Source organism: Spermophilus citellus, assembly GCF_964194105.1.
Source record: "Spermophilus citellus genome assembly, chromosome: 6".
Lineage (NCBI taxonomy): Eukaryota > Metazoa > Chordata > Mammalia > Rodentia > Sciuridae > Spermophilus > Spermophilus citellus.
The window spans coordinates 11,321,561-11,443,456 of NC_138187.1; the positions used below are offsets into that span (position 1 = coordinate 11,321,561).

At 46.9% G+C, this 121,896-nt stretch overlaps 2 protein-coding genes across 7 annotated transcripts in view; both read left to right on the forward strand.

Annotated features, from left to right (window-relative positions):
• Positions 1–1,244, forward strand: part of MPV17L (MPV17 mitochondrial inner membrane protein like) — a 77,033-nt gene extending 75,789 nt beyond the window's left edge. For all 5 annotated transcript variants that reach the window (XM_081298737.1, XM_081298736.1, XM_081298734.1 and 2 more), the window contains 2 exons: positions 184–213; positions 410–1,244. In XM_081298737.1, the coding sequence (XP_081154863.1) occupies positions 184–213; positions 410–589 (210 nt within the window). In that variant the 3' untranslated portion in view covers positions 590–1,244. The remainder of the gene's footprint in view (positions 1–183; positions 214–409) is intronic.
• Positions 1,245–38,173: 36,929 nt separating this feature from the next.
• Positions 38,174–121,640, forward strand: BMERB1 (bMERB domain containing 1). 2 transcript variants are annotated; one of them, XM_081298732.1, is made up of 6 exons: positions 38,174–38,387; positions 87,154–87,277; positions 113,222–113,295; positions 117,078–117,192; positions 118,310–118,392; positions 120,968–121,640. In XM_081298732.1, exons 1-6 carry the CDS (start codon positions 38,282–38,284, stop codon positions 121,078–121,080), a joined length of 615 nt encoding a protein of 204 aa, XP_081154858.1. In that variant the 5' UTR covers positions 38,174–38,281; the 3' UTR covers positions 121,081–121,640. The 2 variants fall into 2 exon arrangements, with proteins under 2 accessions (XP_081154858.1, XP_081154859.1); XM_081298733.1 differs by having other exon boundaries at positions 117,081–117,192.
• The last annotated feature ends 256 nt before the right edge of the window (positions 121,641–121,896 follow it).

Sequence of the window (121,896 nt, forward strand, 5' to 3'; positions counted from 1 at the left end):
GAAAGAAAGAAGCGAATAGAGAAAGAAAGAAAAAAAGAAGAAAAGAGTAATCTGAATTTAATCGGCTTAGTCTGAAACAGTGTACCACCTGGGCATTTTGTCTTCCTCATATTTCTTGTTCTTTTATAGAATTGTGTGTGTGAGATTGAAAAAGCATTCTAATCAGGTTTTTCCTTATTCCAGACAGGTCTGATGTACTGGCCTTTTGTACAGGTGAGTTTCAAACTCCTTGGAACCGAGGGCTGGGGTGTAGCTCCGTGGGAGGGGGCTTGCCTGGCATGTCTGAGGTCTGGGGTTTGATCCCCAGCGCTGCCAAAACAAAACCCCAAATAGACAAATAAACAAAACCACTCAGAATGCCAACCCTGCCTCTGACTTGTGGAGCCCTTACAGACTTTCTCTGTTCCAGCTGACCAACTTCGGCCTGGTTCCTGTCCACTGGAGGACAGCTTACACTGGACTCTGTGGTTTCCTCTGGGCCACCTTCCTCTGCTTTTCCCAGCAGAGCGGCGATGGCACCTTGCAGTCGGCATTCGCCTTCCTTCACAGAAAAGAGGCCGATGTGGGAGGAAGGCGCCCAGGGAAGTGAGGAGGCAGGGCCCCCCTTAATGGGACTACCTTTTGTCCCCAAAGTGCACTGAATTCCCTGCAGAGAAAGCATTTCATTCATCAGGTCTGAGCTCCATTTTGAAGAATCGCACTTCTGTAGACCCAATTGCTTTTAAATGATCCATGGTTCCTTTAAATTTCATCCAGATCTTCTCCCCCAGTTCTACTCTGAAAATCCTGCTTCTTTAAAGCTTTTGCTTTCCTGGTATTTTGGCTAAAATTGACTACAGTGGCAAAAGGGCATTTTAGAATTATTAATATTTCTGTTCTAATATTTTAGTGCCTGTTGAGTTCAGAGACCCCGTGCTACTTGTTTATATCTCTGTTTTAAAATCTCAGGTTGTCTCCTAAACACTTTTGGATCAGATTACCTTTTATATCAAATATAGTCCTGACAGTGCATTTCTACTTACATAGAACTCAATCAAGGAGAAGACTGAATAATCAGATTTCCCCTCTGAAATACTCTCTAATAATTATTATGCTGATGTTTAAATTCTATAAGTACACTTTTATCATCAAAAAAGAATAGAGTATGATGAGCATTCCAAACAATATTTTATTGATGTATTCTACTTTTATATCATAATATCTAAGTATATTTTTAGTTAATGTTCTTTACTTTTGAGCATATTCATTGACTAAAACACCCCATTTCCTAGATATGTGAAATAAAATATTTGTCTTCTTAGTGAACTATATTGAATGAAAGTTCTAAAAAAACTAATAATTTTTCTTCTCTGAGAGGAGAAACTTGAGTCCATACTGTACCAGGGAAAATAGTTACCCCAAATCTCACACAGTTGTTTTGTTTTTTCTTCTTGAAAGCTCCCTGGGTCAAATTCAAGGTCTTGCTCATGCTAACAAGCACTGCTGAGCTACACCCAGCTCACTGATGTATTTTTAAGATTCAGTGCTTTAAAATCAATCTGTATACTTTAAAGTAGGTGTGAGAAACTTGAGCCCATCTTTCAGATTTATCCAGTTTGTCTAACCTCAACACCAGCAGGTTCAAAAATTATGTGACTGACTGGGCCTGGTCATGTGGACGGTGTCCCAGTTATTCAGGAAGCTGAGGCAGGAGGACTCCCTGAGCACAGTTTCAGCCACTTTCACTCAAGAGCTACCCCACGATTCTGTTGCTTCCAAGGACCCTTTTCCCAATTTTCTAGATGTGAAGCCTTGAACTCTTTTTTTCTTTCTTTTTATTTTTGGTATTGGAGATTCAACCCAAGGTGTTTTACCACTGAGCCACATTCCCATCCATTTTTGTTTGTTTTTTATTGAGAGACAGAGTTTCACTAAGTTGCTTAGGGCCTTGCTAAGTTGCCCAGGCTGACCTTGAACTTGTGATTCTCCTGTCTTAGCTGCCTGAGTTGCTGGGCTTACAGGGTCTGCACCACCACACCTTGCCCCTGAACTCTTTTTTTTTTCCCCCCTTAAAACTCCTAATTTATCTTGAGAATTTATATTTAAGATCAACTTTAAGAATGTATTTGTAAATTTTTAAGTCTGTGATTTGTATAACTTGTAATATGTTTACATAATTCTTAAACATGTAACTTTTAAATATATAATTTATTTGAATTAATAGATGTTGATATATTTTACATTTGGACAATACTAAGAAAGTTTCTAGATGGTTGAATTCTAAAACAATTTGTTATTTGCATTATTTCAAAAGTAGTTAATACAACAGAAAAGCCATTTGTTAACACAAAGCAAATCGTGTCATCGAAAAAGTGTATCCAGGATAATTATAATTAAGTACTACGCGTCAAAATTTTTGGACATCTAGTTTCCATCTGCAGTCTCCAGAGATCTGACCCTTTCCATAAAATTGAAAAATGGAGTCTTGGTGCAGGGCTTGGGGTGTGGGAGGTGGTAGCTTTCTTTCTCTATGAATGGAGATGGGGTCTTGAAGGAGAAAGTATAGAGAAATAAGCATTTAGGGGCTGGGAGTGGGACTTGGTGGTAGAGCATTTGCCCAGCATTTGGCTGGGTTCGGTCCCTAGCACTGCAAAAATAAAAAAAGAAAAGAAAGGAAAAGCAAGAGAAAAAAATATACGTAGTGTCTAACGCAGAGAGAAATTTCCACTGACCATTCCTCAACTTTCAAAAAAATGTAGGTACTTTCATCCAGCTCACCTGTAATTAAAAATCATTCATAATTTGCACCTTATCAGTCTTTTTTGTAGGCAAATTAATAGAAGTCACAGGAGAGGTTGGGTATGTTTAAAATCTTCTAGCAAGTGTGACCGCCTTATCCTGCGACTTCCATATTTTTTCTCAAAATCTGTTCACTTGGGTAATTTGGTGGATAGAGAAATTGATTATTTGTCTGCTGTAATGTCAGTAAATTTGGTAGTTATGGATCACACTGGATTTACTTCAGGGGAAGGAAGCTTTGGGAAGATTTAATTATTACTAGATTTGCAATGATGCTGTTTGGGCCAGAATAAGAAACTGTTTAATGAATGAAAGAAATGAAACATACTAAAAGTTAGGGTTTGGTTTTTAGTGAATCGAGGAAAAAATTATTCTCTCTCTTTCGGATTAAAACCCTAAAAAGAAATTTTACTTCGGCATTTTGGGTTGTGTCTCAATAGGGCCTTCACGTTCACTGTGTAACTACACTTGACCAAATTAAATGTGGATAGTCTCCTTAATAGAGACAGATTACCGGGAATAATTTCTAACCCATGTGCCATCACTACATATTTTATTTGATTACTATTTTTCTTCCAAAGTCCATCATCTTTTAGCATTCATTTGCAGCTATCCAAAAATATTTTTTGCTACATGGGTAATTTACTTGTAGTTCATTGAAATTTCATGTGAATTTCTTCAGAGTGCTTGCCAAAACAAATTATGGTCTAGAACAACCATAATATAGTTTAAGAGGCAGCTTTCATTTAAAATTAGGTTCATCTTCTGAGAGTATTAAAAAGTTAATGAATTTCTGTGCCTGAAGTTTTTGACTTTGGATTGACTTTATTTAATCTATTGTTACTCATGAGCTTTAGAACTAAATTGCCAAAAATGCAAACTATTGAAATATTTTCATTTAATATCGCCGGCAGCCCATAAATGAAAAGGGAAATCTGGAGTTTAAAGATAAAGAGCATATGAAGAGATGTGAACAGAAGAAAATAATTAATAATATTTTGGGTACACATTCATTGAAAGCTTGTCTTTTTCTATTTTTGGTGTGTCTATCTTTCCTTAACTGAATATATATTTTTAAGAATTTTATTTTCCTTAACTGAATCTTTATTCACGCATCTCTTCCTTTCTCTGGGTGGACTCTCCACCAAAGCCCCCCTCTCCAGGGCTGGAGGTGCGACTCAGCATGTGTGAGCCCTGGGTTCTGTCCCCAGCACCCGCAAAGAAAATGCCCAAAACAAAAACAAAATCTGGATTGCACACCTGTCTCCGTTGCCAGTACTTGGACCACTCGAACACTCCAGGGTGGTAGAATAATGTCCCTAAGGTCAGGAGTCAGTACCCACGTGGTGGGGACAACCACACATTAGAGGAGGTGGTACCCCCCTTCCCTCTCCTTCCTCTGGGTGCCCCCTATCTCTGGCTGTAGTGCTCTCTCTTTCAAATTAGTTCTCACTTCTTTTTTCTTGCCTCTCAAAACTCCGGTTCTCTTTCCTTTGGCTGATTTCAGCTACATGTTCCAAAAGTAGTCTTATGAAACTATTTTACTGTGATGTGTAGAAAAGCCTTTCTATATTATTTTTTTTTTCATTTGTTCTTTTTAAAAATTTATGATAGTAGAGTATATTTTGACACATACATGCATGGAATATAACTTATTCTAACGAGGATCTCATCCTTGTGGTTAGATTTTATTTTGTTATTGCTAATACAACTTATCTTTGGATGGCTTTTCAGGAACTCTTTCTGTGGGAAGAGGGGAGGTTATATTTTTTGGCAGAAGACTCCTGGTACACTTTACATGATGCCATCCAATTTCTGTTGGATGAAAACCAGCCTGGCAAAGATCATTGCCATCATTGTGAATTTTTAGCAAAGTCTAGTCATTCTCTGTTGGCGTATCTGTCTTCCCTACCAGACCATGAGCTTGGAGGAAGAATATATTTCTTATTCATATTTGTATCTGAGGGGTTCTGCATAGGGTGGGCAGAGAGCAGAAACTCAGCAAGATTGTGAATGAATTTATGTAGTTTGTGGATTGTTTTTTTCTGTCTAAAACTGAACGGATCACCCTTTCACTTTCATCTCCATATGCAGACAGCTATACTGAGTTAATCTCTATACAGCCCTGACTTTCTCCAGCTGTAGCTCCCAGGGCCAGACAGTTGTTCTCTTGGAGGTGGAAATGGCTTGTGGGATTTGGATCCTCAGCCCTGCTTGCATGTATCCCTCAGAAGAGCAACTTGTCATGTTTCTCCCCATCTCTACAAGACCAGGGTGTTGGTCTTTAAAAGTTGAATGGAAGCTGGTTGCAGTGGCACATGCCTATAATCCCAGTGGCTCAGGAGGCTGAGACAGGAGGATCACAAGTTCAAAGCCAGCCTCAGCAGCTTAGGGAGGCCCTGTCTCAAAAAAAAAAAAAAAAAAAAAAAAAAAAAAGCGGGGAGGGGGCCTGGGATGTAGCCCAGTAGTTAAGCATCCCTGGGTTCAATCCTAAAAAAGAAGAGTTGAATGGAGCTGGACCTGGGTTCCATCCCCAGCATTCCAAAAATAAATAAAAACTAAAGTTGGATGGAATGGTAGTGGGGTCTTCCCTAAACCACTAAATAGCCCTTGTGCATGTGTATTACTATTTAATAGTTCATGGTGCATACTAGGGCTTGTCTGAGTGATGACCGACAGATCACACCTGTTACACAATTGCAGGAACATTCCTTCCTGTGACCTCTGAAATCACAATAGTAGGTGCCTGCTTGTTCTTCCTCTTCTGCATTCACTCCATAGGACAAGAAAGTCCACATGACCTGAAAATGGAAATTGAGCCTGATAGCCAGGCAGTGCCAAATAATAGAATTGACTGCATTTCCACATTGGGTTGCTAATGGATGGAGTGTGTGCGCTGTGAATTTGTGCCTGTTGGGGACTGAGAACTGGTTCCTGTTAAGTGGCAAACCTTCTACTACCGCTGGAAGGCTACTGCAGGCTACCACAGTGCTATTCTTTACTTCTATACCAAGGTCAAATGCTTGGTATTTGACCTTGGTTCCTGCCATGTTGAATACCATTTAGTATTCATGATGAATGTTCTATTTGCTTACTTTCTAATACTTGTATCAGTGTCTTGTTCCTCTGAGCCACGTGGCCAGAACGTCCTTTTCCTATTTCAGGTGGGAAGCATTGTAAAAGCAACACTAGTTGCTTCATTTTCGAGTTTAAACTTTATGTATAACTTATGGACATTAAAATGTTGATGTAGTATGACTGTGTATGTAAAAAGTAAATGAATTTTAAGCAAATGATTGACTATTTTGTGTTATTGGTGATATATATGAGAAATATATAAGGGTAATGAGATGTATAATCTGTAATCTTTCCTAATTGTCTTTATTGCAAATACAAGATCTTTTTGTTTTGCTTCTTTTTATGAGATAGGGTCTCACTGTGTTGCCCAGGATGGTCTCAAATTCATGCCCCGTGACCATGACAGGCACATGCCACTGTGTCAGCTTGCAATTCACAAGATTTATACCTTTCCTTTGGATTGAGACATAAGTTGTCCTAATCTTTCTGTGTTTCTTCATCACTTAGTGAATTCTTCCACATTTTCCAGTAGGTATGGTCATAGAACTGAAATTTTTGACTTGAAATCATTTCCAAATGTGTTCTCATTCTATTTGTAGCATAAGTAGAAAAAAATGCAGTCTTAAAATACCTTTTAGGGCTGGGGTTGTGACTCAGTGGTAGAGCTCTTGCCTAGCATGCGTGAGGCACTGGGTTTGATCCTTAGCACCACATAAAAATGAAATATAAGTATTGTGTCCACCTACAACTAAAAAAATAAATGTTTAAAGAAAGATACATTGTAGCTGTGTTTGGTGGTGCCCACTGTAATCCCAGCAAACTGGGAGGCTGAGGCATGAGAAGCGTAAGTTTGAGGCCAGCCTTAGCAACTTAGTGAGGCCCTAAGCAACTTAAAGAGAACCTGTCTCTAAATAAAAAATTTTTAAAAAGGGCTGGGGGTGCTGGGGTTGTAGCTCAGTGGTAGAGCACTTGCCTAGCTTGTGCAAGGTCCTGGGTTGGATCCTAAGCACCACATAAAAATAAACAAATAAAATAAAGGCACACTGTCCATCTACAACTACAAAAAAAAAAAAAAAAAAAAAAAAAAAAAAAGAGGGCTGGGATCAGGCTCATTGTTCAAGCTGGTACCAAATGGAAGGGAAAAAACATAAGTACCAAGAGGCACACTTAAGTCTCAACTTCAAGTTATTGAAGTCGCATTTTCCACTATTTTCATGTGGCTTCATTTGATCCAGAGTCAGTTGTCAGGTCGATGGACGTGGTTGAGGAACAAAGCACTAAGCAATCCAAGCCCAAGAAAGAAACACCAATCAGGCGTTGAAGGAACCGCCTGTCAATCAGCAGGTCTCCTGGCCAATCCTGAATCTTAGCCAGCTCCCCTGACCAACCCCAGTAGGACAAGGGACTCTAAAAACCCCCCTTTCCTGTTCCAAGCCTTCCTTAAGCCCAATAAAAATTCCAGTCTGGTTCAGCCCTGCACGCTTCTCCCCGACCCACCCTGTTGGTCTGAGGGTCTCGCCCAGGAATGAAATCTCAATAAAGACCCATCCAGCAGCCTGTTAAAACTGTCTGACCTTACATCAGTCATTTCTTCTGTGATTCAGACTCATTCCTTCTATCTTGACTGAGCACACTCAATGAGGGAACCAAGATGGTGCATTTGAAAAACGTATTGAATTGTTCTGCAGTCGAGTTTCGCAACATATCCTGCTCAAGAATGTTCAGTCACCCGTCTGTCACCCAGTGTACGCCCTAGGAGGCCTGGCTTCATTTCCAGCCTGTCTTTGAGGTCAGGGTGTCAAAAGTTCCTCTTCAGGTAGGCTATCCCCAAGCCGGCTGGATCTGAGATGGCTGCCAGGGATGACCTCGAGCTTCATGAGAATCTAATTCCCATGCTAAGTGACACACCTACCAGCTGCCAGGAGAGCAAGCCCCAGACCATAAAAGGTGCAGGGAAAAAGAGGTGAATTGAACTCCAGGAAACAGCTGCCTATGCAAAGACATGAACAGCCCCCCACTACTTTATTAGCCTATCCTTCCCTTTTATTTCTTTTTACTCTAAATCTATGATTTCTCCATTAAAACAGGTTGAGAAGTTCATTTGCCAGCCAGGCTCCCATTTCTCCATTCTTTGGTCACTGAATAAACATGTGCTCTTGGGGCTCAGCCTCACTCTTGACTTTGCAACATCCAACTGGAAAACACACCCTTTTGGGGGAGCTCCTCCTCTTAGGAGAGGAAACGAGATTATTGGTAACAGCTTAACAACAGGGATACATTCAGAGAAATGTGTGGTTAGGCGATTTTGTTGTGTGAACGTCTCAGAGTGTGCTACACAATCCCAGATGGTCTAGCCTACTGTGCACTAGGCTGTATGACATGGGTGGCCCGTTACTCCCGGGGCCACAATGAACAAGACCACACAAGGCCCAATCAAGCACAGGAGATGCAGAGACATGGTAGAGTGCATGCTTAGCATGCAGAGGCCCTGGCTTCAATCCCAACACCAGGATGATGATGATGATGAGAGACAGAGAGAGATAGAGAGAGAGAGAGAGAGATGCTTCCCATACACCTGCTGGCCCCACACGGCATATTATTTTTACACTAATTTTTTTTTATAGTACTAGGTATCAAACCTAGGGCTATGCACATGCTAAGCAAATGCTCTTCCCCAGCCACAATTAACTTTTTTTTTGTGAGTAGGAGTTTACTCTGAATAATGATCAGAGTATATAGTAGAGCAAACGCATAAACCAGTAATGGTTGTTTATTATCAAGTATTATATACTGTGTATAATTTTCTGTGCTTTATTTTGCATGTCTGGCAGCACACCAGGCCTGTTTACACCAGCACCAACACAAACCCAGGAGGAGCGCATTGTGACATGGTGACAGCAATGACGTCACAAGGTGATGGGAATTTTTCAGCTCCTTTTTGATCTTACAGGGCCACCAGCACAAATGTGGTCCATCATTGACCTAAATGTCAGGATGCAGCCAGGGACTGTGTACTCACAGGCCTACGGGTCACGTAGATCTTTCTGAGTCTCAGGGATGGGAACCAATTTGCTTGCTACCCTTTCTGTTTTTATCTTTGTGTTACGTCCCTTTCCATTGTTCTAACAGTTTATTATAACTGAACTTTTGTGGGTATCGTGGAAATAGTTGTCAGGAAATCAATTCAGGGGTGGGGGATGAGGTTGTCTTCCCTGGGCACAACACTTAGTTTTCTGTAATTTGAACACGGACAGAGTGCAATAAAGCTACTTGCACAGCTCAGGTGTCAGGTTTGTGAAGTTCTGTTGCCCCACTGTCTGAACACTTTCTGCTCCAGGGTTGTAAAGTAGAAAATTGAAACAAAAACTGCTAGACCAAAGGGAACACATTCCCTATTCCCTTTGCTTTCCTTAATAGCAGATCTCTTGCTCGAATATGAGAATGTTAGAGTGTGTTAGTAAAGGTTTTGTAGAGTTGAGATATTTTATTTTAATTTTTTTTTGCTACTAAAGAAGAGTGCAAAAAAATCTGTTTTGCCTGAGTTGAATGTCACCGAAAATGCTTAATAATATTTAGAGGACCTAATAAAGGGATGTGAAGTATTAAATTAATAGACTGAACAGGAAGATATAAACCTATTGAGCAGAAATAATAATCTGTCAAATTTTTGCAGACTGTTTTTGCTCCATAATGATAAAAATACTAAAAGCAAATCAAGATTTCTAGGCTTTTGGCCAATAATGAATTTCTGAGAATTAAGTATTAGAGAATTTCCTGCAGGTATGTGAGGATCTGTGAATAGAGTTAATGATTTCAAGGAGCTTATTCAACCCTCTGGAAGAAAATTGGAAGGAAAATATGTACATCTCAAGTCATCCATCAAGAGTTAGGAGCAATTAAACTTTTTACCCGAAGGATTGAAAAAGTTTTCACTATATTAAAAAAAAAAGCTTATGAAAAGTAAATTGTAAGGTGAAAACTGGAGAGCTAATCTTTATTTTTATTTGATTTGTTTTCGAGTTATACATGACCGTAGAGTGTATTTTGATATATCATACGTGGAGTCCAACTTCCCGTTCTTGTGGCTGTACATGATGTGGAGTTTCACGTATGCACATAGGAAAGTGATGTCTGATTCATTCTACTGTCTCTCCTATTCCCATCCCCTGTAGAGAGCTCATCTTTAAATGTGAATGTGGAGAAGGATTGGTGGATGATGTAGCAGGGGCACAGATCAGCCACAGAGATAGGAGGTCTTTAGGTTTGATTCCCAGGACTACCCAAAAATAAATAAATAAATAAAGAAAGAAAGAGAGAGAGAGAGAGAGAGAGAGAGAGAGAGAGAGAGAGAGAGAGAGAGAGAAAGAAAGGAAGAAAGAAAGAAAGAAAGAAAGAAAGAAAGAAAGAAAGAAAGAAAGAAAGAAAGAAAGAAATTGAGAAACAGCTATGCAGGCAAATGTGAAGTGCTAAAATCAAAACCTTGATTCCTTCCCATATGCATTCCCTACTGCAGACCTGCCACCTCCTCGTCCCATCAGAACATCTAATACTTGCCCCTGTGAATCAGACCTCTTGTTGCTAGGTTACTGCTTCCTCCCGCCCAGACTCAGCGGGTGTCTGGAGCAGGGCCCCCATTCAGTAGGGACTCCAAAGACTTTCCCTTCTTTCCTCCTGGCTGAGAAAAATAAGGCTTTCTGTCCCTGGTAACTTAGAGGGCTGAGCCAAGTCGGGCCCACAGATGGGTGTCTTTCTGGAAAATGAAAGAACTGTTGCGTGGCCCCTGGGCCTGCACTGTGGCTAGCCGTCATTTAGCCTGAGATTTGGATAATCTTTGAGCCTTGTCCAAGCACCCCCCCCCCACGCTGGGGGCATGACCAGTGTGTGGCTCTGCTGAGGCTGAGTAGCTTTTCAGTGCTGACCCCAACCCCTGTCCATTTAGGCTGTCTGTCCCGATCCCTTTGCTCTCAGCCCAGTGACCTCCATATCATCCCTGCCCTGTTAAGGAATCTTCCAGGGCAAGGCAGGCTGGTTTCTCATTTATCCTTCACCAAATCTATTAATCATTGTAAAAACTTCATGCACTTTGCTCTTGGGGTCTGTATTTTTTTTTGACACTCAGAGCTAAGTGTTTGGGGTGTATTTGGAAGTCATCCTGTTCAATGAGTTTCCAAAGCCCATTTTGAAATTCAAAAGCTAATAATTGACTGACTTCCAGATGATCTCCATTTTGTATTTTGTTTTGTTTGTTTCTCTCTTCTGTCTCTTATTTCCTTGGAACTTCCAGGGCTGGGGAAGGATCACCTAAATTATAAATGATAGAAGAAAACTCAGGTTAATAATTCACTATAGTAGCAACTACTCACTCACTCACTCACTCACTCATCCATTTAGCCAACAAACATTTATTGAGTACATTCTCTCTATCTTAAAGTTGGTTCTCAAAGCCCAGCCCTAGCCCTTTGGCCATAAAGCCATCCCTGCCAGTTTTGAATTTTATTATTATTCTCTCCCGACTCTTGAACCATTTATAATCCATGCCACACAACGGAACACTTAATTATATATTATTTTGTGTTGAAAGCAATCTCAAGTGTATCATCTTTCCCCGCAACTATATCAAAGCTCACTGAAGTTATATGCCATGATTTATGTTTCTTCTGGGTCTCTCCAGCCCAATGTCTGGCTCAAAGGAGTTCAATGAACATGGTTGAGTTCTGTGTCAATGATTACTGATATCGAAGTCAATTGCATTCATGCATAGAAACCCCCAGAAATGAAAAACAAAGTAGATTACTTTGACGTTGCTAGCTAACCAATTAAGTAACATGCCATTAACCCTCAAGCATGTAGGAAAGCAAGGGGAAGAAGGTAGAGGTGGAAGTTCTAAGTCTAGGGACGGCACGGAGGTAGAGCTCAGTGGTAGAGCATTGTCTAAGCATGCGCCGGCCCCTGGGTCCCATTCCCAGCACGGCAAAAATCAATCCATTCATCAATCAATCGGCCTGTCAGTCCAGGACAATGGTTCTGAACCAAAAAATCAATCCATTCATCAATCAATCGGCCTGTCAGTCCAGGACAATGGTTCTGAACCGGGAATCCTTCAGCCCCTTCAGGTAGGGTTGCTAGATTTAGCAAATGAAAATATAGGATATTCTATTAAATTTGAATTATGAATAATTTTTTAGTATAAGTATGGCATGTCACCAGTCTCATATAGGAGGCATGTTAAATAAAAATCACAGGAGGCCATTGTTTTGCACTAGATTCCTGCACTGGCCCCCCTACAGAGGAGAATACAAATAAAGATGGAGTCACCCCTGCTAAGGTTCCTTGTCACCAAACTGAAACTAAGCTGCTTATCTTTTCCTTCCAGGAAATCAGGAGAAATGAGAGAGAAGAGCCAGCTTTTGCAAATAGGGTATTTTCAATAGGCATAATAAAGAATTTCCCTCGGCTTTAATCCTTACACAAAAGATGTGACCCGAAGTGACCTAGCGTTAACCAATCAGTTATTTTTTCTATCATTCCGTCTCCTGGGCCCTGCCTCACAGGAAAGTAGCTTTAAAATGAAGGATCTGCTTTTGGTTGTTTTTGTTTTCTTCAGCCCTCCCGTGGCTATAAAACCCGTGGGTTCTGCTCAGCTCATTCGAACACTTATTCTATTTGAGGGAACGCAGTGTTACTTGATTCAACAATTGAAAATAAAACCGGTGATGACCTTTAAGTGACATTGTTTAAAGGAATTAAAAATCATTTGTTATTTTCCCGAAGTCCCAATTTAACTGGGCATTCTGTGTTTTATGTAGCAGCCCTACCCCCTGGGGGCACTTGGCACCGTCTGAAGACATTTTTGTGGACACAACTGGGGGATGTACTGGCATCTGTGGGTACAGGCTGAGACGTGACTAAACCTTCTACAGTGCCTACAACAAAGAATTATCCACCCCAAATACAATCATGCCAAGTGGAGCAAGGCTGTTTTGCAGGGTGTACAGAGCCTGGTTCTAGGCCACTTTATCTTTTGGGCACTGTGGGTATAGTGCTCAGGTTCTATGGCTTTTTAAAGGGTTTATAAAAAGTATGAAACTTGAAGTATGGAATAGATATGTTACTAGAGTCCTAGGCCAAAGGCCTGAGCCTGGGGGTCTTGACAGACCAGGCTTGGCCACCTGCCACCTCAAGAGTACAATTAGCAGAGAGACAGAGAGGATGGAGGCGGAGGAGAGGGAGAGAGGCCGTGGGGAAGCAGGGTGTGGTCATATGAGGAAGGTCCAGTGAGCTCCCAAGAAAACTCTCTCCCCAGCACTTACAGCGACTGCAGGATTGTAGAGGGGAGGGCACAGCAAGGTGGGGGATGGGAAGTCAAGCCTCTCCGCAGCCCTGGTCTGGTTGATCTGGTTCTGTGGGTTCCTGCTGATACCAGGGACAAGTATTGCTTGGGTCAATTTCAAGTCCCCGAAGGAACTGATCGCCTGCAGGGCTTACTGTTTCTGGAACCTGAGATAAACTGGGAAAGAGAAATAGTTTATAAAGAAGAAATAAGTCGGCAGGACAGAATGGAGTTGATCAGGACAAGACTGGGTCATATTTTAAATCCCCCACCCCCGCTTTTTTTGGTACCAGGGATTGAACCAGGGGCACTTCACCACTGAGCCACATCCGCAGCATCCCCGCCCTTTGTTAAAGTTGTCCATGGAAATTTATTTGATTTATTCATTTATATGCAGTGCTGAGAATCGAATCCAGTGCCTCACACATTTTTGGCAAGCGCTCTACCACTGAACTACAGTCCCCCAGCCCTTTTTTATATTTTATTTGAGACAGGGTCTCCCTGGGTTGCTTAGGGCCTCACTAAGTTGCTGAGGCTGGCTTTGAACTTGTGATCCTCCTGGCTCAGCCTCCAGAGCTGTGCCCAAACACTAAATCCTCAATTTTTAAGAAGCCCCCGTTACAAATTTAAACACACACACACATACCTACATATATGCATATATATGTGTATGCACACACATATTTAAAATTTTAAGAAAAAAACCACTCAAAATCAAAATAAATTAAGTTCCCGTGGCTTTCCTGCAGACTATGTGAGTCACCTGCAGCTCAATCCATATAATTATATCATCCACATTAAAGGCGATATGGGACGTGGATGCATTTTAACATGCTTGATATTATGTAGGTTAATCCTCTGGAAGAAATGGTGTCAGGAGCTTACCAAGGTCTAAAAATAGCTCTGTTGAAGTCTAGCAGAATCTAAAATATTGTTCCTGAGTGGGTGCATGGAGAAAGAACGAGGTTTCAAATGGGGAAGGATATTAGCATGTGACGTCCGCCTAAAGATCATAGTTGAGACACCCAAAGAGGACTTGGGTACAGATGTCATCGTTGGGACTTAGGACCAGGTCCTTGGTGTCTCAAACAAAGAACCGAGCAAGACACACAGAGGTAACAGGCAAAATGCAGCTTTACTGAAGGTGAAGGTGTAAGAGCGGAGTGGGCCTGAAGAGAGGGGGTGGGGCAGAGAGAGGGGATGGGGGCAGGCTCAAGGCCTCCATGTCTGGACATTCCTGTGCTGTCTGCAACACTGTGAGGCAGTCTCTTCCCTGTACAGACCAGATGGGTGACCTTCCCCCACTGGCCTCACTGGTACCTAATGGCACTCTGTCAGGATTCTGTCCAAATCCCCTGCCTTGGCTACTTTGGAATAGTTAATTAGAAATACTGTCCACTTTATCCCCATTGGTTACTTTAGAGTCCTGGACCTGGGGACCGAGTTACAGGGGTGACATGTCCTCGGCGGCAGGAGCCGTCATGGTAGTGGGACTTTTTGCAAACAGGGACACGGTGCCTCCTCTCCCTGTCTTGTCCTCTAGCAGCACTTTTCTTGCGTCCTGCCTCTGCCATCTTGGCGACCCTGAACTCCTACCTAACACCACACAAGATGGACAGGACGATCCAGATCAGAAATTAGAGGGCTGTCTGACCCGTGGCTCATCAGACCCAACCTTGGCCACGGCTCTCCATACCATTCCAAGGGTGAGCCAGGATCCGACAGCAGCCTAAGGGTCTTCTAACCCGACCACATCAGGAAGGACCAAGTCAGCAGGGGATTAGAGAGCTGGGCTTTTCAGCCCCCACATCAGCCTTCAGGAAAGGGGTGGGAGGTAGCTGGAAATAAAGCTCTATAAATTTTCCTTCTTTCTTTTCTTTTCTTTTTTTTTTTTTTTTTTTTTTTTTTTTTAATGGTACTGTGGATTGAACCCAGCGTTGCTCTACCACTGAGTTACATCCCCAGCCCTTTTATTTTGAGTCAGGGTCTTGCAATTTGCTGAAGCTGGACTCAACCTTGAGATCCTCCTGCCTCAGCCTCCCTAGTTGCTGGTCTACAAAACTCTTCAACAAGATATAGCGAGCTTCCAGGCTGGCGAACACATCCGATACACCTCCACAGGGACAGAAGCTCCTGGGCAAGGACCTTTCCAGATATTGTCTATACATACTTCAAATGGCTGTTCATCTGTGTCCTTTAGAGTAAACTGGTAAATGTGTTTCCCTGAGTTCTGTATGACATCCTGGCAAATTAATTGAACCCAAGGAGAGATGTCGGATACCAGCTCCAACAGGGGGTCTCAGGAGACGAACGGATGGTGAGGAGTCGGAGAAAGGGGGGTGGAGAAACAACACAGACGCCAAAGTGAAGGTGCTGATCCCCATCTTTACTTGTGAAGTTGATCATGTATACTTTTCATTTTGGCAGGCCCACAGTACTTTGTGGTTACAAAACAGGAATCATTATTCAAAGAAACAAAATATTACGTAGCTACAATTAGAATAGAAGAATGTCTCTTGGCTTATGCATAAGCAAGCATTTGTACTTTCAGTTCGAGTTTTGCTTTGAGCTGTTTCTGTTTAGTTAACTTTTAATAATAGTTAGAAATGTCCCAACTATTGGCCTATACCTTGACTATTCTTTCTTGACTTACTGACTGGAACCGGTGCCATGGTTATGGCAAGTGGTTAACTTGTTATTAATTTTAATCAAACAAGAGTAAGAGCACAAACCATTGTGCACAGGAACAAGAACAAGTTGCCCAGTACTAAGCACTAATCTGTCTTCTTAACATTAATTCTTCTTCTCTAGATTTTAATTTAATTTCTCAAAAACTTCCTTGACAGGAATACAGGGAGTTTTTCATTAGACATTAACAATTTACGCTCCACAGCTGAATCATTGCATTTAGAGCAAACAGATCTATTCTTAGAAGTAGTTGCATTAATTGGGAAAGTCATGTTTTTTCCTTCCTACTTAATGGTCAAATGGGAAGTCGCAACTCTACTTATTAAAGGAATACAGAAACAAACCAGCCCATTCCCAGAAACATACTGCACTCCTCCAGAGGATGGACGCCTTGTGCCATCCACCTCAGTAGGGCCTTGCCATTGCCTGAGTCAGGGGAGGGGCGCAGCAGAGGGAAAACTGTTCACAGCCAGTCAGCCAGGAGTATCAGACTAAATAAAACAAGCAAAATGACAGTCTCCAAAGAATAATGACATTTATTTGGGAAGAGCATTGCAGTGGAATACACGTGCCGTAGTAGTCTATGCATATATTCAAAGAGTTGAGCCAAGGGGAAGTTTTTGCTCTTCCTATGTGCATTTATCTTTATTGATGCATTTTAGTTGTACATAATGGTGGGATTCATTGTTGTTTTATTTTGGTGCTGGGGCTCAAACCCAGGGCCTTGGGCATGCTCGGCAAGTGCTCACTGAGCTACACCAAAGGTAAGGTTGTAAAGGATCACAGTAGCTCTTTGGAAACAGTAATCCTTGGCCACAGTGAATCTTAACAAGGGAGGTGTCAATCTGAGGTTGAACAGTCAGATACCAGGCAGATGTCCTTGTAGAAAGAAGGGCTTTCTGTACAAGGTTGTGGTGGCCTCCATTCACCCTTGTGGTCTGGCAGAGTCTTTGTGAGAGTTACCACCAGGCAATCCTGTGGAAGGACCCTTCTTTGAAAACCTCCTAGTGTTTTTTGGTTGGATTGACCCAAGAGACTCCATTTTGATTCTGACGAATATCACATTTCTTTTACAGAAATATACTTAACACTCACTGCCTGTAACTGGTATCCGAAGCAGGGACAGTCTTGTGGGACTGACTGAGCCTTCAACCTGTGGGATCTCCCTCCAGGTAGAGAGTGTCAGGGTGGAATGGAATCACACCTGAGTATCTGCTGCTGGAGAATTGCTCGCTCGCTGGGTGGGCACATCCCATACATCTAGTCACAGGAGTGCTCTGTATTGAGCATAGGACCAGAGGGAGAAAACAACAACAACAACAACAATATATTTTTTCCTTCAGAACCGTGTGCCCCGGAAAACGTCAAGGAAGAAGAACAAAGGAAGTCGAGGAATGAAAGTGTGGCCACATAGACCATGGTCCAACTAGACCCCGGAGGGGGAGGACAGTGGAGCTGTGTTCTCTCCCCTCCCAAGCCGCACAGACGGCTGGCATTCCGTGAGCTCTTCTCCATCAGGGATGGTCTTGGCAGAGAGAAGGGATGAAGTAGGAGACTAGGATCCTGAAAGTGAAGACCACTGGGGAATTGGAAGGCCATGTTCATATTTTTTGCAGTGGTTTTGGATTTGGGCATTTCTGATTTTTTTTTTTTTTTTTTTTTTTAAGTAGGACTGTACTTGGGCAAGGTGGTCACATTCTTACAATCTCTCTGACTTGGGAGGTTGAGGCAGGAGGATTCCAAGTTCCAGGCCAGCCCGGGCAATTTAGCAAGAACCTACCTCAAAATAAAAAGGGCTGTAGCTCAGCGGTAGAGAGCTTGCTTCGCATGTGCAGAGGGAGCCCATCCTTAACAATGCCCCCAAATAAATAATTAGGTAAATGAAATCTCTCAAGAAAAGGAGGTTGTTTTATAGACAGAGAAGGGTTTAAAGAAAACAAAACCAAAAAGCAGGTTGGCCGTTTTGAAGTTATTTTCTTTAATGCAGTGGGGGCAGGGAGACAGAATAAAAGGAAAATAATGGATTAGTTAACACCCCCCCCCTTTTTTTTTCAGGTTACTTCTGTGTAAGAATTAAAGCAGAAGGAGCTCCATTATCATGCCAATTACAGCTGGCCTGGTTGTGAAATTTGGCTGATCTCTCTATAATCCTGATTTCCTTCTGGGTTGGATAAACAGCTTAGTTTCAGCTTGGTGATGTGAAATTTTAGCATGAGTGACTCCATTTTGATTTTATCTATTAATTAATTTGTTTATTTTAGCCTGGTCTGTGCAGAAACTCAGCCCCAAACAATGCCCTTTCGTTACATGTATTTAAATAATGGTGGACATGGTAAGAGTGAAAGCAGAGACAGTTAAAATCCTAAGCAGTAATAAGACAGGTGAGAATAGTGGCTGGGACTAAAAATTTGTTAAAAAAATTTAAAAAACTGGCTCCCTGAAATTTGTGTTGCTGAAACGAACCAGGGAGGTTTCCAGAATCCTTAGGAGTTTTGTAAAAATAACGATACCAGGTCAGCATTTTAAAGCAAATATTTACCCATGATATGACTGTACAGATTTTCAGCTAGAGCCGTAGCCACTCATGAAGAACCCTTGTCTTTTTCTGATTAAAAGTAAATATTATTGGATACATTCACTTTGGAGGATAGGTCTCTCAAAACAGGGATTTCTTTTTTTTTTTTTAAAGGGCTTTTTTTTTTTTTAAAGAGAGAGTGAGAGAGGAGAGAGAGATTTTTTAATATTTATTTATTTTTTAGTTCTCGGCGGACACAACATCTTTGTTGGTATGTGGTGCTGAGGGTCGAACCCGGGCCGCACGCATTCCAGGCGAGCGCGCTACCGCTTGAGCCACATCCCCAGCCCAAAACAGGGATTTCCACTGGGGAAAATGCTCGATCAAGGATTGCAGACTCCTGAGTGAAGCAGATTCTGCTTAGAGTAACTGAACATTTGTCAAGACTCCCATTTATTTTCATTTATATAGATGCAGGGAGCAGGTGCTGCTTTGGAAGCGTCTCACGCGGTGGTGTGCTAGATGCGAGACCACCGAGGTGTGAGGATCCACACTTTCACGGAAACGGATATTGGATGTAATTTTGGATGCTACTGGGAAGGGAACTCTTGGTATGCAGAGAAAATCAACAGTTACACACATCCGACAATAAACTAGGTGTGGGCATCTCCATTTTCTGCATCACATCCTCATATTTTATTGCTAAAATGATGGAATTGCTACGATATTTTAGATTGGCAGCTGGGAACGAATAGGCCACACTGTTTTTTTTGTTTTGTTTGTTTGTTTGTTTGTTTTTAGGATACTCACAAGGTTTGAAGACTTGGGAAATTTTGTCTCCAAAGTCTGAGTTTGTGGCATTTCAAAAAAGGGGGCAGATCAGAGGACATGGCTGCTAGAGTTCTCTATTAAGCAGTGTGCTGCAGTCTCTGCCATGAATCTGCTGCCTCCCTGGGACAGTTTACTATTTTACAATCTGCTCAGTATGTCATTTCCATCGTCGGTCCTGTTGGCATGGTGTCTGCAACCCCTGCTTTGATTGGGAAGCTACGTTGGTGACATTGACCAAAAAACCCCCAAACACATTAGATAATTATGAGCTTTAGTTGATGATGACCAGCAATAGTTTATGTTTTCAAAATATGATGGGGACTCCGTGGTAGAGCTTGTGCTTCTATCTGCTGCTACGATTGCGAACCTGTTGGTCGGAGGGGGTGGTCTCATTCCATCTCTCAAGCTGTTTAGCACACTATATTAATAGTAGTAGCATTTGATGCAGTAGAGGGTGATTCAGCCTTTCCATTCCACTGCTCATGGCAACAACAAATGTTTTCCTTCTGAGTCAGCATTACTTAGATGCTAATGTTGACCAAAATCAGACCCTATATTTTCAATGCCGTGAATACCGAGTAATTAAAACATTTCTTCCTATCGATTGCATATATAGGTCACGTAATTAGCTGATGTTGACGGTTCTGTGATACGTGTGCCTGCTACAAAGCCAGAGGGAGAAACGCAGCTTCACCTCCAGTTGTGCAAGCATCATTATGTTATAATGAATAGGTAATATTAAATTGGGCTGATGAGTCATATTACAGTAATTCAATAGTTCCTTTGTAACGTCCCCGAGGTTTACACAAGGAAATCTTTTCTAATAACAAGAAGAGTGATTCTGAGGCCTAGGACTCTCAATGCTTCCGTCTTTATTTCATAGCTGTATGATCCTGGATGAGGCAGTTGGCTTTTCTCAGGATTAGATGGAATTGAGGCAAGAAATAGATTATGGTGACCTCAGAGAATGGAGTCCCACTATCCCAGATTGCCCCACTCATGCTTATTGCCCCCGAGCTTCCTTTTTTACCCTGACATGAATCCATCCCAAAGAGTTGTTTTGAACCCAACCAATTCTTTTATTGATTGGCTGATTGATTGATTGGTACTGAGGATTTAACTCAGGGGCACTTGACCACTGAGCCACATCCCCAGCCCTATTTTGTATTTTTGTTTAGAGACAGGGTCTCATTTAATTGCTTAGTGCCTGGCTTTTGCTGGGGCTGGCTTTGAACTTGTGATCCTCCTGTCTCAGCCTCCAGAGCCGCTGAGATTACAGGCAGGCGCCACCGTGCCTGGCCCAGTTCTTTTTATTTTAAAGACCACGTACAGGACAAACTCAAGTTAGCAAAGACTTTTTTTTTTTTTTGCCTGTTTTTTTCTTAAATTTTATTTTACTTTAGTTTGGAACAATTGTATTGCACTCCCAGAGGGCATTTATAGACAAGTTTTACGGAGGAGAAAGAAAAAAAATGATTTTTATTCTCCTGTACTCCCAAGACAGGCAAAAGAGACCATGATACTTTACATAGAACTTCTTTTCTGAACTGGCTGAACATTATAGTAGACCCCTAAAGTAGGTGCTGGAATATATATCCCCATTTTACTCCCAGTCTATAATTTAGCAATATCCAGCTTGTTGTTCTTATTAATGTAGACCGACAATAGTTACTTTTCATATGAGTTGAAGTTGTGCAATCTTTTTTTCCTTTTTTGGTTGTTGAAAATTTTTCATTTTTTAATTTCACCATTAAATCATTAGCATTAATTCAACAAATACATAAGTTATGTCATAGGCACTACGCTAGGCATTAGGGATACCCAAGTGAATACGATCAAGCCTGCTCTGTTTGTTTAAGGTCTAGTTAGACTTGTAAGTAAATTACAGCTACCACTTACTGTGCGCCCATTAACTTTGGGCAGCATCCTGTGCCACGCCCTTTGCATAATGTAAGGATTGGCCTGTCGCTGGAAATAAGGGCCAGATGCCTCCCCAGCATCCATGTCCCCACCCCGACCCCAACAGCTCCCACTTTGTGTTTGCTGAATCCTCCTGGAAGAAGACTCCACTCCAGGCTCAAGGGGTGGGGCACAAGATCACTGTTGAGTCAATCAGCATAGCCACACCCCTGACCACAATGATTGGTTAGATCGTGGCCATGTGACCTGCAACTGTCCAATTAAAGCGACTCTCTAAACTTTCTTGGGAAACTAGGACAAAGCCTGGTTTTCTGGTTGGGGCCGGTGATTTCATCACCTCGGGGCCAGCCCACGCCCGGGGTCTGCCCTGTTTATGGAGCTGAAAAAACCTCTGTGAGCTGGGTTTTCAGTTACATCCCAAAGGGTACGTGTGACCCCACAGTAGATGTCACTCCATTTTTATAAGAGAAACAAATGCCCTTGCCTTTCAGGACCACACCAGTATGTGGCAGGGCCATGATCTGAGCTGGTTTGGTGACTTGGAAACCTGCACCCTCTCTGTGACTGTGCCTCTGACAGTCCCAAGGCAATCTACTAATTGGTGTATCAAAGATGCGGTGGTGACAGAGTTGCTCAGATTCATTCAGTCATTCCTTCGTTTAGGATTGGTAGGAGCTGTGCCAACTCAGTGTGGCTGTCTTCTGATGCTCGGTCAGCACATCTGGTCACTTGTATTTGTGTGGTCTAGCCTTTCCTTTGGATTCCATCCCCCGTGGTTATCCCAGGTCCCCCAGCATTTCTCCTGGACAGACTCACTACTTCCCGTGTGGTCTGTGGACTAATAGCCCCCACATCACGTGGTGGAAACATCGAAGACTCTCAAAGCCCCACCCCAGCCCATCTGGATGAGAAAGTGCTTTTTAACACATTAAAATTTGAGAAGCACTGAAGTTATTTTTCCACTGGAATCTCCCAACAGCTCTTCCTACCTCTGGTTTCATTCTTCCTACCCTTCCACTCCATTACCAGTACCATCTAAGATCTTTCAAACACACTGACTACATCTCCATATTACTTAAAATCCTCCAATGGTTTCTCGTGGCCTTCCGGATAATCTCCAAATTCCTTAGACCTCGAAGGCAAGCAGGACTTTTTCTCTCCAGCTAGCCATTCTCATCTCTTGCTGGCTCCTGATTTGTATACTCAGAAAAATGAGAAATTATATCCCATCTATGTATGATACATCAAAGTATATAAGTGCATTCCTCTGTCATGCATAACTAATTAAAACAAATAAAAAATATGGGGGCGGGGGAGGGATCACAGAGTTCATCTCACAGACTTGTATCATGTGCATACAGCCTGGGGGAGCAGAAGCTGACATGTGACAGCCACTTCCATTGGAGTTCCCAAACTCATTAGATTTACACATTTGCGCCTTTGCACCTGCTGTCCCCACTGCCTGGAAACCTTTTGCTCTTAGGTAACTGCATTCACCCTCAAAATGGAGCTCAGATATCCCCTCTACCAGGAAACCCCTTTGTCACTGTCTCATGTAAATTGACACTCCTCAGCTCTTGTTACCTCCATCCCCACATTCTTCACAGGTGCTGTTAGGTACATCTTTGATTAATAAAATGGGGAAGCATATTCGTGAATGAATGCAGCCTTTCCAGAGACAGAACCTAACAAAATAATAGCATCTCCAGGGAAACACATGTAAGTGCTTTGCTGAGACCTTTACATTCTCATGAGAATAGCCCAGTCTGTGTTTTGTAGAATGCAGTTCGGAGGAGCTGTTAGTAGCTGTTATGGGACAAAAGCATTCTTTGTTTAGTGAAGTGTGGGAGGCTCTCACAGGCCAAATAGTGCTCCTTGTGTCTTCTTTGGCTCCCTTGGGACTGGTGATTCAATCCAGGGATGCCCCACCACTGAGATGCATCCCTAGCTGCTTTTATTTTGAGATGGGGTCTCTCTGAGTTACCCAGACTAGCCTTGAACTTGCAATCCTCCTGCCTCAGCCTGTGGAATTACAGGCATGTGCCCCCCGACACACATAGCTATGCTCAGACTTTTTTTTTTTTTTTTTTTGTATTGGGGATTGAACCCAGGGATACTTTACCCTATGTGAGCTACATCCACAGCCCTTTTTATATTTAATTTGAGACAGGGTCTCACTAAGTTGAGACCCTCAGCCTCCAGAGTCTCTGGGATTATAGGCATGTGCATCCGGCAATGCCCAGTAAGCTGCTCATATTCATAACAAATCTCCAAAGGATGCTGTATCATGCAGTGACCACCTGCAACAGCCCACAGCCTCTGCAAACTACTGATAACACGACTTCTGCGTGGCTCAGCCCCAGCATCTAGACACTGTAGACAGAGTAGATGTTAAATGAAAAGAGCATTGTCTAAGGGAGGCAGACCTGAAGTTCATTCAACGGTAGTGGAGAGTGAGGGAGAGATGGGGGGGTTGGTAAACTTAGATTTACCTGGGTAATATCAGCAACATTCATGGGTCGATGTGGGAATTTTCTGGCTTGAATGACTGGATGGAACAAAGTCGTCATCAGTTGAGGAAGGAAATACAGAAGACCAGTTTTGGAGGAAAGCTGTGGAGGTGTACCCTGTTGCTTCTTTTAGTGGGGCTGGGCAGTACAGGTGCAAACCCAGCACTTTTCACTCATTTTCCTCTTTAGTAAGACCCTTCCCCAGCGAGTAACTGCCCTTATAAGGTGAAGATAGAACATTGACGAGAACAAGGTTGAGGCTGCACATTCACGGGAAATCTGGGTAGGGTGCAAGGACTTATTTCCTGGATGGAGCAGTATTTTGGAGTTTCCAGGAATATCAGCTCATGTGCAAAGGAATGCTTTTGAATCAATTCAACCTGAAATATTCCAGTGAGCACAGCCACATAACAGTAGCAGGTGTGCTACGATATGATTGTGGAAGTTATAAAAAAATCAAGGAGCACATAAAGGCACGTCCTTCTGTTTGCTGAGTTCGTTGATTCGTTCAACAAACTTGTGCTGCATATCTACCACTGGCCATTTGCTATTCTAGCTTAGATGATTTGAACCGGAAAGAGCACATCTCTGTCAGGTGAGCATGTTAGTGTGAACACATGATCTGTAATAAGTCATACTCACACACTCCCTTCTGGTGACTGTAACTTGGCACGATGCTTCTGAAGGACTCCTTACTAATATAAACATCAAATGTCTTTGGAAATTTACATATTCTTGGATTCAGCAATTTCATTGCAAGAAACTCATCCTCGGGGAATGAAGGACATCTCCAAAGCTGTAACTGCTCCTTAGAGTTTTGTTGAAAAAAAATCTAAAAAAGTTGGGAATGACCTGTTTGTTCCTGAACCGAGGAGATTGAGGATGAAAATCATTCTGCAATTCCAAGTGGCATTGGATGAGTTTTTGTGTGTGCCAGCGCATGTGTGTATAATTTTAGACCTAGTATGGAGAGAAAAAACAAAAGTTTGGGGGAAAAAAACAGAAAAAAAAGGTGGTTTTGTAATAATCTAGGCCAGAAATGATGTAAAAAGGAGCTAAAGGGAGAGAGTGGGAATGGGGAGGTTGGAAGGGACATTTCCCAGGTAGAATCGGTAGGACTGATTGGCTGACGCTGCCGGCTATGGAGAATCAAGCCCCAAGGATGACTGGGATTTCTAATTCAGTTGGAGCGTATTTGAGTGTAAACCAAGTGAGTCTCGTCCTGACCATGCAGGATGAGGCTGTGAACCCCTGCTCCTAACACATTGCCGTGGTGATTCCCTGAGCTAGAACAGCTCTGAGAGGTGGCGTGAGCTGGGGCTGAGAGTCTGGCCTTTGGGGACATAAGTGTGAATCCTGGTCCTGCCACTTATTAGCGAGCAGTTTACTCGGCTCCTCTGAGCCACAGGGCACAGTTGAGAGTGGAGAGTAAAGAAGTGCAAGTCTTATGAAGGGCCTAGTATACAGTAGTCATTCAATAAATGCCAGCTTCAGAAACAGAACGTGCCACAATACCGGCAGAGTCTCCGCATGACGGGGGTGTTCTCAGCCCACTCCCTCCCTGTGTGAGCCTGGCTCCCCCTAGTCATGGCCCAGCCCAAAGAGCACTGGATCCCCCTGACACAGCACAAGTGCCAGCTCCTTGCCCTCTTGACAGAAGCCGGGTTCCAGGGCCTGAGACTTGAGCTTGTTTGCTCAGCTTCTCGCTCAGGCAACCCCCTCTAAGACCAGTATACACGGCGCTTCCTCAGCTCCACTCTGCTTTATCTTCCAAACCCGTTTCCATCTTTTATCCCTCTCCCCAGGATGGCTGGGTATTTCTGGATATTTCTGAGAGGTCGGTGGAAACACACCTGGGAGGGGCTGGGGGAGGAGAAGGAGAGACACTGGTGTTGAGGTCCCAATAACAGGTCGGCTTCCCTGGGGTGGGGACACGCGCAGAGAAGATCCCAGGGACCCAGCTGAAGGGGGGAGGTGGTGGAGAGGTGGGGCTGGAGGCCCCCCAGGAGGACCAGGGGAGAAGAATCCTGGGATCAGGTAGGATCAGGAGAGGGTTTAGGGCACAGTCCGGCTCAGGAACTTTTTTTTTTTTTTTTAAAGATTAAATAGAGGATGACTGAAGGGGAGGACTTGGAGGTGGCAATGATATGACTTGTCCAAGGTGACACTCCACAGTGTGGAGCTAGGCTTCAGGCCTAGGCGGTCTGTCTCTAGGGCCCAAGTTCTTTATTTTCACTTTTCTGGTGGTACTGGGGATTGAACTCCGGAGTGCTCCACCACAGAGCTACACCCTCAGCCTTTTTTTAAAATATAATTTTGAAACAGAGCCTCACTAAGTTATGGAGGCTGGCCTCAAACTTGCTCCTGCCTCAGTCTCCCCGGTTGCTGAGATTACAGGTGTGCACCACCACGCCCGGCCCAAGTTCTTTACCTTTGTGCTTTACGTGTGATCTTCTTTTTTACATGCCTCCTGAAAGCTTAGCAGTGTGCTGAGTGTGTGTGTGTGTGTGTGTACTGCAAATTACTAACATGCTATTTTACCATATTTTATTTATTACATTTATTATATTATTGTGTAGAATATTATTATAATATGTATTGAATTTAATATGTGATATTATATATTAAGGAGATATAACACAGGAGTATTTCATTGTTATAGAAATCAAACATTAAAACCGAAACTCCTCCTTCCCCCCCCCTTAATTCTGTGCCCACTTCTCTCTGTAGGCCAGGAGATCTATTGTGTTCCATCTGTATTTATTTTAGACATCTGAGAAACAAGCCCGGACTTGTGTAATGAAAGCTGTGGCCTCTGAAGACCTTGGTCGCAGGCTGGCTGTACACACAGAACGAACCAACAGAAACACCCCAGTCTGGGTGGGGCGAGAGAGCTGGGTCCACCCTCCACTGTGTGAGCAGGTGCCAGGGCCTGCCTCTGATCCCCCTGCACAGGTGAGTTAAGGTGACAAGCGACATGGTGAGCTGGCACACTGCGTGGGAGGCAGGCTCCCTGGCTCAATTTGGAAGCTTCCCAGTCCTCTAGTGGCTGGGTCTCCTTCACGGCTTCTTGAGACTGTCTGTAAAACTGCAAAGATACTATTGCACATGAGAGAGGGAAACAGTATTTTTTAATATTATATTTATTTGTAACAGATACATAAAAACAAAAATCGTCAGTACCCTGTGGTGTTCAGCTATATGCACACTTTGCATAGTTGTTTTTTTTTTGTACTAGGGATTGAACTCAGGGGCGCTCGACCCCTGAGCCACATCCCCAGCCCTATTTTATATTTTATTTAGAGACACGGTCTCACTGAGCTGCTTAGCACCTCACTTTTGCTGGGGCTGGCTTTGAACTCTCCATCCTCCTGCCTCAGCCTCCCGAGCCGCTGGGATTACAGGTGTGCATCACCACGCCTGGCTGCATAATGTTTAAATCAAGTTAAACTTGTCTGTCTCTTTGAACATTTATCATTTCTTTATGGTAAAAAAAGATTTAAAAGTCCCTTCTTCCAGCTGTTTGAAGTGTGTAGTACATTATTCTTATCTGTGGACACCCTGCTGAATTTCTTGATCCTATCTAACTGAACCCACACACTTCTGTTCAACCTTCTCCGTCCCCTGGAAATAGTTAACATTAAAAGCCACATAGCGGGCTGGGAATGTGGCTCAAGCGGTAGCGCGCTCGCCTGGCATGCGTGCGGCCCGGGTTCGATCCTCAGCACCACATACCAACAAAGATGTTGTGTCCACCGAGAACTAAAAAATAAATATTAAAAATTCTCTCTCTCTCTCTCTCTCTCTCTCTCTCTCTCTCTCTCTCTCTCTCTCTCTCTCTCTCCCGTCTCTCACTCTCTTTAAAAAAAAAAAAAAGCCACATAGCTCCTCGACATCATGTACAGCCAGGAGAGTGAGAATTTGCACTCCATTTATGTATGATGTGTCAAAGTGCATTCTACTGCCATGTATAACTAATTAGAACCAACAACAACAACAAAAAACTCAGGCAGTATGGGAAAATTATCAGGCTTAGCTTACATATATAACCAAGTAAACTACAAATTTAAAAATTTCTCATATATGACTTTGAACAACACGTGCGGACTGAGTAATTTATAGATTAACAAGTACATATAAAGTGTCACTGAACATTATTTATCCATAAATATTCCTCTAAAAAACTAATAAACCTTCTAATAAAACAGAATAAATTGATTATATGAAATATAAAATAAAAAATACTGATCTCCCTGGAAGGATTACTGTTATTAGAAGCGTAATGACTGCATAGACTTAAATCCTCTGGAATTTACACAAGGAGGATCTTGACATTTCGATGAATACAGCATAACGCTCAAGTCAACTGTAACTTCAAGGACTGGTAAGAATCATGGTATTAGTAACCATAACAATAGGAAAGATGGTGGAGTGAGAAGGATGCCATTACCCTAGGTACATGTATGATTGCACAAATGGTGTGACCCTACTTTGGGTACAACCAGAGAAGTAAAAAAATGTGCTCTATTTGTGACCAATGGGTCGAAGAGCATTCTGCTGTCATGTGTAACTGATTAGAATAAATAAATAAATAAATAAAATTTTAAATAACCATAATAAATGGCTTTCATTGAGTATTTATTCTGTGCTAACATGCTACCTAGATAATTTCATTTCACCCCTCACAACAGTTCTCAGGTAGGGTTATTACTGACCCCATTTTAGAGGGAAAAGTGACTGATCCTTGGAGAGCTTGAGTGGTTGGTGTTAGTTAGGTGATGGAATCGGGATTTTTCCTCAGGCACCCTTGCCTCAGATGCGTGCTAGGCAAACATTCCACCACAGAGCCACATCCCCAGTCCCAGAACTATAGCCTGAACCTTTAGAACATTCTCTTCTGAATCTTAAAATTAATATTTCTTCTCATTCAAATCAAGGTTTTCTAGAATTTTCTCTTTCTAGAAGCAACACTTCTTATATTTGTCTGGGTCGTAGATGTTATTTCTCCCTCCTCTTTTCATTGAGTCACAGATGGGTTTCTCTCTAGCGGCCCCTAGCTTCTTTCATCGCGGTGTGGGACTGGCAGGCGGTGACTCAGGGACACAAGGCACAGTGCCATCTGGTTGTGGAGGCACCGTTCTGGTTATGGGCCATGCAGTTCAAATAGCTAGCTACTTCTTTCCGTGAATTTTTTTTCCTGATTTTTGAATATTTTCTAGGAATCCAAAAAGAGATATAAAGTGGATAAATGATGTATGTGCCTTTATATAAGAATGATCTTACTAGGAGAAATGGGGATCTTAGCTAGCCATTCTGTAAGAGCAAAAAAGAATTTGAACAATATGAATGTATATCCATACCCACACATTTCCCTTTATCTCTGTGATTTAAAATGGAATGAAAGAAACATCACAGGAATAGGAGATCGTCTTTCTGATTCTCTTTCACGAACACATCTTATATAATGGAAACTTTTACCATCACTGCCAGATATAAAAGTATAATTATGGTCCTACTAACATATAGCCTATTTGTTAGCAGCAAAAGGCTGTTTGAGCAAAACCTCATGATACATATTTACTGGGGGTGGAAGGATGGGTGGGGTGCGGGGGTGAGTTCAGTTTTCCTGATTTGGGCCAATGCAAAGGATCCGCTGATTGGGGCATTCCTAGAACCACTGTCTCTGTTTTATAAATTACAGTTAGATATAGAATTCCAAATAATCCCCATCAACACAAAGGATGGGGGCTGAGGGCGTGGCTCAGTGGAAGAGCGCTTGCCTAGCCTATGTGAAGCCCTGGATTCCATCCCCAGCATTGCAAAACAAACCAACAAGAAACACACAACAGAACAAAAACATAACTAGAAAAACTGACAAACAAAAACCACCCCTCAAACCAGAGTAGAGAGCAACCATCAGGAATGGCAAGTCCCAGCCAGGACCAGGACAGATTGGGCTTATGTGACCAGACCCCCAGAATCCCCTGCTAATAAATGGCACAGGCAGGTCCCCGTGATTTTGTGAACCTCTCAGTAAAGCACTACAAACGTGTAGATCCCATTCAATGTCGCCTCGGGGCAACAGATTGGTTGAGCAATAATTCACATACGATGGAGTTCACTCTTTTAAAAGGGGCATACTTTCATATGTTCACAGTGTGCAACTGTCACTATAATCAACTTCAGAACCTTTTCATGCCCCCCCAAAGAAGCCCTATACTCTGTACCTCGCATACCTGTGCCCCACTGTGTCCTAGGCAACCACTGATCTACTTTCTTTCTGTATGCATTGGCTATAGCTATGCTCTCTCTACAGATATGGATTCTAGACGATTCATACAAAAGGAATTGTACGGTGTGTAGTGTTGTGTGACAGGCACCTTTCATTGAGCATAGTGCCTTCAGGTGCCCGTGTTGTGGCAGCCACCAGCTGTCATGCATTATCTCATTTAATCATTGCAACAGTCCTCGGGGTAGGTAATACTACTCTCGGCTCCCTAGATACCATGAGCTGAGCAGAGTTCCTGCACCCTGCCCTTCTTCCATGATCTACCTCTCCTCAGGGCCAGAGCAATAGAGCCGGCTGACCATGGTCCGAGACCTCAACCCAAGTTGACCAGCGAGAGACCACATAGTCCCCACTGAGATGCCATCAGGGTCATTCATCCGCCCATCATTATAATCTTTAATTTTTTAAACTTTTATTCATCTCCAATTTCTTTTTTAACATCTAGCTTTAAAACAAGTGGTTAAAATTTTTTTCATAGCCTCAAATAAAAGTGAAAGCAATTAGGGAAAAAAAATTTACAGATGAAGGAAGCGAATCTTAGATTGAGTGACGAGTCACACAGGGTCATGCAGCTGGCAGGTGGCAGGGTCAGGGCGTGAACTCAGATCCTTCAGATTTCAAAGCCCATATTTTTGAAAACCATGCTATTCTGATAAGCTCCGTGTCGCTTATGTTCAAAATTGTCAACACGCAGGATAAAGCTTCGAATGACTGGGATGATATCGCATTCCTCTCCCTTTCAATCAGCCAAATTGACAGTTATGAAAGGGTTTCACGCTGGCCCCGGCTGCGCTGGCTCTTTGTAGCCACCCAGCGTCCCTCTGCGTCCTTGGCATTCCCAGCAGAGACACAGCACCCGGCCAGGCCGGGAAGCCAGGCCCGGGGGGAGCCACTCACTAGTTCCACGCAGATGGCTCCTCCAGAATTTGGAGCATTATGGCCCTCGACTCAGGCAGACAGACAGGGTTCTGGCCCCTGCTGTGGAAGGTATGGTTTTGTCCTCTAGGATCACAGAATGTATCACGCAGTTTTAGAAGACAAATTTATCTTTTTTTTTTTTTTTAAATGATAGAACAACAGCTGCTCAGTCTAGAGGGTTAGAAAAATCCAGAAAATCAAAAAGACAAAGATCTCCCCACCACCAGTCTCAGCTTTGGAAACAACCCCTGATCGTATTTATTGTGTATTTACTCCTGGTCATTTTACTTCCCAGGCATTCAAAACATTACTGATTTTTTTTCTGATTATGAAAGTAATATATATGTATTGTAGGAACATTGGTGAATACAAACAAAAAAATTTATGATCATGACATCCATAGGGTGTCATTATCAATCTTTTGGTGCAAGTCATTTCAGTGTTTGGGCCCCACCCCACTCCAGGGATGTGTGCATCTATGAAAACACAAGAGATTGGGATCACAGTATTTTTCATTTAATTTCTATCATTATCATTCCATGAAATAAATAATTCATATGATTGAGATCCTGTCGTATGCTTGAACTTAGTCAAAAGACCAAGAACCCATTCTTTATATTAGTTCACACCTTATATTTAAACTGTTATAATGTCTTCCCTGTGACATTTCAAATTCTTTGTAAGCATCATTTTAAATAAGTGTACAGTGTTATATTGCACATTTATCATAATTTACTCAGTCATTTCTTATTTGTAAGATATTGGATTCTTTCTAGTTTTAATATTTATTTGATACTGGGAATGTAATTCAGCGGCTCTCTGCCACCAAGTCACACCCCCAGTCCCTACCATTTTAAACTTTATTTATTTATTTTTACATGGTGCTGAGGATTGAAACCAGTGCCTCCCAAGCTAGGCAAGCACTTTACCACTGAGCTACAGCCCCAGCGCCCCCAGACCTTTTTTATTTTTACTTTGAGAAAAGCTCTCACTAAGTTGCCCAGGTTGGCCTCAAACTTGGATTTCTGCTCCTTCTGCCTCTGAGTTTCTGGGATTACAGGTGCATGTGCCCAACTTAGAAACTGTCATTTCAGTTATTATTTCAAATATTCTTCAGGCAGATTCCTAGGAGTTGAATTTTTAGATCTAATGGAGTTCTTTTTTTTCTTTTCTAAATTATGAAATAGACCTGAACCCAAGAGCCATTTTTATTTGAAGGGATACACACCCTTTTGTTTATATGTTATATCTGTAAGATTCATTGAGTCTGTTGGTAGTAGGTCAGTATTTTTTGTTGCCGTGTAGTTTTCCACTGTATGACTTAAGTAGACACCTTTTACTAAGAAGATATGTATATAAATGGCCAATTAGCACATGAAATGAAGCTCGACACCATTAGCCTTTAGGGAAATGCAAATCAAAACCACAATGAAATAGCACTTTATGCTCACAAAAATGACTACAGTCGCGAAAATGAAAAATAAGAGTTAGTAAGCACATGGAGAAGTTGAATGTCTTGTACGTTGCTGATGGAAATGTAAAATGTCTCAGAAACTATGAAAAACAGTTTGGCAGTTTCTGAAAAAATTGCACATAGAATCATCAGATAATCCAGCAATTCTACTCCTAGGTATATACCCCAAAGAATTTAAAACAGGTACTCAAATACTTGTACACAAATGCTCACAGTAACCAAAAGGTAGAAACAACTCAAATATCTATCAACGTGGCATAGTCATACAGGGAAATATTATTCAGTCATGAAAAGGAATGACCATATGGCCACAGTGTAGATGAAACTCATTTACACAATGCTAACTGAAAACAGCCAGAAACCTAGGCCACATGCAGTGATTTCATTCATGTGAATTATCCAGAATAGGCAGTCCATGTGGGGAAAGAGCATTTGTAGTTGCTAGGAGCTGGACAGAGGGAGAAGGTGGAGTATAGTTACTCCACCTTATTGGGTATAGGTCTACCTTAATGGGTGATGAACATGTTTTAGAATTAGACAGAGGTGGTGGTTATATAATAATGCCAAAATACAACACCTCAGAATTGTTCACTTTAAAGTATTTGATTTTTTGGGGGGAAGGGGAGGGTTACAGGGGGTTGAACTCAGGGGACATCCGCTGAGCCACATCCCCAGCCCCATTTTTTTTTTCATTTTATTTAGACACAGGATCTCACTGAGCTGCTTAGCTCCTTGCTTTTGCTGAGGCTGGCTTTGAACTCACGATCCTCCTGCCTCAGCCTCCTGAGCTACTGGGATTACAGGTGTGTGCCAGCGCACCCAGCTAAAGTAGTTGATTTAAATGTTACATGAATTTCAATAAAAAATAATGTAGTGTCACATTAATATAGTATTTTTCTTTAGGGCTTGTGGGTTTTTCTCTTTGTTTATTTAATTATTTTTTTCAGTGCTGGGTTTGAGCCGCGCCCCCAGCCCCAGGATAGGTGTTTTTTTTGTGTGTGTTTTTTAACATATCCTTCACTGCAGAACGATGAAGGCATTTTCCTATATTATTTTGCAAACATTTTTCAATAGTGCCTTTCTCACTTAGGTCTTTAATCCACCTGGAATTTATGTGTGTATGAGTGTGTTCTGTGTGTGGGAGGGAGGGCGGGGAGGAGCGGAGAGAGATATGCGTGGGTCTATTTTGGGGCTTTCAATTTTCATCTTATGTCCTTTTTTTTTTTTTTTTTTTTTTTTTGATGATGCTGGGGATTGAACCCAGGGCCTTGTGCGTGCAAGGCAAGCACTCTACTAACTGAGCTACATCCCCAGCTTCAACCTATGTTTTATGGCTTTCTAGTAGGTCTTGATGTCTGGGCGTTAAGTTCACCTTATATTATGGTTTGGAGACAAGGTGTCCCCGCAAAGTTCCTGATAATGCAGGACTATTCAGAGTGAATGGATTGGGTTGTGACAGCTGTAACCTAATCAGTCCATCCACGTTGGAATGAACACAAAAGGTGGTGACTTTGGCTGGTAGGATGTGGCTGGAAGAGGGCCGCCCTGGAAGGACCCATCTTTCCTGCAGCCCCTTCCCTTTGCCCTCTACTTCCTGGCTGCTCTGAATGGAGCCAGGCTCCTCCACCAACCCTTCCCCCATGATGATCTGCCCCACCCTGGGCCCAGAGCAATGAACTCTGCCCACCATGGACAGAGCCTCTGAAACCGTGAGCCCCAAATAAACTTCTCCTCCTTTAGGCTGTTCTTTTTTTTTTTTTTTTAAAAAACCTTTATTTTACTTATTTTTATATGGTGCTGAGGATCGAACCCAGGGCCTTGCCTATGCTAGGCAAGCACTCTACCGCTGAGCCACAACCCCAGCCCCAGTTTAGGCTGTTCTTGTCAGATACTTGGGTCACAGCAATGAAAATGTGATTCCCACACTCTACCTTGTCCGTTTCTTCCATGTCGTCTTCCCTGTGCCTGGGTCTTTGGTTTGTTCGTGTGATTTTAGGATCAGTTCATCAAAGTTTATTTCAACTCCTCTTCTTTCCTATTTTAATTGAATTGCATCCAAGAGAATCTTCATCTTTACCATAGTGATTCTTTTTACCCTTGCACATGACAAATAAATCCTTCCATTTCTTAAGGGTTTTTTTTTTTTTTCAGTGCTAGGGATTGAACCCAGGATCCTGGGTATGGGAAGTACAGGTTCTACCACTGAGCTGCATCCCCAGCCCCCATTTCTTGTTTCAGTTCTTTTTTTTAAATGTTACTTAACAGTGCAACATAAAATGACTTAATCAATAGTCCCAGTGACACAAAATAATGATTTTCTTCTAAATGTTTTATTTTGCTATTATGATTATATTTTTAATTTAATTAATAACGTTGTAGAGGGCTGGGGCTGGGGCTCAGTGGTAGAGCGCTCACCTAGCATGTGTGAGTCTCTGGGTTCAATCCTCAGCACCACATAAAAATAAATAAATAAATAAATAAATAAGGGTATTGTGTCCAACTATAACTAAAAAAATTATATATTTAAAAAAATAATGTAGGGAAATCCTACTATTTTTTATGTTTATCTTGTTTCCAAAACTTTGCTCTTATTCATTTTTATCAGCCTCTCTGTGGATTTGCTTGCATTTTTATGTAGGAAAATAGACTGTCTGGAAAAGAAAGTTTTGTTTCACGTTTCAATTCTTATTCCTCATTTATTTTTTCTTTTCTAATGAGGCCCAGAAATGGGAATAGCAGGCATATTGTTTCGTTCCCAACTTTAATGGGGATGCTACTGGAAGTGCAGCTCTAAAGGTAATATTTGCTGTATTTTATAGTTTTTCTCTGGAAAGTTGAGGAAATGTACTCCTTTTCTTATTTTGCTAACAAAAAAATATAGACATATGACTGCTAATTTCTTAAAAAACCTTTTCTGTATTCATTGAAATAACCAAATAACTTTATCCATATTTATGAAAATGTAATATCTATAGATTTTCTGACGTTGGGCCATATTCCAGTTTGAGAACCAATCCCATTTTTAGTGTGTGTGTGTGTGTGTGTGTGTGTGTGTGTTTCAGCACTAGGAATTGAACCTATTGCCTTACACAGATGAAGCAAGCACTCTACCATTGAGCTATATTCCCAGTCCTGATGTGTTTTTATTTTAATCTAGTTTGGTATTAAGATCATATTATCCTCATGAAATGAGCTCTAAAGTGATTTTTATAAAATAAGGATCTGGGTCTATTTGGATCTGTTGCTTTTGTAGGACTAGGGAGGGAAATAAACTTCGATAGTAATTCAGTTTTGGTAATGGTTATTGATCTTCTTTTTATTTCTTAAATATATTTTGGTAGTTTTTTTAAAAAAGAGAATGTTACTCATGTCAATTGAGTTTTAAACATCTTGCTGTGTTCTGTATTTTGTCTCATTTTGTTAATTTATATTTAACACAGGGTCTCTCCATGTTGCCTAGGTTGGATTTGAACTCATGATCCTCCAGCCTCAGCCCCCAAGTAGCTTGGAAGATAGGAGTGGGCCACTGCACTCAGCTTCCATTCTCAATACTACTCATGAGTATCAATTTCTTTTTTTTTGGTAGCAGGGATTGAACCCAGGGGCACTCAACCACTGAGCCACACCCCCAGCCCTATTTTAGAATTTTCAGGATCTCACTAAGTTGCTTAATGACTCATGGGGCTGGCTTTGAACTTGGGATCCTCTTGCCTCCGTCTCCTGAGCTGCTGGGATTACAGGCATGTACCATGGCGCCCGGCTACAAGTATCTATTTTAAAGTCAGTCTTGGGAGGGTTTTCAACGGAAGAAATCAGCTTTTGATCTTGTTGATTTTCTTCATTGCTTCTTGGTTTTCTATTTCCTTAATTTATTCTCTTCTCATCACTTTTTCTTACTTAGGTTTCATCTGTTCTTTTTAAATGAGGTCTTTTTAGTCGAAAACTTTACCCATTTTAGTTTTACATTTTTAAAACCATTTTAGTCTCACCTTTTTTTTAAGGAATGCATTGGTTAGTCATATGCCTCTGACTGTAACAAAATGTCAGAGACAAGAAGTGTATCAAGAGAAAAGGTTTATTTCTGGGTCAGGGTTTCAGAGGTTCCAGTCTTCGATTGGTTGACCTCATTGCTTGGGGCCTGTGACCAGGCAGTGCATCATGTCGAGGGGTATGTGATAGAGCAAAGCTTCTCATTTCATGCTTGGAACTCAAAAATAGAGGAAGAGAAAGGAGTTGGGGTCCTACTGTCGCCTTCAAGAGCATGTTCCCATTAGGCCAGCCTCCTAGTTTCCACCACCTTCTAATAGCACCAAGCTGGGCACTCCATGCCTTTAACACAAGGGCCTTTTCGGAACATTCCAGATCCAAGCTATAGCAGCATTTAAAGCTGTCTATTTATTTACATCAACATTTATAAGTTTTGAAGTTGGACACCATGATCTTCTTGTACCTGTAGTCCCAGCTACTCAGGAGGCCAAGACAGGAGCCCAGAAGTCCCAAGCCAGCCTGGACAAAAATAGCAAGACCCCATTCCTAGACAAAAACTTATGAATTTTGGCATATGATACTCTCATTGTTATCCAGATCTAAATATTTTATGATTTTCTATGCTATTTTCTTTTTTCTCCCTTGAGTGATTTAGAAGTTCATTATCTATAATAACATTTTAAGTAGCTAAGTCATTTTCTTAAAGAACTGGGCCATTTCACACTTCCACAAGCCATATGGATACCAAAATTTGTCCCAGATGATATGTCTAAATGACAACATAGACCAGCAACCCATGTCCTACCCATGTCCTGATACAAAACATCCTAACTGCAGTCTAGGAAGTCAGTTTAATGATGAAGAGGTTAAATCTGGATTCAAATAATCCAGATTCATGGACTGATGATGCCACTCAGTAACTGTGGGAATTTGGTCATATAAACTCTGTGCATCTCAAGTTCCCCCCTATGCAAAACAAGGCTGGCAGAATGCTGTCTCTTTCACAGAGTTATTGGGAAGTGCTTTGCACCCAGGTGCCATTCAGCAAACAGTACTGATTTTTATCAATCCAGCTTTGACTTTATATTTTCTTTTAAATTTATTTTAGATGTTGATGGACCTTTATTTTATTCATTTATTTGTATGTGGTGCTGAGAATTGAACCCAGTGCCTCGCACATGCTAGGCAAGCGCTCTGCCACTGAACCACAGCCCCAGCCCCTTACTTTATATTTTCGATGCTGCCATGTTTTGTCAGTAAACCCACCTGCGGGTGTCTGGCAAGTAAGGACCCCGATTCCAAACAGCTTCCTTGTCCTGTGTCCAAAAATGTTTCCATCTATTTCTCTTTCAAGTCCATGCAAATACAAACACAGGAATGAGGAGTCAACACAAGCATCCATGTCCCATCTCATATTCAAAGTATGCACACGGATGCAAAAACCCAGAGATTTCCCCGAAAACCCACAGAACCCACAGATCTGGGTCCACACTCACGCTTGTCCACACTCCCTACAAAGATGGATCCATCGCCCACAGATAGAGACAGGCTCACCAATCCCACTCAAAACCTAGCATCCCACTGACAGATCGCGTACCACCCACAGTGCCAGACCCATGCAGAGCAACACCACCCTCTCCAGAATGACCAGGAGCCTCGTTCTTACTTCTTTGGGGTTGGTTTTATTTTTTGTTGTTCTTCTTAGAGTTTATCATCTGCCCCTCTTTCTCCCTACCCTGCCCCCAAGCTTTCCCCCTAAACCTCCATTGCGCATGTGCTCTGCATCCCTCCCCCCTCCTGGGTACCAGTCGGCGCTCCCGGGCGCTGGCGGCGGAAGAGATGGAGCCGCGTCACGAGCGCCCGGCCCCTTAAAACGCTGCTGGCTGGAGCCGCCTCCCTCCCTGCAACCCGCGGCGGGGATGGAGTAAAGGGGGACCCGTCGACCTGCCCGCGGGGATCAGCGATGGAGTTAAAGCAATCTTTATCCACCCATCTGGAAGCTGAGAAGCCTCTGAGGCGCTATGGGGCGGTGGAGGAGACAGCATGGAAAGCGGAGGGACTGGGGAGAAGTGAGTAATAGGGCAGGGGTGCTGGGGATCCGAGAGCTGGAGCCCGGGGTCGCTGGAACCGGTGGCGTGCCAGCAGCTGACCCAGGGACGCGCCCCCCGGGAGGCACCCCCCGCAGCCGGGCTTTCAGCGCAGGGGGATGCGCAGCGCCGCGCCGCGCTCTCCGGGTGAACAAAAGCGGGGATCCTTCAGACTGGTGGGCTTCACCGGGAGGCTTGGGAAATCGCCTGGCAGCTAAGCCAGGAGCCTGGGGTGGACTTGGGAGTCCCAGATCCCTCAGCTGGCATCTCCTCCTGGGAAGGAAGGTCTTTCCTGCAGTCGGAGGAGGAGGGCGCTTCCTCCGCCCGGGGTTGCGTTAGGGCGCTGGGATGCACTAGGGCGCAGGAGCCGGAGGGCCATCCTGAAAAGCGCCCATGTCCCTGGAGAGGGGGGGAGTGTCCGCTGGGTTTCTGCTTGCTTTCACCGGCGCGAGGCTCCTGGCACACCTGAAATCCCCAGCATTTTTCCTTCAGACTACTCCTGAGTCGGAGAGGAGGGGCAAAGGTCAGGGGGAGGCTAACTGATCACACCTCCTCCTTTCTCCCCGGATTCAATTCCAGTCTGGTTTGGGTACAGCCCTAGAAGGCGGTTCTGAAACCAAACGGTTGCGTTTACTGGTTCTCTCTCTGGGGTGTTTGGTGTCAGCAACATTTCCAAATTAACGAAGGACATTTGTTTCTGATTAATAGTACACAATAGTGGAAACTCCTGCTCTCAAAGTGCAGGAGCAGCCTCAGGGCTTCCAGGGTTACCAGCCCTCACTGCAAGCCCCAGGGAGGGCCGGGACTTCCCAGTGTCCCCTGTTGTGGATAGAGACTTGCCCTAGCCCGGGTGCCTCCTGCCAGGCTGAGAAAGGCCCTCTTTGCCTCCTCTGGGACCCTGCAGCTTCCTGAGGCTCTGGGTAACTGTGTTCAGCGCTAGGCCCTAGCACCAATCCGAGTTATGTTGGACTGAAGTATTGTGTATATGCTCTTCTCCTGTCTTTACCTGGGTGAAAATTGTGTGTGTGTGTGTTTCTGTAATTACAATGTAAGGAAATCTTCCTAGGATGGCTCAGCTGTATTCTGATGGGTTCAAGTTGAAATCACAATCACATGTATTAGTTCCTCACCTGCTATGAGGGATGCACAGTGCTTTGAACCTGTAAAAGAACCTCTTTCCTTTTCTTCTTGGTTTTATGCCCACTCCTTCCTTCTCCTGTTTCATCCTTTCCAAACCCTTTGGTTTTGGTGCTTTGGTGCAACCTCAGGGGTGAGAGTGTCTGTTTCCTACAAGCTCAAGATGATGTCAACAATGGCTGCTCCCCCCAGATTATCATGCCTAAGAACTTTAAAGCATCATCTCATTTAATCTCCACAACAACCTCTTCTGGCATCATGACTTCCCCCTGGCATGGATGAAAACCCTGGAGCTTGTTAGATGACATGATTGTTGAGTAGCAAAGCCAGGGTTTGGACTCATGCTTGGTGGACCCCAGACTCTCAGCATGAAGGTTTATTGTTTTTGCATTTTCAGGAACCTTCTTAAGTCTGTCGAGAGAGTCCCAGGATATGGTCAGTGATTTTATGTGTAGCAGCCCTGTAGGTCTCTGCAGCTCACAGGGACCTGGAAAGAATGCTGGGTCCATGCAGAGTAGAAGCCCTGGTCTGAATCCTTGTGCTGCCCCTTGCTGACAGTGTGACTTTAGGCACAATTTTAAGCCTCACCTTGCCTCTGTTTTCTGAAAATGGAGATCATACTTAGATCTACCTTATAGCTTCATATGAATGTTAAATGAGATCGCGTTCGTACAGCTCAAGGGAAGTGTTCGCTACATACTGGTTGCTTCCTTTACTACTAAATCTGTTCAAGGAACTTGCCTTTATTCTTACCAAGGAATTACATAAAGCAAGACCCTGGGCTACAACAAAAGTGTGGGTCATTTTCCTAATCTCTCTCTCTTACTGCCTTTTATTTTCTGACCATTTTATTTGGGAACATTTCAAGCACACAGGAAAATTGCCACAAGCACCAATTTATGTCATTTTAGCCCCTGAAATTTTTGTGCTTCTCAGTCCTAAGCTGCAAACTATTAAAAGTCTGGCCAAAGGCTTTCAAATCATCAAGGACTCTGAGACTTGTTTCTTGGCCCAATACAAGACCCCCAGTTTCTGATCTACTTTTGCATGGATCCCCAAATCTGTTTTTCCCTTCCTTTCCCCTATTCAAGTTTGAAATCTTACTAATCCAGGGTCCCACTTTGGAATCTTGAATCTGTTAAAGTGTTGGTCTCTGGACTGTTGTCTGCAACCAGACATAATTCGATTCAAATGGCATCTTTGGAAGACTCAATTCCCAGGGGATGATGAATCTCTTCCATCACATCTGGGAACCTCCATTTATTTAGTAATGATGTGTGAAAACTAGTACTATTGATTCTGTGGCATAGCAATTGCTCAGCCAATGTGATGCCAGAGAATAGAAAAGCCCTCTTAAAAAGAAGTCATGCTTTGTCTGACTTCCACACGTTTAAATATTTTATGCTGAACATTGAATACACATAAATTAAAAAAGGATTGAAAAGAGAAGAAGGATTGCAGAACTGGTTGTTTTTAGTTAACGTTGTATTAACTGCTGCCTTTCATGCCAACTCTAGTTTTTAAAATAAGAGATACGCGATGTTCTATAGGATAGTAACAGAGAAGGGGAGCTTTGAAGTCAGGCGAACTGAGTTCAAACCAGCTCTGTCCCTTGGTAGCTTTATCACTGTGGGAAGACTGTGAGGTCCTCCACCAGTTGTTTCATCTGTAAGATGGGATGATAATAGTAACGGGCACTTGGAAGATTGAATGAGACAATGCACGTAGCACATTCAGCACTGGGCATGGCACCCAGAGTGCTCAGTGAACAATGAATGAAGGTCACGATAAAAGATTCAAGTTCATCTGAAATATACAAGTGAAAGGGGGAAAGAGAACCATCATCACCACTTCCGTTTATTCATTCGGTGAACAGGTATCTAGTGCCTTCAAAATGCCAGGCAGGACACGATTGGAGAGCACCCCACAGCATTCTGCAGAGATTATTCTGAGGTTAACAGGCATAGCTTTTCATTGCTGCCATTTATTTGCAAATTCTGGGTATTGATTGTCTATACACTGCTTTCCTTGTGGGACTATGTGGGGAAAGGTTTTTGAACCCTGGGAAGCCATCTAATATTTTCTTATTTGAGACAGATTCTGAGAAATAGCTCTCAAACACCTTTGACAGCACTTTCTGATTAGCGGTGAGTTTTTTTTTTTTTTAAACAGAGTTGGAAAATGTATAGTGACAATTCAGAGTGTTGAAATATATAAAAAGAAAGCTTTCAACCAAGTGTGATTAATTGAGGGAGATGAAAAGACAAGGTGTCTTTTGAAAACAACAACAGCAACAACAACTCAGGGCTTTTAATCGACACGGTTATCTATGGTTGTGGTCATTTCTTTATCGATTGAATGCACCTTAAAGCATGATCAAGATTCTGGGGCAGGAGAAGTAGGGGAGTGGGTGGCCCAGTGGAGAGAGGATACCACAGGGGGAAATAACATCCTTATCAGTATTGAGGTAGAAATAAATGCACTGTGAGAAGGAGATTGAAATAGAGTGGAAAACCCAGGCGTCAATCTTTCCCTAAGCCCAGGGGGAGATGCCTGGTATTTAAAAGTCCAAGGACGTGTGCTGACTAGACTTAATAAACAGCCTGATGACCAAAGTCATGTCAACGACTGGCCATCTGTAGAAAAGATTCTTGGGGGAAGGTTTTGTATTATTTTCATCTGTTGGATTAAATAGACTCATTTTATTATTTTGTTTTAGCATCCTTCCTTTTTGCTTATTATAAAAGTAACATATGTGGGCTGGGAGTGTAGCTCAGTGGTTGAACACTTGCCTAGCATGTGTGAAGCCCCAGGTTTAATCCTAGCACAGAAAAAAAAAAAAACAAACCCAAAAAATTACTATAAAATATTCAAACAAACAAAAACTACTATAAAAGATTCAGGTTCATCTGAAATATAAAAACACACGGTGAAAGACGACACTCATCACCACTCCCATGTATGCCTGGAGCAGATAGATTTGAGTGTCTTCAAAATGCCAGGTGGTGATCCAGGGGCTGGGAGCGCTGGGGGCTCCAGGCCAGCAGCTCAGAGGAGTGTACTTGTGTTGGGCCTGAGGACTGAACAGAGTCTCAGAGGGCAGAGAGGGAAGAGAAGGGCATCTCAGGAGCTGCCAGCATGGGGCAGGCGGGTGGAGGTTCCAAAGGCCAGAGTCCACGTACTGGGTTTTTTTTTTTTTTGCTTTACTGTTTCTTTTCCTCTTGGCATAGAGAGATCTGGGTCTGTTGGCTTTCGCAGGAGTGTCTGGTGAACCACTGGCTCCCTGGATGAGCACGAGGGTTGGAGGCCAGTACAGGCAGAGGCTCTCCTTTGGTGTAGCCTCTCAGAGCACCTCTCAATAGGTCCCCCGAAGAGGCCCAGCATCCGATCCATTCATTCCTTCGATGCATGCTTGCTGAACAGCCTCGAGCATTGCTATGTGCTAGCTTCAGGGGTCCAGAGCCAGAGAAGGCCCAGACCCCACCCTAAGGAGTCTTTGATTGTGTTCCAGCCCACCCTGTGCTGCTGCCCAGCACTGTGATCTTGGGCGATTGGCCTAACATCCATAATGTTAGATCAGTGACCTCATCTGCAAAATGAGTAAAATGAGGATGGCAAAGCATGACTTATGGCCCTGAATAGCGTTGATGCTGACAGTGTTAAGGTGCAGCTCAGTTTAGCTGTTAACATTTGTTAAGAAAGGGCCTCCTGTACTGGGCGGAAGGAGCAGGTGATCAAAGTCTGAGTGAGAGGTGGCCCTGTCATTGAAGAGCAGTGTCTACCTAGGTTCTCTAAAACCCAAGGTGGAAAATGACTATAGCAGATAGCAGGAATTATTCTGTTCATAAAAAAATCCCCCAAATCCCAAAATCCTTCCATCCATTTATCTACTCCATTCGTATTTACTGATGCCCTTCTAGGCCAGGTGTTGTGCCACCCTCTCAAGAGTACAGTAGCACTTTGAGCAGGGTATGTATCGTCCCTGGCTTCAGCTGATTTTTTTTTTTTTTTTTTTTTTTTGGTACTAGGGATTGAACCCAAGGGTGCTTAACAGCAAGCCACATCCCCAACCCTTTTTATTTTGAGACAGAGTCTCACTAAGTTGCTTAGGGCCTCACTCAGTTGCTGAGGCTGGCTTTGAACTTGGGATCCTCCTGCCTCAGCCTCCCAAGCTGCTGGGATTACTGGTGTGCCCTACCACGCCTGGCACTTCAGGTCTATTGAGAATAGTCCCTGTTTGCAGTGCTGCAAATCCAAGGCCCCCAAAGGTTCTGTTATCTCTTCCAGTCCTTGTGAAACTGGATCCAGGACATTTTGCCCTCTTAGCTAAATGTTGTCAAGAGATTAATTCAGTTGTTTTGCTGACAGACAAGTTTTTGCTGGCCTCAAAGGCCATTGTCTCAGAGACAATGAATCTTAATAGGGTCAAACCAAGTTTTATGGGCTATTTACTTCAGTCTTGCTGAGGATGCATTGACCCCGTGTCCCATTCATTGCTGGAGGCTGGACGCCCAGTGTGTATCACACTTAGAAGCACTTAGAAGCTTCTCATTCAATGGTCAGTTGCTGACTTGATAATTCAGAGTTGAGGTGCCAAATGCTTTCATTTTGTTTTGTAAACCTTCAAAAATGTAGAAAAAAAATAAAGTTAGGGAGCATCTCGGTTGGTCTGACTCACCCACTTATCTGGTTTGCATGCTTTGTTCCTGATGCTGCAGTTAGAGGAACCCCCTTCCTTTGAAGGAAAGATGCAAGACTTTCAGATCAGGTGCAAAGTAACAGGAACAGATACCACTGTCAGAACCCTAGGAGGTGAGAGGGCTGGGCCAGGTGTATTACATGGGCCCATCTCCTTGATTCTCAGATACCAGCACAGGTGAGGGGCACTGTTCATAGTCAGCTGTGTTTTGGAACCTTAAGCAAACAAACAAACAAACAAAGAACCCGACAAGCCACAGTTAATAGACTGGTCCATTTAAAAGACATTCTAATTTCAGGCAGAGAAGCTCATTTGAGACAGTGTCAGTGGGCAAATGGAGTGATCTTTTTTGAAAAGCAATCACATAGCATCTCTTATTTATTTATTTGGTACTGGGGATTGAACAGGATCCAGGACATTTCTCCCTCTTAGCTAAATGTTGTCATCCCCAGCCACACCCCCCTCATATGCACATATTTTTTATATATATATATATATCTCCCGCCCCCCACATACATACATATATTATTATTAGAGACAGGGTCTTGCTGAGTTGCTTAGAGACTTGCTAAATTGCTGAGGCTGGGTTTGAACTCATAATCCTCCTGCTTCAGTCTCCCCAGTTGCTGGGATTATAGACGTGTGCCACTGTACCTGGCTCAGATAGCATCTCTTAAAATTTAAAATGCTTTTCTGCTTTGAGTCAGCAATCTCACCCCTGGGACTTTAGCCCTTATGAAAAGGTGAAAGATTCATCTGATCTGAAGAAAAAAAAAAAACAGACTATACAGAGTATAGGCCTCTATGTGTTGAAAAGCACTTGTACACAAAGATCTATGTGAAAATAAGCTGGGCCCTAAGTACAGACCTATTAGAAGAATGGTCAAGAAAGTCATTGTTCCTCCGCTGTGAGAGAATATGCAGTTGTTAAAAAGGAACAAATTAGATCTGGGGACATAGCTCAGTGGTAGAGCCCTTGACCGGCATGTACAAGGCTGTGGTGGATTCAATTCCCAACACCACCTGAAAAACAAAAAAATGAGAGCAATAGTTGTCTTGGAGGATCACTGAGGGAGACAAATGAGACCCAGGAAATGCATGTAATAGGATCTAATTTTTTTCAGGACCAAATCCTTGCTCTCTGTCTTGATCTCTGTCTGTCTGTCTGGGAGTGCCGGCGACCAGCTGTCCACGGCTGCAGGATCCATCCATCTTTATCCTCTTTAAATAGACAGCAAAGTGGCCCCGGAGCACATCCTGATGGTTAACACCAGTGCACAGAGCAGACAGCTGGGGTCCCGGGTGGCTGGGCTGGGTTCCAGGAGCAGAGAGGCCCATTTTCCTAGGAGATCAGTCCTTTGTTATTTCTCAGAGGCTTACCCAGAGGTGGGCTGAGGTTAGCTTCATTTGTCTTCTCTACTGAGATAAAATAATAATAACCAGAAGAATGAAGTACCATATTCATAACACAAAATTAACCGCTGTTTTAAGGTGTACGATTTACGAGTGTTGAGTACATTTACAATGCTCTACAGCCCTTACCTCTGCCTAGTTCCAAGACATTTCTTCAGCCCAAAGGAAACCCCACACCTATTAAGCAGTCCCTGTTGGAAACAGGTTCCTTTTCTTCATCGGCTGCTGGGTTCATGGTTGAGATCCCTCCGACAAAACATAGATTAACAAAAGAAAAGCAAGACAGATTTATTTAATACAGGTTGACTATTCCTTGTTCAATATATTTGGGACCAGAAATATCTCAGATTTTGGATTTTTTTTTTCCAGATTTTGGAATATTTGCCTGTACATAATGAGATGTCTTGGGAAGGGGACCCAAGTCTAAACGCCAAATTCATTTTTTTTTTTGATATGTGCCTAATACACCCAGCCTGAAGGCAACTGATTATAATATTTTTGCTGCACCTGTGTTTTGAATGTGACCCATCACGTGAGGTCAGATGTAGAATTTTCCACTTATGGCATCAGGCCGGTGCCAGAAGATTTCAGATTTGGGAGCATTTTGGGTTTTGGATGACATGGGAACCTTTGGAAGTGGAAACCCAAAGACACAGGGCAATGTGTATATTTGTATGGTCATCTGTGCAGAAGTATATGGGACTAAAGGGGACAATACAATGGGAATAAACTTAGCAAGACCTTTAGTTCTGATTCTTCTTGGCATATATGTGTGACATTTCTTCCTTTTGGGCATAGAGCAGGACAATTGTCCCGTGAGGGTCTTGGGGTGGGAATCCTATTTCTGCTGTTTTCTCAAATGCCGAGGTACCAGCTTTTGGGGTAGCGTGTCCTGGATCCCATCATGTTCCTTCCCCAAGTCCTAGGAAATCACTACTTTCCATCTCTGGATCTACCTGCCCAGGATATTTTATATGTGACACTCACAGTCACGTGACCTTTCAGGTCTGTCTTGTTTCACTTAGCAAGATGTTTTCAAGGTGCCTCAGGGTTGTTGAACGTGTCAGTACCTCATTCCTTCTTCTGACCAAGTGATATTCCTTTTATGAGTAGACCACCCTCTGTTTATCCATTCTTCTGTGGATGGACAGTTGGGTTTTTCCCTACCTTTTGGCCATTGTGAGAAATGCTGCTATAAATACTGATGGGTACGTACTGCTTTGAGTCTTTGTCATTGTTTTGCAGTGCTGGGGATGGGGTCCAGATCTCCCAAATGCTAAGCACACACTCTACCACAGAGCTGCACCCCCAGCTCCTGAGTGCTTGTTTTTAATTATTTTGGGCTTATACCTGGAAGTGCAAATGCTGGTCCTATGGTAAGTCTATATTTAGCTTTTTGAGGAAGACAGTGATTTTTAACTTCCACATTTTCTGGCAATTTTCCAATTTCCTGTCTTCCCTGGAAGTTTATGATTTTTAGTATATGGAGAGACAGTGTGGGAAGATGGTCTCTTGTGGTCAGTAAATAAATACATGAATTCTTCAGTAGGGATCAGCCTGCCTTGGTTCAAAGCCCGCTTCTCCCACTTACTGACTGGTTGATCTTAGGTAAGTTGTGTAACCTCTCTGGTCTTTCATTTATCCCTCCTCCTCGGTCACCGAAATCCCCATTTCTTAGGGGTGTGCTGAGGAGTGTGGTGAGGTGTAGCTGATGCTTAGCACAGTGCCTAGCACATAGTAAACCACGAGAACATGTCAGCCATGGCAATCACCAACAATGGGCAGCAAAGAGGTGCATTAGTCAGCTCAGGCTGCATAAGGAAGGGCCCTAGACTGGGAGGCGTAAGCAATAGACATTTATTTCTCACGGTTCTGGAGGCTGGAAAGCCCAAGGTGCTGGCCCAGGAGATTTCATTCTGAGGCTTCTTTGGCTTGGAGAAGGCTGTGTTCTCACTAAGTGCTTGTGTGGTGTCTTGGGCATATGTTGAGGAGAGAGGGGCGGGAGAGGGGTTGCAGAGAAGGCAGAGGGTGAGAGAAAACAAACTCTTTTTAAGAACACCAGTCTGCCGATGGGTGGTGCAAGCCAGTAATCCCAGTGGCTCTGGAGGCTGAGGCGGGAGAATCGTGAGTTCAAAGCCAGCCTCAGCAAAAACGAGGCACTAAGCAACTCAGTGAGACCCTGTCTCTAAATAAAATACAAAACAGGGCTGAGGGTGTGGCTCAGTGGTAGAGTGCCCCTGAGTTCAATCCCTGGTACCAAAAAAAAGGACATCAATCTTATCAGATGGATTTATGAGCTCATTCAACCTTAATTTCCTCCCTAGATGTCTTGTCTCTGAATGTGCTCACATTGGTGAATTAGTGCTTCAACATATGAATCCGGATGGGGGATCCAGATGGGTCCATAGCAATAGCCTTTTCTTTTAGCTCTAATCTTTGGTGCTGGGGATGGAACCCAGGGCCTCGGGAATGCCGGGCAAGTGCTGTGCCACCTACCTGCAACCTCAGCCCAGCAACAGGCTTCTTATTTGGGACCAGAAGTTGCATTTAACATCATGATGTCTTGGGGCTGGAAGGAAATTTGGAGTTCATCTAGTCCAAGTTCCTCTTTCTCAAGTTCTGCATCGTCGGCATTGACATTTGGGGCTAGACAGGTCTGTTGTGGGCGGGTGTCCTGTGCTCCTTAGGATGCTTAGCAACATCTCTGTCCTCTGCCCACTAGATGTCAACAGCACCCCACCCCCGCCCACGTGTGACAACCAAAAATACCTCCAGCCATTGCCATATATTCCCTAGAGGAGCAAAACTGCCCCTGTCAAGAGTCGTTGATCAAGTCCTAATATTCTTTTTGATGCACATACTTGAGGGTTTTATTTTGTTTTATTCTCCAGTGCTGGGGCTCAAACCTAGAGTGTGTGCTGAGCAACCCCTACCACTATGAGCTGCACCCCCAGCCCTTAGTCCTCCGGTTTTGGATGTGGGTACTTTCTAATCCCAAAGAAGGTTCCCGCCCACTCTCTGCATCTCTGCTCCCAGGTCTCCGCTCCCCGGTCCTGCTGAGGTCTTCCAGTGTTCTGTTCACACACACAAAGCCCTGCCAATCAAAACTGTTGGATGTGCTCAGGATGAAGCCCAGAGAAACACAGTTCTGAGTTTCCTGGAGCATGAAGAAAACTCCCCATGCAAAAATGGACTCCATTCTCCTCCAGGCATTCCTGCCAGGAAGTCCCCTGCTTATGACAAACTGAAGTGAAGGAGAAATTGTCCCTTTCACTTAGAACACAGGAAATGCTCCAGGTGGATGACTAGAAACACCCTCCCCATGACACCCCTGCACTCTGCTCCCCCAAGGAGGGTCCCTGAGTCATCCAGAGAACCCGGGCTCCAGGGTTTCTCTGGAACGTTATCCATTTCTAGGGACTGACTGGCTCCTCTTTTTTAATCTCCACTTCCAGGAGTGCACAGGGACCAGCAGAGCCAAGCACCCCGGGGTGACAAATGACATCTTAATTTTTGCAAAACTGAAATGGGCATTTCGTTCCTTTTTCTTTTGGTCTGCGGTGCTGGGGATGGGACTTGGGGAAGCTAGGCAAGTGTCCTACCACTGAGCAGCATCCCTGCCCCCGGAAATTGGCATTTCTTCTGATGAAGTGCGGGAAGAGAAAGAATGCATTGTTCTTTAATGTTCTTGGATAAATTATTCATTGCAGAGGTGTGCTGAGGAGGTGTAGGCGTGCTTAAAGAGCCAAGAGGACTGCGTGTGTACACATCTGTCTGCATTTACCTCAGTTGCTTCTCTAGGGCACACAGTAAAAATGGCTCCTGCTGGGATAGACAGTGTCTGGCTGCATAGAGAATCCCCTGAGTCACTTTTAAAACAATTAATCCATTTCTCCACCTCCCTTATTTAATGGATTAGAAACTCCCAGTCTAAGGGGAGATGGTTTTCCCCGAGGGCTAGGCAGTGGCAGAAATGAACTTGAACCCATTTGATCTACAGAGTCAAATGAAAAGTTAAGTTGAAAAAAAAATTCTGTCCTAATAAAGGGTTTTTCATACCCAATCATGATGGCCAACACCTGAAGCTCTCAGTAAAGTAGATAATTAAATCTGAGATTACAAACCTGTCATCGTGCCTGGAAAAAATCCAGTTGAACCCAGGTATCCTGTTGTCTTAGTCAGATATGATTTTCTGAATGCAAAAGATACTGATGCTATTACTATTATGATTTGCAATGATTGTTCAAAGTGTTATCACAGAAAGACGTGTAACTTGTATTTGGTGGGCTAACCTCCTTTGATTTAGCTCCTTTTCTGAAAAAAAAAATACAATAAACTGTATTTAGAAAAGGTAATTATCCACTAGCTAATGCATTTCCAAAAGAAACAGTCTGCTATATGACCACGGTTAGTTGCAGTAGGAATTCACATATAGTAGTAATGGGCCAGGGGACGGGAGACAAAAGTATATTTGGGGATTATGTATGGCGTATCAGCTTTCTGTCACTGTGACAAAGTACCTGAGGTAAGAAACTCAAAGGAATAAACTCTTATTTAGACACAAGGTATCAGAGGTTTTAGCCCACGGTTGGTTAGATCCAGTGTTTTTGGTATTATGGTGAGGCAGAACTTAATGGCAGAAGCCAAAGCTTCACCTCCTGGTGGCCAGGAATCATCCAGAGGAAAAAGAAAGAGGAAAGGGTGGGGTCTCAATGCCTCGTTCAAGGTCACAGCCCCAAGGTGTAACTTCCTTCCCTTGGGCTCCACCTCTTAAAGGTTCTACTACCTCTCAATAGGGCCTCAGTGGCAACAGAGCCTTTGACCCACGAGCCTTTGAGGGACATCGTCCATCTCCAAACTATAGCATATGGGAAAATACTCAAATAGTCCTACATTATTAGGAAAAGATGATTTTCAGAAAAAGGTAAAAGTCTGTCACAAAGATTAAAAAAATAAAAAACACCCCAAAAGCCCACATGTTAAAGATTGCATTCTGTTCAATCAGGAGAATCACGCAGGTGTTTTAACAGGCACAGACTAATAGATAGACCAGGGATATTGAAAAGGACGCATGGATTTTTCCATGAGGGAGAGGGAAGTTGATGGGACTTCCAGGAGACAGGGCGCAATTCGCGTGTGGGTAGGGCTGGTTTTGGGTTGTTGTCCGTTCCCTGCTAGGTCCAGAGCTGTGAAATAGCTCAAAGAAGATGTGCAACCAACTCGGATACCCTGAACAGGTGGCCTCCCCGACGTGCCCGTCCCCGGAAGCCCTGTATTCCCTGTGTGGCCCCCGAGCTCTCCTGAAGAGGAGGCATTGAGAATTCGGGTTCTCCATTCACTCTGTTTTTTGAGCCCTAAGAAAGCCACAGGTTTTCAGGAGAAAAGTGAGCCTTTCAGGTATTAACATGATTTCAGATGACACCGGTGCTGTGAACGTTGAGGCTTGAACACCTGGAATCTAGAGCCTCGGCCGACAGGTGATTGACAATTGACTCAATGACTCACGCAGAGGTTCGATCTGGATTCCAAATGCCTGAAGTTTTATCAACTTCTTAAAAGCTTCAACCAGCTTGATTCTGACTGAGGAGTTCATCAACCAGCACTTGCTGGTTACCCACTCAGCTGCTCTGTGAACTAAAAATACCCACCTACATCTATATATTTTAAGCTTAGGGTCATTGCTGTGTCATTCTGTGGCTGGCAACAACCAACCTGTCTGGTGGACTGATGATCCTTTCAAAGAAGAAGCTGTTAACTGGAAGACAGGCGCACAGTAGGAACTCAGGCGCACAGTAGGAACTCAGTACGGGTTTTCTGAATTGCATGGAGGCATTCAATTCCTAAGCAGGTGTCCCTTCCTAGGGAGGCAGGGACACTGAGCAAGCAACTTCCAAACTTCTAAAAATCGCTTTGGCCTCTGTGGGGTTGGGATCAGGTATATAGATTCACAGCGCTTGCTCAGCTGCCTCTTCTGTTATCTAAAAATACAGCAGAGCCGCTCAGAGGCAGCTCGTGAGAATAAAGCCCTGGGTGTGCCATTCCTTACTAGCTTGGCACCCGTTGCTCAGCGCAGGAAGAGCTGCCGGTGCCACAGAGGAGCGAGTCAGAGGCAGGGTTTAAAGATAGAAATCCCCCGGTAGCAAACTGCCTTTCTCAGAACCAGCATTTTCTAAACTGTGCTCCGAGGAATACCAGCTGTTAATAGGTTTTCTAAGAAAAAGAGATGGGGACTGTGGTCAATAAGTTTGGGATTCACTGGGTAAAACTTAATGGCGCAGGTTTCTGGGCTGTAGGAATTTTTTCTTTTTTTTTTTTTTCCTTGCAGAGCTGGGTATGACACCCAGGGCCTCCCACCTGCTAGCAAGTGCTCTACCACTGAGCTGCAGGTCCTACCCAGCGGCCAGAATCCTGAGGAGGAGGTTGATGGACGTTGTGACCCTCTTTAGCAGCCACCTGCCCTCTGTGCTGCCCCATCTGCTGTGGGCCAGTTTTCTTAAAAAAAAAAAAAAATCCTTCCCCCAATCATTTAAAAACACAGAGGTCATTCTTAGTTCAAGGGTTAGGCAAAAACAAGTGTTGGGTTGGGTTTGGCCTGAAGGTCCGCTGGCCCCTGGACAGAATGAATAAAAGACTTGCGGTCACATCATGGCTGACCTTTGGATTGCTGTGGGAACACAGAGCTCTGACTCTCTTTGATCTTGTGATTGGCTCTTGCCCACCCCCACCCCCCGTTCTGTGGCCATTTGGCTCATAGAGATAGTCCTACCACTGGAGAAAGTGCATTACCCCAGAGAGAAAGCTTCCTGGTTAAGTTCTGTTTGCAGGTGCTTATTTTGGGACGTTTTTCATAGACAAGAAACAGGAATTAACCTTGGGTAACTCAGTGGTTTCCAAACGCAGGGGCAGCCAGACTGCGGCAGAACCCACTGAAGAGACTCCAAATCAATTTAATGGGCTGCAAATAGTTCTCTGAAGATGAAATTGAAAAGAAAAACAAATCCGGGGGCTGTACGTCAGATACTAAGGGTTATCATTTTGTGCAACTTTTGTTTCACTTATGTTTCCATACGTACCCTAGGTGCTGGTGCACTCTATTTCTTACTGTGGGCCACAGGAAGTAAATTTATTTAAGTAAGTTTGAACAGCCCAGGAACTTAAGGAGAAAAGGGAATGCACTGGAAATATGTGGGAATGCCTCTAGAGTCAAAGAAAATGCCGGATAGCCCAGTCCTTAGAAAGAAGAACTCAGGCGATTATAAAGTTCCAGTTGGCTGGGTGCAGGGGCACACACCTGTAACCCCAGCTACTTGGGAGACTGAGGCAGGAGGATCACAGGTTGGAGACCAGCCTCAGCAACTTCACAAAACTGCCTCAAAATTAAAAAAAAAAAAAGTGGGGATGTACTCAGTGATAGACCACCTCTGAGTTTAATCCCTAGTCCTGGATAAAAACCGAAACCTCCCAAACTTCAGGTGGCAGAAAATTCAAGGCACTGTCATCGGACTGAATCGGTTCTGCACTTTTGTGTCTCTGACACACTGTGGTCAGGATTCGAATTCCCAGGATAGAACAGAGAGGGAAAATCTCTGCAATAACCAGAGTCAATTTCTCTAGCTTGTGAATAGTCTTATCTCCTGTGTGTGTGAAAGTTCCCAAAATAACCCCTCATATGAGAAACGCCAAACCCTCCAAACTTTCCCTGGGTCTCAGTGCCTCCTGCCAGCTTTGCATCTGCTGCTCACAGGCTGTGGGACACCCCCCCCCCCCCAGTCGCTGGATAAGCTCTCTGTGAGCCAAAGGAGGCCGAGCCTGGTTGGAGGAGCCCAGCTTCGGTTAAAGCCAGAACTGGTCCAGCTGGGATCAGTACCAACCCTCAGCTAGGAAGAGCAGGGCGCCCTTACAGCTGGTCCCCCCAGGGTACTGCATTGCATAGGCGAGGACAATGGAGGTGGCTGATGATGGCAAGGACAATAGACGCTTACCTGGCCAAACCCACAGGAGCCCACCAAGGAGTGAAATTGCTCTCCCCTCTGTAATAGAAGTAACTGTTGTTTTTATTCTGAGAATAAAAGTAGATTAATGCTCATAATTTTACAAACTAAAAAAAGAGTTGCATATTATGAGAGAGCAAATCTAAAAGGGTCCTGCCAGCCTCAGAAAACCACTGAGAACCACCTCCTCCTCCAAATCCTGCGTCTCCACCAAAATGCACTTTGGAATCTGTCCCCGCTGCGGGTATCAGAGAGAGTTTGAATGGAGACTTGGGGTGGGACTGTAGTAAAGCTCCGAATCAGCCAGAGGCTTCAGAGAGAATAATGGGTGGCCCATTAGATGTAACGTGAATAACTGGGGCCACGGGAATAAGAGGGGTTGTGACAGGGGTTGTGACAGGAAGTCTAAGCTGATTCAACAACACACCTGTTGGTCCTTTAGTGCAGAGGACTGCTGGGGCAGAGGAAGGGGAGGAAGCCAGACTCGCTTCTTCCCAGGACCCGCCTGGCTGGGGGTGTGGGGCAGGGGATGCTGCAGAGATGGGAGTACAAATCAGCCCGTGGAAACTTGTGTGAGCTAAGTGCCAAGGAGACACAGAGGAGAAGGTGGTTAGGGTGTCCTGACAGCTGTCCCCCAAGGTACTGCATTCATTAATGCAGCCTGTTCTCAGATCCATCTTCAATACCAAGACATCCCCTCCGCCCAGCCCACCAGGGGCCCCTCCTAGGTGCCTGCTTCCCTTTCGGGTCCTAGTTGGGGAACCCATTCTGTGGGCCATTTGGCTTAGATTTCCCTCTTCTCTGACTTCTCCTCCAGGTTCGACCCCCCTCGGGGAGCACCCTTCTTCTTTCCCATCGCCTTCCCCCTCACTGTTGGTGACAACACGTTACTGCCTGTTTCCCCTGATTCTGGAAGGATTTGGATCACACTTGCTTCCCCCCACCCCAACCCCCAAGCGCTTGGCTGTATTCAGTTAGCATCTGTTGAGTGAATGAAAAAATCCGACGACCGTGTCAATGAGAGTCCACTCTCATGAGAAAAGGGAACGGGATCTGGTCATTCCAGTCCACGTGGGGCAGGCTGAGTCCCTGAACAGAGAGAGAGGCTAAGAACACTTAGGATTCTCACTGGGATCTTGAAACGCGGACAGTCACAAGGTGGAGAAGCTGGTGACTCGGAACCAAGCTCGAGGGTTAATGAATAGTGATACACGGACGTGGTCCTCTTAGTTTTGACAAATGTTCTGTAAGGTGTCGACACGGGGTGGGGGGGGAGAGATACATGAGAACCCCCTGAACTATCACTGTGACTTCTGAGAACATCTTACTCCCAAATAAAAACTTTATTTCAAAAAGGAAGAGCCGGAGAATTCAGCCAAGGGCTTCGGTGGGTGCAGAAGCCCTTGGATGGAAACCGTGAATGACAGCTGTTAGAATTCGTGGCTTTTTCTTTTCAAATGAACAAACAACAAAGTTAGTCGTGTTCCTGGAGGAGAGGGAAAAATATGAAAAGATTTGTTTCTTCTCCTATGCCAACTTCTATTACTTGATTAAACTCAAGTGTATTTTTGTATTTTTTTTTTAAGGAGAAATAGCAGGCCCCACCACCCCCAGTTTTTCTCACAGTTTCAAAAAAGAAATACAAAAATCGTCTCATTCTGAAAGCCTGACTTGATGTTAATTGAATAATGACAAACTGTTCTTGTAACATCTCAAGGCATCTCAATCCAGTCTAGGGCACTTATTAGGGATGGAGTGAGTATAAGGTACTGTTCCAACTACCGTGGGAGTAACCAAAGAGAAATGAAATCTCACATCTGCAATCAAAGGTTTTCAGTTTGTTTCTTTTTCTTTTTTTGGTATTAGGAATTGAACCCAGGCGTGCTTAACCACTGAGACACATCCTCAACCCTTCCACTTTTTTATTTAGAGACTGGGTCTTGCTAAGTTCCTTAGGGTGTTGCTAAGTTGCTGAAGCTGGCCTTGAACTTGTGATCCTCCTGCCTCAGCCTCCTGAGTTGCTGGGACTGTAGGCATGAACCACTGCCCCTGGCAGCTTTTCTGTTTCTTAGCAGAGGACACTTTGTGATCTCAAGAGTATTTTAAAAGTCTCCCCTAGAATTGAACTTGAAAAAGGAATTCCCCTTTAAATTGAAATAATACATGCATGTAGTTTTTAATATCTAAGTGTGTTTTGCAAAGTCAAGTTATACTGAAATCAGACCACGGTATCAAAACTCATGACTCACTCTGCTAATACCTAACTGATGTTTTTCTTTCTATTTTCTAACTTGTAATCATTATAAGATGAGCCACAGCCTATGATTAAATCCTACCCATTCAGGTGCAGCTGAATATGAAGCACATATTAACAAGCCCTTCTCAAACCATCTGTTGGAAGGGACTTAGAAGAATTGTTCAGGGTCCAGTCCCAACTCTCTTTCATTGGGTGACATTTTCTTCACCCTGGTACATGCTAAAATCACTCATGCCAGCTGGGCACGGTGGCGCACACCTGTAATCCCAGCGGCTCAGGAGGCTGAGGCAGGAGGATCTTAAGTTCAAAGCCAGCCTCAGCAAAATTCAGGCCCTAAGCAACTCAGGGAGACTCTGTCTCTAAATAAAATACAAAATAGGGCTGGAGATGTGGCTCAGTGGTTGAGTGCCCCTGAGTTCAATCCCTGGTACTCCTCCCCCTCAAAAAAACGAAAAACTAAAATAACTCCTGACTTGATGCCACCAAAAGCCAATTCAAGATTCTAACCTCTGGGGAAATGCATTAGGTTTTTGACCATAAATAACTTTTATTTTTTTCGCTACAAGATCCAGATCACTACCCTATTATGCTGTGAGCCTGCTGAACAACCCAGCAGGAAAGATGGAGATCAACGCTCAGAAAATTCCATCTGCTAGGCCCCCTTTGAACACAGTGACAGTTCAGTTGGTGGAATTTGGCTCTAGCGAGTATTTTGCCCAAAATCACTCTTGCAACAAAGAAGGCTACAATGAATGGGGGAGAGTAGAGAATGTCATCCGAAAAATGCCTAATAATGGCCACTTCCAGGTGTTCGACCACCTGGGTTGGCCTGACCCTGTCCTGGTTATAGTGCTGAGGAGTCCCACTGCCCTGGAAAACATCAGTCCTGGGCACACTGGAGCAGTTTGCCACCTGACCAACTGTCCCACTTTACGAAGGTTGCAGGGGTTGAGAAGGCGTTTGATGCCCAATGGAGAACAGTGGCCCTGGGCTCCCCACGTCTTACCCATAGCATTCAAAGCCAGGTAATGCAATGCAAGCACTTGACCCGAGTCTGCGAGTGAGCTGGTGAGTTTGGGTGCATGGCACGTGCACCAGTAGTGCATGGCTAATGGTAACCATGCACTAGGCAGAAACTGGCTTTGTTTTATGGGGTGCTACTTCAAGATGGCATCTGCACAGGCCTGACTTTCCCACCATGTTCTCTGAAAGGGCTGCAGTTAAGGTCTATTTTTAATAGCAATTTCTGGCTTATCAAGTTGACATTTTCCTTTCTCTTTGGTGGCTGAGACTTAAGGGATTCAATTAATTTAGTGGCGTTCATTGTAGGCGCCGCATAGATACTGTCAGTAAGCTTTAAAAAAAAATCTTTTTGAAGTCATAGATGCTTATTATACAAACTCAAACCAAACAGAAGTGCAGGAAGAGCTGTCTCCCACCCCCAAACTGCTACCCTGTCACAAGTTTTGTGTCCATCCTTCAGGTCTTTTATAGTCACATGTGTTAATATATTAACATATATTAGCATATATTAACATTTATTAACATAGATTAATACAATGGGCATATATTAACACTTGTATTTTTAAGAATAGCGTTAGCTTTCTGGAACTATAACAAATATCTGAAATAAGCTACTTACACAGAAAAAAAGGTTTGTTTTGGCTCACAGTTTTGGAAGTTTCACCTCAACGTTGGTTGGTGCCATTGCTCTGGGGGCTGTGACAAGGTAGCATGTCAAAGTGGGGAATGCATGACAGAGCAAAGCTGTTCACCTCAAGACAGCCATGAAAAGAAAGGATATGGGGGTCCCACAGCCCCCTTCAAGGACAGACCCCCCATGACAGAAGACCTCCCACTAGATCCCTCCTCTGTAAGGTCCCATCGCTTCCCCATAGTGCCCAGCTGGGGACAGGGACATTCAGATCCAAAGGAGAGCAAACAGATTGGATGACATTGAATGCACTAAATATTGTCTATTTTTCCCCTCCAACAGTTCATCATGTAGAACCATTTTGTTCTTTTTGATGACTGCCTGATTTTTGAATATATATATACTTTTTCCTAACAAATTCTTTAAATAGCATTTAGGCCATTTAACATTATAAAAAATGCTGCAATAAACAGATTTTCCATTTTCGAGTATCCGTCCAATTATTCCTCTTTACAAATTCTTAAAAATGGAATTGTTAAGTAAAAGCTTCTCAGCAAGGTTCAAAACGTGAGCGATATGTCGGTCTGACTTCATTTTATGGGGGTCCACTTTGAGACGAAGGTAAAATTTCCTACTTGGAGGAAGAAATAAAATATCGCAATTCGAATGACCCACGAAGAAAGCAGAAAACAAGGAGTTAGGACACCCAGGTTCCCGTTCTTGTTCACCTCCCGACTAAATGGATGATGTATGACCAGCCTCTTTGCCTTTCTGGGCATCTGACTCTTGTCTCCCGTTGAATCTTGTCCCCTGAGTCTTCCAAATAATGGGCAGAGTCATTGTCCACCATGCAGATAGGACCCTCAGGATTTCCCCAGCCGTTCACCGTTGTCTTCAGGAGGAAGCTAAAAGGCCTTGCTGATCGGCAGCAGGCTCTACTTTTAGTTTCCTCTCCAATCGCACACCCAGCTAGGACCTTGAGTCCTGGAGTCTGCGCCTCCTTGACTTACACTTGATGCTCACATGGTTGATTCCTTTTGGAACACCTGGTCCGACTTCTCTGACCAACCAACTCCTACTCATTCTTCAGTAGACAACCTGGGCTTCTTGCCTTCTGGGGAGCATTTCTTGATCCCTATGGGTTGAACTGATGTGTGTTCCTTTGGCTCTTGGGGACACAACATATTGTCCCACACGTCCTCTGTAATGTAGCACCAACCTCGCTGTATGGTACCTGCTCACTTTCCTGTCTGGGTCACTTCTCTCTTTTGAGGGGAAAAAAGCCATGGCCTATTTGCCTTTGAATCCCCGATGTCTACCCAGTGTTTGACCTACACAGATGTTTACTAAATCTTTATGCAATGGAGCAGGTGACCTGTAATACAAAATTGTAGGACTTTATGAGAACTGAAAGTTGCAGGGAGCCCCAGAGCAACCACCATGGAAGCAATTCAAAATAATGAGGTAAAAAAAAACACAAAAGGATTAAAAGGGTACACTAGAAAATATCAATTTACTATAAAAGAAGGTAGTAAGGGGGGGGGACAGAAAGACAACCACAAAAAAAAAGACATGAGGATATATAGAAAAAGAATAGCAAAGTGACAGGTGAAAGTCCAACTGCATTCAAGAATTATATTAAATGTAAATGGATTAAAATGCTCCAGGCAAAAGGCAGAGATTATCAGAAAGGATTTAAAAAAAAAAAACTGTCTCTAATTGTATGTTTTCTACAAGGGAAATACTTCAGATCTGAAGACACAAATAGGTTTAAAAGAAAAGAAAGGGAAAAAAAGTATGTCATGTTAACTTAAGAAAGCAGGAGTGGCTCTCCTGCTATCAGACAAAAAGCCACATCTATATGAACTGTAGAATGAGTTATGTGTGTTTTCAGGACCATCCCTTGGAACCTCCCCGGGTTCTTTCCCTGGTGGTAAAGTGCCGCAGTCTGGCTGGGCACAAAATAACCGAGCCACCACAAAAACTTGTAGATTCCAACAGCAACTCTTTATTCCCGAACTCTCACCGGCACTCTACACGCACGTTCTGGGGAAAATACACACCTCCACGGGGCTCTGCATCTCAAATACTCTCTGAATCCCGCGAGAACTCAACGGGAACTCAAGGAGTGGGTGCCTGAGGTAGCAGGATATTCCCTATTCCCAGCAGGATCCACCTTAAACCTGGAACCGCCCTAAACCCGGATCCGCCCTAATCCCTGAGCAAGGTCACCTTACATGCAATGTCACTGCAAATGACCTGGGTCCAAGGCCAGCCCATTTCCACAATGGAGAGTCCTCCCTCTAAGCAACATGGGGTAGGCTGACAAGGAAATTGCCATGCATCATTCCTACTTGGCTATGGCTCTCAGCAGTAAAGAGCCTCTATCCATTTACCTTACCTCCATCCTAAGGTGTCATCATCTCAAATACACCAAAGTGTCAGCCCTGATGGAGAAGGCAAATCAGAACAGCAGAACAAGGAAACAACCTGAGGGAGAGGCACCGTCCTTTTCAGGGGTAGGGGACATTTAAGGGCTCATTGTAAACATCCAAACTTCTGGTTTTCAGAGTCTTGCTGCCCCACGATCTACTTCTTTCCCTTCTCAAGTTTCCTTTCCTTTGCTTGGTCTCCCTCTGGCCACCTCTCTTTCCTCGGTAGCTTTGGTCTTGATACCAGAAGTCTTTCACTCTTCTCATTGATTCTGCATGGCTTCCCACCCTGGCACCAGTCCTGCTCGTCAACAGAGAGTATCCTCTTCTGATAAGAGAGGGAGACTTAGTTGTTGATTTAAAAATCCCGCTACTCATCTTCAACTTGGAAGGAAGTTGACCCCCAAGAAGGATTCTCCGTGTGGGCTGAGGATTCTGGGTGGGTAGGATTTATATTGGGGAAGTCCAGTGAGAACTGAATGGTTCTACCTGAGACAGAGAGTCTTCAAAGGAAAGGTATTGGCATGGAGTAGGAGGGAGGAGACTTTGGAGCCATCTTGGCCAAAAAAAAAAAAAAAAAAAAAAGCAATGGCGGAGGTAGGTAAATAATGAGGAGATTCACGGAAAAGAGCATTAGGATATCTAGAGAGAAAGAATGAACCTTTCAAGGGGGACCTTTAGACATGTTGCTCTGGGATGAGCACAATAACCCTCTCTCCCATCTCTCAACAAAGCTTCTATCAACAATAAGACATGACTCATAAGCCAAGGTCGCTGTCTGTGGGCTTCATTGGGACGAGGCAGTCAGCGTGACATCCCAACACACCAGTGAACACGGGGTGAACATCGGCCAGTTCTGCCAATGGATTTCCAAGGTGGATGAGACACCGTGCCCACCCTGAAGGAATTTACGAACCAGTGAGACACAGACACATGAGCGGGTAATTATATCAGGTACTATGGACTTCATGAGAAGGGAGGTTGGGGGCACCGAGGGCTCCGAGGCTTCTGACTCAGCCTAGGAACCCCGGGATGGCATCCAGTGAGCCAGGTGAAGAGGGCGTGAGCCACGTCACAGAAGTAGGAGGCCGCATGGTGTGCTTCCTGGGACTATGAGTGATTTGCCTTCAACCTGGCTTCCACTCCTCCCTGGCTTTCTTTCCTTTCTCCTCCTTCTCACACTCAACCACTCCACTCACTGAGTTTACTCCATGCCATTTGTGCCCAAAGCACAGTGCTAAGAACCAGGAAGAAAACAGGGGGAGGAGAACCAACTTAGCCATTGCCCTCATGGGAGCTGGGGATCTAGCTCAGTGGGTAGAGTGCTTGCCTCGCATGCACCAGGCCCTGGGTTCAATCCCCAGCACCACACACACACACACACACACAACAACAATTTATGGTATGTGCTCTGGGGCCCGGTGGAGGGGCCCCTGGGGGAGAGGATGAGGTGTGCGGAGCAGGAGGCGTCCCTGGAGAGAGGAGGTGGGGACAGAGGGCCCCCTCAGAGGAGGAAAGAGCACATGAACAGTAGCAGGAAGCAGCCCTGATGGAACATTGGGGAGTCTGAGGGAAGGTCCCCGGGGCTCTAGCAGGGGTATTTAATTTGCCAGGAGACAGGAGAAGCCATGGGGAAGTGAATCAGTAGGAATGCTGTGAAGTAAATGTCAGGTGCAGTGACTCAGGCTATTGATTCTAGAAGATGAATCAGGGGAGATCTGGACCACTTGGTCCTGTTGCCAGGTGCCAGGCAATTCTGATGCGTGGGCTGGGACGCGGCCGGCCCTAGACCTCAAACCAGGCAAAGTCATCCCCAGATGAGTCTGAGTGTCGCCTGTAAAGATGCAATCACAGGGTTTCACAACCTGGACGAGTTACTCAGGAGGTCGGCTGTTTCAGATCAGATATAAAATGCAGCGTCCCTTGTCCATCAGAGGGAAAGCTCTCAGCAGTGCACAGGGCTGTGCTTGCTGCCCAGAGGGAAAGTGCTGGGTGACAAGGTCGCCAGGTGCCCTGTGCACGGCCTGCTACTGGAACTCAGGTGTGTCTGGCAAGCCCGACTGAGACCCCAGTCCTGGTGCATGGGGCCACTGACCGGCACCCCTGGTTCCCAGCCAGGGGCGGGTCCCCCCTACTCCAGGGGGCCCTGGGCAATGTCTAGAGACAATCTTAACTGTCACCATGGGAGCAACAGATGCTGCTGGCACCCTCTGGGTAGAGGCCAGGGATGTGGCCAGGGATGGTGCACAAGCCTCTTCCCCAGCAAAGCCGAATCCAGCCCCAGATGCCAACAGGGCTGAGGGTGAGAGACCCTGGCATGGAGACGCCACATGAGGAGGACAAGGAATATCATCCTGAATCTAAAGTCAGAAATGAGGTCCGGGGCTTCCAGTGTTAGTGTAGACAGCAGCGCCTTGGAGAGTCCCTTAAAGATGTCCTTTGTGCCACTGTTTCAACAGAGGTGCGCCTCACACGGGCATGGATGAGCCTAGAAGCCTGGCTGGGGGTGTGCCAGGTGGGGGAGGGGTGCTGGAATTACAGGGCCCCCTTTAGCCACCTTTCCTGGTCCCCTCATTTGACCTTGGAGGTCATATTCACCACTGACTAGCCTGACCTTGGCTTTCGCCCTCCTGCCCTAGTAATGACAGTCACAGTGATCTCTCAATATTCCCCCGGGAGAGCCGCCTGGGGACTTCACCTGCTGAGAGCCCCCCCCACCCTCCCATCCACTCTTGCCCCTGCACCAACACCTGCTGCTGCAGCACTGCCTCATGGGTGAGGTTCTGCAACCCCAGCGCAGGGACTTCCAGATGTGAGTGTGCCCCAGCCTCCTGGGGTTCTTCGTGCATGTACTTTAGTATTTTTAAATTTCAAGCAAAAAAAAAAAAAAATCTAGCATCAAGGAAAACCTAACAGCCTTGGACTCCCAAGATGCTGTGTGCTGGCGCCCTTGTGCGTTTTGATGGGGGGTGGCCGGGACAGGAAGCTGCACGTGCAATAAAATCACATAGAACTAAATACACACATGCACACTCACACACAAACAGATGCATGAAAAACGGGTGCATCTGACTCTGCTTCTCTTACCTTTCTGTGAGTTTTTGACATCTTTTTTTTTTCTTTTCTTGTACCATGGATTGAACCCAGGGGTGCTCAACCCCTGAGCCTCATCCCCAGCCCTTTTCATTTTTTTTTATTTAGAGTCAGGGTCTCACTAAGTTGCTTAGGGCCTCAGTTGCTGAGGCTGGCATGGAACTTGCGATCCTCTTGCCTCAGCCTCCTGAGCCGATGGAATTACAAACGTGTGAACGTTTCTTAGGGTTCCATCTTGATTTACTTGTCCTTGGCACAGTGTTCTTTGTGGTTGCTGTAGGTATTTCTGTATATTCACAGCACAGTCCACTGGTAATGATATTTTATCACCTCCAATTACTTCCATTTCGGTTCCTTTACCCACCGTCCCTCTTTTCCTGAAAGGGGGTCTCACTGTGTGGCCTAGGCTGGTCTCACCGTCCTGGGCTCAAGCCGTCTTCCACTTCAGCTTCCGGAGTAGCTGGGAGTCCAGGGGTGCCACCAGGCCTGGCTCACCCTATTCCATTTTTTAATTACAATCGTCTTAACACTGTTTTCCAAATATCTTGAGCACCACATTACTGTGTTAGTTTTTTTTTTTTTTTTTGCTGCAGAAATTGTCTTTGCATCAAATAGGACTTAAGAAACATGAAAGAAAGATGGTCTATTCTACATACTCCTATTTTTACCCACTCCAGGGTCTTTCTTTCCCAAGTCTCAAGCCCTCTGTTACCACCCTCTCCCTTCAGAGGACTTCCTTAGCCCTTCTCTAAGGGCAGGTCTGCGGGCAACAGATTTTCAGAGGTTTTCTTCACCTGAGAATCCCTTTATTTTTGCCCTTGACTCCTGAAAGCTATTTTTTTTTGACAGATATAGAAGACACAATGCAGAATTCTTTCCTTTTAGTTTGACAATTGTTAAGGCTCTTCCTGCTAGTTGCCATGGTTTCTGAGGAGAAATCCACCATCGTTCAAACTGGTGTTCCCTTGGAAGTAACGTTTCCTTTCTCCCTAGATTGCTTTTGAGATTTTTTTTTTTCCTTTTGGAAGAATTTTCCTGATGTGTCTTAGTATGGGTTTCTTTGGATTTACTTTAGTGGGAACTTTCTCAGCTTCTTGAAACCATAGGTTTTGTCTTTTGTCAAACTTTGAGAAGTTTTCAGCCATTATTTCTTCAAAAACCTTTTCAGTGTCATTGCCTTTCTCTTCTCCTGGAACTCTGATGACAGGACAGTAACTATATTTACTTTTTTTCCCATCTATTTTCTCTGTAGTTCAGATTGGTTGAGAATGGTTGAGGGGACCCCCCAAACTCGCAGCTGGTGTCAGAAGTGACTAGTCATTCATCCTCATTCTATCGTCTCATTTCTGTTCCAGTATGGAGCCTATCTAGTCATCTTTTCATTTCGATCAGTATATTTTTCAGTCCTATAATTTCATTTAATTATTTTTTTTTACAATCCCCCCCCCCTGAGATTTCTTTGTTGGGATTTTCCTTTGTTTCAAGAAAATTTGTAATTGCCTTTGAAGCATTTTTTTTTAAACACGTTGCTGGGGATTTGAACCTGGGACCTTGTGCATGCTTGGCAAGTGCTCTACCACTGAACTGCATGCACTCTTAGCCCTTTTTGAATTTTTATTTGGAGACAAGGCCTTGCTAAGTTGTCCAGACTGGTGGTGAACTAAGATCCTTCTGCTTCAGCCCCCCCCCCCAGTAGCTGGAATTACAGGTGTGCACCCTGCTCCTGGGGCTGCCTTTGAACTATTTTTTATGAAGGTGACTTTAAGATCTTTTTGCCTGAGAATGCCAATATGCCATTCATCTTGGTGTGGACATCTGTTACTTGTCTTTTCTCATCTAAGTTGTGATTTTTCTGCTTCTTGCCAAGAGTGATGTATATTTCGGGTGTCCCGTCATGAGACTTTGGATCCCGGTGGTTTCTTTTCCGGCAGGCAGCCCCTCGCGGAGCTGTAGTTATCAGGGGTACAGGCTTGCACTTCCACCCTACCTCCAGGTGGGGGCAGAGCGCAGTTCCTTACTGGGTTCTGCTACCAGGGATCCCAGGAGTGGAGGGCTGACTCATGAGGCTTTGTGGCTACAGGGTGGAGAGCAGACCCCCGCTCCCCGTGGGTTGCACTGATACCAGGGGCTGGAGGGTGAGACGGGAGTGCAGACCAACATAGAGAAAGAAGAGAACAGTCCCCAGGCCACCTTTACTTCTGATACCAGCTGCAAGTTTGGGGGTCCCCCCAACCATTCTCAGGTTTGATGCTGTGCTAGAAAGTTCCGGAGAACCCACTGAAAGCTGTTAAACGCACCGCTATGGTTTATTACAGGGATAGGGTACAGATAAAAACCATCCAGGGAAGAAGTATGTGCAGCAAAGTCCAGAAAAGTTTCAAACACAGGACTTGGGGTTCTCCTCTATCCGTGCGGAGTGACAGGCAGTGACGGGTGATGACATGCAGGGAGGTTCACTCAAGCCCTGGTGTCATTTGAAGCATCAGATTGTCTCAAGGAAAAGCACCTGAGTCATGATCTGAGCTTCCCCCAAAAACACTTTCCCTCTGTGTACACCGCCATTGGAAAGGAATGGCGGTAAAACTGGTTTTTAGGCCTGAGTGGTTGTCAGCCAATTCCTCAAAAATCAATGAGGCAAGGCTGTCACGTCAAGGAGACGGCTGACGGTGTTTGTTGCCAGTGACCCAATTTGAGTTTCTAATAGACGATTCGAATTTTTGGGAAACTCGCCTTCCGTTATCGTCAGCTTCCCAACGCAGGACTTGTCTGGGGAGACTGTGATGATGTGCACGAAGTGGGTTTGCATGGGCTGTCCGATTCCTGTCACTCCAACAAACGCCTGAGATCATCAGCCTACCAGGAGAAAAGGCTTATTGTGACTCACAGTTTTGCAAGTGTCAGTCCATAAAACTTCTGTGGCTCTTCCCCCCCCAGGGGGTAGCACATGAGGGGAGGACATGGTGGAGGAAAAGATGAAAACCACACACCCCTCTTCAGCCGTAAAGAAAAACGAAATCACGTCATTTGCAGAAAATGGTTGGAACCAGAGACCATCCGGTTTAAGTGAAATAAGTCAGAAGGCCAAGGGTCTATGTTTTCTCTCATATGGAGAAGCTAGAGTGGATAAAACGGAAAAGAAAGGTGGAGTGAAAATCAAATCTCATGAAAAATCAGAGGGTGATCAATAGAGGAAAGGGACCCAGGGGTAGGAGGAAAGGAGGGAGGAGGGAAGTGCTAGGGAGGGATGTTGGCCCAATTGTATTGTTATATTGTGTGCATGCACGAATCCCATCAAAAAGTACAGCTAAATGCACCAATTAAAAAAAATGTGGGAAAAAAAAAAAAAAAAAAGAAAACACTCGTCTCAGGCCTGGGAAGCAAAAGAGGGCTGTGGGCCCTCTATCCCCTTCCAGGGCACACCCCCAATGACCTGAAGACCTCCCACTAGGCTCCGCCTTTTAAAAGGGCCACAACTTCTGGGGAACAAGCTTTGAACACATGAGCCCTTGGGGCATATCCCAGAGCCAAAGCATAACATGTGTCAACATTTGGAAGACCTGTACAACTCCATGATCCAGTGTTTTCTAAATGACCAGTAAAGAAAGTGACAAAATCATGCTTGGACAAAAGATCTTTCAAAGAATAAGATAGACCCATGGACTTTTTCATGTAAGAGAATAGGAAAAGATCATTGACGTAGTTTCTGATTCTACATTGCAACTCAACCTCAAGTACTTCTTTTTGGGTGTAGTACCAAATAAGGGTACTCGTAATAATCTGAAAAGGCTATTAAAACATGCCTGCTTTTGCAACCACAGAGCTTTATCAGGCTAGATTTTCTTTCTATCCGTCTGTCAAACAATCCCACAATAGACTGAACGTAGGAGCAGTTATGAGAATCCAGACAGACAATGAAGAGATTTGCAAAAATGCAAAAAAATATATAAATAAATAAGGTTAGTAACTGAGGTTTTTTTGTCTTGGAAAACAGATTTTTTAAGCTACTTTTTCCCCCCACATTTTTTATTGGTGCATTATAATTGTACATAATGATGGGATTTGCTGTTACATATTTGTACATGCACGCAATACAATTTGGCCGATATTGCTCCCAACCCTTCCCCCTCTCCAAACAGAGATATTTTTAAAGTTAAAAAAATATGTTGTTGGGCATGGTTGCAAATGTCTGTAATTCTGGCTCCTCAGGAGGCAGAGGCAGAGGCAGGAAAATTGCAAGTTTTTGAGGTCAGCCTGGGCAATTTAGTGAGAATCTGCCTCAAAATAAAGTAAAAAGGATTGGGGGTGCAGCTCAGTGGTAGAGTGCTTATCTAACATGCATGAGGCCTGGGTTCCATCCCTAGTGTCAAAAAGTCATCTATGTTAACATGTAATGATTAGAGCAATTTAAAAAACAAATTAGTAACTATATCTGTGTTAATTTATGATGCAATAAACATTGATAAAAATCCAGGGTGAGCATCCCAAACTGAAAAATCTGAAATTTGAAATGCTCCAAAATCCAGAACTTCTTGATCACTGAAACCACTCCACATTCCACATCTGAACTCATGTGACAGGTTGCAGTCAAATGCAGGCACACAAAAGACATGGTATAAAATTAACTTCAGGTTATGTGCATGAGGTGTGTATGGACCATAAATGAATTTCATGTTTAGACCTGGGTCTCATCCCCAAGAGATCTCATAGTTTATATGCAAATATTCCAGAACGTGGAAAAATCTGAAGTCAGCCACACTTTGGATCATAAGCCTTCTGGTTAAGGGATACTCAACTTGTTTAAGACAAAAAGATTTTGGGGTCCTCAACAAAAAATTTTAGATGGTCAAGAACTGTTGGTGAATGGCATGAAACAAGAGATCTGATTTTATTTCATTTTTCTCACATGAACAACAAGATTCCCATTACTGGAGAATGGTCTACTGTGTCCCTACTGATTCATAACGTAATCTCTGGCCTTTAGAATGTTTCCATGAATCTGTGCCTGTGCTCTCCTTTCCTGTTCCATTCCCCTGTTGGTCCATCCATGTGACAATTCCACACTGTCTTAATTACGATTGCTTGATATTTTCTTGGTATCTGGGGATATGTTGACATTTTTTTCTGCTATATCTTCCTATCCATGATCATGGTATGCATTTCCACTTACATAGGTCTCCTTTTTATGTCTTTGAACCAAATTTGGTGCTTTTCTCTGTAAAGATTTCATATATTTCATTGGGTTCATTTCCAAGAACTTTGTAGTTTTATTTGCTATGTTGATGATTTTTTAAAAAATTAGATATTTGAATTCATGGTTACTGCAATATAGGAACCCTATTGATTATTTTTGCACTGTTAATCTTATAAACAGCAACCTTGTTGAACTTGTAATCGATTTTAATAGTTTATAGATGCTCTTGAATTTTTATATGGATGCTCACATAATCTGCAAATTAACCCTATTTTGTTTCATTCTATTTCTTGTATTCTTTCCCCCTCCTCATCTATTGCCATGCCTTATCTCTCAAGCATAATTTATTAATAGTTGGTGATGTTACGTTTTATCTAATGCCAGGACCTGCTGTGTCAGAGTTTCTGGTGGTGAAGGGCATTCAGTTCAGGGTTAAGATTGTCTAGTATGGGGCTGGGGCTGTAGCTCAGAGGTAGAGCACTTGCTTGGTACATGTGAGGCACTGAGTTTGATCCTCAACACTACATATAAATAAATGAGTAAAATAAAGGTACCGTGTCCATGTACAACTAGCAACAACAACAAAAAGATTGTCTAGTATGGCGGGTAAGGAGCCTACGTAGTTAATCCTTTTGTCCTACCATCCCAGATGTGGAACATCTATAAAACTTAAAAGCAGTAAATAATATGTAATTATATGATATATAAATAATTCTATAATCGTCAGAATATAATTATAATGATTATAATGCCATAATCATATCTATGATATATAAATAATTATAGAATAGTAAGAATATAATTATAATGATTATATACTATAATCACATCTAAGTTCTAGGTTATCACCATTTGACCCAGTTATCCCATTCCTCTGCTATCCCCAAAGGACTGAAAATCGGCATACTGTAATGATGTGGCCACATCAATGTTTATAGCAGCTCAATTCACAGTAGCTAAGCTATGGAACCAACCTAGGTGCCCTTCAACAGATGAATGGATAAAGAAAAATGTGATACATATACATAATGGAATATTACTTAGCCATAAATAAAAAAAATGAAATTATGGCATTTGCTACTAAATTTTAAATTATGGAGACTACCATGCTAAGTGAAATAAGCCAGTCTCAAAAAACCAAAGGCTGAAATGTTCTCTCTGGTAAGTGGATGGTGACTCACAATAAGCAAGGCGGGGTAGGGAGGAGTGGAGGTTCACCAGATTGGACGGAGTGGGGGTGGGGGAAGGGACTGGAAGTGGGAATGGGAAAGACAGTAGAATGAATCAGACATAACTTTCCTATTTTCATATATGAATACGTGACCAGTGTCCCTCCACATCATGTAGCACCACGAGAATGGGGAGTTAGGTTCCATGTATGTGTGGTACGTTGGAATCTATTCTACTGTCATGTATAACTGAAAAGAACAAATTTTTAAAAAGCTGTAGGCCAATCTATTTTAATGCACTTGTCCATTTTGTTGAACTGGTCACAGAATTGAAAACTTGGGTTTTGCTGGGCCAAGGGTGTGGAGGAGACAATCTGGGTTCCCAGGGAAGTTCTGTCTTGCTCTAACTCTGTGATCTTGGTGATCAGTAAGCTATGGAACCAACCTAGGTGCATATATATAAAATAGTCAGCAGCTTACAGGGTTGTTATAAGAATTATGTGAAGTGAAGATGAGCTTTTTACTTGACGTTCTCTGCCATAGAGTAATTGGACCATCACCCACCTCTTCCCTGGGGAGGGGTGGAATTCATCTGACAACCTGGAGTGTTTCGACTGCATTTTCCCTCCAGCCAACCCTGCATTTACGTTTTCCATCTTGTGCGAAAGTTAAGATAGTGGGTAGCCTGCTCTATAAATATGTGTTGCTTTGCGGAGGCCCCTTGGAAGGAAGAAAAATATTGGGAGAAAGCAGACTGAAGTACTTTCCTCCAAAATCCTTACTACAGTTGTTGGTCAAACTCTGAGAAGTCAGCTTCAACTGGAAAGACCAGACCTGGAAGTTGATTTAGCCTTTTGCAAAGGCACTTAGGCAATATTTAACAATATTTCAAGTGAGCCAAATTTTTGAGCCAAGAATTACACTTTTAGGACTCCGCATTATGAGAATTATTTGCAAGAACTTGCAAGGCATCTATAAAAGAATTTCATTAGAGCCTTTTGTCTAGTAATGTAATGAAAAATTGATCTTTTTTTTTTTTTTTTTTTTTTGGTACTGGGGATTGAACCCAGGAGAGCTTAACCACTGAGCAACATCCCCAGCCCTTTTAATGTTTTATTTTGAGACAGGGTCTTGCTAAGTTGCTTAGGGCCTTGCTAATTGGCTGAGGCTGGCTTTGATCCTCCTGCCTCAGCCTCCGGAGCCGTGGGGATTGCAGGCATACGCCATCATGCCAGGCCTGGGAATGAAAAATTGGAAGAGGAGTGGGGCTGGAAGAGAGGTTTGAGGGAACTCCTTTTCTTTCGTTTTTGAAGCATGCTTCTAGACTGTTCGAATTTCCTGCAATGATAATTACTTTGTGCATTGCTTGCATAATCATAAAACCTGGCTGGGACCCTGAATCAGACCTTCTGTGAAAGACAGAGATGTTTCTTGGCAGGATTGAATCCATCACCACTGACACTAGCAGCAGCCCATCCCAAGTGGCGGAGTTGATTAAGAGCCTGCCTTGGGTGAAGGGGGAAAGAGGGCCAGACCCCGAACACGGGGACATCCAGGTGGGGGCGATGCTGAGGCTGCATCCTGTCTCTATGAGAGGAAGACTGCCTACATTTGGGTCGAATTGCATATATTGATGTTGATGCCCCAAACAGGAACCCACGGGAGCAAAGACCCTCTGCCTGTCACCTGGGCCGAGAGTCGGGCCACATCCTGGTGGCCACCAGAATCATCCAGTGCACGGGGCTTGGAACCCTGCCCCCTGTACCCGTTTGTTGGTGGCCTCTGGAGGAGGACCCCAGGGGGGAGCCCCTGAGCCCTGTGGGTTAAAAGAAGCCGCTGGAATGAAAAAGAAAAAAAAAATCAAGACAAAACAAAACAAAAATAGGCTTTAAAAAGACAAAAAAAATTGTCTTAAATAAAGAATTTTTAAAAAATAGAAGAAAAGGAAGCAGCTGGTACTTTCACACACAGAGCGGGGAGCTTAATTGAGCCCCGATTCGAGGGCACCTGGGAGGCAGCCGTGACTCACTGCCACCCCCAGCTTCGCACCTGGAGGAGGAGGTCACTGGAAGGGAGCTCAGGGAGGTGACTTCCAAGGGCTGCTTTGCAGGATTCTCTCAGGTTTAAAAAAAAAAAAGAAAAGGAAAAGGTGGCCCAGCATTTTAAAATAGCATTTTATTGTCTCTAAGGCATTTGGGGGGCCCTAGGGCCAAACCTCAGACGTTTTCCAACTTTTTCGCTGTTCTAGAGAGTGCTGTCATGAGAACACCTCTCAGTGGGCTGAATCCTGAATGTTCTGGAGAACACAGAAGAATGCGAGCCTCGGACGGAGCGTTCTGAGCTCCCTGCTCTTCCTTCTGTTGGGAAGCACGTGAGCCCAGCTAAACTGGGTTTCCACCCCAGCAGGGCTCAGCCTCTGAATCTTGGAGAGGCAGAGAGAGAAAAGTCCTCCCAACAGAGTAGCTTCATTGGGCGGGCTTACTTAGAAGTCCTGGCACTGAGTATTGCTGTCCCCATTTGGGTCGTCTGCCCAGACCTGAACCAACTGCTAGGTTAAGGGGGGGAGGAGAGGTGCTGGTGGAATATTCCGACTGGTCCGATTCTGAGTCCCATCTCATTCCCCCAAGGGACAATCAGGGAATGGATGCTAGGTGATGGAAGAGAACACATGTCCTTCAGAGGTCACTGGGCTGGGGAGCTGGACTCAGAGGCCAGAGGTATGGTGTGGACCTTGCCGTCGGTGAACAAGTCTCCTAGGCACCGAGGCCCCCACATTTCTCATCTCTATATAAATGGGCTTGTTGCGCTCGTTCACATCCCATTATTACCAGACCTGGGCAGCCAACTTTCTTTTCCCTCCGCCTTGCTTAATTTCTTCAGAGAAGCATTTGCACGGTCTCTGATCCATTTCTGCCTTGAGAAACAGGGGCCTAGGAAATTATGCAACAGCATCTTATGACCACTCTGGTCATTTTAGTAATTGGTTGTGGGACACCATCCTTCTCCCCAAGCCCCAAGTATGAACGGCTATTTCCCTGCTGTTTCATTGGAGGAAAATGGGGAAAGATATTTGTTTTCTTCTTTCCAGGAAAAAAGAAAAAGAAAAGAAGCAAGTAGAACAAGACCAACAAAAAATGAAGGCTAAAACCAGCTTGTGGGCTCCCAGATTGTCCTTGTGCCATTTGGGGTACATTTAACTATTCCCTCTGTCTGCCCACCAGTCGTCTTGGGAGCTGGCCTAGTTGGTGCCCAGCTCAGGAAATAATCAGAAATCCGGCAAAACCATTCTTTGAGAGGCCCAGGCTGATGCTTCTGGGAGTATGAAAAGTAGCAGATTATTGTGATCCTCACTGGGCTGTGTTTGAGGGTTCTTTTGCTTGTAGGTAACTGAGATACTTTTGATCCAGCCCAAAGGGGCTATATTGGAAGATGGTGGGGTTGCTCACAGAGCTCAGGAGAGGTGTTTCACTGGACGTCAGGAAGGAGCTGGGCCTGTTGTGAAGCACGAAGTTTCCTTCTACCACTGCCACCTCGAGTCTGTGTTCTCTTCATGTTGGCTCCATTCTTCTCCCTCCTAGGGACAGATTTCTCTGGTTTTCAGAACTTGTAGCAAACAGCTCTCAGGTTTATACTGTAAGAGGGCAGGTAGGTAGACCGGGCAAAACGGCATTTTCCTACAATCCTGGCAACATGGGAGGCCGAGGCAGGAGGATTGCAAGTTGAGACCAGCCTCAGCAACTTAGAGAGACCATGTCTGAAAAAATAAAAAGGGCTAAGAGTGGTAGAGCACCTCTGGTTTAATCTTCAGTCTCATACACACACACACACACACACACACACACAATGACAGCAGTTAGATTGAGGCTGGAATTGTCAATCTGAGTACCAAGCTCTCAGGGAAGGATCCTATTGGTCTAGCTTGGATAAGATGTCCTCACTTGGTCCAATCAACTATAGAGAGGGGGTGGGACTTATGTTGTATGAACCTGATCCTATTCATGGTGCAGAGAAATCCCCAGGGCAACAGCAATGCTACTACAAATTAAATCTCCAACTACATTGAAATCTTCTTGCCCAGTTGAGAAGGTCTGTACCATGGCATACTCCAGCTTCTAGGACCAGATATTGGGGTTTGAATCCTCATCCCAGTATCTGCTGACTGTGTGACCTTAGCAAGGAACTTGCTCTGCCTCTGTGCCTCAGTTTTGCCATCTATGAATGGGCACAATCATAGGACCTACCTGAGAGAGTGGCTGGGACTCTTAAAGGTCCTAACACGAGTAGAATGCTCAGAATTCTTGTGGCACATGAATCATAGCTGTTATTATTATGACCACTATAAAGTTTGTTCCAATGATGGCTGAGATTATTTTAAATGTGTGAAAATAGGTCAAAATGATCATTACTAAAAATTAAAATAGATCATCATGGTTGCCCTGGGGACTACTATTTGAATAAAATAAACCCAGAAGGCTCTTTTGGTTTAGAACCTTAAAGGTTTAAGTAGACAATCTCATATAAGACATTAGCAATTCTGTCTATTTTACCTGGCAAAAGTGCAATTGTTTTAATGAGTTTGCCAACATCATAAAAATCGGAGTCTACAGCCCGGAGTACCTTCCTCCACACAGACAAGGGGCAGGGCGTTGCTGGGTGTTTTCAAACACAGCTTGTAATCACAGGGTCCCTCAGGATGGGAGGCGTTCCTCCAGGGGCTGATAGTAAATATTTCTGTCTTCGAGGGCCATCTGGTCTCTGTCCTCGGAGGCAGCTCCGTCGCAGGACAGAAGTAGCCAGGGACAGCGCTCGCACACGTGGGCGTGGCCGGGTTCCAAGAAAGCTTTATTGAAGGGCACTGAAACTCGGATTTTATGTGATTTTCACATTAGTTCATTCCCCTCCTCCACCACTGAGAATGTAAAAACCATTCTCCGTTCACAGAAAAAGAGGTGGTGGGTGGGTTTGGCCCTTGGGCTGTGATTTGCAGACCCTGCTTTTGGAGATGTGGGTTGCTATTCTTTTATTTTTTCCTTCCTTCCGTTTTTCTTTTTTGAGATGGGGTCTCGCTGGGCTGCCCAGGCTTAGTCCTGGATTCCTAGAGTCGAGTGATCCTCCTCCCACTTCAGCCTCTACAGTGACTAGGTCCACAGGTGCCCAGGATGGCCACCGTGTGTCAGCATTCGGACTGAAGGCAGGGGACAGACATGGCTGCCCACTGCTCCTAGGGCCTCTCTGACCCCAGAGTCGTTTTCACCCTCTGCCTGTCTCTTAGAAGATACACAGCGTTGGCACAACTCTTTTTGGTTTTATGCAGCATCAACAACAAAAACTCTACCTGAAGTGCTTCCACCAAAAGGAATTGTATTTGCTTTATATATATATACTTGAGAGGTGGTGGGTCCAGGGATTCAAAGAATGACCCCTGTCTCTCTCCATCTCAGTTCTTCTCCCTACCGTGGGGACTTTGCACTTAGAATTCATGTGATCTCAGGGGTTCTTTTCCCCCAAGAATCTATGTACAAGCTGGGGCCTGACCGATGATGTGTCTGAGGCCCCACATCCGTGCAAACCAGGCCTAGAGACTGGGGAAAGGGACCACGGAGAGAGGCTTCAGCCACCCCTAGGTGGGGTCGACCCACTAAATCTCCAGGCCGGGAAGTGACGTGCATGTTGGTTTCCTGAAGGAAATAGGAGCCCTGCTACCAAAGAGAGATGAGTGGATGCTCAGGGCCACCGTGATTTGAATATTGTCCCTTAGAACTCATGTTTCAGAAACTCAGTCCCTGAACTCATATGTTAGTGGCATTTGGAGGTGGGGCTTTGGGGAAGTAACTAGGATTAGATGGAGTCATGAGGACGCCCTCCCCCACCCCATAATGGCATCAGTGACTTTATCAGAAGAGGAAGAGAGAGCCAAACTAGAAGGCTTGCTTTGTCTTGACATGCAACACCCTCGGCCAAGTTATAATGCAGCAGGGAGCCCTCCTTGAAGGCTCGGGCCACGTTCTTGGACTTTCCAGCCTTCAGAAGTGAAAAACTAAATAAACCTCTATCCTTAATAAATTGTCCAGCCTCAGGTATTCTGTTACAGCAACAGAAAACAGTCAAAGACAGGGGCAAAATCAACAGAGGTCCAGACCACCTAGGGGCAATCGCACAATAATACTTAGAATCTCAATGCCTTGAACAAGTGTGTTGGGGACTTGCCAGGAAGAGGAAATCGTTGTTCATATCCCCTCTTCTAGAAGGAATTGCTTGTCCTTCCTTTGGTAGAATTCCTTTTGCGGGAAAGGGAAGGAAAGGAAAGGTCTGGTCTCTTGGAACAGACTTCTATGGGTCTGAGAGCCCAGAGGTCCCTAAAGGTCTCCTTCTCATGTCCTGGGCAGTCAGGTGGCGGAGGCTTGTGGTACTTGAGCAGCTCACAGCCTGGTCTGCCACCTGCCACTCTCAGCAAAGGCACCCAGAGCTGAACTTTGGAGCTGGGCTCAAAATAGCTGTGTGTGACGTGAGCTCTCGGTGAGTCATGCTGGAGTTTTCCATACTTGGAGGGATTGTTGATGGTTGATTCTGCTTCTCCCCACACCAGAGTCTAGCGTTCTCTACGTTCCCCGAAACACGGCTGATCACCTGCAGTTCTTCCCAAGTTTGCCTGTCACCCCGATTCTGATTTTTCTCCTCTTCTTAGAAATCCCGTCCGGATCCAATATTTTCCCCTCCATCCTCTACCAAACCAAGACGGACGCTCAGCTACCAGCGCCCACTTCACAAGCTGCCGAGCAGGACAGACCCACCCCCCAGGCCTAGGTTCAGCCTGGATGGACCTGTGTTTCAGACCCCCACCTTCAAGCCAAGGACAATCCCGGGCATTTGTGCCTGGAGAGGCTCTGGCTTCCTGGAACTCATCCCCCCTGTGCCCATCCAGTGGGCTGTGGGTGGGGACAGCTCCCTCCAGCCTGTCCCCCCACAAAGAGCCAAGTAGGAGCTAGAGGGCAGCCTGGTTAGTTGGAAGGAGCCGGGAACCTACAGGATTGTGGCCGTGTGTTGATTGACGGCGCTCATTGCTGTTTTGCACTCTGCGGTGTCCCCGGGTGCTCCTCCTGTCTCTGCGCCTGTCCCTTTAGCGATGCATCGCAATGACTTTTAGAAACACGATCGGGTTGGAATCTGCAGGGCGTCCTCTGGGCCTGAAGTGCAGCCCTTCCTCCAGGGTCCGCCTGCCCTGGTCTCCCCACCATCGCCTCCTCTCTGCATCCTGTGTCTCTCCTCCCCTTTCTCCTTCTGCTCCACCCACATGGGGAAGCTCGGTCCCACCCCTGGGCTGGGCCACTTGCTCTTCTGCCTGCCTGTGACATCCTTCCCATCCGTCTCCCCAGGGCAGCTCTGGCAGGTTTTTCAAAGGGGGCTCAAATGCCCCCCCTTCTCAGAGGGGTGTCTGTGGCTCACGCCACCTGAAGGAGTCTCTTGTCTGTCCCTTTATGGCCCTTAATTGCATCTTACTGTCAACTTAAGTGGTGTTCATCTTTTTGCCTTCTGTCCGTTTTTCTTACCAGGACGGTTCCCATTTCCTGCTCTGAGAACGTTGCCGGGTGTAGGGAGGTGACGTTGAATAAACCAGGAGCCCATCAATGACACAGGGAAACATGTCCTCTGCCCGGAGCCCCACAGAGGAGGGACAGTGCATGGGGAGGGGCAGAGTCCTGAGTATTCAAAACGGACGTCACCGGGGCTGCTGGGACAAGACTGCCCCGTCGGCTGGGCAATCAGTGAAGGACAGAGCTTGCTGCTCACGGTTCTGGAGCTTGGGGAGTCAGAGACGAAGGCCCCCGTGGATTCAGGGTCTGGTCGGCCACCTCTTGTGTCATGAATGGCAACTTCTCTGTGTCCCCGTGTGATGGAAAGGGTGGGCACGCTCCCGTCAACCTCTTTTCTAAGGGCACCGATCCCGTGAAGGGGGAACTGGGGGCCCCCGGTCACCTCCCCAAAGAGCCGACATCTGACTGCGTCCCACTGGGAGTGAAGTTTCAGTCTGTGGATTTAGTGGGGAGACGAGCATTCACACCGCAGCCCCGATCATCAGGGGAGCGTTAGAAAAACTGCAGTTACGGGTCGTTGTACCAAACACTCAACAAGTACCCTTCAACACGGTCAAGGTCATCAACCACCAGGAAAGTCTGAGAGACAGCCAAGACACGACTAAATGTCATCTGCTCTCCTAGATGGGATCCTGGCACGGAATAAGGATAAAAACCTTGGTTAGGTAAAACCAAGGAGACTGAACAAAGTAGGGATTTTAGTTAAAAAAAAAAAAAAAAAGGTGTGGGGGGTTGGATTTCTAGGCCTGATGCTTTTGCCTTTGTTGTTAATCTCTCTCCACTCAGAACTTCCAGCCCAGCCTCTCTGTTTTCATATCTGCTTCCTCCCGCTTCCTCTTCCTATTTTTTTTGGGGGGGGGGCGGGTGGGTATTGGGGATTGAACTACTGAGCCACATCTCCAGTCCTTTTTATTTATTTATTTTTTTTTAAGACAGGGCCTCGCTAAGTTGCTGAAGCTGGCCTCCAACTTGCAATCCTCCTGCCTCAGCCTCCCAAGTTGCGGGGATTGCAGGAATGAGTCACCGTGTCCCCCTGCTTTCTCCCTCTTTTGCCACAACCTGACTTCCTTCTGGTTTTCAATTCTGCAGTCCCCATGAGCCTTCATGGCTTCCCAGAGGATTGTCCCCGACCCTCCAGCAGGCCACCCTCGTTCAGAAAAGAGCATATCCTGCACTATGATGGGGTTCTGAACTTTCCCAACGAAAATAATGTTCCCCGTACCGTTTATCTTTAGTTTCTGGGCTGTGAGGAATGCAATGAGCCACATGATTTCCAGGCTAAGCAATTTTTAAAAACTGAAATATTACTTCAGACAGCCCCAATTTATTATCCTCCCGATTCCCATCATCTCAGCCCCAAGCGAGCGTGGCTTCGAGCAGCACCATCTGGTTCTTGAACCATCCTCGCGTGACCGGGACCCTCTGCTCACTTCTGAATTGGTTTGCGAACTGCAGCTCTCGGAGAGTTTGGAGAAGACGTGTGAATCACCGCTCAGGATGGATTTATAATTGTCTGTATTCACAAAGTCCTTCTGAAATTGCAGGACTAGAGGAGAATTTTTTAAAAATATAAAAGGACCTTGAATAATAGGACGAGCCAGGCAGGGGCTGGGGAACATGAGTTGTTTATGCAGCTATAATTGGGCAATTATCTTACGGTTATTACAGGGTTACCCATTTCCTTCAGCTCCAGCAGTTTTGATCCTACAGCCCCAACTGTTCCCTTTGAAGTAGGAGAAACGCTCTATTTGCTCGTATGGTCCCAGAAGACCTCAGAAACCACTTGGAGCCCTTTCAGCTTGGGGTTGGGAGGAAGGTACTGGAGTGGTGTGGTGACTCATTGAAGGTCACTTAGAAGTGTTGGGGACAGGACAGTGAGTAATGTACCATGACATTACAGGTTGCTGAATAATCTGCCAGGACTTGTGTGTCATCCCCTTCAAAGCCCCATCCTGAAGGTAACACGTACATTATTCAAAGAAAATCTTTCTGGGAATCCCACTTGGGAAAGCAATCTCCATCCGTGGCAAAGTCTTAGGAACATCTTCAATTGGTGGTGAATCTTTGCCCTGGAGAGGGTGTCCCAGAACAAGCCAGCCCCAGTGTATGGAACCAGGACCAAGGTGCCCTGAGACCAAAGGAAAGAGGCTCTGTTCAGGGCAAAATAAGGTAGCTGGAGGTTTTGCTAGGTTATGGCATTTGCCAGACATCAGCTGTTACAAAGAAGCAAAGCCAGGATGAACCTGAGCTTGCTTCTCTCCAAGGCCTGCATCTTAGCATTAAATGCTTTCTGTTAGTGTAACAAATGCCTGAGATGAGTAACTTTATAAAGAGAAAATCTCTCACTGAACGACTGGGAAGCAAGAAAAAAAAATAGAAGAGGATCAAGCCTCCTCTTTTGAGACCAAGCCTCCCTTTACCTAAAGACCTCTCACTAGGCTCCACCTCTTAAAGGTTCCTCACCACCCAATAGCGCCCAGTTGGGGACTCAGCCTTTAACACTGGGCCTTTTGGGCGGGGAGGGGGGGACACTTATTCAAATCATAGCACCTTTTGTCTCCTTAGACAAACCAAATGAGGCTGAGAGAAAAGAAACGTGGAGAAATTTAAGCATGCACTTAAGACTGTATTAGAGAATCACAGTCTTTGCCAGGATTTGGAGCAAGGCGGTTTTCTCCACTGCACATCTTCTCTGCGGTGATTGTGAATGTAAAGAGACATTACGTATGGGACCGCGCTGGGCAACAGAAGGTCCCATTCCTGTCTGGGCCCAGTGGCATCCTCCTTCGAAAGGCAGGCTGGGGGTGGGGCCGGGTAGAGCATCCAGGAGCTTCTGCAAAAGCAGTTACTTCATCTCCTTGGGAGATGGTGACTCATTAAGAGCAACCGGCTTCTTCTGGTCACCATCACACTGGAGGGAGAGGAGAGGCGCTCAGCACCTCCTGTGATGGAATGTTTGGGGCTGAAGTGACCTTCTTCCCTACGTGGATGACTGAGGCCATCAGGGGCTGGGATGCCACCAGGAGACTTTGAAATGCCTCAGGAAAGTGGCTGGCCAGTAACGGGGCTCAGGTGCATCTGCCTGGTATTTAAGACTCTCTTGGATTGACACCAGGAGGAAGTGCCCGTGGAGGCTCAGGTGGTGAGCATCTTAACTGGGCTGCCACGTTTCTGCTTAGAAGAGATGACAGGGCTGGGGTGCAGCTCTGTGGTAGAGCACTTGCCTAGCATGTGAGAGGCCCTGGATTCCATCTCTGGCACTGCCCTCCCCTCCCCCCCCCAAAAAAAAAAAGTCAATATAAAGCAATCCTGAGTACGTGGTCATGTAGAGAGAACACGGCTGTGAGGGATCCCAGGCACTGTTTGGAGTTCTGGAAATGCCATTTGGTAGCTCTTTGGCTTAGCACAACAGGTTGGAAATCAGGTTGGTCCGCCCTGGCACCCCTTGCTCTGCCACTCACTGATTGTGCAACATTGACCCATCACTTATGACTCCCCTGAGCCTCATAAGATTAACCTAGAAGGAGAAGGTGATAAAGCAAGTGCCTGCCTCCCAGGATATTGAGGGGCGAGATGCTGGTACGTGCTCACATAGATACTTCCCATAGAGAGCTTTGGATGTGCACCAGGCACATCCCGTTTTGGAGCAAAAGAAAAAGCCGGAAGTATCCAGGGATCCCGGGACCCATGGCTGGGACAGAGACTAAGGGAGACTCCTCTTTGGTGTCCCCAGCAGTTTTACCATCCCGATCTGTATTTAAATTCGAAGTTTCTAGGAGCCTGCCAGCCCTCTTCCACCATCACCTCCACCCCTCCAGTCCCTGGGTAGCTTTCCATTTTCAAGATAAATGACTAACCGTTCTGGCACGTCCCGGCCCTGCCCGGTGCTCAGCTCCTGTTTGCTCGGCTGCTGCCCAAGAGGCAAGCCTCTTCCTGGGGTGGCATTTGGGGATAGAAAGATGGATTTAGCTGCCTCTTCCCCCAGAAGTGACTCAGCTCCTGGAAGCTCGGTGACAATGATAGCAGTTGGAGCCCTGGGGACTCGTGGGCCGTGATGCTCTGCTGGGGCAATGTGCAGTAGGGCCCCTTAGTGACCATCTTCTCTGGCTGGTCTGGAATGTTCCTCCCAACTCCTCCTGTGGATCCGCATCTCTGGATGCCTGCCCTCTGGGTGGTCAGCCCTGGGAAGGGACCATCATGCCATGCTAATTTCCATTACACGAATTCAGACCGATAAGAAGCCAACTATGTGTGACATTTATTTATTTATGTCCCATAGCAGAATTCCTCAGAGTCTGAAGACCAGAAGGTCCCTGGACCCTACCCTCTACCCTAGGGGTTATCCAATGATGGACGACTGTCCATTAGGACAGTGGTCCTTGACTGTGATTGACAGCAAGGACTCTGCAGAGGCTGGATCTCATTTCAGATCTCAGCCTCATCTCATTTTCTCCTGCGCCTTAACTTTCTCATCTTGGAAATGGGATGAGGGTACTGACCACAGTGGGGGCTGTTCCGAGAATCAAACAAGGTAGCAGGCAGATCTGGCATGTGGTGGATGCTCCACGGTGTTAGCAGTTATGGTTCCTGGGTCGGCCTGGGTTTCTCAATGTCCAAATTAGGGTATCCTAGGATCTACCAATGACAGCAGGGCTGGCAAACTTTTTCTGCAAACAGCCGGGTAGTTAATTTCTGAGACTCTGCTGCAGTGCTCAGTTCTGCTGTGGTAGTGCAGAACCGGCCATGGATAATATATAAACCAGTGAGCACGACTTGCGCACGAGGGCGTTCCTGTGCACTTAGGACCTCAGTGCACAGGGCTGGATGGCAGCCGGGGCTGGCTGAGGTTGTCAACCCCTGGCCTGGGGCTTGGTGAAGGCGGAATGAGGTGAGGCTTGCAGGAGCCTGGGGCCACACTGGGCAGAGTGCTCACTACTAGAAAAGACGCTATTTCTTGTCTGCCTCGAGGTTTGGACTCTCCTTCTCTAGGGGAAGAAGAATAGCCTTGAGGGAGACTCTCCAAAGTTGGTCTCAGCGCATTCTCTGCCCCGCATCCGAGCTCCCAGCGCATCCGAGCTGAATGTTTATGGCAACACCTGGAGCCTGGCAGCACCACCCCCCCCGCCCTCCCCCAGGGACGGAGGTAAAATGCCAGTGTGTGGGGTGTGATGAGCTCTCTCCGTCCCACGCCTGGCCCTGGGGTGTGTTGCCATTTTCAGCATCTGTCCCCTGGAAAGCAGGTGGCCCATCTGAGCCGTGATGGGAAACGCGAGCAGGGCCCTTCCTTGGAGGGCTTAACTAGGCGTGCTCACACCCACACCGTGTTTGACCCTGGCTCGGGAGCTGCAGGGTGGGGTGAAGGCATATGGAGGGGGGTGGGGAGAAAGAGCGAGCTGGGTTCGAATTCTGGTCGTGTGGTCCTGTCGCTTTCCTTCTCCGAGCCTCAGAGTTGTTTGTTGTCTGCAAAATCCAGATTCGTTGCAAAAAGACCTGGAAAGCCTCCGGCACGTGGTCACTATGGAGCCCCATTTTGCAGAGAAGGAAATGATGCCAAGAGACTCTTCAGCTGATGAAGGACTTGTACCAGGATCTCAGCTCTGGCCCCCAGCAGGCTCTTGCCAGACCCCACTTCCTGGATCCCCGCTGCTTCCAGCCAAGACTGTGACACAGGGTGACCTAAAGCTTTTGGAGAGAGCAGTGGCTGTCTGGGAGCTTTCAAGCCCATGGCTACTAATCTACGTTAGATGTCCTCTGTTTCCAGTGGGGGTGTGTCCTGATGAATCCATCATAGATCAAAAATATCATAAGCAAAATGCATTTAATACACCCAGCCTACCTAGCACCCAGCTTAGCAGGACTGTACACCGAAAAATCTCAGCTCTTTGCCCTTGGGATCCCGTGGCCAGTAGAGCTGCAGCTTGCTGCCACTGTCCAGCACTGCAAGAAAGGATGTGACCGCCTGTTGCTAGACCAGGAAGAGATCCAAATTTGAAATGCAAAATAGGGGTTTCTACTGAATGCCTTCATCACCACCGTAAAGTCAAAAACTCACAAGTCAGAGACTGTCTGTAGCAGTTAGTGTCCTAAAATTCATATCTACCCAGAACCTCAGAAAGGGACCTTATGTGCGATGTCAGGGTAGGTCCTAAATCTAACAGGACAGAGAGGGACACACAGAGTCACCAGGAGGGCTGTCACGTGAAAACAGAGGTTGAAGTGATGCAGCCACAAGCCAAGGGTGGCCAGGAGCCACCATGAGCTGGGAGAGGCAGGAGGGATCCTCCCCTGGAGCCTTCTCAGGGAGCAGGGCTCTGCCAACACCTGGGTCTGGGACACCCAGGATGTGAGGGAATAAACTCTTGTCGTTTTAAGCATCTGGTTTGTGGTGGTGGCACCATCCGGACCCTGAGATGGGAATGACCTGGGGTATCGACCTGGAGCACCTGTGGACAAGAGGCAGCCTGGATGGACCAGAGCCGACATGGGCACGGGCTCAGCCACTCCCTTGTCAGCTCTGCCTCTTGGCTTCCTTTGTAAAAGCCAGGGCGTCCGATCCTGCTGACCCGTGCGGAGGAAGAAAAGAGAAGGCGGGTCAGAGCACGTGCAGTGTCCTCATGACCAGACGCTGAGCCCCAGGCGCAGCTGCCTGGGTGGTGGGCTCTCTGTTCTTGAACCACCAAGAATTAAAGATCTCCTCCCCAAGGTCATCCAGCTACTTGGGGGGGCGGGGGCAGAGCTGGGACTCCTACTCAGGCCATCAGAATCCAGAATGCCCCACCGCTGCCCCAGGACGAGGCCACTCCTTCAATGTGAGAATCCACAACAGGGAATTGCCTTCCTCCATGGGGGTTTGATGGCTGGAGGGGGAACAGATTTTGGCCATGGACAGTTCCCCCAGGGGCCAGGTGATGGAAGGGTATGTAACTTTCCAAATTCCATTTGCTGGAGAACTCAGGGCCAGGAGAGGCCAACAGACCGACAGAGCCTGTCACAGGGGCTCCTGGGAATTGTCACTATTCCTGAGGTCAAAGAAGGCAGGAGCTGTCTTCAGGGAAGTCTGCAAGTCACAGTGTCCCCGTCTCCATGCAGGGGTGCCAGGCCAGGGCTCCAGGTGGCTGGAGGGAGACACACAGGTAGAACCAGGGTAGCTTTCCAGGTGCGGACTTGGACCTGAGGACAAAGACCAGCCCCAGGCAGCAGAACTGAGTGTGGGGTGGGGCGCTGAGCCTCAGGGGGGTGTTGGAGAGTCAGAGATGAGGGGTGTGTGTGGTGCTGGTCTCCGTAAAGCAAGAACATCTCCTTCTCCTAGTGCGCCCCTCCCCCTGTGAAAGCCCTGAGAACCCAGCCATCCTCTCCCGAAATGCAGCCTGAAGGAACCTGGATGTGGGCAAAGATTTCGCTTTGGGAATGCACACAGGGAGGGAGGGGGAACCACCCAGAGGCCTGCAGACTGGTCCTGTGATTCGTGATGGAGCCCCACGCAGAAAGCCACCCAGCCTTGCCCACGACGGCTGAGCAAGAGCATCCGAGGACAGGCGAGAGAGTGCTTGTAACGTGTGCTGGTGAGAAGAGGGCAGGAAACCAGCAAGACTCCGTAGGACCAAACTAAGTCGTGGGATGGCAGATATATGGAGAGATGTGTGTGTGCATCTACATAGACACATGCAAATGTTAACATTTTCAATCACTAACATTTTAGTATACATTTTTTTTTTCAGTATTTAAAAAATAGGCGTGTACATATATATGATTATACATGTTGCCTATATAAAACTATATACGCAGGTTGAGTATCACTTTTTCCCAAATGCTGGGGACCAGAAGTGTTTCTGATTTCAGATTTTGGAACATTCGCACATACATAATGAGATATCTTGGGGAAGAGGACTCAAGTCTAAACAAAATTTATTTATATTCCATCTATATTTTATACATAGAGTCTAAAGGTAATTTTATGCAAAATGTATGTATATGAAATATGCATATATATATAGTGCTGTTTATGCAATATGTATATTATTTTTATATATATATTTTTAAAAAAATTTTTTTAGCTATTGATAGACCTTTATTTTTATTTATTATATGCGGTGCCGAGAATCGAACCCAGTGCCTCACACATGCCAGGCAAGTGTGCTACTGCTGAACCACAACCCCAGATCCCCTTTTTATTTTTTAACAGTGTTAAGCAGGGTCTCCCTACATTGCTCAGGGCCTCCTTAAGTTGCTGAGGCTGGTCTTGAACTTGCAATCCTGAGTTTTATGCAGTATTTATAGTGTGCCTGCATTTTGACATGAGGTCAGGTGTGGAATTTTCCATTTGTGGCATCATGTTGGCACTCAGAATGTTTTGAACTTTGGAATATTTCAGATTTCTGATCTTCAGGTTACAAATCTTCCCTCTGTGTTGCCCTGTATGGCCACGCTACGAGTATAAGTCATGTAGATGACCGTATAACTGTGTCTATAGATAAAGGTTAGACAAACATACTGAAGGACACAGGACAAGATTTTAATGTTAGCCTATGTGGTGATACATACATGCACACATGTGCAAACATACACCCACACATGCATACTGTCATGGGTTGAAATTTTCTTATGTTGAAACCCTAACCCCTAATGGGCTGTATTTGGAGATGGGTCCTTGAAGGAAGTAATTAAGGTTAAATGAGGTCAAGAGGGTGCAGCCCTGATCAGATAGTTCTGGTGTCCTTATAAGAAGAGACACAAGGGGCCTGGGGCTGGGGCTCAGTGGTAGAGTGCTTGCCTAGCATGTGTGCGGCTCTGGGTTCAAGTCTCAGCACCACAGATAAATAAATAAAATAAAGGCCCATCAACAACAACAACAAAATTTTAAAAAGAGAGAGAGAAAAAGAAGAAGAAGAGACATCAGAGAACTTGCTCTCCATCCCTCACCCCCACCCCATGCACATACCAAGAAGAGGCGGGGGGGGGGGCACAAGCCAGGAAGAGTGTCCCCTTCCAGAACTGTGCCAAAGTAAACTGCTATCATCTAAGCCATCGGGCCTCTAGTGTTTTGTTACAGCAGGGCGTGGTGTCTTTCCGTATATGTAGTGATGTATGTGGTTATACATGGTGATACAGTTTCTTCCATATAGTTCTTCTATACGGAAACATATGTGACTCTGACTATATAAGACTGGAAGAGTGGCCATCAAAACATCAGCAGCGGTTCTCTCTGGGCAGTGGGGTTATGGATGACTTCTTTGTGCTCTTTCTTGTCTGCCTGTATTACATGAATTTTCTACAACAAACATGTTATTACTTTATGTTACTTAATACTTACGTTACTTGGTATTACCATAAGATAATTAGTATGAAATTTTCTTCTTCCTCAAGTTGTCCTCGGTCTTTGAGGCTGGGGCAGGGCAAAGTGGCCATAGTCAAGTGTGCCTGCACCTCAGAGGTTGGGGCCAGGCAGGGACTGACCACACCTTAAGCCTTTGTGAGCCTCTGCTGGCATCATAACAAATGTTCCCCTGTGTCTTGGTCTGTTTTCTGTTGCTGTGACAGAATATCAGGGAGTGGGTAGTTTATAAAGAAAAGAGGTTCATTTTAAATCATGGATATGAAGGCCAGAAAGTTCCAGACTGGGCGGCCACACCTGGTGGGAGTGCCTTGTGCTGTGTCAGGGCAAGGGGGAAATAAGCAGAAGGGCAAGCGGGTGCGTGCAGAAGAAAGGGGCAAGTCCAGGAAACTGAACTTGATTTCTAATGAGCCGCCCTCTAGGCCACTAATCCATGCCCATTAACCAAGAGCCCAGCCGTTAGTCCCTCCTTCACAAAGACCTAATCACCTCTTATAAGCTCAACAGCCTTACCCTGGGGACCAAGCCCCAGCATGAGTTTTGTTGGGAACAGAGCACATCCAAACCCTAGCATCACGGAAAACATGGTTCCCTGTTCCCGAAGGGTCCACTCCTGAGTGTTTTCAGCCCAGGTCGAGGTCTGCAGATGGTCGAGGTCTGCAGATGGCTGAGGTCTGTGTGAACCAGCCATGCATGATGGTCCCGGGGACTGCGGCAGGGTCTGTCCCTGGGAGTTCTTGGAAGCCTGCGTGGACTCGGGCCTGATGCCTGTGTTTCCGTCCTGCACAGCCCAGCTGGACATCATCTCCATGGCAGAGACAACCATGATGCCCGAGGAGATCGAGCTGGAGATGGCGAAGATCCAGCGTCTCCGGGAAGTGCTTGTCCGCCGGGAGTCTGAGCTCAGGTTCATGTGAGTGCCCAGGGGAGGGAAGGAGGGGTGTGGAGGAGGAGCCCGGGGCCCTGATGGCTGTGGGTGGCCTACTGCCTGAGAGGCACTTGGACGAAGGCATTGCATCCATTAAAAAAATAGATCTCATTTGGTTCTCACTATCTCTTAGAGAAGTAAGTGCTATCCCCATTCAAACAAGACCCTGGGGTGGAGTTCAGGCCCAAGTTCTTTCTATGTTCCCCATTGGGGAAGGGGTTGGGGGGCCCACAGGTTGTACCCTGAGCTGGGGCTGTACAGATCACACAATCTGAGCTCAGATAGGCCCGAGATCAAAAATTGCTGGGTGAGCTTAGGCAGGTTGCTTAGCCTCTCTGAGCCTCCTGTGTAAAAGGGGAGAAAATAATACCCCTCTTGTGGGGTCCCTGGCAACCCAGGTGCGTTATAGAGGGTCTTCCAAGAGAAAATTGGGCTCTGGCAGATAGAGTTTAAAAGGCAAACAAAGAACAGAGGGTTAAGAGGTAATCTGGAACAACTAATAAAAAGAAAAAAAAAAGAGGTAATCTGGGCTCCTCCTGCCATCTTAGAGCCCGAGGAGGTGACTGGGGACAGACTTCTAAGGGCAAAAGTCTGGAAGACTTCTCTGATATAAGGATGCTGATTCATAATGAGGATGGGGGGCCATGGGAGGAGTAGACGGACTTTAGATAGGGCAAAGGGGACGGAGGAGAAGGGAGGGGGCATGGGGGTAGGAAAGACGGTGGAATGAGATGGATGTCATGACCCTAAGTACATGTATGAAGCCACGAATGGTGTGAGCCTACTTTGTGAATGAAAAGAGAGACATGAAAAATTGTGCTCTGTTTGTGTACTATGAATTGAAATGCATTCTGCTGTCATATATGACTAATTAGAATAAATAAACTTTTTTTTAAAAAAGTCTGGAAGACTTCAGCCAATGACACTTTTGCTGGCTATGGGCAGGGTCTCTGGCACCAAAGGGGATGCACGGGTCTTGTTAAAACTGAAGGTGATCAGGCGCCTGTCATCCCAGCAGCTCTGGAGGCTGAGGCAGGAGGATTGCGAGTTCAAAGCCAGCCTCAGCAAAGGCGAGACACTAAGCAACTTAGTGAGACTCTGTCCCTAAAATACAAACTAGGGCTGGGGATGTGGCTCAGTGGTCGAGTGCCCCTGAGTTCAATCCCTGGTACCCCAAACAAAAACAGACAAACAAACAAAACCCCTGAAGGCCCTTGTGCCTGAGATGGCCTGAGTTCTCTACAGGCAAGACACAAGGTGTGCATAGGAAGCCACGGATCACGGAACAAGACCCCACGATCCAGGAAACGGCAGGTCAGTCTGTGCCAAATTCCAAAGCCACCTTCCTGCTAAGGCCGCTGGACACAGAGTCAGGGCGATGCTGTAGCCGCCCCAGAATTTTAACCAATGAAAAGTCAATAAGTCGAACTGGATTTGTGCTTCCATAATAAATGAATAAACGAAACAACAAAAGAGGTGACCTTGCTGGAAAATTCTCCCAGCCTCGCTGGAAGTGGCAGGAGCGGCACAACTCGCCCGGGCACCGATGTCTCACAGGCAGTAAGGCTGGGCGGGTGATTAATCCTCTTGGCAGATGGGGAGACTGAGGCTCAAAGAAGGTCAACCACCTGCCCCAGGCCTCCCAGGAGGCAATCGGGGCGTCGGGCCTCAGCGTCCAGCTCTTCCTGCCTTCAAAACCTATATTCTCAGTGTGACAGTGTTTGACCCTCTCTCCCGCCCCCTAAAAGGGACTGCAACATTTGTAGCTGCCGTTCATTCAGCCTGTGCTGAATGCATGTGATCCCTTCTCGCGGGAGCTCTCCGAGGAAAGTTCTAGAACATTCCTGCTTTATGAATACGAGACATCGTCCCTTTTGTCTGGAAATAAGCTAAACCAACATGCGAGCATGCGGAAGCTCTTCCTTCCTCCCCGTGTTTGGAAGGGAAGACGGAGAACATGAATACAGCTCTGCAGGACTGAAGGTCCCTGGAGGAGTACAGAAGGAGCTCACGGTTGCTTTCCAGCTGTGGGGACAAGGCGGCCACGTTGCCTCGACTGACCTTTGCTGTGAGTGTTTACATGCACACACACACACACACACACACACACACACACACACACACACACGGAAGTCCTTCCCGGCACATGGCAGGAGCGTGGCATACAGCGGTGCTTCAGGACAAGCATAGCTAACATTTATTAAGCGCTAGCTCTGGGCCGGGAACGGTACCAAGCTCTTGACCTTTGCTCTCACTGAATTTCCCCATCAAGCCCATGAATCCACCGCTGAGGGACAAGTGTCAATAGTAAACACTAGAATAAATCAAGTCATCTAAAGGCTCCCAGGACACAGCAGGATCCAGTGACATTGTGCAGGGGAAGAGCCAGTTTCCAGTCCCCCCCCCAGAGGTCTTGCTAGGGTCCCAGAGGCAGGTTCAAATGATAACGATGCTCCCCCAGGCCCGGCCGCGTGCAGTGCGTAGCCTGCCTGGACGTGCACCCACCTCATCCATCTCGGAGATGCGCCAAGGACTCTAAGTTGGCCAAGATAGAGGACGCAGCACACTCAAAGCTGGTCAAACTCCTCATCCATCTCCCTCAGCCTTCCCACCAACAGGCTGAGAACCAAGGTCATGCAGGAATTGAGTCTTGCAGCTATGGCTCAGGACGGGTCCTTCCATAGGTGCAGGGCTTGCCCTGCAGGTGAGTCCTGTTCTTATGTCCATCTCGGAGAGGAAGAAAGGGGGGCCCAAGGGATGGGCAGCCAAGCTGGAATGCACTCTGGTCCCAGGTTGTTTAGTAATGAGTGAATCAAGGAGGGAAGAAGGGAAGGGAGTGGGAAGAAAGGGAAGAAATTGAAGAAGGCAGGAAGGAAAGAAGGCAGGCAGGCAGGGACACGGGCAGGGAGAGACGGAGGGACCGTGGAACTCCACGAGGGACGTGTCCCTCGCTGTTGTGTCTTCCCAGCATCTTGAGCAGCGCCTGACACCCGCCAGCATCTGATGTCTGTCAGGTGGCCGTGAGTGACCCTTTCACAATTATCACTGTCTCCAGTCACCTGCTGCACTTACATGGACTTGCACGGGGGCCACCCTTGGCACAGAGTGAGAGGGAGATAGACTCTCAGACCCCGTTCAGCATTCTCAGGCTGGTAGGGGGTAGCTCAAATGGCAGGCATGTGACAGCGCTTGGCGGAGACGCCCGGTGGTCATAACAACCACAGTGGGATCCGTGTGGTCACACCTGCTCTGGAGGGACCACGTGGTCGTGTTAATACCCGTCAACTCCCGAGGAGCCTGGGAGCGCGCCCACGTTCCACGGCAGAGAATGTCCTCTGCTTCCAAGGCCCCTGCCGGGTTCTGGGCCTTCTAGGAACGGGCCGGGTGGTGGCTGCTGCCTTCCTTCCCTGCCCCAAGGTCTGGGGCTGCTCTTTGGTGGCTCTCTTTCTGCTTTGGTCACTGTCCTGCCCTTTTCCTTTGGATCTGCAGCCTCTGCCTGTTCTCCCTCCCCTCTTGCCAGGATGTTGAGGAACCAGGAGAGGGGGATTTAGCCATTCCCAGGGAGCTCAGGAGTCATCTGGCTCCTCACGTCCTTGGGCTTGACCTTGGGTTCAGGGCAGAGCACAGGAGCTGCTGTTCACTGGGGCCCCTGCTGTGCCACACAGATTGCGCTGGGCACTGCATGCATTGGCTGATTTGCTTTAGCAGTTCCAGAGTTCTCACAGGCATCCTGATGGGGTCTGTCCCTGCCGTGGTGAGGGACTGAAGTGGCTTGCTCAAGGTCAGTAGCTGGAACGAGGCAGAACCAGCAGTTGAACCCAAGATGTTTGTTTTGGAGGCTGAGCCCTCAACCCTAAGCCTTTATTCCCAGTGCGGGGACCCCGTGCTCTCCGCCCAGCTTCTAGAGCGCGCAGGTGGACCCTGGAGGCACGCCCAGCGTCCCACGGCAGGGCTTGTCCTGCTTCATCATCTCAAGTTGAGGGCCTTGGAAACGGACTGGGTCCCACTTTGGACATAAGGATCGATTTTGGAGCCCAGAATGACGAGCGCCATCTTAGTCAAGGTCTGTAACGTGACCTGCTGGGAACCGTCTGCAGAGCCCCATTCCTGGAAGGATTCCCAAGGACCCCAGTGGTGGCACTGAGTGAGCCCTTATCATGGGCCTAGGCTCACTCCGAGTCCTTTGTGCCTATTGTCACCACGTCCGTCAAGTGCTGAGGGACAGCTGCCTGCTGGCCCTGCATCAGGCCCTCAAGGTCAAGTTCACAGACCCTGCTTAGATTGACAGGCTGCTGTGAGTGAACCCCAGCGGGTGCATGTTCTCCACCCTGAATGTCCACCGCGTCTCCTCTCACTGTCTTCCCTAGCTTGTCCTCGGGTTTCCAGCTTGCAAAATGGCATTTTGAGATCCCTCTCCTAAGGCTTAGCAATCTTATGAACTTCACTAGACCAAGTCAATAAACGCCTTGGTCCCCTGAGCTGTCTGGGAGACAGTGCCCCGGGCTGCTTCTCCCTCCTGGCCTCTCTCCAGGTCCCTCCTCCTCCTGTTCTTCTGCAGGTGAGGCTCCGGGGACTGCCAACCCCCTCACCCTCCTCTTCCTGCCCTTCACCCGGCCCGGGCTCACACCATGAGCTCTGAGTGTCTCCTGCAGCCTCTGGTTGCCGGGCTCAGCTCCTCTGCCTCCACCTACGGTCCTGCTCCTGCTGTTTATCTGGGTTTCAGATAATTAAGTATCTTCAGCCTCAGAGTGCGGCGGGGCTGGTTATCTCCTCTTCACACCAGCTTGCTGGATTTTCATAAAAGGGACGTGTGCCTGTCTCTTTGCTTGCTCGGTGGGCAGTGGCTTCTAATCAGCACTCAGCGGCGGCAGGGAGCTGGGCGGGACAACGGCATATTTCAGGAGCACAGCCCTGGAGTTCCAATATTTCTAGGGTGCCCAGCCTTGAACTCCCGTACCTTCATTTAATTAAGAAGTACCCGGTGTGATGAGGAGGTCAGGCCCTTGGAACCTGGCAGAGATTCAAGGAGTGCATGAGTTACAGATGACAGACTTTTGAATACTTGCTCTGCAGGGTATCTCAGTGTATCGATGTGTTGATTCATTTAATCCCCTCTACAACCCAGTAGGCAGATGATAACACACACAGACACACACACACACACACACAGACACACACACACGCTCTCTCTCTCTCTCTTTACAGATGAATGAAGCGGAGGCCCAGAGAGGTCAAGTCACTTGTCTGGGGTTGCACAGGCTCCATTAAATAGCAGACACTGCTATAAGCCAGGCTCTCTGGGGCAAGTCCATGGCCTCCACCATCAAGCTATGGGGTCTTGCAACTGATATTGAAACTGGTTCTGCTTCTGACCAACTCTGCGGCCTAGAGGAAATATTTTGCCCTGTTAGGGCCTCAGTTTCCCCATCTCTACACTGGAGCGCTGATGTCTCTCTGGCCACGCTGTAGCAAGGGTCAGAGACCACACAGCTGAGAGGTAACCGGCTTTTCCTAGGGAGAAGGGGGATCTAATTCCCTTTCCTCCTTTCTCGTTGTTAGCGCTGTGCTCAGTGGCGGGAGAGCAGGGATCTCAGGGTTTCTTCTGCAACTGCAGAGAACACTCAGGAAACAAGCCCGAGAGAGAGAGAGAGAGAGAGAGAGAGAGAGAGAGAGAGAGAGAGAGAGAGAGAAGCTGGGCTCTGGATGGTGGTGCTGACGGTCCCTCGCGCTGGGGGTTTCTGGGTGTGCCTGTCCATCACCAAATCCAGCTCCACGGTGGCGCCTGGATGGTATTGTTACGGTTTCTTCCCCTTGAAACCTGCATTTTTCTGTCCCTGGTGTGAACTGGCATTTCTGAAGCCTCTTCGGCAGAGCTTCAAGCCAAGGGCGAGACAAAGCGTGTGCGTTTATGTAACTGGATGCGTCACAGCCCCACTCGAAGTTCTGTGTCACTCCGGATGCACTCTGGGTTTTAAATAGCATCTCTAAGAACAGGTCACCGTTGCCAGAGCCACTGTACCCATCAGGTGGGAGGAGACTCCCTGAACTGCAGAACATCTGAAAAGCAACTTGTCTTGGACAAAATAGGCAAGAATTTGAGAAGTTGGGAGGGAGAGGGGGCTTGGAAGGAACGGGAAGGGTTGGAGAGGCTAGAAAATGGATGGAGAAGGGGCCAGGCTAGACCTCTCCGAGGGGAAGGAGCCTCCTGCTGGGTTTCTGTATGTCCAGGGAGGTGGGGACGCTGCTGGGGACTGGGTGGACTGACCAGCTCTTGTGACTTGCAGTCCAGAACAAATTTTAGAAAGGAAATACCTCTCCTTGAAGGACCTGTCTTATCATGAGTGTATCTCACTCTGTTAACTCTGGATGAAGTTCAGGTCTCCTCTGCACCTGCAGGGTCTGGTACATTGGAAGTAGCGTGTCATCTATGACCCTCTGTGAGTCAACTTGCCTGGACCACAGGTGGCCTAGACATGTGGTCCAACATGGCTCTCAGTGTGTGTGAGCGTGTTCCTGGGGTGAGGGTGATGTTTTAATGATAGATTGAATGAGGTAAATGGACCTCCTGTGGGGGGTGAGCCTCTTCTCGTCAGTTGAAGGACTGAGCTAGACGGAATTCCTCGTGCCTGAGCGGGGGCGTTGATAGTCTCCAGCCTTCAGACTCTAACTGGAACATCGGTTCTCCTTGGTTCCCCAGCTGCTGACCTTTGGACTGGGACATACACCATTGGCTCTCTGGGGTCTCCAGCTTGTTGACGGCAGACCTAGGTTTTGTCAGCTTCCATCAGCTTATGAGCCAAATCCTATTGGTCATGATTCTCTGGAGAACCCTGAAGAGCCCTGTTCATCCGCAGAAATTTTCATCTGGAGGCTTTATCTGGTTAGCAATTGATTAAAGGGAATTTCCTGCAACTCAGGAGGCTGAGGCAGGAGGATCGCAAGTGCAGTCAGCCTCAACAACTTAGGGAGACCCAGTGCAACTTAGTGAGACCCTGTCTTAAAATAAAAAATAAAAGGACCTCACCTTAAATGACCACAGCAATCCGGGTCGGGCTAAGCCCAAAGCCGGTGGCGGAGACCACGTGGGCACGGCGCACCTTCGCTGCTTTGGCTTGGGGCTTCTCGTCATTTTTTGAAATCTCTGAAGCCCAGGGTTCTTCTGTTCTCTGCTTGTCTCTGGCCAAGTGCTGACTGGAGGGGCCACCGAGGAGGAGCAGGGCTGGCCTGTGCCTCTGGACGGCTGGAGCAGAGTCAGAGAGCTCCTGGCCACATCGCTCTTCAGTTAAGAGTGTCCCTCTCTGGAGAGTTCTGGGACGGGCTCCTGGAGAGGAACAGCTCAGCTGGTGTGGGGGGGTCCCACACGTGGACAGCCGCCCCAGCCAGCCACCCCCTTAGGAAATAGCCGACTGCTATTCATTGAGCCATCAGTTCCTCAGGCCTGGTTTTCTCCCGGAATTCCAGGATACCTCAGTTCCCTTCACTCCTCAGGGGTTCAAGTTCAACTGGATCAAGCCTCTCTTGGTTGGGTTCTGCCAAAAGTGAGGAGATGCCTACGTTTTCATTCCTACATGGCCTGGTCTTTGAGGGGGGGCTCCTTTCTGATCAGGAAGCCATCTCTTTTCTGAGACACCCGCCCTGGCTCCAGATTAAATCAGGGTTTGAATTCCAGCTCTATCTTTTGCAGGGCTGTGGCATCTTGCACGAATATCTAATCTGTTTAAGTGGATTTATGCACTGATTAGGTTGAGGCTCTCATAACTCGATCATTTCACCCCTGAACGTTCTTGTATCGTCTCACACATGAGCTTTTGGGGGACACCACATATCCAAACCATAACACCCAGAGACCCGGAAGGCTGAGGCAGGAGGATGGCAATTTGAGGTCAGCCTGGGCAATTTAGTAAGACGTTGCCTCAAAATAAAAAATAGAAAAGGGCTGGGGATGGAGCTCAGTGGGAGGCACGCTGGGTTCAATCCCCGTACCAAGAACAGAACAAACAAACCCAAAAACTTAGGAATTGCAGGGAGATAGGGAGTTTCTTTTAGCACTCAGCTGCCTCATCCCCTGGACCTCGCGGCTCAGCCACACGTACGCACGATGGAGGATGCTTCTCCTGATCAGGGTGTGACCCTGCAGCAGCTGCCAGGGTCCTTGAGAGAGGATCGGGCCAGAGATCCCGGGCCCAGGGAGAGATCTTAATTCAAAATTCCAAGTCCAGTTTCTACCGCAGCATGTTGCTCTCACACCACAGTGAAGTTTGGGAACCTCAACTCCCAAGTCAGGGACCATCTGCATTATTTAATCACAATGTGTCAGGTGCTGGGACTGGAGGGGGACAGCAGGGGCTCTGCCCTCGAGAAGTGTAGAGGAAGGGAAGAAAGCAGATGATTCCCAGGTGACGGAGGGACACTCCAGATGGTGACAGGATGGGGTAGGGGACGTCGAGATGCCATGGCTGGTGCTTAGGGTTGTTATTGTTCGTGAGACTCTGACCTCTCTGAACTCTCAGCTGTGCTACACGTGATGCTCACCTGCCTACAGGCTCTCCTGTTCTCGTCTGGAGGAAGCAGGAACTATCATGAGCCACAGTGGATAAGTGGGGGGACTTACACTTGCCCAAGATGACCAGCGAGGAGTGAGCAGGTGGAGATTCTAGCTGTGCATTCTGGACCCAGGACCCAGGCTTACGACGGGTTCAACCACTGCTCCTCACTGCCTCTCTGACCACTGCCCTCCTTGGAGACCCACCTCAGCCCAGGCAAGGCAGCCGGGGCGGGGTTTGGGCCTCTCCCTGCTCCCCTCCTGGAGGCCAGACTTGGTGGGTCCCAATTGGCTCAATCCCTTCATGTTTTTTTGAGCTTTTGCTAAACTATCTTTTTATTGAATGAGCTTGAGTAGATTTCTCTTCCTTCCATTACTGCTGGAATATTCCATTGCTAACTTACCTGCACTGAGAACTCTGTTCCCCAGTCTCTCCCCCTGGGTGGTTCCAGGTAAAAGTGTTCAAAAGAGAACCACGTAGGAGATTCAGGAGGCAAAAGGTGCCTTGGTTTGAATGTCCTCCCAAAGCTCATGCTGACTTCTTGTACCACTGTAACAGTGTAGGAGGGGGGACTCCAAGAGGGGACTAGGTCGTGGCCAGTGGAGCAATGCTGTCACCATGAGCATGACGGGTCTGCCCCTCACTGTCCTTGACCCTCTATGTGTCCTTCCACCATGTGGTGATGCAGCCAGAGGACCCTCGCCAACCACCAGGACCTTGCTATTCCAGAACTCCCGGCCTCTGGAGCTGGGAGCCAGAGTACTTCTGCTGATTGTAAATCCCCCAATCTGTGGGGTTTAGTGCAAAACAAACCAAGATGAAAGGGCAGCATCAGCATTTACTCCTTGAAGGCCGCCGTGACGAGAGGAGGAGGTGATCGGGCAGGCGGCCCCAGAGGTTCTGGCGGGACCTCACTCTATCTCCTTCCCCCCATCTTGACTTCATGACCCACGGCCCCGCTGACCAGCAGCAGCCCCGCCTCCTCTGGATGTTGGGCAGACAAAGCAACAGCCCCCCGCCCTCCACCGAGGCCCCTCTGAAGCCATCTTGCCAGGGGGTCGTGTCTGACCCTCAGGTCGGCTGGTTGGTGACCCCCTCTGCTCCTCCACCCCCTCCCAGGCCCTCACCTGCCCAGCTCCCCCCACAGCTGTGGAAGGTCTGACTCCCAAGGTGCGTCCCTCACCCCACAGCTCACGGTGGTTCTGCCTCCCTGAGCGGGTCCTGCTCTTACCCCCCCGAGAACCTCCCAGCAGCAGCCAGGGGCCGAGACGCTGGAGCTGTCCATTTGGCACCAGGAAGGCAGATCCTCGGCATCTCTACTTCTTAGCATGGGCACCTCCTGGATCTTGGGAAATGCCAGGCCTGGGCCTCCCTCCCAGAGTCTCATCGACGGGTCCAAGATGCGGTCCAGGCACCGGCAGCTTTAAAAGGCGTTAGAGGGTCATCCCCTCACCTCCCCCATGGACGAAGTCGAACCCCGGTGTCCGTCAGCTGCTCACAGATGACTCATCTTCCCGTTTCCTTCCACGATTTCTCTGGATGAAAACTGGCATCAGACAGAACGCATCCAATGTCCTCTCTGTTAGTTGGACTTCTCAGCGTGGCTGTGGGGACCTCTCTCTCCAGGAGGTTAGGATCATGATGGGAACCAGAGTGAAATGTGTGTTCGAGAATTCTGATGCCACCTGTCACCGTCACTGTCACATCGGTTATCAAATCCCACCTTTGACTGAACCGAGCGCTATATTTATCAAGCAAACGCCAATTACAGGTTTCCGACGGCGTCTAACTCAAAGCAGAATTTGTCACCGTTCAACAGTGATTGTTTTTCTATTTGATCCGTCTGGTTGTGACCTCCAAGAATCAACACAAGGGCTCCTTTTTCTTTTTTTTATTTTTTTATATTTGTAAAGAAATCAAATGAGCAAAATGGGATTTCTGAGTTTCTTCAGCAAACTGTGGCAGGGTTTTAGGATTAGAATGTAATGAGGATAAAGGTGGATTCCGAGCCAGATGGTGCCAAAATCTAATTCTAGCTTCACCGTTGACTAACGGTATGAACCTCAAACCTCAGATTCCTCATCTGTAGAACAGTTCTTATTTTGTAGCGTCGGAAAGGAGATTAAACGAAGTAATGCATGATAGAACTTAGTGTAAAGCCCAACTTCCCATAAGTAACTTCCTAGGTATTAGCCATGAGAATTCTTAGGAAGTCTTTCTGCAACCTATAGAAGAAGCTTGGAGCTGTCGTTCCCTCTAAGACAATAACTGCCCACTTACATAACGAGGTCTAAATTTCACTTTGAAAGCCACACCCTAGAACATGCCCAAATAGTAGTGTCTGCTTATAATCCCAGCAATTTGGGAGGCTGAGGCAGGAGGATCACAAGTTCAAGGCCAGCCTCAGTACCATGGCTTAGAGTAAGCTGACATGTTGACTTGATGTGAGGTTTCCCAGGTGGAGTTGGATGAGCCATGCCAGGCCATTTACAAGGTACTCTGGTCTTGGAGCTCTGCGCCCTCCCCTCCCCTCCCCTTGAAGATGGTGATCATGCACCACTATCCCCCGTCTTCAAGTTCTCACGCTCTCCTGAGGTTGCTCCTTGGAGTTGACCTTGAGCTTTTCCCCAGGCAAACGCCATCTGATCCTAGAACGATCCAACTAGGTCTGCTGCAGCTCAGCCCGGGCCCTGCTGGCTAAACTCAGGGCAGCTTGCCCAGCGCATGGTCACCTGCTCCGAGGAGTCAGTCCTGTGGCCATCTGCTGTCTGTGGTCACTCTGGTTTTTTCCCCTTGGTGCCATTTTGAGCCAAGTTGAGGACTTTCTAGTTCTTCTGCACTTGGCTGTCCTGACAGAGTTGTCCAGAAATACCCCATGGGGGGAGGAGGCTCAGGACAGACCCCAGTTTATCCCAGATGAGTTATGCTCTGGCATGGTTTGAGGGTAGTTTTGGGGAAAACATTAATTTTCACGTCTTTTAGGGAAAATACTAGTTTTCCCTTTATGGTGCTATTTTTAACAAGTGAATCAACATAAAGAAAATATGGAATAAATAATAACAGAGCGGGCAGGAGACACGGCTAACGTCCTCCTGAATGACTGACTTAGATAAACTTTTCCCCAGGGAGATGCTCCCCAGCTGCGTGATCTGAGGCCAGTTATTCACTTCTCCGTAACTTGTTTGTGCGGCAGCTTCTGATACCACTTCTGACCCCAAACACGCGACCCTTTTCAACACCGATGCTTTTGATTCTCAGACGCCAGCTGGGGGTCCACGACCCGGTTCCGTTCTGACCCCAGGTGCCTGGAGCTAGTGTCACATCCCACAAGTTGAAGGCCTCTGTCCCACAAAACTGCCCCTAATTTAGATGCCACTCACAAGTCCAGCGCCACCCTTGCTTCTGCCTAGGTGACTCTCAATTTGGAGGTTCCTATAATGCCCCCCCTTCAGGTTCAACGTTTTGCAGAATGACTCAGAACTCAAGAAAATCTTTACTTTGGGGGGGGGTTTATTCTGAACAGCCAAATGGAAGAGAAACACAGGGATCTGGGTAGCGCTGCCTCGCCCGAAGTGGGCCAGCCGCCACCCCGGCACACCCCCGGCTCCTTGTCCCTCATGGCTGAGGGGTTTGTAGCTCAACCTGCAGCCTCCTCTGTGACCAGTCCCCATCCTGACGCTCTCTACCCCCACCCAGTCACCTCCTTAGCACCCACTCAGGTGAGGGCAAAAGGGGGTTTCATCTCTAACAAGAGGCTGCTACTGTTTAGAAACTTCCAGAGGTTTTAGGAACTCCATGCCGAGAAGCTGGGACAAAGTCCAGATATATATTTTATCATGCCGGGCCTGTTTTCCTCAGGATTAATGACCTCACGGGGATTTTGTGTGAGTAGTAGATGAGATAAGGCTTATAAATAGGTATCACAGTATCTAACCGTGTAGCGGCTCAGCAAACATGAGCCAGGTGCTGCTGCTATTGAAGATGCAGGATATGGAGTAGGTGCAGGAAGAAATGTCAGTTGTCGATGTTCTTAAAGCCACACTGTCCCTGTGCCATGCCTTAAAAATCAACATTAACTAAAAACTGGAAATAAACTCTCCATGTTGTTCCGCTTGGAGGCTGCCCCAGGATGATGTGATTATCAGGGAGAGGGTGCACGTATCTAACTTTGTTATCTATTTCTATGTTTATTTTTTGGTTCTAGGGATCAAACTCGAGGGTGGTCTCTCAATGAGCCACATCTCCGGTCCTCACGGGGATTGTAGGTGTGCACCACTGCACCCGGTTTCTAACTTGGTTATTAACTGTTTTATTAGAATATCAACGTGATGAATTACACACCCACTTGTAAACTTCTGTCCTGTGGAAAAGATCGCCTTAAAGGAATAGGATTTTTTTTTTCTCCTTGAGGGGTGTTAAGCAGCTTTGCCCATAGCCTGGTAATCATATTCTAAGATTCTTTAAAAATCTGCCTACAGATCCTTAAATGCTCTTGGAAGGAGCTTTCCCATCTTACTGGTTCCCTCGTTAATGAGTTAAATAAATGTTCTATGAGTCACATTTTTAAAATGTGAAAATACAGAATCCGGAGGCCTGATTGTAATAACACCAGGTCTCAGGGAGCTCTCTGTACCCATAATCCAGTCCACTGAGCGCCCCCAGAGCACCTTGGTGTGCAGGACATCACGTCGGGTACTGCAGGGAAGACAGCAGACTGGTCTCCATAGTGGACGGTTTCTTGGTGATTTAAGGGGAGGCAGGAAGTAGAAAAATCATTTCTTCTCCTGCAAGAAGGAGAAGCCGCCCTGGCAGCCAGGTGCTGGCGTGGCCCTCGGGGCTTGGCCCTGGCATCCTTTGTTAGACACGAATCATTGTGCAGATTGCCAACATCAGAGAAGGCCATTCTGGAACAAAAAAAAAAAAAAAAAAAAAAAAACGAGATTAAGGCAAAAATAAGACGATTGCACAAGCCTGCTGGGGAGCAGATAGAGACTAGAGCACTGGCCACACCTCAGAAACCCCCAAGGCACCCCCGTCTCGGTCTGTTTCATGAGGCTTATAACGAAATACCAGATGCTCAATAATATATAAGAAAAGAGATGTGTTGGGCGCAAAATTCTGGAGAGTGGAAAGTCCAAACAGAGTTGTGGTGGAGAGAGAGGGTCCTGGGCTGCGTCACAACATGGCGGATGGCATCACAAAAAGAGAGAGGTCGAGTGGCGAGAAAGGAGGAGCCTGGGGAGGGCCGGGCTCACTCTTCTCTAACAACCTGCCCTTGCAGGAAATCACAGTGTGCTCCCATGAGACAGCCCGCTCCTGGAGACTGGCAGCCTCCCCTTCACCAGGTGGTCATGGCTGGCCAGCTCCCGCTAGGCCCCACTCGGGAGGGTCCCACCACCATTCAACACTTTCACCGTTGGTGACTAAGCTTCAGCACCTGGGCTTTGGGGGAACAAACTTCATTCAAATCACAGCAGTGCCCGGATCCTGTCCCCCATGAGTGACAGCGACTTCTTTACCCACCAGTGTCAGCCTCACTCTCTTGGTCTCGTTTGGAGGGAAGAATGATTGCCCGCCCCCCACCCCCACCCCACCCCCAGGTATCAGCCCCACTTCTTGACAACGTCCAGTGCAGAGCAAATGCCCACTTCCTCGGAACTGTCCCCGCCGAGCACCTGACCCAGGCCCGATCTCACAAGCCCATCCTAACCCCCTCCTACTGGGGTCTTTTGACCAGAACTGATAAGGGACACGCTATCGAGGGACCGATCCGTAGAAGGGGATGTGAAACAGAGACCTCTGTCCCCAGCAGGCTTCCCTTGTGAGGCTGTGGGCTGATTGACAGGAGCATCTGGGGGAGACTGAGTGTGTGTCAGGTAGGGGTCTTGGCTACTGCCACCGTTGTTGTTGGACACCACCCATCTAACCCCACTGTCCTTTGATCTCTGTGTCCTTTGTCCAGTGGTCAAAATGTTGGCAACGAGTTTCGGATGGGCTGAGCCTGGGGAAAGGGGGCTTTTCTAACAATGATTGGTGCAATGAACCATTTCCCCAAAGCTAGGGTTTGGAGGGTGAGCAATGGAAATCCCAACTTTGGCCAGTAAGAATGGGGAAGCTCACACAGGCCCCCACCACCCGGCAAAGACCACGAGTGAAGAACCATAGGTGGTCTCTAAAGAGCCTTCTAAGTAAAATGAGTCCTGCCATCTGCAGGATTTTGGGGTGGAGGGGTGGGGGGACGTGGACTATGCTGAAGTTTCCTAGGCCAGATTGCTTGGAAAAATAGAGATTTCTCGCAGCCTTAATGCTGGCTTCCGAGTCAGACCGTTCCGGTTAGCATCCCATTCCTCCATTTAACTAGCTGTGTGGTTCTGCACGAGCTACTTAACTCGAGCTGCAGCCTCTTCATCTGTAAGAGAGATGATCACACCTATCTTGATGGATGGTTCTAAGGATGGAGATCATCTGTAAAAAGCACTTCTCATCTTTAAACCAGAGCAAGCACAGAGAATTCTGGATAAATGGTAACTGAAATCATCAGGGTCCCCACAGAGCGCTCCGATTCTCTTCTGAATTAATGTTGAATAAAGATCAAAGTGGGTTGGAGAGAGACATCCCCAGGTTTGTTCTCTGGTTGAGTTCAGCCGGCAATGTTCAGTTTTCAGGAATCTTGTGAACTCGTAGTTAAGCTGTGGGTAGCTTAGAATCTGCCATCGCGGGGAGTAGTTATACCATGGAAATTGGCAGAGGACACTGCCAAGCCTCCACCTCCCAGCCACTCCCAGCCGGCTGTCACCTAGCTGACTCTCGCCCTGTGCTGCCCTTCTTTGTTGGAAGACCTGGCAGAGGACACTGGCTGCCCCCTGTGGTTCACTAAGCCCTGGGAATCCCGCTTCTCTGCAAAAAAAACCCCTCTTGTCTCTAGTGCTGAATAAACATGATGTTGGTTTAAACATTAATTATCATCAAAAGCTGATCCGATGCTGCTTGTGCAGTCAATCTAATGGGAATTGTGGGTGAGGGACTCAGAGAAGGACACTCTGTGCTCTGGCAGGGGCAGGGCTCAGCTGAGACGGTGCTCCCTGTGCCCACAGGCCAGGGGGGTCTTCCTATGTTGCTAAGATTTTCTCCCTCTTCATTCCTTGGATTCTCGGTTGAAAGGAGTGACAGCTTTAGAGTCCCTATGTGGGAGGGGGTTGGGCTCCAGGAGGGATCAGGGGACTTATCTTAAAGCTGCTTTTTGAGTAGCAGTCCACAGTGTTAACGGAGACTGCTGTGATACGAATCAGTAAAAATAGCACGGTTCTCCACCAAGTCTTGTACGTGTGCTTTACACAAAACTGGGGAGATATCCATTGCCTCTCTCACCAAGAAACTATAAACGCGGAGGTGGTTTTGAAGGCTAATGGAAATTCTGGGTTGAGCTAAAGTCATCCCCCGCTCCAACAAAGCCCTCCCTTGGAACTACCCCAAGTTGAGAGCATTTTTAAAGGCTCCTAACTGCCAGGATGGGACAAAGGAAAGGGTTCCTGGGGCAGAGGGTGACAGCAGGTATAGCTTGGTGGCACATGTAGACAGACCGTGAGAATGGAAACTGTAGCGCCTCTGGAGTCAGATTCTCTTCATTCAGATCTTGCCTGCTGTGTGATCTGGGGTAATTCACTCTACCTCTCTGAGATTCTGAGAATGAGAACACTCGCCCCACAGGCTGTGAGGATTCTGTGAGATATTGCAGGGACGGGTTCCAGATGGACAGGAAGTTGTCAACTGAATATTGGTTTTTATGGGTATCAGCAATGAGGAGAGGTGGATGTGGGAGAGGGGAGGGAAGAGAGGAGAGAGGGCATCGACGGGGAGTCTTGGCAGGTGATGACAAATGGAAGATGTAGGGTGGGGGCCCCCCCCGCAAGTGCAAGAGAGCTCAGAAGAGCAGCGGTATTGACAGCAGAGCGCCGAGCAGCACCGCTCCAATTACGGGTGTTTAATTGGATTCCTCCAGGGTTGACTCACCGCCTTTGATAGATGCTGTTGCCCTCGTGCAGCCTCCATCACGGAGTTCCAAAATTTTCCACCTGCACTTGCCATCTCTAGGGCCTCGTTCCAATGAAATCCAGGACGGTGCGGACGTCCCCGGGCCCGCCTGCCAGTGTGGCTCTGTCCTCCGTCACGGAGCTTCTGCAATGTGCCAGGCTCCAGGTGATGTGCTAGGGTCACCGAGGAGAGGAGGAGGTCCCCTCAGGGGCACAGTCTAGTTAGGGGGGAACACAGATGCTGAGGTGGTACCACTGGGGCCACAGGAGGGCGAGAGGGGGCTGTGGCAGCAGGAAGGAAGAGGACCCGATCCAGCCCCGGAGCTTCCAGAAGGTTCAGGGGCAGCTTGGAGGCTGGGGGGAATGGGTCCTGGACCACGTGACCCCGGGCGGGAGGAAGAGCTGGACAGACTGAAGGACGCAGAGTGGGGTTCCCACTGGAATGAGCTGCAGGCCAGGGCACAGAGGGGCTCTGCCGAGGTGACCCACGACTGACCGTGTTAGTCTGGGAGGAAAGGAGTGGCTGAGAAACACACTGACCAGACCCAGAGAAAGGACTGAAGGCAAAGGGCACAGAGAAAGCAGCGTTGCAAGGTCCCGGGTCTGGGGAGCCGTCAGCATTTCATCCCGGGTCCCTCCCAGGTCCCTCCCTGGCTGAGCACCACGGGGTGCATCGCTTAGGTTTTATGGTCACCTATTGGATTGTTTAGAGAAACACGCCTTTAGTGACCCCCCTCCCTGGGTTGTCTGGTGGAGGGACGAGCGCAGGTGAGCACAGAGGAATTCTATCTTTGCTGGCCAGGCTGGCCCTTGCCCTCACCTCCTGTGTGTCCAGGGGCTGTGAATCTGTCACACGCTGGTGTTCACTGCTGGTAACCACTTGTTCTATTTCCTCTCTGGCCGATGTTCTTACGTCCTCAGTCATTTCACATTTGAGGCTAAATACTGTAATCTGAAAATGGCCCACTGGAGTTTCCATTTCTCGCAGCGGCTGGGCAGTTTAAAAAGCCACAACAAAACCCAATACGGACCTTTAAAAAAATCAGGAGCTGGGAAGGTAGTTCAGTGGTACAGCGTGTGCTTAGCACATATAAGGCCCTGTGTTCAATCCCTAGCACCCCCACCAAAAAAAAAAAAATTACCCCCCAAACAAAAAGCAAACAAAGAAAAAAAATTAAATATGCTTATTGCAAAAATGAAAATCAAAGATACACAGAAGCAAATTAAATAGCCATTCCTTCAAAATTAACAAACCATTTTTTGGGGGGGGGTTGGTTCCTGGGGTTGAACTCAGGGGCACTTGACCACTGAGCCCTATTTTGTATTTTATTTAGAGACAGGGTCTCACTGAGTTGCTTTGTGCTTCACTTTTGCTGAGGCTGACTTTGAACTCAGGATCCTCCTGCCTCAGCCTCCCAAGCCACTGGGATTACAGGTGTGTGCTAGGGCACCCGGCTATCAAAGCATGGATTCTTTTCTTTTTTCAATGCATATGTACTTTGTGAAATCAGAACATAACATTTCCTAACCAGTTTTTTTTTTTAATGGTTCATTCTCTCACAGGGATAACATCTCTTCCAAGCCTCATGCTTAATGCTTGTGGAACTCCCTCGTGCACATGTACCATAGTTGGTTTCTGTTATTGTCAACAAGGCGATGCTTGTACTAGACATAATCATCACTCAATCTTTATGTGCCCATAATTATCTCCTTAGGATAAAATCCTGGGCTGGGGATGTGGCTCAAGCGGTAGCGCGCTCGCCTGGCATGCGTGCGGCCCGGGTTCGATCCTCAGCACCACATACCAACAAAGATGTTGTGTCCTTGGAGAACTAAAAAATAAATATTAAAAATTCTCTCTCTCTCTCTCTCTCTCTCTCTCTCTCTCTCTCTCCTCTCTCACTCTCTCTTTAAAAAAAAAAAAAGGATAAAACCCTAAACAGAGTCGACAGACTAGAGGGTCTCAGTGTTGCTGAGTCCTTAGCATGGATCTGTCCTAGCGTCCTTAATGTCAACTGCCCGTCCATTGGACATCACTGTCAGGTTCCCCTTGGAGTCTTGCTTGCTGTCTTTTCAAACTCTCACATAAGTGGAAATTTATCCACAGAGGGCTCTTCAGCCGGAGTGGGGAGAACCGAGGCTAGGATGTTCTGCTATTATTCCAACCATCGGGCCTTTTGGAGACTTCCTCCCCCGCCGAGGGAGTGGCCCCTGGGCCAGGGACTGCTTAGAAAATGAGGCTGATACTGAAACGGTGACCTCCCTCCTTGTTCTAACCCATTTTCTTCGGCTACAACAGGAGACCACAGACCTGGTAATTCACAAAGCTATGTATCTCCCACAGTGCTGGAGCCCGGAAAGTCCCAGGGCACAGAGCAGCCTGGGAGGGCTCAGCACAGTGTGGCAGGGGGCAGAGGGCGAGAACACATGTACGAGGCAGAGGGCACCCACCAGCGGAACCCACCCTGGTGTCAGGAACCATAGCTACACAAGGGCCTTTAGCCTTAACCATGACCCATGGCCTCCCAAGGCCCCACTCCTCAGTACTCTTACAACTAAATTGAAATCCTATTAAAATTACATTTCAACATGAGTTTAAAAGCCTAGCGGTCCTCTTGAAGGATGGCCAGATAAAACACAGGACATCCAGTTTAATCTGAATCAATATGAATTTCAGATAAGCAGTGAACACTCTCTTGAGTACAAGTATGTTCCCTGTTGAGACAGACTTAAAGTTTGTTGTGTGTCTAAAATGCAAATATAATTGTAAGCTCTGCTCTTTTTTTTAACACAATATCTTTATTTTATTTATTTATCTATTTTTAATGTGGAGCTGAGGATCGAACCCAGGGCCCCGCACGTGCTAGGCGAGCGCTCTACCGCTGAGCCACAATCCCGGCCCCTAAGCTCTTCATTTTTAAAAATTCACTTTTATTTTTTGAGGTACTGGGGATTGAATCCAGGGGTTCTCTCCTGGCTGAGTGACACCCCTCAGCCCCTATTTTAAAATTTATTTTGAGACAGGGTCTTGCTGTGTGGCCCAGGCTGGCCTCAAACTGGCCATCCTCCTGCCTCGGACTCCTGAGTAGCTGGGATCATAGGCCTGTGCCACCACACCCAGCTGTGAGCACTGTATTTCTATTTGCTAAATTTGGCACCCCTGTCCCCTTGGTGGCTCACCAGATCCATTGTACATCAGCTGTGTGTTCTCGGGCGCCCCCTGCAGGCCGCCAGCGGCAGCTCTTGTGTCGATGAAGTTCTTCCTGGAGTTGGAAAACTACATCTGCGACCAGTTCTTTTAATGCATGTCATTCCCTCTTCTTGCCTCTTATTTCTTCTTCCTTTCTTCCTTCTTCCTTCACCTCTTACTCTTCCTTCCCATCTTTGATTAATTCTGAACCAGCTAAGCCAACGGCCTTAGGGCTGGGGTTGGGGACATCGGGGCTAGTCTATTCTATCTGTGGTTTGAAGGGGAGGACTTAAGTGTCTCAGCCTAGGCAGGATCTTGGGAAGAGTCTGGGTGGGGGAGGGGAGGAGTAGAAAATTAAAAAAAAAAAAAAAGAAAAAGAAATGACCCAAACTCAACATCTCCTCCACACTTCAGTGGAGTGAAGGGCGGGTAGAAGGTCAGATGTGTGGCAGAACCCTCTGGATCACACTGGAGGGTACTGCAGGAGGTCTGTTGGCCAACCTTATGTGCGCCGGGCACAGCCCAATTCCCTGCTGCTACCTGGAGAAGAAAATGGTCCCTGGACCCTAGATCAGGACAGTGGGGTGTGTGAGAACCCTGCCACCACTCCACTGGGTCTTGGTCGCTGGCCTGATTCTCAGTGTCTCCAGGAAGTGAAAATTGAGTCCGGAAGCCTGGCCCTCAGTGGGCCCTCAAGAGCTGTTTTCTGGAAGAGTCTGTGGATCCATGGACAGTCGTCCATTCTCTGGACACAGGGTTCTTCACTCATGTGAGGTGAAGGTTATTTATTTCTTCAGCTTTGCAATTTGGCCCTCAGTACTCTCCATAGCTCTTTCTGAAGGTCAGGGGCCAGAAGCATTTTTCGATACGGGGCCAGCTTGTCAGTATCTCAGGCCTGGAAGGCCATTGAGTCCCTGTCACGGTGACTCAATTCTGCCATGGTAGTGTGACAACAGCCACGTCACCCACAAATGAGTGGACATGACTGTTCAACGGCGAAAGGACAGCATTGCCATTTTGTTAAAAGCTCTCAGTGGCTTTACTATTGATCCTGGAAGGGCACAGCGTTTCATTCCACAAAATAGGATACGCAGAGGCTGGAAGTGGAGGGACTCAGTCCTCCTTGGATGATCAGCCCTCTGCTGAGCTGCCATTTGCCTGGCATGCGCAAGGCCCAGGGTCCCACCATCAGCACTACTGAAAGAAAAAGGATCGAAAAACTAAGACAGTCTAGAACACTCTTGGAGGAGAAGAGTACACTGTGCGGGAGGGAGGTGACATACTTTTGGGGACTGAGCTTCACATCCAAGAACGAGGGTCTGATTACAACCGAGGGACCCTATGGATGGAGGTTGACACGCTGGTCATTCAATGAGCCACTGAGAGGCGACTAGTAGCGTGGCCTTCAAAAACGCATCCCCAGGGCTTTTCCTTCTTAGGTGTGTCACCTGAGCCCACTGGCAGCCACCTCTCTGGTCCCTGGGTCTCCAGTGTGATGTTGAGAGATAGCCCAGCTCCGGGGCTCCCTGGGGACTTCTCAACACTTAGGCTGCCCTGGGGACCGCACTTAAGCTCAGGAACCCAGTGGAGCCAAGGAACACGTTCATGATCTGGCCCCCTCACTGGGCGGCAGGAGTGACTCAGCCCGGCTGCTCCTTCCCACCCAGGGCAGAGGGGTGGACAGAAGTGGCCTTTCCTACACCCCTGCTCCACGTGGGCCAATCCCGGCTTCCTGGTCAAGGCTCACAGGACCCCAGGTGAAGGGGTTTTTCCTTTGCACCTGGGACGGCTCCGACGCTGAGATCGTTCACAGCCAACGGTGGAACGGAGACCTACCCTCAGATCCGGGTGGATGCAAAGCAAGTCCTCTCTCTACCGGAAGAACAGGGCTCTAGGGATCACTGAGACTCCTCACTTTACTCATGAAGAAACAGAGGTCCAGAGACTTTCCTAGAATCACGGAGCGTTTGGCCTTGGACCTGAGCTCCAAATCCCAGATCAGTGATCCATCTTATTTTTTTTTTCTCCTGCTGTGACCAAAAGATCTGACTGAGTCAATTAGAGGAGGGAAAGTTGATTTGGGGGCTCATGTTTTCAGAGGTCTTAGTCCACAGATGGCTGACTCCATTCTTTGGGCTCTGGGTGAGGTGGAACATCATGGCGGAGGAGTGGAGTTGGAAAGGCTCAGGACGGGACCCTCAGGAAGCAGAGAGCACTGCTCCACACGGACAAAATACATAGCCCAAGGCACAGCTCCAGGGACCCACCTCCTCCAGCCACACACCCCCCTGCCCAGAGCCACCACCCAGTTAATCCCTACCACTGATTGGGTCAAGGCTCTCATCCCCGTCATTTCACCCCTGAACCTCCTTGCCTTGTCTTACACAGGAGCTCTGGGGGACACCTCACCTCCTAACATAGCCATCTCCAAGGTCAACGTTACTTCCTCTGCTTCTTACCCTCCAGAGAAGTCTGCAGCCTCTGCGACTTACAGAAAAGGAGCCAAATAAGTACTATTTTAAAAAGTCAACCCTTTCCTCTGACAGTCTGCTTTGGCCTTCCCATCGCCGTCCCTGGGGGCTTCCATTAGACTACAACTAACTCCAGCTGCAGACTGGGTCACTTTCAAAGAAATTTTGTAAATCAGCAGCACTATTATTCCGACAGGGCCTACCACCTCTCCAAAGCTGGTCAAATGGCCAATTTTCCACCATTGTCTCAGCGTGAAAGGCCAAGAGGAGGAACGGACAGCTCACAGGTCACACTCCTTCCCTCCCTGAACTCATTTGGTTGTTGGAGATATTCTCTCTCTCTCTCTCTCTCTCTCATCTTCTCCTCTCTCATGTTTCAAGAATTTTTGATAAAGCTATCTCTGTCGATTCTGGTTGTAACCCAAGAGTTCTCAAGTTCAGCATGATTGACATATTTAAGGGATCATTGTCGACCAGGGGTTGTCCTGGGCACTGTAGGGTGTTTAGCGCCATCTTTGGACTCTTCCCACTGGATGCCAGGAGCAGCCCCCCACCCATGCACACACCCAGTTGGAATAACCAAAAACGTCTTCAGACATGACATTTGTCCTCGGGGACCAAAATCACCCTCGCTGAGAACCACCCAGGCGGCCTGATCCCTGTGTGGGTGTGGAGAAGGATTCGGAACCCCTCCAGGTGACTGATCACCAACAGGAACAGCCCGTGCCTCTGGCAAGCCGGAGCTCGCTCACCTGGGGCACCTGCCACCTGCGAGACATTCTGGGGCGGGGCTGGAAAAATGTATGGGGTGCCGCTGGCAGCCGAGATGTGAGCTGCAGCAGGACACCCTGGCTCTGGTCCTGAAAGATGGATTGGAAGACTATGGGCACTTCCTGACCCTCAAAGGGCAGGGCCCTGGATGCTGGCAGTGGACTGCGATATGGAAAGGAGCCAGCAGGTGGAGCTCTTTTGAAGATGCTGCAGGATGCGACTGACAGGCCAACTCAGACTCTGAAGTCCATCTCTAGTCCTGGCCCAGTTCCCACTAGCAGGAGGGACCAGCTGAGACTCTTGACCTGTTTCCACATCACTAAAATAACAGTCTTAACAATCCCTCTCGGGCTGGGGCTGTGGCTCAGTGGTAGAGCACTCACCTAGCATGCGTGAGGCCCTGGGTTCCATTCTCAGTACCACATAAAGTCAAATAAAGACATTGTGTCCACCTCTAACTGGGTGCATAGCATTTGTTGCATTAGGTATTAAAAGTAATCAAGAGATGATTTAAAGTCTAGAGGAGAATGTGTGAAGGGTCTAGACAAATACTAAGCCGTTTTATGTACAGGATCTGAGCATCCTGGGATTTTGGGGGTCCTAGAGGGAATCCCCCATGGAGACTGAGGGATTAACTATCTGGGTGTGCCTCCTATCTCAGCTGCCAGAGGGGCAGCTTTATGAGGGTCTTGGTCTTGCTTGCTGATGTATCCCCAAGCCCAGGACAGTGTCAGAAGATGCTCAATAAAGATGTACAGAGAGGATGTCCACATGTACACCCTTAGGGAAGAGGTTAGAAAATAGATTTCAACGGCCACAGACCTAATCAAGCCATTTGTACCTAATGGTTCCACTTCTGAGACTCTAAGCATCCCCTCCCCAAATAAGCCAATGAGAAGAAAAATCTTCACACTAACATTTATCCTGAAACAGCACAAGCCACCTGAAAACCCACCTCTGTAATCAGATATGGATGTAGTGAACACAGCCCTTGTAAATCGACATGGTGAAGTTCCAGGCAGCCATTACAATATTACTTATAGTAAGACAAGCTGACTTTTATAGCATACACAACAAACTATCATGCATAAGGAAAAACTGTGTCTGTAGCCCAATTACTGAGATTATAGGAGTGAGCACCCTCCCACAACACACCTTCGGTGGGAATATGTACAATGTCCCTGGGGGGCAATTTGGAATATTCTATTAAAATATAAGTGTTCATGTCACTTGACTAAGCAATTGCATTTCTGAGAGTTTATCATTGAGATGTATCAGATAAATACCCAGAAGTCTATGCATACAAAACTAGTTAAATAAATCACTGTATATCAACATAATAGAATATAGTGCATTCATTAAAAATGAATATATTTGCATGAACTGACAGGGAAAAATGCCCGAGATATATTATTAAGTAAAAAAAAAAGAAAAAGCCAAAAAAGCAGATTGCCAAAATATTTTTGTATAATAACAGTGGTGTCACATATGGTAGCATAAGCATTTTAAAAATTAGGAGAGCTAGGTGCAGCGGCGCGTGCCTGTAATCCCAGCGGCTTGGGAGGCTGAGGCAGGAGGATCGTGAGTTCAAAGCCAGCCTCAGCAAAATTGAGGCACTAAGCCACTCAGTGATACCCTGTCTCTAAATAAAATACAAAATAGGGCTGGGGATGTGGCTCAGTGGTCAAGTGCCCTTGAGTTCAATCCATGGTTCCCCCCACCCTGCCAAAAAAAAAGAAAAAAAAATCACAAGAGATATAGATCAAACTGTTAGCAATACTTTTGCTAAAGGATTAGCGAGATTTTCTCTGTGCTGTGAATTTTTGTAATGCTAAGGGTTTTTTTCCCCCTCCTTGATATGAGGATTGAATCTAGAGGCCCTTTATCACTGAGCTACACCCCCAGCCCTTTATTATTATTATTATTGTTATTATTATTATTATTATTATTATTATTATTATTATTATTTTGAGATAGGGTCTTGCTAAATTGCTTAGGGCCTCACTAAATTGCTCTCACTGGCCTTGAACTTGTGATCCTCCTGCCTCAGCCTCCTGAGTTGCTGGGATTATAGGCCTGTACCACCACACCTGGCCTGCTTAGAATTGCTTAACGTAAACCGGCAGAAAAAAATAAAAGTATAAAACAACCTGAGCCTGCAACAGAGGAGCTCCTGCCCAACAGCACAACAGAAGCACAGATCCCGGTGTCGTTCACAGGGACGGATCGTTGCCGAGCAGTGGGACACTGGGCAGTGTTTGGAAGGCTCCTCGTGAGGGCCAACTTCTACCATGGCCATGTGTATCAGTCTGGGTTCTCCAGAGAGACAGAACCAAGAGGACACAGGACACAGGACTTGTTGGGGGAGTTGGCTGAGGAGTCCCACGTGGGCTGTCGGCCAGCGGGGGAACCAGAGACCCGGGTGGTGTGGCTCAGTGCAGGCCTGAAGCCTCCAAACCAGGGGAGCTGAAGCTGCAGCCAGCCCACGCTCCCGGGGGACGTTAGTACAAGTCCCAGAATCTAAAGGTGGAGACTGATGTCCCAGGGCAAGAGGAGAAGGGCGTTCTGCTCCAAGAGGGGGGCTGGGAAGGAGCGAGGGAGGGCGACAGAAAAGCAGGGAGAACCCCCCCCCCCCAGAACCTTCTCCTTGTCCTTCTCCATCCGGGCTCCCAGCCACACTGAGGCCGGTTCCTCCCACACAGTCCGGGACGGACAGGCCAGGCTCCTCTGGAGAGCCCTCCTGGACTCATCCAGAAACTGTGCTTCACCAGCCCCTGAGGCATCCCTCAATCCAGTCAAGTCGACACCCAAAGTGACCCCCAAGCACCCACAGGCTGTGCAGGAGGACCCCCTCCCACAGCCCCTCTTTGCTCAAGCAGGGGATGCTGGGGGCGTGTTCTGTTGATGTGGCCTTGTTTCCCCAGGATGGATGACATTCAGCTCTGCAAGGACATCATGGACCTCAAGCAGGAGCTGCAGAACTTGGTCGCCATCCCAGGTAACCACACGCGGCCTCACTCCCTGCTAGCAGCTGCTTGGGGGCCCCCAGCCGGCTCCATCTGCACCCCAGGGTCTGGGAGACGGGTTCATCTCTCCTCCGAGCCTGGCTTCACTCTTGCACCCTGAACATGGGGTCCAAGAACAAGTTCAAGCCGGGCAGGCCTGGCCACGTTTGGACCCTGGGAAAGTCACCTCTCTGAGACTCAGTGTCTCTCTGAAAATAGAACAGTAATAGTACCCGATTCACTAACTGTAAATGTCACCGTGACAAAGGTACATTGCAGACCAAACGCTTAGCTTGATATGTGGCTCAAACCGCCCAATAAATATTAGCAATTACTATCATCATTTTTCTGCTTGGGAACAAGTAGAAGATAGTGGTTATGGGCTGAGGTTGTGGCTCAGGGGTAGAGCGCTTGCCTCGCATGTGTGAGGCTCTGGGGATAAACAACTGAGCCCACTGTCCTAATTGAAAGGGGCCAACTCCATGGTGTGTGAATTATATCTCTATAAAAATCACCAAAACCAGTTAAGCATTAAAAAATTAAACCATAAATAAATGGGAAAAAAATACTATAGTCCAGTCACCACTAGAAATTCTGATTCATTTGGTCAGGTGCGGGACCTGGTAATTTTGAAAAGCTTTCCAGTCAGGCAAGGGGGCACATGCCAGTAATTCTGGTGGCTGGGGAGGCTGAGGCAGGAGGGTCACAAGTTTCTAAGCCAGCCTGAGTAACCTGGTGAGACCCCGTCTTGAAATAAAATGCAAAGGGCTGGGGATGTGGCTCAGTGGTGGAGCACCCCTGGGTTCAACCCCAAGGACTAGGGGGTAGTGGGGATACCTTCCACATGATCGTGATGACCAGCCAGGGGTGAGAGCCACCAGGCTGGTTCCACTCTTCTAGCTCTTCCAGGGGGAATTTGGTGGAAAGGTGCAGAGACCCATCCAGGGTTATGTGAACACAGAACCCTCGGTCACTACGAGGACGCGGACGTCTCCTGGAGCCCTCACACGCTGTATTTATTTTGTGTGGTCCCCAGAACAAATCCCCACTACTCTGGTGACTTACAACAACCAGAGGTGAATTTTCTTAGACTTCTGGAGGCCAGAAGTCTGACGTCCAGATACCGACAGGCCGTGCTCTCTCCAGAGGCTTAGAGGAGAGTCTCCGTCTCTTCTACCATCTGAAGGTCCCGGTCAGTCCTTGGCTGACAGCTGTATCATCCCAGCCTGCCTCTGACGTCTGCCCTTCCGAGGACCCCAGTCACTGGACGACAGAGTCCGCTGTAATGAGTGTAACTTAATTTTAGCTTCACTAATCCCATCTGCCAAGTGATTTTTCAAATTACTTTGGAAATAGGCTATTTCTGCACAGGGTGGATATGAATATTGAGAGGACCTATTTCCCATTAGAGTAGACATGAACTTATCCATGGGGGTGGGGGCATATTCTACTCACTCCAGCCTCACAAGGGCCTGAAACCCGGAAGCCAGTGGAACGTTCTTGGCCACCAACTCCCATTTTGGGTACACATTCAATTTTCCCCCGGTAGCACCTGAGCCATGCAAGGCCCCTCCACCTCCCTTTCCTGACCTCCCTATGTAACTGCCCGATTCTCGGGGCTGCTGGGTTCCAATTTCCATCTCCCTGGAGATGCATTTGGGTGACCGTGTCCTCCCAGGGCCCATTGTTAGCTCAGCAGGACACATGGGATCCCACCAAGGCCAAGGAGGCATGAGTGTGTGACCACGGAGTCCACCAAGACTACCGGGGGCTGTGGCGGCCTCCAGAGCAGGCATGGAAATGGTACTTTTTGGTTTGACAGTGACCGGGGCAGTTGGCGACCAGGGCCAGATGGAGGGCAAGGAGAACAAGATACCTCAAAGGAGCTCCCCAAACTCAGCAGGCATGATAAATATTTTAAATGCATGCCAAGAAAAATTCAGGATGAGCCAAATATCAAAAGTGTAAAGGCAGGTTCGGTGGTGACATCCCACGGGCAGAGGCCAGGGAGGCTGCAGCCCGGGACCTAGACACCACAGGCCCCCTGGAAAACGCATCCTGCTGGAGTGACATGCCACCCATGTCCCCGCTGAGAACACAACTCAAACCAGGTCCAGGGCTCAAGAGCCACAGAGCCCCGGGCCCTACCCCAGCCCCACTGATTCCCCTACAAACTGCTTCTTCCTGTGACTTCTGTGCAGAAATCCAGAGCCTCCTCCTCTCCTGCCTTCCCAAGCCTCCTTCCTCCCCCTCTTCCCCTCCATCCTTCTTGCTGGGTGACTTTCTCTGTCTTCCCTGGGCCACTGACAGGTTGCTAGATGGATGTAGCTGCATTTAGGAGGAGAAAAATGAATGTTCCTAGCAACACAGTGACCATAAAGTATTCAGTGGAGAGTAAACAGCCAATAAAATCATGCTTTTTTTGAGCCAAGGTCAGAAAATAATTTGCCAGTGTGTTGATAGTCGGGGAACTCTGATTGGACAACAGCCCAGGTCCAAAGTCTCATACCACCTCCGCTGCCACCCCTGCGTCCTGAGAGCGGGGCATGCTGAGGTGTGGCTGTGGACGTGAAAATAGTGTCACCTTCACAGGGTTGTTGGAAGTGGTTCTCAACTGCGGGGGGGTTTGCTCCCCCAGGGATGTTTGGCAAGGTCTGGAGACATTTTTAGATGCTGTAACTTCTGGGAGAGGGAAGCCACTGGCCCTGGCTTAGAGGTAGCAGGGAGGACATTGTGGTGCTGAGAAGTGATTTAGGGAATCAGGCTCAAGCCCCACCTTGGTCAGAGCAGTGTCCTGGTCATTGGGAACTGGGGACTGCTCACAATTCCACTGCGCTTCTTCATGAGCTGGTGGCCTTTTGGTTAATGAGACAAACCAACCATTCAGACGTATGGATCTGTGGGTTCCAGATCCATGGATTCAACCAACCATAGATTTTTAAAACTGCGGGGGGGAAAACATTGTCTCTGTACTGAACATTGTACAGACCTTCTTTCTTGGTGTTATTTCCTAAACAATAGAGTGTAACAAAACTATTTCCGTCGCACTGACATTGGATCGGGTATTACAAGTGACCTAGAGATGGCTTAAAGTCTACGGGAGGGTGTGCAGGGGGGTGACTGAAACCAACCCCACATAGATTCCGAAGGATGACTCTCTTCTCACCTCCAGTTCTGCGTCCAGATCTGGAGGCCGTCAGCGCCCCTAAGTGGGCAGATGGACAGGCTGCCTGCATTTTTTTTTTCATTCTGAACGGATTTGAGCCGAAAGAGCTGGAAGTGGGTTTCGGATTTTTGCCCCTGGGCTCCTTCTGTTTTGACCTTCAGCCCGTCTTTCCTTGCCCTCTTGGCCCTGGGTATTTGGGACAGGCTAATGTCATCGGCATGGACAATCGTTTTTTCTTTTTTTTCCCCTGAGAAACTGGTTCACCCACACCACACAGCAGGTCCCTCCTGAACAGCCCCCCACCCAAAACCCGGCCAGCGCTTTGTCCCCCTCTGTCTTCTGCAGATCCCCCTTGCGGGGTCACCACCATTTTCTGAGGGCTCCCCGAGGCCGGGCTGAGTCACACACTGATATCTGCTGCCTTTTTGAGCCTGATTCTGTGTGTATTTTACAGATGAGGAAACCGAGACTTGAAGAGGCCACGTGGCTTCTTCAGGTTCACACAGCGAGTGAACTGGCAGAGCCAGGACCCTGACCCAGCCCCTCAGACTCAAGTGCTTCGAGGGGTTGTCCTCAACTGTTTCTTTACTGATGCTTTGTTCTTCCCAGAAGAAGAAAAAACCAAGCTGCAGAAGCAGAGAGAGGATGAGCTAATCCAGAAGATCCACAGACTCGTGCAGAAGAGAGACTTCCTCGTGGACGACGCGGAGGTGGAGCGGCTAAGGTGAGTGGGGACACATCCTCAAGCCTGTGGCCACCAGACCCCAGCCTCCTCCTTCCCCATAAAACCCACGCTCTGCTCCCGAGAGGCCCTGCCTTGCCCAGCACACACACGGCCTCCACCAGGCTCCCCAGTCACTGACCCCAAATGAATCCCAGCCTTCGGCCTGAGGACCCACCTCCCACTTAATAGAACTCCAAGCCAGTCCCCCAACGTCTTGCAAAGTCTTGTGTGTCTTAAGTGAACGTCATTTAGGGAGGTGCCCTGGGGCGGGGAGATGACTTCACATAACAAATGACAGAGCTCCCTACATAGTTTCCCAACTCATCAAGGCAACTTCTGGAAACTTCTCTTGTCAGTATCTACAGAAACTCTGCCCCTATATCGCCTTGTTTCCGTCTCCTGCCCCCCCCCCCAGCGTCCCCAATTCCTCCCTTCCTTTCCCTTTTCCTCAGTGGCTCCAGGGCCCTTTTATACCCATTCCTACTGGCCAGCTTGACCCGGATGACCACAGGCCCAGGGTTCTGGAAGGTTCCTGAGGAGTCTGGGCATAGAAAATGCTGAGAATGTTGATTCTTAATAATTTTTGTCTCCAAACAAAGCTTTTGAAGTCTCTCTTTTTGTGGAGGGCAACTCTTTATTCTGTGTCCCCTGAGGTCCCTCTCCAAGGCCCCTGGATAGGCCTTGCCTTGCTCAGCTGGGCTGGGACCATCAACTTTATTCCTGGTGACCTTGATGAGCTGAGGTGACTTTCTAAGACTGGCCACACATCTGTGGGAGCACAGGTGACAGGGGTGGCTTGAAGGTACAGGGTCAGGAGAGATGTTGCCCAGCTCACTGAACCCCCAGCCGGATAACTGGGTCCTGTCATGTCCATCTCTGCTCTGGGCTCTCACCCTAGCTCTGCATCTGTATTCACCCACTGTCCACACATCTCTGGTTCAGAGCAGTTCAACGCGCACGATCCCCACGCGCCACACACAGAGCACACAACACGTGGGTACCGTCCGCAGAGCCCTACCCCCGGTCCCACGCGTTTAGCACCTCGCGCCCCCTTCCCTTGGTGCCTCGACGTTTCCTCGCTCACTCTGCTCTCTCTTTTGCACATCTGCCTTCCCAGGGAGCAAGAAGAAGACAAGGAAATGGCTGATTTCCTGAGAATCAAGTTAAAACCTCTAGACAAAGTAGCCAAATCTCCAGCCAGTGAGTGCCTTCACCATTCCTCCTCTTCCCCCACCAGAGAGAGGGAAGGATATTTCAGAGAGATCTGGGACCAGAGGGCACAGCAAAAAGGCTTTCTTGCAATCCAGTTCCCCAGGCCCACGTGCTACCACAGCACATGGTTTGGTGAGGCCCTGGGAACTCTGGCCCCTGTCAGGGCTGGGATCTCTGGAGGGCCAGAAGCACTTCTCAGAAATCGAGCCTTAACGAAAGACCTAGAGCAAAAAGGTTAAAAAAAAGTCTGGGAAATGCCGCAAGGTGGACCCTCGATTTGGGGGAACCAGTGTCCACCAGGAAATTAAAGTGATGCTGGCTCCTCCTGTCAAGGAGCTGTCTTCTCTTTCTTTGTTGGCTCTGTGTTTCTCAAAGGAGTCCCACTGCTGAATTCAAGGGCCTCCTTCAGTTATAAGATGCTCAGCTCCATCTGGTCTAAGCAAAAAAAGAGGATTTGTTGGAGGAAGGGTGACAAGAAACAGGGTGTCAGAGACAGGACATGATCAGCATTCCCCCACTCTCCTTCCATTTCTCATCTCTGCCCTTCTTGGCATGCTAACTTCATTTCCTCCTATTACACACCCCTTCTCCGTGGGTCAGAATCCCAGAACCATGGCTTGGCAGCTCCGAGGCGATGCCAGGTCTGTTCTCCTGGTATTTTAATACACAAATCTCAGGGGAAGACTCTGGTCTCTCTTCGATCCGGTTCCCATCTCTGAGACCTGTGACTGCTATGGAGAGGTTGGGGGTACCCTGATTGGCCAGGTCTGTGTCACGTGCCCTCCCCCTCCAGCAGCCACAGAGACAGGAGCTGTTACCAGGGTCAGGGCTGGAATCTTGTTGGGAATACAAAAACCAGAAGCTGCACCGTGTTTACAAACACAAACCCAGTTTACTTTGCCATCTGTTACTCCTGAGAGAACATCTGTTACCTCCTGGTTGTGGTGGCTCACACCTATAATCTCAGCTACTTGGGAAGCTGAGGCAGGAGGATCACAAGTTGGAGGCCAGCCTGGGTGACTTAGCAAGACCCCGTCTCAAAAAAAAATAAATAAATAAAAATGAAAAGAGCTCCGTGGGTTCAATTCCAAGCACCATAAGAAAAAAAGGCAGGGGAAGGGAGGGAGTCTGTCTTCCCTTCTATTGATTCCTAAGACCACAAGGCACATGATCCCTGCCCGAAGCCGGCATCCTCGAGGGACAGTCTCTTCTAAAAAAAAAGGCAAAATAGAAAAACTCCACTCAACAATTTGGAGAAGGAGCAAGAAAACCTTCCTTCTGTGTGAGGTTAGGGATAGAAGAAAGAAATGATCTCAGTAAGAAATCGAAACACCCAGCCCATACCATAAGCAAGAGGTGAAGTGTGGGCCCACAATACTCATCCTGGTGCTTAAATCCCAGATGGAAAAATAAAAGCAAATTGGAAACCAGTGAAATCTCTGGGGTCCTAGCAAGAGCAAATGCAGAACTTATCAGTGAGTCTTCTGCAACCCCTGATACACAGCACTACCCTGGAGAAAAACGACTCCCACCAAGAGGAGCGCTCAGTAAATATCAAAACACAACAAGAATTGTACCACCATGAAGCGTGGTGGTGCACGCCTGTAATCCCAGTGGTTTGGGAGGCTGAGGCTGGAGGATCACAAGTTCAAAGCCAGCCTCAGCAATTTAGTGAGGCCCTACGTAACTTAGAAAGACCTGATCTCAAAATGAAAAATAAAGAAAGGTGAGATATGAGTCAATGGCTAACTGCTCTGGGATCAATCTCCAGTACAAAACACACACACACACACACACACACACACACACACAAATACACACACCCAAAATGAAATAAAATAAAACTGTACCACTGTGAGGAAAATCAGTGGATGCAACAAAGAGAATGCTCTCCCAAGAACCATACCTAACAACTATTTTAAAGAGACAATACATACATTTAAATAATTAGAGATAAGGAATGAAACAAAAGCTCAAAAGCAGGATGCTATGAAAAAAGAATTGATTGATTTACAAAAAATCACCCTTTTAAAAAATTGTCACTAAAGTAAAAACTCAATGGACTAAATACAGAGACACAGTTGAAGGTACAGCTCATAAACTGGAAAGCAGACCTGAGGAAATTACCCAACATAAACAGAAAAAGTTGTAAAATACGAGAGGCCATGAATCAGAGAGGATAGAATGAGAAGGTCCGATTCTATCTAGTAGGCAATCCAGAAGGAGAGGAAACAGCTAACGTGGGGGTGGGTATCTGAAAATATAGGATCATTTTCCAGATTTGAAAGATGTGACCCCCCTCAGATTGAATGCCAGGTCATGTGTGAGGCTTGGTATTTACAATGGTGGCTAGGAGAGGGCTGTGGTTGGAAGCTGAGAGCTGGAAGCCAGCGGGCCCAGAGGGAAGTGGGACCAGTCACTGGACATATATAATGCACAGCAGCTCTCCATATCACCTGAGCAAGGCCTGGACTGGGCTTGGGGTGGGTTGGGGCTGCCGGTGCTCAGGGCTTTCCTTGCCTCACCTCTCCCTCTCTCCTTCTGTGCTTATACTTTGCTGCAGGCTCCCGGGCAGAGAAGAAAGCAGAGCCCCCACCTAGCAAGCCCACAGTGGCCAAGACTGGGCTGGCACTCATCAAGGATTGCTGCGGGGCCACCCAGTGCAACATCATGTAGCCCCAACACGGGGTGCCCCGGAGCCACGGGGACCCCCTCCCACCCTCTTGTCGTCATAGCCCCCATTTCACCGGGGCCTAAGAGCTCTCCAAGGCTTCCGGAAGGGGTTGAAGGCAAGCCTGTGACTGCCGCCAGGGGCCATGGGGCGCGGCAGGCGGGCCGGCCGCCCTGTACAGAGTGTAGCAATAGGGAGTCCCTCACCGTCGCATGGCCCTCCCCAGAGCATGCCGAACCCAGGAGTCTGCCTCACCAATTATCCAACCACCAGGAAGGTCCTCCCTCAGAAAAGTTTATCTCCACTTCTATTTAGCTATATCTAACCCACTGTGCAAGTCATCTGGGAGAGGGGCATCGGTCCCCAGGTGTGTATAGTTGTGACTTCTCAACAATCTAGCACCGTGTTGGACACCCCCCCCCCCGTCCACCCTCCCAGCTCTGCTGTCAGGCCTGCCCCAAATAGGCACAGGTCCCATCCCCTGTCTGTCCTCTCCCAGGGACCGTACCCCCCACTGGAGGGCCCTACACGTAGCCCATGCATCTCTCAGGCACCATCAGTGTCACGTTGTTGGAGGCCGATGGCCTGTCTGTAAAGACTTGAGCTTGTGTGCCACACTGTGGTCACATCTCCTGCTTCCTCCCATCCTGTGTCCGGGCCCAGTTCACATCGGGAGGGTGTCCACTGTGCTCTTGGCTCTTCTTTTACTTGCCATGTCTGGCCCAGGGGCATGGAGCTGAGTGGGGACAGGTCTGGGCAGCAGCTGATCCAGTGCTTGGAAGAAAGAGGGGATCCAAGGCCAAGGCCAGGACAGACGGAAG

Coding starts and splice junctions, on each gene's coding strand:
- BMERB1 (XM_081298732.1), top strand. CDS start 38,282: ATGGAGTTAAAGCAATCTTTATCCACCCATCTGGAAGCTGAGAAGCCT. Junction 87,278..113,221: donor GAGTCTGAGCTCAGGTTCAT/GTGAGTGCCCAG, acceptor TTGTTTCCCCAG/GATGGATGACATTCAGCTCT. Junction 113,296..117,077: donor GAACTTGGTCGCCATCCCAG/GTAACCACACGC, acceptor TGTTCTTCCCAG/AAGAAGAAAAAACCAAGCTG.